We start from the raw sequence: 144179 nt of genomic DNA on the forward strand, positions 1-144179 counted from the left end.
TTTCAGCGACATTAAATACAAAACGGCAGGTTTAAAGTGCACTCACATCTGTTCCTTATGTGTTTCTGTCTCATTACGCTCTCTACGGCTATAAATCCACTGATGAGTCCTCTGTGCGCTCTGTATGTGTGATGGAATTCAAACCAGTGGAAGGTCTGAGGGGGTAAGAGGCAGACAATTCATGCAAACCAATGAATACAAATGACAAAATGAGTCTCTCACTCCCTTTTCTCTCTCTCTTTCTCATTATTAGATTTCCAGACAGCAGTTCTGTCTGCCACCTCTCAGTGTCTGCATCGTCATGGCTGTCTGGCTGCTCAGACGCTGCTGACTAAACGTCGATATTTTCATAATCATCAAGTAACGCGTATCAGGAAATACTGAACACAGGTACATCAAGCCTGTTGCCTTTTGTCTGGAGGTAATTGTCGTGTTTCTGTCAATTCAAAAGTAAGATCTATTTCAAATTTTACAAAAACACACACCATCTTACATTCTTTTATCTTTTCACAGCTTGATTATTGCGACATGTGTTCACAAAGTAACTACTGACAGGAGACCGTACAGACCTCAGCTGCCAAGGCTTTCTTATCAGAACTGTGTGACCATGTTACACCTGTCATTCCCTCGTCGTACTGGCCCCCAGAAATAGATTTTATGATGTTATTAATCAAATTTAAAGAGGCACTCCAGTGAGTTTACTAGTCGTGTGTTATGCCACTAGCCTGTGAAAACAGTTTGAGTCTGTGACTTTAGAAGAGCTCCGTCAAAAGTACTCATTTTGACATCACCCATCACTTGACTTTAGGTTGGAGCCGGAAATTTTATAACGTTTGATTTTCAAAGACGTCGTGGGTGTTCACCTGCTTTTAGGGCCACTCAAGGTGTTTCCCTTTGTTTTATTTCTAACCTTTTGTGTTGCATAGCTTGTGATCTTCGGACAGAGGTCTGTTCTTTGTTCTAAACTTAAAAACCTGACTGAACGAAAAAACGTTAACTATAATAAAAACACACAAACACTGTAAATCTACACTTCTACCTTAAGATGCTCCACAGCAGCATGGTGAAGGGTTTTTCTAAGTGCATAGGCAGCGTGACTTTCAAACAGCATTGTTCCCACTGTGCCAGATTCTGGCCTGACTGGTTTTATTAGGCAAATAAAACAGCAGTGCCTCTTACCAAACATGACTGTGGCAAACAATACGCACACAGTTTCACACCAGGTACGATATATATTCTATTGGTGTATGTGAGGAAGGGTATGTTTATAACTTTGATTAAAGTCATGTCTTTTAACAGTGAACAAAAATGTGATGTATTCCCTCAGAGGGCACATTCATAACATCGCATTTCCAGTGACCTGCCGCTCTGAATTTACTGAGCCTGTGTGGACTGAATCACTGTCTACCCAGCAGGCACTGTGGCTGCCTGTCACACTCTATCAGTTCCATTTCACGGCCGTGTTTGTTTGCTTTCAAGAGCTGTGATGTTGCAGAGCACCGTCCGTCTGTCGCAATCATCGCATTCAGTCATTCTTGGGCAATCTTTGAGTGGAAAACACAGTGTGTGCGTGTGTGTGTGTGTGTGTGTGTGTGTGAGAGAGAGAGAGAATGAGAGAGTGTGTTTGTGTCATTACAAGGGACTTACTTCACAATAGTTTTGAGTTTGGTCCTTTGTAGAGTCGCGATGAGTAGTTTATTAAGCGTGTGAAACTTTTTCTCTGCCTGAAAGACTGCTTCTTTCCCCATTTGGACAACATTTGATAAGACACACCAACCAGGGCTGGAGCTGAGGACACTGGGGTCATGGCCTCTGTACTTTTTTCCCATGAAATTAGGTAATCTGAGCCACATATTTTACTTTTTATAATCGAAAGTTACACATTATGGGACTTTTAAATGGTGAGACCAACTTTGTTTTAGACTTGGACAAGCACAAAGAAGGGAATAAATAATAACAATTCAACTATTTTAACTTACGAGAATGTAATTTCCAGGAGGGGGGAAAATCTCTTAGAAAACCACTGGTTGCCAGTCTGGGGGTCGAATACCCTCAAGGGGTCTCAAGAAGAATGTGGGGGGTCATCAAACACGTGTTATTTATACATTATTGTATAAATGCAGTATATACATATAAAATCCCTCTAGACATTATTTTAAGAGGTCACCGTTTAGACAATAGGGAAACTTTGAGACATACAACCTTTTTACATGACTAAAAACTAACAAAAAAGATTAAAGAAAACAGTTTAATGATATAAAGACGGTATGATGATTGACTGATGACAGTTTGTATGTGGAAATATTGAGATACAATCTCAGTATTTCCAAAGACCTGACACAGACAACACGGAAGATTATCCAGTTTTATATTTTAGTGTTTAGTTTTACTGATAGAACAGCACATAGAAAGATGACACCAATGAAAATCGCAGGCTTTGAGTTCAGCTTTGAGAAGAGTCCACTTTCAGGAGCAATTTCCATAAAAACACACGGCTAGAGAGTATTTAGTAACAAAGTGAGGATATTTACAGTCGCTCTTTGTATCCAGGGTCTGTCTTCAGTCTTCATTGACGAGCTTCCAGTCTCAATTCCACTCTTCTCAGGATCATATGTTTGGTGCTTAGTGATATCTCAGGGTTTCAGACTCTCCCTGGAGGATCCAGATACAGGACATGAAAATGACCGTGAGCCAAAGCTAACCATGGCTGGTACTACAGCGCTAACCTAAGCAGCAGAGGCAGAGGCAGCAGTCTAATCCATTATAACTTCTTTTGGCTTTTTTTTTTCCTTTGAGTAAATGTGGCTCGACATCAAATTAAGTCTACGTTTTGAAGCAGTGTGATTTCTGACACACCATGCAAATTTGGATCCCCCTCCAATATAACCATGATTTATTATCTTCGACTTCTCTTCAGTACTTGTGAAACCATCAAGGTACCACCAGTGAGTAGTGAGTGAGTGACGTGAGGATTTGTGCACAGTTTAAGCAATCGACCCTTCAATCTTGTATTTTATTTGCTCAATCACAATGAACATGTGTTTGCTTACAACGAAGTCATGGTGGCTTAATAGAGAATTTGTTAGTGGAGCTATTGAATATGGTCTGTTTCATTCCATAAAAAGACATATGGGCTTTGGAGTCATTAAGAATTTTAACCACACAATTTAATCAGTGGACTAGATAAACTCTGATTAAAATTGCACTAATTGGCGTATCAAAATACATTTAACAAACAGATGCACAAATCATCTTGGAAATCATTTTGGATTGAATTAACTGAAGATAATAACAATGGGTCACATATACATTCGGTATTTACAATAATGCTTGAGAAACACATAAAAGATCCTGCCTGACATATTTTTTTATTCCGTGCTTTATTTATATTCATATGTCCATCAGTGAACTTTTAACTCCTTACTGTCCAAAAAGGCCTCTCAGATCTGCTGGCTTAGTCCTGCAAGCTGTTCAAGAGTCCAGGTTAATTTCAAAGGCTTATCGAGTGTTTGCTACACTGCTTTGGAACAGTCTTCCAGTTAGTATTCGATCTGCTTACACTGATTTTGCTTTTAAATCCGGTCTCTAGACACATTTTTACAGAATTTCCTTTTTGTCTGAAAACTAGCATTAATGTTTACACAATACAGCTCTGTTGTGCAATTTTAAGTTTCACTTGTTTGAGCTTTTGAGTGATACATGTAAATGCTTTTGAGTGATAAATGTATTTTTTAAAGTCTTTTAACTGTGTGCTTGTATTTTGCTGTTCTTGTGATAGTTATTTTTCTTCTTTTTCTGGAATTCCCTTTGTGCAATACAAATACTTAAACAAATATATTATTTATATTATTATTAATACTATTTATATTATTAATTGTAACAAAAAATACAATAATCATACATGTGTGTGTTTGTTTGTTTATTTACTTTATATTTATTTGATGTTCCCTTTTATCAAAGGTTAGGTTTGTTATCATTAATATGTCATATATGTCATTACACTTTTACTTTAATACATATCTAAGATGTATCAATATTATGTTTATAATTACGATTTTTTTAAGTACATTTGCGTGTATCTGAAAGCATAAACGTTTCTTTTAAATGTATTATTTGTACGCACGAATGTAAATGTTTATGTACCTAACACATCGCAACTGCACTGTACATTGAGTATCATCTATCTTTCAAATAAGCAAACCTTCACAAAAACTACACTCGTTACCCGCACATGGATGTCATCCAGGGAGTATATTATTACATCACATTCGAGCGCCCACGACCAAACAAAAACGTGGCGTCATCATGTTGCGACAGCCATTCGCTCCAGTCGGTGGAGAGTCAGGAGACGAACAAACCTGGCGGTGGTCGAAGAACCTGTGAACGGCTAAATCACTCACAACTGACACGCTGGTTGCTCCCAGTGGATGTGTTTCCCCTCTTGCAATGGTCGGACGCCTTCACACGTCGCCCAGTAAAACAACAGAGTCAAAGGGTCGACCGACACTCTCGTCAGTTTGACACAGCAGCTAACATTAGCGGTGTTTTACTAGCCAGCTAACATTACACGAACTTGGGTCTGTGGAGGCTAGTTAGCTCGCCCAGCTAACGTGCTAGCTTCTGTTAGTTAGGGTGCATACACTTGACTTGCTGCTGGTGGGAAACCAAGGCACGAAAGAAGAGGAGCGTCTCACCTCATCGTCGCGTTAGCTCCATCAAGCTCCAAAAGGATATTTCTGTTTGGATACACAACACAAAAGGAATTACCGGAGAGGCCTGCTGTCTTTATTCATCTCCACATCTCTGAGGTAAACACAGTGTACAATTACAAAGTGCAAGATCACAACTGGGGGTTAACGTAGAGACGGACCAGTGAAAGTGGGCCCTAGCATTCGCCAGCTAACGAGTAGCTCGTTCGTTAGCTGAGTTAGCATTGCTAACGCTAGCCAGCTTATCGCACTTCTGTTGATGGGGGGCTTGTTAGCGACTTCTTAAGAAGTTGTCGGTGTCGGATTCAGCTCACTGGGGCTCGCCTCCACGTGTCGCAATGTTTCCACCATTCATTTAAACAATCCGACTGAGTTTGGTACTTGTATCGACTCACTGAAACTTTTGGCTTTTTAAAAACGAGCTGCACAAACTTGAGTCAAAAGCTGCAAAGTGCGAGGAGTTCAATCCGCGTGCAACACGTTAACTATGTGATGAGCACAAACTTTAAGGTGCAATTTAGGAGCTGAATGATCGACGTTTCTCTTGATAGTCGATGCTTTATGTCTAAAATGCAAAAGTCAACTTCTACCATGCATGTAACGTAACTTCAGCTAAATCCAGATGTTCTCGTGGGCACACAGATGAGAGGAATCCACGGGACAATAACAAGAATTTGTCGGTTGTTCAGAGATTTTGGGGTGTTAAAGTTCTGGATACCTAGTGGATTGCCCTGATTTCGCAATGCACAGGAGCAATTCAACTCTCGAAGAAAGCAGCTCCTGAAGTAACAGTGTGATGACTGATTGTAATCCAACAATCGTTCCTCCATCGAGGTGTCACTTTATATTAGGTACTCCGAGCCTAAACTAATCTGGTCTGTGGCAACAGATATGATATTATGGTATCCAGTTGTTGTTGAGTTAGTTGAAGAGATGTAGTTTGCTGACACTTTGAATTGCATAATGATATTCTCAGAGTTGTTTCTTATATTTAGTCTATGTTTATAGAAGTCGGTGGTAAAATACAATAGACACACTCGTATTTCAGTGTTGATGCTTTTTGGGATATGGAACATGTACCATAGAGAGACCTGTTTATTTATGTCACTGTATACGATTCTAATATGATCAAAGTTTACGACCGTCTGCAGCAGTACAGCCCTGTCTTTGACTTCTCGACATCCAGAAAATCTGTAATTTCTGTTGTGACTGAGCAATCACAACCATCGAGGACGAACCTGGTTAAATTTCTTGCTGCATTTGCCACTTTGGTCTCCAGAATAATCTTCAGGAATGCAAGACCAGAACAGCAACACTTTGTCTGCGTACTGGTGTCAGGCTTTGACTTCATTTCAACATGTAGACCATCATTATGTATTTTTTTTGGTTTTGTTGATTTACTTTAGTCAAAGATGCACCTGCGCACACAAGTTTAGAAACTATCAACCGTCAAAGTTGAGAAGCTTTGACACGGTGTTGTTTACATGCTGCAGTAACCTGGTTTCTATTGGAGTAATCCAGGTCGCAAATTCAGGTTTTTCAAAACAGGGATGATGTTTTGTCAAGATTCCCGATAACGAGATATATTTACATGTGCTACACATAGCCGACACACTCGCTTTTAGACTGAGTTTGACCCCATTGCTTCATGTCTACGGTTAGATAAATCTGTGGGCGTGTATATCCACACACACTCATGTCTGGAACTGTTCATCACACATTACTACTAAACAATAGAATTACATAAACACCAAATAGAGTTTACCTCCACACCCTGATCCTCTCCCGTTTGACTGCATGGTGTCTTTCTCTTGTGCTGTTTTCTCCGAGTCTGTAAGTCAGTTAAGTTTGATTTTAAACACCACTAAGGTTGAGATCATTTGCCTTCCATAATAGGAAAGGCATTTCACAAAAGTTGTGTTCAACTGTTGTGAAACCAAGGTCAGGAGGAGGGATGTGAAGTCAGGTCAAATGACACGCATAGACACAGTTAATACAGGTTTAACCTACTACTTCTCTGTGTTCCTTTTGAAAGAGGATGTAGACAAGTGGCTCTTATTTCCTCTTCAGGAGAATGCAGCGGCCTCTCCACCCTAACCTGCTAGTTAACTGCCTTCACTGAGCAGGTCCTTCATGAGACAACTAGAGTAAGGCACGTCTATCTCTGGGTAAAATGTGTAAGTTAACCTGATTAGTATGAAAGCTTTCATAAGAAAAGAAAGGATGATGGGTGATACTTTCTCTGTCAGCTGTCTTTTGTATTTGGATCAAATGAGTCATGTTGAAATTGAAGTATTGTTTGATATCACACGGAGAACAAAAGTGGAGCCGCAAAGGTGCTTTTCTTTTTGCACAAGATCGATGTGAGGCCCAGGGCCTAACCACAGAATCCAACTGTTTACACGCAGTCAATACCCTGAATAGATACTTTGTTTACTTGTCAAATTAGATCAACAAAAAAGCTTTTCCTTAATAGATAATTTCAAACGACTTTCCGTGGAAGTGTAAAAAAACACCATAGCATGAAGTACACATCTCTGACACAGTGTCAACAAAAGATGAATACACAAAGCTAGGATTGATTTCAGTGTTTATGTTTTCTATTCCCACTAACTACTCATCATCTCGGTTAAGTTGTTAGTTTGACACTCTGTAACAGAAGTACGGTTGTCAAACACAAAAGTATCGGCTACTCATCAAAATGAGAAAACAAAGTTTGGTAGTAATGTATCAGTATTGTTATTGCTGGCTCTCAAATGAGTCTATATGGTTATAGACTAACCGTGTCTGTAATAACATGCCCTACATAATGAGTCCATGCATCTGCAGGGTTGTCAAGTGACCACGACTTTGGCGAATATTTGTGGTAGTGTCAAACATCTGGGAATTTAAAAAGGCAAGCGTGGGAATCTATTGTAAGTGTGGGGATTTATGCTGTTAATTTGATGTCCCATATTGATGTTTGAATCGGTTTTGCCCTCGTGGCATGTACACTCTCATTAATCTTGGTCTGGTCATGGTCCAGTAAGTGATAATTTTGCATCCCAGTGTGATGAAGCGACGCCCAAAACGAGTCAAAATGCCCTCTATGTAACCCTTCAGTGCATTGCACGACTTTATGTGGGACATTTGGGATTCATCCAGCTCTATGGTTGAGGCGATAAGAAGTTGTAGTTGCGATGTGATGAAATACCTTTTTTCTTCTGGCTGTGATTGTTGCTGCGAGGCCTTGGAGAGCGAGACATGAGGGGCATCCTGGACTTTGTTTGCAGAAAGCTTCACGTTCCCACACTCGTTGCTGTGTGACTGACCCCGGGGCCTTCCTCGAACCATTCTCATATGGACAGTGAGATTTCCTGCCTTTTGAAGCTTGTATTGACTAAACATAAAGGGGCTATGAGTCAGATTGGTTATTATGGATGTCAATAGATGGGAAGTGTGGTGTACATTCCTGCAGATAAGACTGATCGTAGTAGCTTTCTGTGGAACTTTTTATCATGCTTTAAGGGAGACACATTTGTCCTTTTCCCGTTCAAACTCTGGAGTGAGAAGAGGTGGTGGCCGTGTAGACGTTTCCAATTTCCTGCCATACATTGGGAATTCCCCCCGAGTCAACAAGGATGGCAAGGTCCACCTTGCCGATGGTCTGGGATGAAGTAGAATGAGGACTGAAGAGAGGAGCGTCTTGTGTTGAAGTGGAGTGCTTTAGTAACGCGATGAGTGCAGTCAGCTTACAGTGGGCGGTCCTCCAGGTCTTCTGGGACCCAAAACACTGTTTAGTGAATGGGACGTTTGGATTGAGGACACATGAGTGCGAGGACTCCTTCCTGGTACTTTCACGTGAAGCCTGTTACTGTGCAGGGTTAAAAAACGGCTTCATGTGCTAAAGGAATGTTTTAGCTGCAGAGTTTGCATTGAGAGGAGAGACTTTTGTTGGTCGTGTTATTTGTTATATTGAGTGTCAGTCTTGTTGAACGTGTGCCACTTCATCTTAATTAATTCAGACCGTCATGATGACCGATGTTGATGGTGAAAATTCAATTTAAAAAAAAGATGGAAAGGAGCAAGCATAGGAAGTAAAGTGTGTGTAGGGGTGACGTATTTAAAGGAGATAGTAAACGGGGGAACGGAGAAGGAAATAAAATATGAAGAGGAGAAGCAAAAACTATTAGAAGAGCAGGCGCTACGCTGGCAGCTGTCTGTCAGCTGTGTGTGTGTGTGTGGGTGGGTGTGGGTGTGTGTGTGTGTGGGGCAGAGGTACTTCAGAGAAAGTGAGATCAAGGAAAGAGGAAATTAAAGGGCTTTTCTGTTGGGAGGTCCAAGCCACCTTGAAGAGCGAGGAATCTCTAAGAAACCCATCAAGTAGGACGTTAGAACAACAATGGGCAGAAATAAAGGTTAGGCTGTACGTAGGTCAACTGTTTGGATATTATGTCACACACCTTTTATCTGGCTTCAAAGAAGCTCCTGATTGCTGTGTCCAAAATGACATCCACACGTTCAGTAGCTCTTAAATGTTAAACACTCGGTAGTTTACTCGTGAGCAGTAAATTATGATTTTGGATGCTTGTTGATCATCATTTGGTGACTGGTTTAGGGTCCTAACTGATACTAATACTATTTTGTACATTTTTGTGGGCACTATATAGAAGATAAATATCCCTTTTGGCCATTAAAGTAAAATGGTTGAATTTAAATATAATACACTATATAGTAGTAGTAATAGTCTGCTTTCTTTTGTCCTCAGTTGACAGCCCCTGATCCATCTAATGCTAGCCACATGGATGTGAGGCATGCTAACATTAGCTCCTTAGCATCATGGCTAAACATCAACCGACTCATTTGAAGGTGTTGGAGATGTAGATACTTGCAAGTGTACAATGTCGTAACATTAGGTAGATACAGTAAATATTGTTATGATATGCAGTCCTCTTGTGTTGTCTTTGAAATACTGTGTTGGTTAGCTTGCAGTTAGCATTTAATAGCAACTGCGCAGCTGTGAGGGTAAAATATTGTAGTGTCATGAGAGAACTCTGGGGTTGAGGTTGAATCCTTTGAACTGTGGTGTTGAAAAAATAATATGGAGGGTGATGTTTTCAGATATTAATCGGATATTGTTCTGAAGCATGTACCCTGTGTAAACATATTAATTTAAGTTATGCTTGAGGCAGATTTTTGGCCTTAATCAGGTTTTGTGTCATGTTTTATGTGTCATAATAGAAGTTTTAAGTTCAATTTGAAACTCTTTGTGTGTAACATAAAATCACGTTCAGACATTAATTAAGTTATTTACTTCTCATGCCCTGCTGTAATGTATGCTCCTGTCACGCCCGCAAAAAAAAATGAAACGACGTATCTTTAAATTCAGCATTTTGTTTTATTGCACCGTCCAATTTCTCCGTCGATGCTGCCGTCTTCAGTCATGTGACGGCACCTTCTGCTCTGTGCTTCCTTAATGCACTTTAATGAGTTTTTCAGGGTTAACCGGAGATGTAAAGACAGCCGAGCGTGGGCGTGTTCTGCAGTTGTGAACGGCCCTCTGCTCTGTATCTGTGAGGCACAAGGAGCACGTTAATAATTCAGTGCTGTGCCATGTAGCCGAGTTGGTTAATGAACACAGAGAGGACTCTCCCAGGCATATTGCTTTGATGTGGGCTATACTGTGAACGCTGTGTGACTTAGTGTGGGGGGGGAGAGGAAGTCGTAGATTGGGACATAACAAGTCAGTAGTGGATATATTATAGTTTAAAATGATGCTGTAGCAGACTATCATTTAGGCTCCTAAAGATGAGTTAAGCTAGGGGAATGGAGGTGAGTCTCTCTTTATCCTTTGCATGGAGAGACTGCTTCTTTGTCTCTTGGTGCTGAAGAAGCACATTTTTTAACAGTGAGTATCCTTTCACCCATCATGTCCACGGGAACGTGTGATGGGACCGTGTTCCCACAAAGAGCAGACCTTACAGCTGTATAGTGGTTTTGGACCAAATTCTCACAAATTTGTGGCTTTTGAATCAATGAAGTTATGCCTCTGAGGCTTTTATTAATTTGTACACTTCCACGGTTTAAAGGCTAAATTAGGAACCAGTTTTTAAATGAATTCAATTAATTAAAACTTTATCAATCCATGTTGATGTGTCCTTTGGCAAGACACCAAATTGATCCCGTAGGCGGTAGCTGCGGTGTATGAATGTTAGTTAGTGCTGATGGGCATCAACAGTTTAATTAGTGTTGAAACTAACCGTTAGTTGCAGCTCTAGTGCGTTCAGACTGATGACGGGTGACGACGCCGGTGTGTAAGTAGCTCCACAACAAACACAGATCCATCTCCTCTGCTCTGGTGTGACTTCCTGTCGGAGGCTCTGTGGCCTTCAGCTCAGACATCTTCCATCTTGTCCTTAACACAATCGCATCTCTTCACTGCCACCCGCAACTCATTCCCTCTCAAATGCCAAACCGGTCGTTCTCTGAGGTGCAGGAGGAAAACCATTTGAAAGGAGGCCTCTCCCAGCTGAGGTCTCCCACTGTCTCCTGGTCCAAAAGCTGTCAGACCCTTTGAAAGTTCACCAAAGCTTGAGTTTGTGGTTCTCTTTTTTTGGTAACGCCGTTTGTTGTTGTTGTATAGCTTCTGAACTGTTGATTCATAAGATTGTGTGGTTGTGTTTCTGCAGATATTAAGCTTAGCTACCTAATTATGTAAACACTAGAGTGCTCTCATTCATATGCTGTTCACACTAACTATACAGACCTGAAGTTTAGAGAAATCTGTATCTGTTCAACACAACCAGTACGAACTCGCAGGATTTCTCTGAACTGGGTTCATGGCAAGGTTGGGTTGATTTTCTAATCAATGTCTGTCTTCCTATAGTTGACCAATATATTAAGTTATTAGTTCATTAATTGGCTAAATGAGCTTTTACCAATCACAAATATGATTGTGTCTTTAATAAACACTTGAGTTTAAGAGGTCTTGAGTGCATTCATGTTTGGATGGACAATCGTACTATTTGGCAGATCTTTCTCAAGGTAACAACCTACTCCATGTTGAGTTAGAAACGTTCAACAGATTCTGAATTCAATTTGCTTTATTTGCAGGTTAGAATAAAGGAGGACAAATAAATGTATAAAGAAACTTTGATAGTCATAAAAACAATGGCGCTTTGGTATTTGGATGATTGTGACTGTGAGTCTCCCTTTTGAATAGCTTCAAATTAGTAATTAGCTCGTATTTCATCGGCCCAAAAGGGGTCAGGAGAGACGAACCAGAGAAAGGTAACGCAGATAAAAGAATGAATCGTTTGGTTTTCTATGTAGTCGGTCAGGTTATTTGTCTAAATTAGTACATGATGAGATGTCGTGAAGGAAAAGCAGCAAGTCTCTGTTCTGTGTGGATCCGGACAAAGAACCACTGACTTCATTATGAATGTCCTCATTTCCCTTTAATCAACTAAAGAGCCGAGGTCACTGCAGCATCCTGTCCTTGTCCTTTCTTTGCCACACAGGTGTGTACAGTTGGCACGCTCTTCATCGTCCGCCCTTCATACCGTTTCCAAGTTGTGATTAAAAGTGTAGCTGCACTACTGGAATAGTTATAATTTCTCTCATAAATGTGCCTTTTATGTTAGAACTTTGCCCGGCTTTTAACGTGCCTAAAACCAGCCAAACCATCTGTGGCAATTAAGTCAAAATCATTGTATTTAGTCTGTAGAGTCAACACTATTAATTATTATTTTTTTCCAACATAGAAACTGCGTAGAAATCGTCTGTTTGAATCTATGTAGATCACAGTTCACTGGCCTACATACCCTTTCTCCTGGATGAATTATTTACTGTTTATCTAAATTAAAGTAGGTTGAAGCTCTAAAATGTATCTTGTGTGAATTGATCCAATTCTGAGTAGACGCCAATGACTTTGGTTCTGATTCCTCCTCCTCAATATAAAGACCGTTTTGATAGCTGCTTTTATTTTGAGTTGATTTGTCGTCTTTATTCCGCACATTGCGTTGTATCCCTTGGCTCTTCAGATCAATAATGAACCGTTGTGGTGTCATAAAGAAGTACAGGCTCTGCAGGAATGTGTGGCATTGTCATGGTCGGATATCCTCCCGTAGACTTGACCCGGGGACGCAGGCAGCTGGCGGCTCAGTTAAAGTGCCTTTAAGTCTATTAGAGAGGATAATCCTTGAGGGAGAGTTGCAGTGAACAGAAGGAGCGAGCGAAACAGTCTGTCAATTCACTTTCTTCACTTTTACCATCTGACTGTACCCCCCCCCCCCCCCCCCCACCCCCCCCCCCCCCCCCCACCCCCCCCCCGATGCAGCCTATCGCTCCCCAACACATGGCCGCCTTCTGCTTTCTTCATCACTCCCTAAAAGGAGAGATGGCCTCTCTAAACAAGACGCAGAAAACAGAGAAACGGCCAATGTAACCTGAAATGTTTAGCTCCGCGTCAAACAAAGTTGCTATAACCGAGCTCTCATTTTTCCTTTTTAAAAAAAAAAGACATTTCAAAGATGAAAGTTATCGGCCGTGTTTTGTTTAATTCTCTGCTGTTGCTGTGTCTTTTGCAAACCCCACCGTTGTGTTTTCTCACCGTTTTTTATTGCTTTCTCTGCGTTTCTCTCCAGCCTCCCACCTTCCACCTTCACTGCCCCCGGCTCAGTCGGTGTTCAGCATCACTTCAAAGAGGAAGGTCTGCGGTGCTGCAGATAACACTCTGTACCCAAAAGCACCGGCGAGCTCCTCCAGAGCCCCTGCGCAGTCCCTCCACTGACAGGTTTGGCCCCTTCTGTCTCTTGTAGGAAACCGTTTCTGCTTCTCTTGTTTCTTTGCTGCCGTTTGATGGGTTTTTTGTTTTGTCTAGCAGCTCTCTGGCTCTTGATCTGTCCAGCCCCAGACCTTAATGTACACTTGAATTGCTGCCTTGCAGCATTTGTGTATCGTGAAACTTGATGAAAGAAGGAATAAGTTGTTTTTTCCTATCGCATAGGAGGCGTTTTTCTGTGAGAATTACATCCACAAATGCTTGTTTTGTTCAATAGGACACCCAGATGTTTTAACTTTTTAACATGCAGTTTTGAACACTATATATATTTACCAGGATATTTGGCACACATTCATGTTTCACGTGTGGCTATACTTTTTGTTCAGGCACCACTTTTTGCGATTGCTTTTCTAAAATATTGCACCGTTCCTCTGCATTCATTGCTTGTTTAAAAACAGTAATGTATTTTACTGGAATCAGTGATGCATTACATCTCGCCTCAACCTCTGCCTGCATCTGTAAATGATCACACAGCAGTTCTAAAGATCAAATATTCCAGATCTGTTTGCTTCACACTAATTCAGTTCGTATTCATGACCTTGTGTTTGGCAGTTTGAAGAGCAATTACTTTTTCCTCTTTGATTTTGTTTACACCAAGCTCTTTTTAAACACTAAATAAGAATGAGTGGGACACTATTCCTTTACAAAACCTGTTTAAAAAAAGACAATGATGTTTTACCATTTAACTGATATCAGTGCTGTGACATAAAAGGTAATATCCTGTTTAAACCAGTTCTGATTGGTAAAAATTGAGCTGAAAAAAATGTGCAATGGAGGGACATTTGGGATGGCCACCCTATGTTTCGGTATATTTTCGGTAATGGTCAAAGTCGTGGCATCTGTTGGCTTATCTGTGTTTCCATGGCAGCAGCACGTTGCTGCTCAGGTTCCTCATGATTTCCTCTGGGATGAAACATCCCATAATCTGCTTTCTAAGAACATCTTTGTCTGCCTGTGGATTTCTGTGCCACCGACTGTCTCTGGTGCAAAAAGAGTCATTTACAAGCCATGTAATATGGAGTCAGATAATATTACTAAATGTGTGTTTAATATAAAGTTCCAGCTCATTTAATGCAAAGAAAATAAGAATGTAAGTAAAGTAAACTGATACGCTCCACTAAACTGTTGGGACTAGTTGTTGGCATAAAAGGAAAAGATTCTATCACACGCTGAACAAAAGATAAGTTATGTACATCTTTGTTGTGTTTATTCTCTGGCAGTAGAGGCATATGTCCGTCTCAATATCATGCAAATGTATCATTTATCCTTCACATAATAGGATGTAAACCCTGACTCATACGTTTTTAGACCGGATATTTATCTTGTGGCTCAGCATTTGTAGACAGTTTACAATGAGCTAGCTTCCTCCGCAATATCATTTGAAGTAAACTTTGCATTCACGAGGATCCTTTCTTTTCCCTCCAATTTGTTGGAACTTTAGGCTGCATCACATCTGCATCACATCTGCAGTGTGAAGTGATGCAAATGTGGTACACGAGACAAAATATCAAATCAAGTTTTGCGACACTACAAATAAAAGAGAACACGATTTCTAAGGAAAATATCAACTTTTTCAGAGCAGCAACTGAACAGTACAAAGAAAAGAAGCGTTTTAAAGTTTAAAAATCTCAACTGAGCCTGCCTCTCATCCTTTAAAGTTTCCATTACAAGTTTAAGAACGATGTCTGTAAAAGCTTGAAATGATTTCCCTTCGCAGTAATGACAGTAATCAACAGCCCGACTCCGACACGTGTGATCTTACTCTTTCATCAAGTTTACTTTGCAACGCCTGTAATGTGAGGAGGTAGTTTGCTGCAGGGAAATCTTTTTATTTTTATTTCTGAAACCGCTGCTGAGACACAGCTGCGAACCGTGTCATGATTGTGACGCTCGAGTCTCGGTCGCTCGATGTAAGAACGCTCCTGGAATTGGAGGAAGAAGCTGTTGAGAAGGTGGGGTCGCGGAGGAAATGAGGCTGCATTCCAGCAATGATTTATGAAGCGTCTCTCATTCTCTCTGTACTGCTGGCGAGTTAGCAGCTTGCTCCAGACAGTCCCCCGACTTCATTAAAGCTGGACTCACCTCGGCGTATTGAAAAAGGTAGTCGTTATTTGCCACGTGAGCGAAGTTAATACCGTGCAACGAGCTAAGTGAGCTGCTAAGTTGAAGATTCACCTGTGGCTCTTGAAAAAAAAAAACTTTTAGCTTTTCCATAATTCATCATCCCTTGGCATCCTCACTCTGAGACTGTGGTTTTCTTTCACCGAGGAAATATCCTGAACAAAGTCGACCACAGAGCTTGGAACTCAAAATGCTGAAAATGTACATGAATGAGTCACATCTTAAGCTCGGGTCCGGTGCGACTAGATGAGGCCTGTTTCATAATTAATCTGTGCTCTGCTGTGTGGGAACATGTCAACCAGACGGGACTCGAAGTTCACACCTGCAGCAGGAATTAAAGACATTCTTCTCACGCCTCTCTGGGTTTTTCAGACCATGTTAGGGAATAGCAGTTTATAGTCTACGATACACAATATGTGCTTGGTATGTTAAGATCTGAAATTAGCAGGCTCGTCAGTCACAAATCGCAGGCTTCTGCCACTTTGGCGGACGGGGAAAATAGCCAACAAAGACACGTTTAGTAAGATTAGCTTATGGTCGGATAGAGCTACGTGCCAACTTTACGACTAGGCTGCCACACAAGGTGCCACCTGCAGATCAGGATCTAAACTAATGAGCATTCGCACACCGATGGCACAGCCTTTCGGGAGCAATTTGTGTTTCAATATTTTGCCCGAGGACACGAAGACGTGGAGGAGCCGGGGATCGAACCCTCCATCTTCCGATTTAAAGGTCTACCGCTGAGACTCTTTCCTGCCACAGATGGTGAGATGAGTTAATTTCAGACCCTGATTCAGATCACAGTGGAGAATATTGCATAGCTGCATAGATGCTTCACAATGAAGTGAAAACAAGTCAGACCTCTATATCTACAGTGCCTTCATTTCATTAATGTGTTAAAGTTTCAAACGTAAGATTCAGCCAAAAGAAACAAACTATTCTGAAGAGACCTAAAGCAGTATGAGTGCTTGTGTTTCCAAGTTATTTCTGTTATGTAACTTTTGTTGTTAGTTTGCACTGCTCTTTTCTAATTTATGTAATAATAACAAAGTTATGTAAAAGAACGAAGAGCTAATGATGTCCATACACGAGTTGAGATACTTTCCTCAGCAAATCCTGAATTAGAGCAAGGATTTTGTTCACTGAAGACGGTTGCATAACTCGGTGCTTCTCTCATATTCTTTTTTTATTTTTTTTTATACCAGTTACTCAAACTGAACCAAGGCCAGGAAACACGGCAGCTGCATTTTTCCATGTAGACTCTTTTTTTTTTTGGCACATCCAGACTCAGCTGACCCAGACTGAAGTAGCAGGCCTCACTCAAAGGCCTCTGGGAAACATTCAGAACTTTTCCTAGAAAGCTCTGGTTTATCCCTTTTTTAATATCGGAGTTAAAAGGTAGCTTGTTTTGTATCTGAACACCAGACTTTGCTAACATTGTGTCCATATTAAGAAGAGGTTATAGAGACTAGCATCGTCCCCGACTGAACATCACACACGTGTGTGTACTCAGTACTCCACTCGAGAGCCAAAGGGACTTTGGCTGAGTTTTAACTCTCTTGTTGATTCTTCAATTCTGTACTTAAATAAAAGCCGAAAGAAGATTCCCGAATTGTGAGACTTTTTCGTTCCGTCGACCGTCTTTCTGTCTCACGGTTATCAAATGTCAAACAGCTGGACGTCTGCTCATTTCCCAGAACTCGCAGATCGTATCCGGTTTTGTTTACGTCAACTTAGAAATCCTATTCTCTCGACACCAGCCAGCTCCTCGGCGCTGCCGGCGGGTCTAGTGGGTCTAATTATGTTTCTACGCAGGTGCTCCAAAACCAAATAGCTCCATTACTCGTGTTAAAACACCTTTTTGTCTGTGTTTGACCTGTTCAGCAAATTATACTCCAGGGTACAGAAAGGAGCCAGTGGATGATTTGTGCTGTGTTGATTTGAGTTGAACACATGGATTGGATTAGAATGATAACAATCGGGGACTCTGGCTCACATACTGCGCTGGTATAGTAGCAGCTCTACTAGCACGGACCAACTCGTTCATGTGCATCAGGAACAGATGTTATCCAGAGGTGACAGGTGTTTCTAGCTTAAAGTCCCGGGGAAAGGGACGCTGGAGTGTCGTTGGTTTATGTATTGTGAGTATTCCCCAGTAGGTACTGGCTCATGTAAGCATGCTGTATATCTAGTTTTACAGGGAGGAAAGATGATTGATCTAACTTAGAAACATTATAGATTTGTATCAGGACGAGGAAGTGAAAATGAAGGCGTCGGAGCTGGCAGTGTACAGCTGTTATTTCAGTGTGTCAGATAGACCTTTTAATCAGCATTACGTTGTATAAAAGTCTCAGTTCGGACTCCGAATCGGCTGATACCCAAAGTTAATCGTGACCCCACAAAAAAGCCTCATCGGGACATGCCTCGCTCCTTCCGCAAAAAGTGAGGAGAATTCAAATTGCAGTTTGCTTTGCATCATGTCCATGCTGTTAGCTGTGCACTGGTTTGCCGTCGGTTTCTCCCTGTTCACTTCCCTCAGACGAGACGGAGGAAGAACTGACGCATCTGCGGCGGTGACTCACCGTTGAGCGCTGATGCAGGTGTTGTATGTTGTGCCAGGTTGTTAAGTTTGAGCTTTTTTGGCGTGTACTGTCTGGGTTTTAAGAGAATAAACTGTGAAATGCCAACATCCTTATCTCACTGCTCTGGCCCTCTTGCTCCCCCCCCCCCTTTGTCCACAGAAAGAATCAACTCTTAGAGTCGGACCTGGAGTGGAGAAGACCAATTGTGTCCTGAACAAAGACAGACAGACCGAGAGAACTGTAAGTAAACACTGCAACTGTGTGAGCTCCTCAGGGGTCAGGAAGTTTTTGTGTTTGTGTAACTTGTGCTCAATGTAGCGCTTATCGCACTGGTTTACACACAGGAATGAAGAGGTTTGTGCTTGTTTTCAATGGGTCAGAGTACACGTGGAGTGTTTGTAGATGACAAAGAAGACATGTAAAGTGTGCCTTGGTGGAGCACACTGTATATGAGGCTTTGTTTCGATGTTGGGATCTATGTATGTATGGCTCCTTGCAATCATATTTGTATTCTTCAGACTGTCTCTGCATTCTGTTCACACGCTGTGAAGATAAACGGTGAACAAAGCAAACAAGAATATAACACTTCAGTTAGAAAGGCGATGATGAGGTTTGCTAATGTATAGAGCGTTTTACAGTTTCACACATTCACAAACATTAACAGGCTCAGGTTAATGTCATGTTGGTGTTTCTCGTTAGCTGATGGGATGTAAGCTTGAACCCAGTTGTTTCCTAGCAACACATTTCCCATGTAAGGGTCTGTTATCGAGTGCGTTTTATTCCCACTTCACCGTGGCATCAGCCTCCATAAATACGTTCTCGACCGATAGGAAACACTGGTTACACAAAGGGATCGGATCTAAATGATGAAATGAACATTCAATTAGTATTATAACTTTGCAAGATTACAATGGGAACACCAGAAGGGTCTAGTGTTTAACGTCAGTATACGTATCTCACGTTCTTGTTTTTCATGTCTTAAGAACAGAAGTGGGCTTGTGATGACTCCTTTTCCTTCTCGACTCTGAAGATGACACATTTATATGTGTGAGTAATCCACAACGCATGACTACAGGTTGTTGTAGATGAAAGGCAGTTTGTTTTACATGATGGGACACAACAGAAGACGTGCTTTGTTTCATATCGTCGTGTAGTGGTAACGCCGCACAAGCTTACTGTGACTGCTACAGTTTTTCACTATCAATTAACCTGCAGATTTATTTATAGTCAACTAAATGTAAAAGAAATCACAAGTCGTTTTCTTCAAGTAATATGTTTGGTTTTAACCAGCAGTCAAAAACCCGAAGATGTGCAGTTTGCAGTGATATAAAACAAGCAGGTTGGTTATCCAGTTAGATGAATTGTCTAATTGTTTCAGCTCTACATGCAACATGCTATAACCTGGATCAATGTCAGTGTTATTCATTGCCTATCTGTCCTTTACTGTATGGGCCTTAACCGTTTTGTTGTTGGTTTTAAGATACTGGTGTTAATATGTCCTGGAAGAAAGTGAAAATGTGCTGACAGGTTTCACATCAGAGTGCGTCGTCTACACCAGCCATGCGTTATCTAATGAAATATAAAAAAAAAAAGGTGCCACAGAGATCAAGGAGGACAAGAAAGCGATCGCTGTAGTGTCGGTTCGGAAGGCCCCACCCTGGGTTTCATTGTCAGCATCTCAGGCAGGATGCAGACCTTTCACACTTGAGCACGAGACGCAGTGGAAGTTGTTGGAGTTGTTATGGTGTGTGTGTGTGTGTGTGTGTGTGTGTGTGTGTGTGCGTGCTGAAAAGGTAATTTTATACCGTTTGTTTAGACATTGGTAGGGATCATTTTTACATTTCAACGTTTTATTAAAAAAACAAAACTTATAAAACACTGTTGGCTCTGTCAACACTTTTGCTGTATATTGCGCTGTTAGCACAGTTAGCTTCTAGCTCAACCTTCAGTAGGTTGAGCCGTTGAGAGACAATAGAAATGCTTCCAATCTGGTAAATGGCACTTTCTTTCACATTTTTCACCTTTTCACACTGAGCTTGTTCAAAGGGTCAAATTGCAGATATTGATCGTTGTGTACATCGAGGTCGTTGCTTGTGTATCTACGGGGTCAAAGGCACACAGTCAATGTGTTCATGGTGTATTCAGTTCTCATCGCTGTGAGGAGGATTCTTCCTTTTAAAGCCATGAGTGTGGTGCAAGGCATGAATTATTCATCCTCGGCACGCGCCTGTGAATTAAAGGTAAAGCGATAGCGCATAGCTGTGGCTCGCTGCTGCATTTTTAAAGTGTGGACCGGCACTCAAATGTCCAAATGTTAACATTGTCTTCCCTTAAAACTGTTCCCACTGGTCTCACGGACCGGATAAAGGAAATTTGATATGGGGTTTTGAATAATTCAGCACGAGTGTTTGGGTTGTGAATCCCAGTGTCTTCTCCTTGCGCTCAGGAAAAGGTCTTTTGCAAAAAGAAATGACAAATGTGTCTTTTATTTATTAATGTTTTTGACAAATACTTGAGAAAAACAAAAGGTTTCATCTTGAAACAAAATCACTTTGATATTTGTTCATTGAACCGAGCACGCTGTTACATTCGCTGGCAGAGATTTCTCTTTTCAAATTGAACATGAAGGAATAGAGGAAACGTTGCTGCACAACTTCTGTGTAGGAAGAAGGGCACTGCTGTCATTTCAACGAAAGGTCTTTTAAAAAAAAGAAAAAAAGAATTTGAAACTGCTTTCCTAAGCAGACAGTGAAAGGTCTGAGATTCAACCATCCTCTGAGTCGCTCCCTAATCAGTCCCACACCTCTCACCCCCTCATTCTCTGTAAATAATTCAGAACGGCCCTTTGCCTGCTTCAGAGAGGAGCGTACACACAATTGATAATGGAGGATAGCTGCTGGGGACAGTAAAACAACAAAATCTCTGCTGATGCACATTTCAGAAGTCTGGAAAGTTTAAACAACTTTAACTGCAGTGATTCTATCATTTTATGCATATATTCTGACATATTTTGCCCGGGATTAACGTCGTGTTTGCATTGCACATAACCACGAGACGTCGCTGACGTTAACGGTCTGCAGCAGATGAAAGTAAATGAGGTGCCGTGTATATCTTCTATAAGCATCTTTTAGTTGTGTTCACTAAAGGACAGTTATTCTTAATGTAAGTCAGTATTGTAAACTGTGTCCTAGTGACAGCAGGAGTCGTGCTTCTGACTCTCTAGATGTGGTTTACCAGGTATGCATTGTTTGCATCAGGTGTGTGTTTTGTAATGTGATGATACAGAAGATGAGTCATAAGTTCCAGCTTGCAGCATCATCTTTTTTTTTTCTTTCCTATAATGGCTTTTAGTGGTTGGAATATGTTGCTCACTGCTGTATTAGGGAATCATCAGTTAGGGTGGTCTGTAATATCTGGTTTTTATCGTTCTGCTTTGAGGCTGCTTTGTGTTTTTATTGTGAAATTGACAGTGTAACAGGGTGAGCTTAATGTGAGGATCTGTGTCATCCTTTGAGGGGTGAGGTTAACACTTTCTCAGTCATTCATGCTTTAGAGATCCGGTTGGAAACAGGAAATCCTGCTGTGTCCCTGTGTCGGGAGACAGGAACTTGTGACTTTACTGGACCTCTTCTTGCTTTAGAGGATTTCTGCCGAGGGTCAGATTTACTTTTCAGTGTAATTTGCTGATGTTACAATATGTATTGGGTCTGGACTATTTAGCCGAAATCACAATATGTGTCACTTAAAGGTATAGCATAAATAAATAGTCTGTATGAAATAACAACATGATAAAGCCTATTTTTGTATACTCCTGTGTGAATTAAATCCATAACTAATATAAAGTACTGAGTATTTTCTCATTTAATTAAGACATTTAGTGCAAAATGAACACAAGTTTCAAGTGAAAGTATAGAGAAAATACATGTCATTGAACTGAGTAGTAATGTAAAGTGTGATGTAAAAACAAAACCACAATCTTCAAGTGATATTCCCTCAAAGTATTTCACGTCATATTTTCGGAGGAATTTGAGAATTTATGACTTTATCCCGATATGATTCCATTGAAAGATGATACATTTAATTATGGCCCAGCCCTATTATGTATGTATCATTATTACTATAATTATCAGTATAATTATGCTCGTAAGTGCATGTTCTCCGGTGGTGAGAAATGATCCACAATCTGCCTTTTCTCCACTAGAGTGCTGCCTCCTCAGAGGAAACGGTCTGTCTGCAAACTACACATCTTGTGATAATGTTGAGGATTTGTTTCTTTTGTTCAAAGTGACACACAGATTTGTGCGGTTTTGAAATTAATGACTCGTCCTTTTAACAGAAACTGTTTTACTACCCCACTTCATCACTGCGTTCCCTTTCAGTGTGTCCAAATTTGGGAGCTTCCTGATAATTAAGGACATAATTTGCACGCCCACTTAAATGTATCAACCACTAATTGGTTTGAAGAGATTAATGGCACCATTTGCCACTTGATTAATAACCACTGAAGTAATTTGTCTACAAATCGTATTGCTTATAGCATGTTGCTCTCTTTGATATTTAAACACTAACGGTTAGGTCACTGTTGGCTTAATAATTTACCTCTGTGAAGTTCTGTTTTGTTTGGGAAGCATATAGACTCTATAAACAGTAGACCGTGGTTACTTACAGCTGTCTACTTTAATGTCTCACTAGTGGCTTCATCAGTTGTCTCCATGAAGAGCGAGCTGTAGATTTACTCACCAGACGGCAGTCGCAGCGCTATTGGCTTTATTCATCGAAGAGGATCACGGCTTTAAAACCTTTTACATGAGTGCTTTACATTGACATCATGACAATAATGTTAAGAAACTAAATGATTTTTAACTCAACTGTACAAGTTTAGTTTTTAGAGATTGTCAATATGAACATGGTGTATTGTAAATGTTTAAGAACTTTGCAACGATGCATTTATTTTTCTCTTTTTCTTTTCTTTGGCTTTCAATGTGTAAATGCATCTTCTTACTTGCCAAGAAAACAAATATCAAGTCTGACTTTGTGAAACAAGTTAAATCAATGAAGAGATCATCAGTGGAGGTTAAAGTGTGTTTTTATGACCCGTTAGATTCATGTAGCTAGGTGTACAGTGTCGTTGGCTCTACACCTTGATTAAAAAAAAAGAGCACTGGTATCGGATCATCACTCTCGCTCCATAACAAGGATTTTGTAACCAGTTTGTATCAGGAGAATTGGTGCATCCCGACATTTCTGTGTGTGCAGCCTAGAACATGTCTCGGTCGTAGATTTTTACGGCTGAAAAGCCATGAAGTGTTGTGTTTCAGTAATGAATAATAATACAAAGAGGCTTCACAGTAGCTTAACTAAGGATGAAGTGCATGAGTTTGAGTCGTGCAAGTTTTTGGGAATAGAATTATCGATTTATTTCAGTGTTTCATGCGCTGAGAATGTGAACATACAACCAGCAAACATGTTTGGATGATTTAAAAAAAAGCATTTTAGTAGATTCGTCTTGGAGACATCGAAACATTTCCGGACACAAGATGTTTACACGCAGGGACAAGTTATAATTCAATAGATTTCAGTTCCTCACTAGCTTCAACAGAAAATCATACGTGAAAACACAACAGCAGAAGATGGTGAAGATTAGATTTAGTAAATATTCTTTGAGTACATTAATAAAGGCTATTTTAAGAGAAAAATATTTTGCAGTGTGTTCAGCAGGCGGTGTAAGGATGCTACATTTCAGACGACAGTAGAAGCAGAGACAACAGCTTTTTGTTTTGAGCCACTCTGATTGTTTGTGGTGAGAGATGACTACAGCTATGATCCTCATCCAGCACTCTACCTACGACTGAAGTTACATTTGTTGCACAAAAAGCTGCATTGGCCTTCAGGCTGCCGTTTTGTTTTACATCAACTGTTGAGATGCACGTCTCATAGACTTTGTCAAACGTATTTTATGGCGTTTAATTCCCTTTTAAAAACTAAATAAGTTTTGAAGTCAGCCTGTTTCAATCCATTCTGGGCTCTTCAAACATATAGTGGTAGATTTTTAATCTAGTCAATAAACAGTTTTAGGACTACACAATCATTCCTTGGAGATGACAGTGGTATACGCATTAAATTGACTTTGTATATTGCACTCATTGTGAACTCAACAACAGCTTCGTCCAATGCCTGATTCCCCCCTTTGAGTACAAGCAACAACACAGATCGTTATGGAGCGCAGTATCGATCCGAACTGCTTTTGTTCAGTTAATGCAGTGCTGAATATTACTTGAGTAGGCACACTGTAGAATTCATATAGTCCGTTTTTATTTGGAGTAATCCAGCGATATTCATTCCATGTGAGATGCCAGTCGAGCTGGCCCAGTGGGATTCGATGCTCCCCATCCGTGCCGCGTGTAAGCCTTGAGTCATTATGTCTTCCTCTGAAACCCTCCGCTGTGGTGCAGCGAGTCTCCTCTTTATGGATCGATACCGAAGCGGTGCGCTGACACGGCAAAAAGCAATATTTATAAATAATGAGCAGGGCACCCTTTCACCCCGCCTTACAGTCCTGGCCGAAGAAAAGAACAAAACACTGAACGTGATGCTTTTTTTTTTTTTTATTTCTTCTGATTTAAGACGAAACCATTTAGTCGCTGTTCTGCCGTAATGTTCGCCGCTGCACACGTGAAGGGAAGGTTTGACTTTCGTTAATGCAACCCTTTGTCCTCGTTCCAGTTTGATAGTTTCCTTTCCTTTCTAGATGATTACAGATGTGTTCAATTTCTCTCCTGATGCGCTGGTTGTTCCGGGGCGACGGCGACCTGGTGTTGGAGGAAGTGATTCACAGTGAGGTGTCACCTTTTATTGGCACTCTCATCAACGACACCAAGATGTGCGAGCGAGCGAGGAGAACCTCTTAAAGTGCTTCCTTATTACCCCTTTCACCACCTTTTTTTTTACTTTGTCGGTCACATGATTTTATGATGCACGCCACCCAAATAAACGGATGCAGCAATAACAGTTGTCATTTTTTTGCAATATCCACATGAAAAGAGACTAATGGCTGTCGATTTTTAAAGTGGATCTCTCTGCGTCGTTTAACCCAGCCAGTAGTAGAGCACTGAACAGCGGGGTGGACAGCCCAGGGCCAAAATACTTCTGTACCCTCTGTGGATACACTATGAAGCCAATTTATTTTCACATAAACCTTATGTAGACATTACTAGACTCAGATTTGCTCTTAGCGGGACAAACTGAGGAGAGACGTGTCCTAGCTTCTAACTCAACCTTTATTTTAAACTCAGCTTCACATCTGTAAAGATTCGTGACTGCATTTTACCGTAATGGTGGTGACGAAATCTGTCCACTGACAAAAAATATAAACACTCCGGCATAGTCTCACAGGGGGAAACAAATAGCAGCCTTGCTGCGGTCGCGGCTGGTGAAAAAGGACAAAGAACTGGAGGAGATCAGTTGGATTCTGAGCTGTCAAACTTACGGTCACGTTTTTAAATGGTGTGTGTGTGTGTGTGTGTGATGTCCTAACGGTCCAAAGAAGAGTGAGTTCACTGTCGTACAAGACGGAGGTTTAGGTTTATTAACTGTGAGGTGCAGTTTGCGTGAAACATTGCAGTCGTTCATTGAGTCATAACTCCTAATTCAAAGACATGAGGAACACTTTTAGATTCTGTGATTAACACTTCCAGAGGATATATTATCTCCGATGTCCGTCGTGAATAAACATCCATAAATCTATTAGAAATAGTAAGGAAAGACTCTCCTTACACCGGTCACGGCAACCTGAAATCGGTTGCTGTAGAGTGAGTGAAAGTGAGGCAACAAAACGCACAGAACCCTCCGAAAGAAAATCTTTAAAGAAAATCCACTATCGCTCGACCTCTTACCCGCATAGCCTTTACCATGTTTCATTGTCTTTGTATTGGCAGCGATAGCAGGCGGTAAATCTGAATTAGCCATTTAAGGTTATGTGTGTGCTATTAATAGCAAGCTGCTGTTGTTCCTCTAACAGAGAACCCATTCTCAGTTTATCGTCCGTCTTTGCCTTGCCGTTATTACCGCCTCTCCCACTCGCTATCTCTCTCTCTCCCTCCCAAGGCCTCACAGCTTCATCACCTCTGGTAACTATTAGCTACTGTGCTGAACAATGTTCACGTCGCCTCCCGAGCGTCACTAAAAAACTCGTCGGGTGTAAACGTCGTGGATGAGCTGAGCAGTGAGCGCGCCGTCTCCCTGAAGCTGGGGCAGATGTTGACTCTCACAGGGAATTAAAAAGGGTGCACTTTTATTGCAGATGTTTGCACTTTATTGGCACTAATCACAGACACGCTGGCTGCATGTGTCATATAATGTGCTCTGTCTAATTGCATTCATAAAAGCTTAATAACTTAATAATTCATTTTCCACTCTTGATCAGTTAGAGAAACTGTTATAAATGTCATTTTATTTCTCTTAATTATTACTGCAGTCATCAGCCACATCTTGACCGCAGTGACAGATTATTACCATAATAATCTCGTCTGCTCTGTTATTGTCCCTTAAACGCTTCCCCCGGACCCCTCCCCCTCTGCGTCTCTGGCTGTATCATGCTCATCAGTCCTTCTGGTGCACGCAGAGTGGCTTGGATTTCTTCTAATATTCTGTCCACTGCTTCCTCAATTAATGGAACAGCCAGGAGCTCAGATGTCACGGGAAGCACTTTTATCGGCAAGTTGGAGGAGCTCAGTCTGAGTGGTTTACCGCTGGAGGAGGGGGGGGGGCTGTACAGTGGTGGCAGCAGCAGCATTGGCGGCGATAGCATCCTCATTGCACAGCAGCCGAAGGCGGTGGAAAGACATGCATGGAAATGGTGGGGGACAGAAGCCAGTAGTGGCAGACATTGCATCCTGAGTATTATTTGCAGTATCGGTGTTTTGTGGATGGGCAAAGGAGAGCTACAGGAAGAGGAGGAGGAGGTGTGTGCTGTTTAGAGACAGAAGAAGTACAGCAGAGGGAGTGGAGTAAGTGGGAAGCAATCACGAGGGAAATGGACCGACAAACTGCACTTCACAACTCTCGTGCGGTTACTGTGGATTAAGGTGAGCGTCGGCGTCTGCATTCCGCTGAGTGTAGATAGACGGTAGATGGAGTACCTGTGGAGCAGCACCATGTGGAATAATTACAGACAAAGGCACCAGCTGTGAGGGGATTTGACGAGGACCCAGGAAGTGGCTGTGGCTTGCAGCTCGCCTCTCTTTTCCAACACGTCGTCTTACCCCAGAGCAGCCGGGGCTACTAATGAGCAAGTCGATGTGCGGTTGTGGCTGCAGCTTCATCTCCTCTTTGATGAAGAGATTGGGCCGCACGGCGTGCTGCTCGGATCTCTTCTCCAGCCACACTTCAGAACAGCTGCAGCGACTGGCCGCCGGCTGCCCACCTCAAGCAAAGGTAACCGACGGAGCCACGTCTGCGTCTCTCCGCGGCCTCTCCGATCAGTCGGCTGTGTGCGTTTTTTAAAGCGGTATCGCACAGGGGCCTGAAAGCATATTTGCAGAAAGCACAGCGTGTGAAATGCAGCGTCCTTGTTTATCTTGCCTTTGGTTGGCTGAAACAATTTCCCAGGTATAAGAAGTGTGCTGCCAGGGAGAGCGGCGCGGTAATTGATTATTTAATGGAAGCAGGTGATTTAACTGCTGTCTTGCTGCCTTGACAACAGTGGACTTGCTTTCAGCTGGCGGAGTCATTTAAATGGATGCCTTCAGACGGCCTGTGGTTTACCGGAGGAGAAGAAGCTTTTTCTAATGGAACAAATAAAAGCCAAACGGGATTGTGTCTTAAGTGCTTGTGTGCGCGTGCCAGTGTGTGTGTGTATGTATGAGAGTGTGACTTCTGCCTCATGGCTGTAGCATCTCGGGTTCCCTCTTCGTTGTTTGTGCTCATGACTGCTTTCATAGTTGGCCGGCACTGACTGGGATTTCAAGTCCCTTCTGGCAGAAGGCCGTTCTCCCAGTACAGATTGATTGTCTTTGGTTTCCAACGAGATTTAGGCTCTCTGAGTAATGACAGAAATACACCAAGCAAAATGTTGTGGTATTATTGGGCTGTTGCATGGCAACAATTCAAATAAAGAGATAATGAGCGATTGTTTTAGAGGAGGCGTGGTGCTTGTAGACGAGACCTTAATGTCACTTTTATGTTGAAAATAAGTTGTTTTCCCGAGACAGCATTGTCAAAGTGAAGTACTTTAAAGTGTGAAGTAAAGCGTTCTCCCTCTGTGGAGCAGCTCGGGGAGTGAGGTCTCACTTTCTTCCTCTGAGACGTCACAGGGCACCGGCTCTAAATAGAAACGCCGATCAATGGCTGCTGCATTGAATCGGAGACACAAAGAATTCAACAAACGAAGAGTATTTATAGGATCTCTACACTTTGTAGGAATCTTGGAAAACTTTTTTTTCATACATTTCTTGGCTCAAAGAATTTATAATGGCAAAAGTCAATAGTTTATAAGTCATTTGTGGCAGTTATTCAGGAGGCCGGTATGAGATAATAATACTAATATTGGTTTGTGCAGTTACCAGAGCTGTATACGGCTTCTCAACGTCACTTCTCCGCATTCCAATTATGGTAACTTCCGTTCACTGGTTGCAAAAATTCAAGATGGCGACGGCCAAATCGCCGACTTCAAGGCTTCAAAACGGCAGTCCACAAACGTCACAATGAATACTTTCTTATCCTCTTCTTATATACAGTCTGTGGTTTATTCTAGGCCTGTGTGCTGGCAAGAATCTGGCAATACAATATGTGTCGTGATACAGGGGTTACAAGACATTACCATATACTGTAATCAAGGCAGTATATTGCGTTTTTAATCTGTCTTTAGGCAAAGTTTCATTGTATGAAGAACACGCCGCAATCAGCATAAAATATGAGTGAAGAAAAGTTTACTTTTTAAAAGGATTTAGCACATTCCCTGTAGCATCCAACACTATAGCTTTACTTGTTGTGGAACCTGAGCAAAGGAATAAACATTTGCCTACATGAGTATGAAAGTACTTTCAGGATTCCTAAGCTAAACAAATCAAGCAAATACAAAATGTAAACAAACACACACACACACACACACACACACACACACACACACACACACACACACACACACACACACTCTATATTTATTTTTAGATAGTGATACAAAATTGATACAGTATCACAAACATAACATCAAATATTTTCTTACACCCTTTGTTTGTTCAGTCTCCACCAATGTCCCGCTGCTATCAGGCTATTTGAACATCCAAGAGGAGCCACTATACACCAGCTGCTCGATCTATATCTGTTACCATGTGCTTGGTGAACAGCCAATCCTTCCTGTCCTGTCCCGCTGCTCTATGGAGGTCATATCAGTGAGATTTATGTGTTCGGCTCAGTCCTCTAATTGTCTTTCCTCATTCTCTACAAGGTTTGTGTGCTCGATGTTTCCAGCAGGCTTGAATCAATCGAGTATCTTTTTAAGTCAAGTTTCATCTTTTTCAGAGATCATTGTCACACTTTACCCCCCCCCCCCCACACACACATTGCTCTCAGGTCTCCGAATCTAACATCAAACACAGAATCTCCTCATCAGCACATCATGCACTTGAACGATTTGAAATAAATGTTTTCATAGATGCCTCTTTGTTTTAACAATCAACCACCATCAGACAGCAATGATTCATAAAGTGGTGTCAGTAGAACACTGATTATTTTGTCCAAAATAATTTCAGTGTACAATATATAACCTCAATCACCGGAACAAGAAGAGAACCTTCACACCCCATTAAACCAGACTTAAATCACAAATAAACTGGAGACAGTGGTGGTGACAGATGTTACACAAAGTGTGTTCAGCTCAGACACCCTTGAAACATTTTCTTGAAAATGTAATATTTGACTTTTGGCACCACTTTCTTATCTAATTGAACCCAAGTGTCTTCAGAAACTTCTGTCCAAACTGTCTCTTTTTTCCTCTTCACCTTGAAAACGTTGCTTTCTTAACCAGCTTAAATAAAACCGGCGTTTATTGGGAGATGATAATAGGAGTTCTGCTGACTCTAAAGGCTCTGCAGTGAAATATATGAGCGCCTGACTTCTGTAACCTGATCAGTACTGGACTTCTAGGCCGTTAATATTATTGGTATTTAAGAGAGTTTTAAAAATCCGTTAATGGTATATCGACTGAAAGCTTCCCTGTGGGAATAATCTTTTTTTTTTATTTGTGTTTTGTAAGTACTATGTGAAAGATAATTTCTCAAGGAGAGATTTGCAGTTGAGAAGAAAAATCTAATTTCTCTGACATCTGGCACAGAGAGTGCAACAGGTTCAGACTGATACAGAACAGTTAAAATGCCTTTACTGATCAGATACTGCATATTGCTCAGGAAACACTTATAAATCATTTGGAAATCATACATTTGCAGCAAATTTCGAACGGCTTACTTCTGGCCTACAACATCAAAGCCATCACTAGATTGCATCTCCGACTGCTTTTTGAGTTGAAGTTGAATCGGCAGTGATTGAGTGGGCTGTTTGAGAAATAACTCGGCTGTTATTTTAACTCATGAACATGAACTAACTGACTTTTGGTTTCAGTTTTTGTCTACAGTGGTAGGAAAAAAGTTTGGACTTCATCCGATGCTCTCCATAGAAAGTCGATGCATACCTGTTGCCCACCCGTCCCATCATGTAGATCCGTCTGTCCACATCCACCCAACAGAAGCTCATTCTTTCTGAAGTGACTTCTGATGAAATCCCAACCCCTCCCCATCAGCTGCTACACCCGGGACGGTCTGGATTTATGTAACACTGCTGGCCACACATTATCAGGGCTGGTCTATAAACATGTTATTGCTCTGACAAGCATCTATTATAACATGCTTAACGGTGCTATTAATGAGGTCGACAGCACAGACTGCAGCGTATCATTCGCTCCGCTGAGAAGGTGATTGGCTGCGTTCTGCCGTCCCTCTAAGGCGATCCCTCCCAGGCTGCCCACAAACCTTTTGAAATCTCTCCGCTCTGATTTTCTGTTTACTCTCAGTGGCTCTCCATCCCCCTCGGGCACCTGTGTCACCTGTTTGCTTCAGGAAACACAAGTTCACACCTGCCCCCTCCAGCTTCCCACAGCTATTTGTGTCCACTACATCGCTCTTGCACGCACAAGTCTCATTCATCAGTCTCTATTCTTAGTCGTGCAATACTAAAGGCCATGTGCCAAGTCTTTGTTCACTACATGTGTTCCTGAAATCTTTGTTTGTGTCCGACCACGTTAAACACGCCAACAGAAGAGCAGTTTTATAAGTGTACACTCTGTTCTGGTCTACACAGTAGTCACCATGGTCTGCTTACCGTTTTAAAGGTGCCTTTCTGTCTAATTGAAGGTGAACTATATACAGTATATACAACAATAAGGTTTTTTCCGACTATAATTAAACAAACACAATAAAGCTCTCGACCAACAAATGAATCCAAACTCTTACATTTGCCCTGTTTTATCAGCAGCATGTTTTTACTGTGCGTCACCCTCGCTTACTGTTTGCACCACACACAATTGTTTGAAGATCAACAGCGACAACAAGCTAATTTCACGCTGTGTTTAGGAAACTAATGACGGAAACCTCGGCCGTTCCGGTAAAAGGCAGGGACAGCTTTAGCTATTCATAGCCTTCCTCTTCTGAGCGCACAGCAGTGAACTGAACAGTCCCGCGAGGGCTCCGTGCAATCTGAGATGGGTCTAATGCTTCCCAGCGCAGCACCGGCACCGCGCAGCAGAGACAGACGCACATAAAGGGACCGGTGACTTCTTCCTCAAAGTCAAAGCCATTCGGTTTCCCTGAGACGGACGAGTATGTGAGCCTCCTGAAGAAATGTTCTCATTTCGCAGTCATTCATTGAGGAGATTTGGAGATTTTGCACGGCCGATTCCTAATTTGTCACAGTGAAGATTAGCTGAAGACCGCATTTAGGCAGTGAAAAAGGCCGCTGGCACCTTAAAGCAGACACAATTACACTTCTTCTCAGGAATGTGTGTGTGTGTGTGTGTGACCAGTAGTGAAGCTGTGACCTCATGTGCCTGACAGTGAACCGCCGGCTGTAACTAGTCTATAAATCAAGAATAAAGAGGATATCCAATAAAGCTTTTAACCAGAAATATTATTTTTTTAAAGATTAAGGATTCTTGCCAAGTTTGTCTTGGTGTTCACAAAAAAGCCAGCTGTTTGGAAGACCCCTTGTGTGTTTATTGTGGACTTCTTTGAGAAATGTACGTAACTGCATGACCACCATGTGGTCTTCAATCACAATGTGCATGTTACGTGACAGGGAAGAAGTGTGCGCTCAGCTTTAATGATGTTTTAACTGCCTTGGGATGCACTGTAATTATGTAGCTAATATAATAACACTTCAAGTACATTATAGTTATTAAAATCAATCCAATATAGGCTGTATGCATAACAATGCTCATTGCATTAAGAAGGAAATGGCTGCAACCAAGCGGCTTCTTTTCATTTGTACTCTTTTACAAAATAACGAAGCATGAAATATTAAACCGTCTCTCTAATCTTTTTGGCCTTTTCACGACTCATGGGAATTTCTCTCTCCCTTTTTTTTTTTTAAAGCGTCTCGTTGCTCGGGTGAAGCCTTTGCCCCAGTTTCCTGAATGAACTATATTCCATTGTGTGTTTATTTATGTCATCTGTATGTCTGTTTCATGGATTGCATTAATGAATTACTCTTATTGGCCTTTTTAATCAGTATAGCCGATTAGTAAGAAATTCCTCGATTGGCCATATTTGGTGTTAAAAACAACTTCACTGCTACTAATTTATGCAAAGTTGGTTCTCTTGCATTAAGAAGCTTCACTTGAGTTCTTACTACTTGTCTTAAAGCTTCACATGTATTGGAGGAAGTCATTGTTACTTAAAAGACTTAAGAACTGCCAACCCACAAATCCAAGAGTCACACCACTTACCTTCTTTTACAGAAGTCTTTCTGGCTACTTGAATGTTGAGTCAGTAAAATAAAATGTGTCTATTAAGTCGATTTGAGTGTTTGTTTGAGTTTGTGTCGTGGTTTCAGAATCCATGGATTTGGATGTTAAGAAACCTAAAGCAAAGAGGATACACCTCCTTTGTGTTTTACATTAAATCTCAGTGGTTTAACTAGAATATTTTGACTCGGCTCAGTGGACTTTCAACGTTATGATACAAACTGTGTCCTCCAAAAGTGATTTTTTGTTTAGAAACACACAGAGCTGCCAGCAAATGATCAGCACTTGCACTCAAATATACTGCCTGTGGAAAAATGGGAATATTACTTGCAAATCTAATATCAATAAAGACTGTAGTACTAGTGATACTTGTTCCATCTATTTAAACATCAACCATCTTTAGACAAGAATAGTTTCTTTGAAGGAAACCGTTTTAATAAGGATAGCCACAAATCAAATTTATAATCTGTACCTCACGCGGCACCATCTCTTTCCTGAGACTCTTAGTACAGAAGGAAAGCTCCACAGTATAACCCTGGCTGTAATATTGTAATACTATTTGATTTTTCGAGCTACCCTGTAAAGAGGTTAAAAGGGTTTTTGAGGGTGTGATGGAATATACCAAACATAATGAACCACTGCTCCCAGTAGAACAACTTTTCTAGAAATGTCGAAACATCTAACAAGATTTTGGGATGAAGCCTAATTTGGGAATCGACATGGGGAAAGATTTGGACATGAGGCATGGAGTGGTGGCTGATACAGGGTCTGTTTAATCAAACTCACAAAAGCATGAAGAAAAGATTGCCGTTAGAACATCGTTAAAGCCTCAAGTGACGACGCAAAACCCAGAGTTAAGGTATCCACATGAGTGAGGACATGTGGATTGAAATGTACTTCAAGCTCAAGAGAGATGATGGTTTGATGGTGACAGATTAGATACGAGTGTGATTCCCGTCTGCGTCGCCGCTTCTGGGACTCTGTGTCAGAGGGAGAAGCTGTCTCATTGTAGATAAAGCTTTGAGGCCCATCGTTCGATTCTACGGTTTGAGACATTACGTAAGTAAGCTTTGTGACTCGTGTGTATAATACAGAGGATGCGTAGCAGCAAGACAGCGGATCTAGAAGATAAACATGTCTTTTATTTAAATGCAGCTTGCAGACTCCTCTAAAGGACAGTTGTTGGACATGCTTCTGGTACATTTAAGCCGCGTTTTGCTTTTGGATTTGACAGATTGGACTTAGAAACCTGGAACACAAGTAGCTCTCAAGGCTTTTCGGCCCATCCGTCTTCATGTGAGACTCTGCTTCCAACGCTGTGTGATCTGAAGCCAAACACAATCACTCCCACCTTTTTTTTCCTGCTCTGCTGCTGAGCAGCGATAGTGTGGCTCCAAGAGCAAATGTTTAATGTCCATTATTTTACATCGGGGGCAAGAATAGAATATGGTGAAGGACATTCACGATTATCTGGGAGGAAACAAGCAGGTGCGTGTGCGTGCGTGTGTGCAATGATTCTTTCTTTCTAGCAGTCGTTTGATGTTTGCTTCAGAAACACAAGCCGAGTGTGGACACCAGTAAACAATTGACATATTTTAACAATCTGTGTCTTTTTTGTTGTGTGTGTGCGTCTCTTTGCAGAATGCCAAGTCCTTCTCCTCCTCAGACAGCCTAGCGAAGGTCCAGGAGGTAGCAAGCTGGCTTTTGGAAATGAACCAGGATCTGCTGTCGGGGGGCAGCAGCAGCAGGCGGAGTCGGGGGCCGGGGGGTCCGGCAGTCCGAGGTAACGCCTCCTCCACGGCCCGGGCACCCCAGCAGGCAGCAGAGGAGGGTGATGAGGATGAGCACATGAACCGGGTAGTAGAGGAGGAAGAGCAGCTGCAGCAACGGGTGAGGCCAACTGACATTCAACAAGTAATAGAGTCGTCCTACGGGAGGGTTTGAGATACAAAACCTATAACCTAAATTGGATTAGCGAACTGTAGGATGAAGTGGGAAGATGCATAGATCAAATCGATGTAATTGTGTAAATTTGATTTAGGCCTGCGCTGTGGTTACCAATTAGTAACTTTTAGGCAACGGATTTAATTTAGCATCGGACCTTTCCTCTGAGGCATTGAATTTTCTTTTCTTTTTCTGGCCCTTCACAGCCTGAGGCGTCGCAGGTTGATGGCGAGAGAGAACAACCATGGGCGCCAAGTGAATCGGGAGCCAGCAACGGCCCTCGGGGAGAGGAGGACGGGGAGGACGACGAGGAGGGCCCGCCAAACGAAGTGAACGGAGGAGAGAAGGGAGCCCGATGGATGTGGGGGCCGGAGCAGAGGCTACGACTACGAGGCCAGCCGCTGGGCGAGGAGGACGAGGAGGAGGAGGAAGAGGAAGAGAACAACAACAGCAGCAGTCACCAGGAGGAGGAGGAGGAGGCGGAGGAGAGGACAGAGGGCGGGGAGGAGCAGGGACGGGAGGAAGAGGAGAGGGAAGAGGGCGAGGAGGAAGAGGAGGATGAGGACGAGGAAGAGATGGACCAAGACAGTGATGACTTTGAGCATTCTGCGGAGAGTGGGAGGGAAGAGGAAGAGGAGGAGGAAGGAGAGAGGGAGGAAGGGCTGCGGTCTCCCTCTCTCAGGAACAATGTGTCTGCCCCCAATAACAACCTGGACTCGGGTTGTACTCACCAAAGCTCTTCCAACAAGAAGGTAAGCACAGCTGCTTTTTGTTGAACAGTTTTCATTGGAAGCCCTCTACCTTCCACTGAATAAATAGTTCCTGTGTAAACCGTTCACAGGGAGTTCTGGGAATCCTCCACAGTTAACGGGGTCACTGGTTCTGGAAGAGAAGTCGCTGTCTAATTTTTCAATACTATTGGCAACACGAGCACAATTCCATTCACCTCCGTTTGTATCTCAGAGACAGGAACCATAAATGTTGAGCAAATAAAACATAAATCCTTTGCAGACCTCAGTTCCAAAACATACATCATTTGAGTGAACTGACTCTTTAGAGTCCCTGCAGCAGACACAGACGTTCCAGATGTTTGTCACAGGCAGTGTTTGGTTATGATCGCACAGCTGCTGTGAGAACTCCACACAATGTGCCGTCATATTAAAGACAGCAGTGCCCTCTTTTGGCATCAGTGTGTTACTGCAATGCAAAGTCCTGCTGTGTTCTCTTTAACAGGCGGTGACGAAACCTTCCCAGTCGAGGGATTAGGATACTGGAACTACATTTCATATTTAAACATGCACATACAAACCATTGACAAGTGAGGATTGAATAGGACAGATCTGAAGTAATAAGAGATTAAACATAAGCCTGGACTGAGGAGCGTTTAAGACTGGGGAGAAGGTATGAGATGTATCTATTTACAACCTCACCAAATCCTGATTTATTCATTCACGTTCCCTCTCGATCACATGACATTTATTGCTGCTGCTCTCGTCTCGTTCCAATCACGTCACATTCCTTCACAATCTTGTGTCACTCATGAGTGAATGTTTGACAGTTGCAGAACTTCTAGCCAAACTTTGGGTCAGAGGAAGTTTGATGAAGTGATGCGTTAATGTTGATTCTTCTTCCCATTTGAAAATCAATACAAAGTTATTATCCCCTTTTATCTGGTTGGGACTGGTCCCTTCCATCGGTCATGAGGGTTTATTAAATGGTTGAATAAGTATTCAAAGGATGTGAATCATATGCTGTAATATTTACAGTCAACATATTTCAGTGTAACACCTAATGGGAGGTTATGGACTGATATATTGGATTGTACTCTCTACCAACATCGTCATCAAAGCTTTAATGACTGAATCTCAACCACATCCGAGCACCGCAGGACAAAAAGGATTTTTTAACCCGTTCTCCAAATGATGGTAGTAGCCATTGGTGACCTGGAAAGGAAATAGAGTTGCAATTTGAGTAACGGGTTACTAATCTCAAAAATTGGAAAAGTTAGTTTTTTTTAATGTGGAATGGATTATATTCTTTTATCCAGATGGTAAAAGAGTCTTTGAGGATTCTGGAAATCCATTAAAAGAAGTGATGTTAGATGACCTTCTTAAAACAGACCTGAACCTAAACGTACTCCTGCTGAATTCACGTGACTCTCCATCACAGATTAATTTTGCTAAATTGCGTATTTAACTCATTGTAAAACACACTTCATTTGAACTCGACAGATCAAATAACATTCACCAAAATCATCTTTGTTAGTCTTTCCCCCTCTTCCAACAATCCCCATTAATTCACAGTTGGATGTGAAAATATGCCGACTTTACAAGCTGCTTTTCCTCGCTGAGCAGAGACTCTCACTTGTTCTTTGGAGGCAGACCATTAAATTAGCTAAATAAAATAGCGATGTACACCCCTAATTGCCCATTACCGATTTATTTGTCAAATTGCTCGCCCCATAAGAGGACCGACATCTTACTAAGACACAGATCGCTCCACTCGATGGTGAGATAAAAGCGTAAGCATATCACGTTTCCCTTCATTTCTGAGAGGAAAGATGACGTAAAGCTATCAATACCAAAACACACAGAGGAGGGTCCGGATAAATGCTGAATTGCAACATTAGTCACCAGTGTCAATAAAAACAGCTGCTGTGTGCGGTCACAACCAATTAAAGAAAAAAAAGTCCAGGGCCATTTTGTCATGCAGTTTATGATAGAGGAGTCCCAGCGCTGTGTTTAGTAATTCTAGCTCACCGTCGCCCTCGCGAGACACTTCATTCATGTGTAGAGCGCACAGAAGCCGGTTTTAGGACACGTTCATGCCTCGCTCACAGTTTGCTGACCTGCTGAGTGACGAGTGAGGAGGAGCGCTTGATGTTCAAAAGACGAGTGTAACAGATTGTCAGACATTTTCCTCCGTAATGGAACCAATGTGCTCAGTTTGATTTAGGTTTAATACCATCACAGCACCGTTTGTCCTTTAGACCCCGTTGCTTATAATAGACCGTAAGACTTGTTGGAGGATCAGGATCTCTTCAGCAGATGGTGGTGTGAGTATATTCAGAGTGAAAACCCTCTCACCAGTACAATTCTCTGTTTCCATTAGAGTACTAACTATATTGTGCATTTGTGTTATTTATGTAAATTAAAAGCCACAGCAGTAATTAGCCCCAAATATAGCAGATATTTATACTACGTGTGATGTAACCATACTTGTGTTAACGATGTTTATTGTGTTGTATCATTCTCCTTAATTACACCAGAGATGATACACCATCTCAACAGACAGAAATGACTAAAGCGATGACAGATACACGGCTCCCTTCACACCCTCCTAACGTCGCTGCATGCCGCTGAAGTTTAATTATTGCGTCTCTCTTAACCGACACAGTTGTTTCCTGTATTACATGTCATACCTGTGGTCTCAATATAGAGTGATTTTGTGTGTGTGTGTGTGTGTGTGTGTCTGAGCCTTTGATGGAGACATTGTCCTTGCTTATATTGGCCTAAATATAGCGGTTAGTCTGAGTTTGCTCCTGAGTGCCTCTTACCATCGGACACAGCTGTTTGTCAGTCACTGCAGTGGGCCAGCTGGCTTTGATGTTGAATCTACACATTTTGTTCAGCTGTGGGTCTTGTGTTCTTGGAGTTAGGAGCGGTGCAGAGGGGATCGGCATTTATCGACAGTGAGATATTTACACTCGCTGTGTCTCAGGTGAAAAATGCCAATGTAGGTGATGGCTTCTGAATGTGACTGAAGGTTGAAAGATCTGTTTTTCTACCCACTTAAACCATAAAAAACTAAAATAGGAACTTTATCTAAAGGAAACATCAATGAATGCTTTTACTTTTAGATTTGTCCCCCGACTGCAGTGTTTACAAATGACACGTTACATACATGTGAGGCTACTTCTGGGGCGCCTTCCAAAAGGAAATTGAGCTCATGTTGATCAAAAAGGTTCAAACCGAAAAACAGGTTAAAATGTTGAGAATTAAAACGACAGCTTCAGGTCTAGAGCTGCTAATGTTTCCTTTAGAGTTGAGAAAGGAGACAGCTCGGGTTACAAATAAAGATTATTTTCATTAATCCGACGATTATTTTACTCGATTGTCTGGTCTGTAAAATGAAGAACATGGTGAAAAGTGGCCATTAAAGTGACATGTTTGAGTGACCAACTGTCCAAAAGCAGTTTGGACAGTCGCCATGACTCATCGTGTCTTTATTCATTTCGTCAAAACCAGAGTTACTAAGTGTAGTGGTAGTAGAAGATGTATTACCTTCGTATACGTTACACATTTAAAGGTTGTGTGTATACTCTTGTATGTATGCAGGCTTGCAGACTATATGTGCATTTTGACAGCTGCAGTATCCATGAGCCAAACGCGGGGCAGCGGGGTTGTGACAGAGGATCAGGACCCATGTTTGGACCAAAACATGTGTCGGCCCATGTGGGGTCAGGCGACATCCACAAGCACTGCATGTGCGGCGGAAGTGTGTGAACACAAACGCACGTATAAAGTGGAATTGGCACCATAAAAACTTCTAATAGGTTGTTGCGCTTTCTGTGCATGTCTTCACATGTCCCCGTTGAGGACAGATTGTGTTCCCAGGATCCAGGTGCTGAATGAAGGCTCTCGTCGTTCCACCTTTTTAAATTCTTTAAGAGCTTCGTGAATCAATATTCAAGCCGTGGATTAACATCTCTGCGGGTTTAATGTGCAAAGATATTCTGGAGTCGAGTCTGAACTTCATTTAGATTTACATTTCAGATGCCTTTCTATTCAAGGGCTCCAAGAAGGGCATGCATCACATGACATTTTAATGTGTCGATTGACAGAATATACGGTGCTGAGTGAACATGAGGCGCGTATCTGAAGCGGGTGTTGATATCGGCAGAGTGAGTCGCATACATTAGCCTCTGGGAAAGCGGAGCGCTTGGCAGTCGCAGATGGAGAAAAACACGTTTAGGTTGTTGAATATTATATCCTATAGTGGAGTACATGTTTACTGGAAATTGTTAATGATCCCACAACTGATGGAAAATGCTTCCACTCCTGAAAGGGTTACTTTGCTCATGTTTAATTGGCTTCATATCTTTGCCGTGTGGGTGGTATGTGCAGTTGGCAAAGTGATCCTTTAAGTTGTTACACAGAATTTGAAGTATTCATTACCCCACATACTGTGAATTCATGTTCACAGTCTGTGAACATTGAGGAAACGCTGTCGTACAGTAGCTAGTAATGAATTGGCCGTGATTACAGAAGGCCGGTGAGAACTCCCGGCAATTATAAACATACATTTATTCTACTAAGTCTACTTTGATTTGAAACCCGTTCTATTGCTCAGCTTCTCAGTCCGAACGACGGGCAAGTGTGAAACATTTAAGCTACTTTATTATTTGTTGGGCTGTAGATAAATTAGGATTGTGTTCCACTTTTCTTTATTTCCGTGACTCAGTATGAATTGTTTTGCAGTCAGAAATGGCAGATGTTGACATTTTTCAGGTGACTGAATGCGTTTTACTGTTCTACTCGAACAACTTTTACATCTGCGATTTACATTTCTTTTACTCGGCACAGGAGACAACATTTTTTTTAAATATAGCATATTTTTCCAAACCATAACCAATCTCCAAGTCTTAAAATCTAAAAGTTCTGTTAAACTGTCATAGTTTAAAAAAAGATATATGATAAGAATAAACAGGAACATATTATGCCTATTTTAGGCTCCATGCAGTACTCTGCTGCCCCACCATTTTAGAGTGTATTTGAACTTGTCACTCATGGCTAATTACTAAGGCAGTGTGTGATGTTACAGGATTAGATGTCTCACACTGATTCATCAGAGAACTTTGGTGGCAAACGGATCTGCAGAGCTACGATAAAGCAAAGGGGGCGGGGCATGAGTGCATTGACAGCACGACGCATCAACATCAACACTGGCTTAAAAAAAGCCCTAAATTATCTGGATTAAAATAAGATATAAATCTATTAATATTGTCAGATGTGTGACTGATATCTACAGTTTGTCTTGACTAAAAACAAATTGCTGTATCTTTTCAGCCATCAGGGTAGTTACATCTACGTCTAGATCATTGAATGTGAAGTAAGAGTGTCTATTCAACTCTAAAGTATTTGTAGCATCTATAGTTGCTCAGATGTCCTTCTCCTCTTTGTGTCATGTCTTTTCAGATTTCCAAAGCTCTTACTTTTTGAATATTGATAAAGGGACATTTAAAGAGAGAGATCCGCTCACTTTAATGCTTATTGGTTAACGGCTTTGGGGACGCGGTGACTTCTATAGGCTGCTACTGCAGGCTGTTCAGGATGTGAACATGTTTCTTCTATTACAGTTTAAGGATTGAGCACTAACTCGTCAGCCAAATAGTTTTTACTGTTGCAAACTTGGAAAGTTTGAGGTGCGCTCAGGGCACCACTTTTCTTCTCGCGCACGCACGCACACACACACGCACACGATACTGTTCATTGTCAGTAATTAAATGTTTTTCCGAAGGAAAGCCGGCCGGTTTATTGTAGGTGGCATCTCTCCCACACTGGCCTTGTCACACAGGCAGAAATGAGCCACAAAGGACCAGTGTTCTTATCCTCCCACATGAAAGCAACTCGTTGAGTCACCGGCAATATATATTGACGGCAAATTGTCTTCACTGAAGCTCTATTACATTATATACTGATGCACTTCTACAGGCCTGTTGAAGTGATTGTTTCCCAGCAGAAGTCTGTTTTTTTAATGAAACCCGAGGGGATGAATATGTATCACAACTGCTCATCTGTCTTCGTTAACACAATTAGTTTGTTTAATATAATTAAGACATTAAATCACAAACAAAAATTCCAAGACTTCTTTACATACGTTTTTGTTTTTTAACATGGCAAAGATGCAAGTTTCAAGGTTACAGGGCGGCATCATGCTAACAGCAAACCAATATATGCCCCAACCAACGAGAGGAAGTCACCAGTGCAGCTAAGAGGTAATCCCTCACTGGCTTCCCACTCGCTGCCACTTGCTATTCCTGGGTCGTCTAATTCTGCTGCAGACAGCTGCTAATTGTCTTCTGTGCTGCTTCAGATAAGATCTGACATTTTTTGTAAAAATCCAAGTGTGCTAATTGATGTCAACACCACCAGTTGCTGAGACTTGGATAATTGCCTCGGGTAGGCTTTGCTCAAATGATTCTTGGAAAACAAAAACAGCTTTTCTTTTGTTTCGTGTGTGTGTGTGTGTGTGTGTGTGTGTGTGTGTGTGTGTGTGTGTCCACCACTCCTGCAGGCTCAGCATGTTTTTTTTTTGTCAGTGGCTTTTTTTCTGCTTTAGAAGCTAACAACAAAGGCACATGGACCAAAAGGATTTGCCCTTCCACGGTAACATACAGCGACATTAACGCTGCAGCTCGTCTGTGCGGTCACAAGTCCATTGCCTGCAAAGGCGATCATGTTTGGGAGGCAGCAGCCTTAGTTGTGATTTGTTTTTTTGCATTTCAGACTTAGTTCTGGTGTTTTGAAGTGGGGTTGTATGACGTGCTTTACCATAGTCTGTGTATTGCTATAGCAGACGTACTATCACATTAATGTTCTCAATAAAAACGTCCTGGTCGTGTGTTCATAAGGTACAATGCACAGTCAGTCAGATTCTTGTTAAAACAGGATATTGTTGCATCGGGTGGATTTTGCAGCGCAGCATTGTTGTCCCAGTCTTCGACACCAGAGGGAGGCAATAGTCTGAGAGTCGCCTACCTACAATAATCCGTGACCCACAGGTTGTGGGTGCTTGTTGCAGCTGTGCTCAGACTGCACCCCCGGCTTCATCCAGTAATGAACTGTAGTCTGTCTCACATGGACCAGTGCGTGAACGCTTTCTCCAGTAATACCGTCGATGTTTGGCAGAGGCTTTAATTCACTGCGTGCTGATGTAGAGACAGTGTGGGGGTGATTAGCAATTTTCCAGCTCGAAACCTTTACTTGCATCTACTATGTGAATATTTCAATGTTAGAAACTATGGCTCGCTGCATGTTTGGGTGGCACAATGCATCAGCTAATGCAGACTGCAGAACATGTGCCTCAATGGTTCCATCCCGTAACTAAATTACCATTAATGTGCATTATGTAATTCAGTTATCTCAGTCTAAAAAAAGATTTTCTACTCAAAGTCACCTCACGCTCTCAAGAGCTGCAGAGATTGTGTACGAGTGATATTGTCAGCCCTGAACCAGCAGGAATAGTGTGCAGTGCTGTTAATATGCGGTTGTACATTTTTTTTTTTTATACTGATACTAGTAAAATCGTTTTGCCTGTTTCATAGCTTGAGTGGAACACTGTTTCAACTGCAATATTACTACTGCTAGGAGGAGCAAAATGAGCGAACCAGTATGCAAACACAACAGCCTCTGCTTTACTTCTAAATCTAAATACTGTTGTGGAAGTAATAGTGCATAAAGCTGAAGTTTATCATTGTTTCACAGCTGACGTGAGTCCCCTCACTCTGTTCACCAGGAGACTGCATGTATACGATGTTCAGGTATTTACGATGTTCTCGGTTTTTGTCCATTTCTCAATGGATTCGAAAGAAAGCGGTTCACTTGCTTGACACGATGCTTCTTGCACATTTAGTCCGCAGCATCAGTTACAGCACCATGATGGATACTTTGCTTTTTCTGACTTTGAACTCTAACTTCATACGACACAGGGGACGACCTACTGTGCCCCCCCCTCTCACAGGGTCTACATCAGCAGACTATCCCGTCGTCTCAACTGCGCTGAAAAGCAGGGAGTGATTTGTAAGTGTACCGACTAACTAGAAGCCAAACATTCTCGACCTCTGGCACTGCAGGGATTGTAAACTCAGTGACCAGGCAGTGATACCGGGCCTCAAAGAAAGCAGACCAATATACAGCAGACATTTACCCCTTTTAATAGCTTCGTTAGTGGACTCTACGGGCAACTTATGAGCTCATGTGACCATAAAACGTTTTTGCTTAGTTATTAGCGTTAGTTTGTAGCTTCATACTCGGCACAGTTTCTCCCATTTTTCCACCAGTGGAATATCTTTTGGGTTTCTTGCTTATGCAAAAGCAAACAGAAATACAACACATACAACCAAAATGGCGTGATAGATAATGTTTAACTTATTGCAGAGGCCTCCAGGGTGAACATTGATTGCATGGCTTGCCATTTAACGAGTTACTTTGGGCTGATCATGTTGTAGCAGACAGGAACAGTGAGTCTGTCACATAGCTTTATGGCCTATGATTAGTCCGAAAGCTCAAGTAACCTCCACAAGGCCCAGGGCGAGTCACAGAGTCTCAGCCGTTCACAGTCGCCTCACCGGTCATTTAACACTGCATGTGGACTATTGTCAAAAATGGTTTGCAATCTCAAAGGTGAAATGAAATAATTGTAAACGAACCGTTCACGTGGTTGAAATTCTTAAAGCATCACTTGAGGATATTCAATGAGGCCTGTCGTCAGAGCCTTTTTTTTCTCGTATGTCTATATGGAAAGACACTGGTCTCTGTGTTTGTGGGTGTAAATTCGACAGACTGAACTTCAGCTCTTTACTCGTAGTCGTTGAGTACAGAGGTGTGGTGAGGACCTGACAACAGCAGGCTAAACCTAAAGACCTAGTGCCAAAAAAAGCCAACTGATCAAACAAATTGAGTCCCCTGACGTCATGTGCAAAAAGGTGTACATGTGAATACACTGCAGCTGATGGTAAGTTCACTGCTGACATGCTTGCACAGTAGACTGTACTATATTCTGCTCTCATGGTGAAGTACGGTCACATTACATTTCAGTCCTACAAACAGTCGCTCACATAAACTCTGAGCTGTGTTTGTAGGTGAAGTCGTTTTTCTAGTGTTTTATCACCATTTTTAGTACATTATCAAACTACCAGACCACAAACTGTTCATAGTCTGCGATTGATCCCATCGATATTTATTTATTACCTGCTGCAGAGCCATGATGTCATGGGGCACGAGGGTTTCATTTAACGGAGATGCAATGTGTCCGAATCCAAAAAAAATCAACGGCGAAAGTTAATTTCACACAATTTTTCTTCACCACCACGAATCGATTGAGTCTCATTAAATGCTTGGAATACAAATTGTGGATGTGATTGATTTAAAAGCTGCAAACTGGAAGCCTATAAAGTTTGTCCTTGCTCGGGCACACAAGTTAGAAAAATAAGAAAAGGCTACTGAAAGGGGTGAAATCACTACTTATTTGCTACTTATTCATCCGAACGTTCAGTCAGGGAGCTTCTCTATCACCAACAGCCTCTGCTGTTTGTTCAACATGCTCAATTGGCTGAACAGCTGCCGATAAGGCGCCAACTTACTCCAATTGTGCTGAACATACTGTAAAAACTATGGGCGTTGGTCCGCCACAAACGCTCAATGGCGTCCAGCGGCCCTCGGTCTACTCTGATAGATGTTGTGGCTCCGTAATCCTCCTCAAACAATGGTGGATGTGAGAATAGAAGAGAGGTTAAGCCCCGTAGGTCTGTCTGTTACCATGTGTTCAGACATTTAAATGCACACAGGGAAGGCTGTCTCCTGCCACTTGCTCTATCTGTAGATTTCTACATATTCATCAGATTATCAGCTGTTTTCTGTTTTTATTTTCTGTGGAAATCAGCATAATCTGCATTAATAACTTTTCTCAATTCTTAACAGTTGCACCTCTTGTTGTGCCAGTAGACGTTTATAGCTTCACTGCACTAGTGCCTCTTTGTGTGTGTGTGTGTGTGTGTGTGAAGCTTTAGATAGAAAAAAGACCAACATCCTGCTACTTGTAGCTGCATGTGAGCACACCTATATAGACCTACAAGTCCATCCCTCTTGATACTTGGTCAAGTGAATCATTGTTTAAGTGCATGTGTCACACATACTAACATTGAAATACTGTGGGATCGTCTCCTGAAATATCCTCAGCCTCTCTGCTGACATAGACAGAGTTACTGACATTCCTGGACACCTTGGTTCATGGGAGAGCCGGAGAAGGCCAGCGTAAAACAAATCCTAGCTTCAACACTTGCCCCGACGAATGTGATCCGGACGAGGGTACCGATGAGTTTCGTTGTATGCTGACATGCTCTCATGGCGTAAAGTTAACTGGGCTCAGGGATGATGTGGTCCACTAAGTTGGGAGGCACACGGGGGGGAGGGGTCAGAGAATGACCACAATGAGGAAGCTCTCCGGACTCGTGGGCTGCGTCAGACGCCTGCTGGTTCACATTCCACCACCGAGGGGGTCATGAGAGCAGATTCCCCAGTGCCCGTCTGAGGGGGAGTGGCTGAGTTGGTCCATCCTCTTTTCAGGCCCTGACGGCAGCTGCCTTGCCTGGCTTGGGTGCAACAGTGACCTCACACCTCCAGAGATATTTTAAAGGGTGCCAGTCAGCAGGGAGATGAGTTCTGAGTCGGTAGGTGCAGCATTGAGACGTCTGTCCTATGATTGAGAGGTCCGAGGAAGGTACTGCATTCATGTGAGAAAAAGTTATCCGCTTGCGACGATAGTCGGCCAGGTTTGGGAGCTCCCTCCGGGATATGATCCAGTAGACGGCCTGTTTTGCAATGCTGAGGCATTGCCCCATTGCCCGTTTCTCGTCTGGGGCTCGGAGAAAGATGCCAAATGTTGCCTTTGGGAAAGAGAAGACGTCGTCCCACGTGCCGCTGGAGAACCAGGCAGACCCCAAGCACGTTGCCGAGGAACCGTTACCCCCTCAGAAAGTACTCAAGATATTCAGCCTCAACATCATCGCACAGGGTTTGCCTTTCTGCCGCCGACGGGTGAGTCTTGTACGTATTAGGCCAGTCACACGGGTCGAGTTCAGTTGAGCAACAGAACCTAAAAATGTCAAAGGTCACCGGTCACCTCTCGCCCTCTTTTCCCCTTGGTTGTTGTTGCTTCGTGTAACTGCTGTTTAATCAAAGAGGTGAATCTAAATTGAAGCCTTTAGTTGTTCCACAATGAAACATTCACTCTTACACGTTTACTACCGTTTTCAGTTCTACTTAATATTAATATCTAATATGTGAAGTCACACCCCCTCAAAGCAAACAAGCAGAAAATCTTCCCTTTTAAGGATTGCTTGTTTGAACTTGAATAACTAATAGTTGTTGCATTGCTGCGATTGGTAGGAATAAATAAGAACAAATTGAGACACTTTTAATGTGAGGTGGATGGATAGATTTGTCCGTTTGTCAGATGTACTTCAATCGTTTCAGTACGTCCACGGATACAAACGTTCTCTGTCCACGGCTCCACCCATGACGGGCGACGGACACCAACATATAACCTTAAAAAGGCTGTCGCCCAATGAGCCTATTTTTAGGTCATGTTTTAGATGAAGATATGTAAAAAAAAAAATGTTAATTAAAAACAAACAACATTCGTTTATGGAATAATTACCACAAAAACTCTTGTTTGGTAATTAACATCTTTAATATTCAGATTAATTGATCTTTTGGTTTTGTTATAATTAAGGTTATAGGATTTTTGTAATAACCTAATCTATTTGTCTTGAAATGTAAAAGACATAAATTGGTGGTGTTGCTTTAATTGGGAGATGTGTTTGCGTTAGTTTGTAATTCCTCTCGTGTGTTAGTTGTTGAAGGTTGAAGCAGTTCCAAAACATCATTACGCTCCAACTATGACATTAGCAACTTCTTCCCCTTTAAAAGCAAATAAGGTTGCCTGTTAGCAACTATAACAGTGAGACTGCTTACATTAAAAGTCTCCTTTTGATAAATGATTAAGATTAAACTTCCATTTCAAGTGAGATGCTTGTTGGCGAGCCCAGGGCCCCGTCTGAACTGTCTAGATGACGCTAATCTCTCCATACTTTGTCACCGGCAGTCTAACGTTCAAACATGAAGAGATTAAAGGTACGATGATCACATTTTAATTGATATTATGAAATGCAGATTAAAGAAATGAACCCGATTTATTCAGACAAATAATTTATTCATGCTGACATTTGAGGATTTAATTATTTTGTGCTCATGTCACTTTTTAATAAATCCCCCAAACTCAAAATGTAAAAACATTCACTGTCAATATCTAGTATTGTTTTATTAAACGTATAAAGCAGAAAATACATAAACTTCCTTATACTTAACATGTGTTTGCTTTTTTAACATTATATATCGGCCTTATATACTTGACCAACCAGATTTTAGGAGTCACTTTAATGTGTTTTGAGTTGACTCATCAGGTTTATAATTAAATATAAAGCCAAGGACATCTTGGCCAAAGGCTCACCAACTGCTTCTGTACGACTGCATCTGACCTCTGAATGTGGTGCGGAAAGTTTCTTTATTGTCACTAAAGATACAAAGATAGGCAGTTAAATCATTACACTCCAGTCCGTCAGAAAATAAATAGAGATAGATTGGGTTGGTGAGGAGAACGGTTGTGAAACATCCGACTAAAATAGAAATAAGGGAAGATGTCACAATGACGGAGAAGTGTCGGCGTGTCTTTTACTCTCTCGGATCAAAGCGTGCCGCTGTGTTCACCAGCTTTATGAAACAACGGGTCTATTACAGAGATCTAGTTTGAATTAGTGCTGTTTATGCAGCAGTTCAGCAGTAGTTTCAAAGAATAGCTGAGACGGACCAGCAGGTTTCTTTAGATAACCCAGCCACGGCTTAAAATGTCAAATCTGTGTTGCAAAGCGGCATTGATTTCTACAATAACATCAAATATAATAAAGGTAGACACAGAGACTGTGTGTTGCACCTCTCTTTTGACATTAAGATGTCATGCATGATCCCTGATTACGTCTCTACATATATAGCCTGTATCCTTTTATTGGATGAAGTCATATTGAGCATCAAAGACATTTGGTCTGGTCTTTGGTTTAAGAACGACATTCCCATCAGCCTCAGCTTTGCTTCAGCTGAGCTTCTCATTCATGTATGTGGGGTCCAGAATTCAGTTTTTAGAATTGACTCGACAGACATATTGTTGTTTTTTTTACCAGCCAAAATTAATAAATTGTTTTACACAATTGCATTTTTCTATAGGTACTATTTAACATGTCGTCATTGTCTCATATGCGATTCTCAATCAATATATTAGTAGTGTGCAGTAATTATAGTAGTGACACTAATGTTAATTCAACCGTTTCTACACTCAAGTCGAACACATTTGTTGAACACAGTACTTTATAATAGTTTTTATTTCATCCCAATTTAAAATGTTCATTTGAACTTGGACACGGGAGCTTTCTATGAGGCAATGTCGTATCTATAATGTCTCGTATCTTAAAGTGCGATCTTCTCCGGCCCTGACACTTCTCCTACTGTACCGATAAAGATACTCCGAGGTTACATTTCCAATTAAAACATGACCAGGAGAAGCCAAACCGTATTTCCGGGAGCCAGAATGAGCATCCAGCTGTTGCAGGATATAGCGATCAAGATATAGAACATTAACAGCAGGGCATTTTAGTTGAGCTATTGCTTTTCTCGCCCACCACACCCTGCACGGCAGGCCTGTTGAGTAAGGCGATCTGGACCTGCCCAGAGCAGCTATGTCTGCATCAACAGCTATCAGCAAGATGCATTTGCTGCCTGAGCAGGTGTTGCGGGTGTGTGGCGACTTTCCTAAATCAAGCCTCTGGGTTTCCTGTGGTTTTGTCTACACAGCTATTGTATTTTCTTTTCTTTTTTTTATTCGGTTTATTTATTATTTGCTTCATTTGTTGGTTTTTCTCCGTCTGTCTTGAACAAATGTGTGAGCCTGAAGCTGAGTTTTATCAGTTAATGAGTAGGTTTGTTTGCATATTTAGTTAATTATGAATTAGAATGATATCAAAAAGCCATCTCTCATGATTTGAATGCACAGTTGTTTTTAATCTATTTTTGAGAACATATGCCTGGACACACAGAGGACGTTCTTATTCACTTTCAGTCCCACTCGTCCGTCCCTGACGGTTACGCGATACGTTCCTGATCCTGCTGCTACTCAGTCGGATGATCTTATGGCGGCTCAAGTGTTGTTCGTCTTTACTATTCATATTTCAAAACCAACTGTTTTCCATCAACAAAACCTTGAAATCACCTCGGCTACATCGCTGTTTGGACTGTTGCATAAGCTAATTCATGCATCACAATCACCACCTTGTCTTTGCTGTTCTTTCCTCGTTTATGTAGTTTTGCAAAAATGCAACTGTTGATATCTGTGCACATTTTGTAGTTTTGCAGCTTGTCAAATTTAAATAACAAAACAGGGGTCACCTTATCAGTAAAGTGAATAAAATAAGAAATTCATATTAACTGAATAAACAACAGCGCAAGCATTGCACATTTCAGAGGTTGGTGCAATGGAGAAAACGGTAACTACTCTGTGCTTTTAATGAAACGTGGCCACAGCAGGAACACTAACAGGAACCACCACAGGGAAAACTAGATTTGTGCAACAAGCACCTGATTAACACACCAAAAGTTTCTTAACATCAGCAAAGCAGATTCTGGTGTGCTCTTTATTAAGTACCACTAAATGTAAGTAAATGAATCGCCTCAGCGTCTCCGTAGCAGTGAATTCCTTTTTAAATTTCTCCGGGCTGCATAAAGGTTGCTGCTCCCACCTGACTGCCTCGTTATTCATTAGCAGTCAGCGTTTCACTTAAGATAAAGCTGCTGCCCTGAAGGAGCAGCTGCCTTTACTAATGTCAGTCTCTGTCGATAAGTGTTGTAAAGAAAGTACGGCTCCCCTGACGGGATCATGCAACTTGACAAACACCATCACGCAGCCCGTTAAATCATTTTTTTTCTCCTATTTTTGGATCGCCAAATGTAGAATATTGGGTTTGACAGCACAAGAATCTAATTAATCTTTTGAAGTTTTTTTTTTACTTTTTCTTCCCTCTCTTCTTCAATGACTGATGCAATATATTGAAACACACTGGAGTAAAGTTGGCATGAAGTGAGGTTTCTTGTTTAGTTTGGTGCTTGACGATGTATGTTGGGAATTTCAGTGTTTCACCATTTTCGTCTTGGAGCATTATCCTTTAAAATAAAGAACATAATGACTAATTGCTTGTCAAATTAAACTGTCGTGAAAATGGTGGTTTTAGTTATGTTTTTGTTGGTTTAGAATAGTGGATCAGAATAAGTTGTAGAGGTGTGGAAATTTCTCGTTTTGAGATGCACGGCCATGCTGTCGATGCAGCGACTAAACGTGATCAGGAGTCTGGCTTCTTTTCTGCCCAAAGAAAAGGGGGGGGGGGGGGGGGGGGGTTCACAGATACTGCTAACCGATAACGATGCAGCTTTTTAGATTATAAGCAGTTGAAGTTTTTGAAAGCATTTCTAAATGTAAAGGGAGTTCAGATGTATCTGCTTGTATTAACTGATGAATGAGTAGCCGGGTTCAGTAAGACAGAACATTGAGGATTCATTGAGAATGGTTAACGGGTGAATCGTGGTGGAATAGTGAGGCCAGTGAAGATTCACACCTCGACAGAAATGTGTTGATCAGAAGGACTGCTTGTGGTATGCTCACGTTTCATCCTATGATGTTGCCTTGATGCAGTTGACCCTATATGTTGAGCACACGCAGACTGCCGATACGAGTCGATGATTAAAAAACCGTCTGATTTCGGACATTAAGCCCTCCTCTGAAGTACGGGACCACACCACAGTCCACTGCAGGAGCTTGGAATTCATTGTCCTTGGGCTCCAAATAACACCGAGAGGAGGAAGGCATCTGCCATTGGCTATTCTGAGAAGCGGTCCCATTCCAGGGAGCACACGGATCCGGTCGGCTAGCTACCCAGCACCCAGATCAGCCAAACGAGACCCGACTATGGCAGCCGAAAACTGCGAAAACAAGTGATTACTTTGTTGCAAAAGATACTCTTCTTCGATTGACGTCTATCTAGCGGGGCCTCCTAATATTTAGGTTGTAAAAATGGGACTTTTTTTCAGATATGTTTAAAGAATATTGCAATAAACTGAATATCTACGCACAACTTTCTTTGTAGTCTGATGTCGACGATGTCTAAACAGTCTTTGCATTTTGACGTTGCACATGATCAGTGGACTTTAAGGCTGATCTAGAAACCTCTTTGGTTCAAGCTGGGGCTGCGTACTTTACTCTTGTTGTGCTTCACATACAGAGCGTACTGGATGGCGATGTGCTGCCACTTGCCACAGGGCTGCCTGAAGACACTGACATCTCCCATGTTGTTTGATACTCGAGGAACTGAGAAGAGATGCACTCTTCCTTTAGGAAAGTGTCAGAGCTGAAGGCTCCTAAACATTATTTTAAGGGAAGATGGGAAGCAAAGTGGAACTTCTTAAACTCTCCCGCACATGCAAACACTTGCATTACATCAGATAAATTATTCATCTCAGCTGTGCTGCATAGCACACAAATATTCTTCTCCATAATTCAACACTATTGGTATGTTACTTGTATGCAATGCATACAGATAATAACTGAATATTTGATAGAAACTGTTGTATTAGTTTTTTTGCCATTAAAATGGTAATATTGTTTGAATGGCCCGATAACATATTGTTGTCATGATCATTTTGCTGTGAAGGACGGGGTGCATACATGAGCATTATAACAGTAGGTTGTTTTACATTAGAGATTTCTGTATTTTTGGGTCAAATTCTGATGCCAGTTGGTGGGATCTTTATGATGCCAATCATATGTGATCAAACCACAAACGCACAGTCCTGATGAAGCAGAATAGTTGAGTTTTTGTGTGTTTAAACCAGAGGTGCACCGATTACAATTTTCTTGACCGATTTAGATTTTTGCCGATTCTGATTTTTTTTCTAAGAGCTATAATTAACAGCAAGAAAAATAATTTCAACCATCCTGAAGTCAAAAGTTTTAAATGCAGTTTTTTTATTTTGTTTTTGTCAACCATAGTTGTTTGCATAAAAACACACAATTCAAATGATTAAGAAATATATTTTTGCATTTATATTTAAATACTTGCTTGATTTAAAAACCTTTTGGCTTTAGTGGTTTTAATGATGTATTAAAAGCTGATTAACTATTAAAAGCTGCTGTGAAAACATCCCCTTCAAACGGCTGTATGTATTTACAAGGTTACATTTAAACACCTCATGACGGCGTTATAATCTACGTACCTTCTCTCATACTCATTTTCACTGAGCAGAGCTTGAACGCATCAAAATCAAGGCAATGCAACCTCTTGATTCCAAAGTGCATCTGCACTTTAAATTCTGGATTAAAAGAACATTAAGGATGTTTTTTCTTCTTAACTTTAAGTTGTGTATTTTATTGTGAACATTTCCTGTTACAGAGAAATACTCACCGACTTTAAGAGGATGTGAAAAGTTCATACAAGTGATTGAGTTTGTATTCCGATACTGTTCAGACTGTTCGTGTGTGTGTGTGTGTGTGTGTGTGTGTGTGTGTGTGTGTGTGTGTGTGTGTGTGTGTGTGTGTGTGTGTGTGTGTGTGTGTGTGTGTGTGTGTGTGAGAGAGAGAGATCCGAACCCTCCATACTGATGAGTTGTCTCTTCAGTTGATCGCTGTTACCACAGTGACAGTATTTGATGATACCAGACTTGAGCCGTGAATCAGTGTGTCCGGTCCTTCACCCCGTCTTTGTATCAGCACTTCTCTCCGCTAACCTTCAACGTCCTGCTCGCTGTAATCTGGTCATCAGTGAAGACGGCCCGTGAATGCGTAGCCGACCGGCTGTAACCGACGCGGCCGTCTGCATAGTTTGTCTAATCTTCGTATGAACCCTGCTGTCGGAGTCATGACGCGTGGTCTCCCGGCTTTTTGGTTGTGCACTCGTGTCGTACCGCATCGCTCGCTGGACACTCGCTGCAGCCCTCGACTTCCTGCACAGTCACGCTCCAGCGGTGTGTAACGTCAGGTCTGTGAAGTGGTTTTGCCTCGTTTGTTATAATGCACCGTAGAGGTTATTGGTAATGTGAAGGCTGTTTACCAAAGCTTGAAAGTTTTAGATGGCGTTGTCGGTCAGGCAGTGACAAACATCTTCTCTTTCAGAAAGTGTCTCGAAACACAAACGCAAGAATATTGTCATAACGTGTTAAGTACAAAAGCCGTTCAGCGAAAGCACACTCAAAGTCAGGTCTGACCCTGTTGAAAGACTCTAAAGGTCTTTGTAGTGACTATTTGTAAAGAGAAAACATTGAGTTTCTGTTGAAGTATCAAGAGCCTCTTTATTACTTTAACGGCAGGAAGACGAGGTTTTGTAGGGGAGTGTATGAGTGTGCGTACCTTGACTGTCACAGAGGTCTGTTGTTCAGAGGGTAAGCAGAAATTTAAATACTTACCTCTACAACAAGAGGATTACACTCTCTTTTAGAAAACAAGGCCTCTAACGGGGCAAGACGACCAGAAAGCTTTTGAAAAGGAAAGGATTAGAAATATTTCTCTGATACGGGGCGGTTCTGCTGGCTGTTCGAAGCCGTTCATCATGGCACCCGGACAAAGACGGATGCAAATTTTAAGTGTTGTTTTTTAGCTTTTTTGAGTGTTGTGTCAAAAGTTATTCTACAGCTGTTTTGATTTTACTTGTTGTCGACACACATTCATATCTAAAGCGCACTTCCTCCAAAGGCCAGAAGACACAGGGCTAGCAAAAACAATTGTATTGTGAGACATTCGCCCAAACTATTCTAACTGTGCGTGATTATCAGCTTAAAAACAACAATTCACTGACAATAGAATTGTCCGATTGAGAGATGATCAACATTTGCAGCGCTTCTTAAGAAATAGGAACATTTTCTCAAACCACAAAAATAGCTTAACCCTCCAGTACCAAAAGTGAACTTATTATCCTCTATACAGCAAAGTCTCTGGCGGCTGCCATTGGCCCAGTGACCGCTTCCAGTCTGCGTGAGACACTGTTACCCGATTCATCACCTGACATTGATTAGCAGCGTGTACAGTGTGAGGGATGATGGATGACTGGCAGGTTGGGGCCACGACATCATATGTATAATTTGTGCAGTTTATAAAATGACCGTGGCTCTGGTGTGCTGTACCTCCCAGAACAGAAATAGCACGCTGTGTTAAAAAAACCACAAGGGGCTGCGTTGCTCCAGGTACCAGTGAGAAAATGAAATATGATCCAGGAGTTTTAGTTTGAGACCTACATCCATGACTTTTGAAGGCTTATCACATACCGAAACACTGCACAGGGGTTCAGGATACTTTCACATGACGTTCTCAAGGTAAACAACACGACTAACACTGTTAATGTTGCAAATAACCTCCCAGGAACATACATCAGCAATGTGGCATCGCACACTGACCACACTACCAACGCATTGGGGAGGAAACGAGGTCATCATCAGGTCGTAGTCCCCAGATTCTTACTGTTCTTTTTACTTTCTGGCCACATTGCATGAATGAGCTTAATAATGGTTAATTAAATTAGTCTTCCTTCTGACTTTTTGCATTTTATTATCCTAAACATCAGGGCATTGTTGCTGCGAGGAGGATGCTGCATCTATTGTAAATAATGACTCAGATGACCATTAATAGACACATGAATGTTTCCATTTGGTGTCGCTGTGCTGGAATATTGTACAATATTCTCCTCTCTCAACTGATAAACTATCACATCAAAAATACCGTATGGCCAAAGGGAACGTCTAATACCAGGATCTCAGAGAGCAGAGGTGTTAAGAATAATATATGAATGAGTGCTGCCTCACAACATCATACTTAATAAGAGGAATCTTCTTAAATCAGAGATTTCATTTGTTGCATCTTCGTCCTTCTGAGCTATACAGAAATATGTCTCACTGCTCTTTCAAGGACACGCCTCTCCCTTTGTGTTATTAACAGTAGGACGATGTGGAAATTATAGCTTCCCTTTCAGCTGCCCTGTGTGGGTTCAGAACAGAGAGAGGATGGCTCCGTGCCTGGCAGAATTATTGACTCATTCTTCATAAAACTCTTGCTTTTGTCTACCGCCCTTATATTTCACCATTCTCTCTCGTCCTACTTCTGCAGCCTTTTCGTTCACTCGTTCATTCATTCAGGAGAGACGACTCCTGGTCTTATCTCTGAGGAGCAGAATCGACACCCGCCCTCCTCTCACTGGACGGCTCATTGTCCCGACTACATCCACTCATTCAGCCTCAGCACAGATCACTCCCTCTGACTGAGCACAAACTGTTCCACTTTCCAAAAAGGTGGCATTGTAAAAGTGCAAATTATTTGGTCACGAACAAAAATCCATTTTCTCTACGTTTTGTAAGACTGACGAAGGTCAGAACATAATAAACTCAGAAGACGGTGAGATAGTGTGACTGATTTTTAAAAACATACACCATCATAATAAGAGTTGGAAGGTTTTATAGCTCATTGTTACGAGCCTTATTCACGTTACTGCATCCTACGTGTTTGCATGCAGCTGCAGCATCTCTGAAGAGTACATTTCTCTAAATTTATTTAAATGTATTGAAATTTGGCTTAGTTAGTCTGTGAAGCAGGCGAAGAATTATGACAACTTCCTTTCTATAGTGCACTAATTTGGAATGCATTTTAATATTCACTATAGTACTAAATACAGATGCAGTTATTTATGAGTCAAGTGCAGCCGTAGAGGAACTGTTTGTTGGGAAACACAAACATGTTGGTGTATGTATAATATAAATAAACTATTGGAAATGCTGAAGAACAAAGTGATACTTTAAGATGCCACGCTTTAGCTGTGACATGGCTGTGGTGCTACATCAGGGCTAATCCTTAAGATGCTGTGTAGCCACTGACCTTTGTGCCGAGTTGTCAGAACAAGTGTAGCAAAGCCAACAAAGCATCCATTCATATTAAAATAAATCTACAAATCTGTACTGTTCGTTTGAGGAAATGTTTGGAAGGACTTATTGTTAATGAACAGTATTTTGGTTTGAGATTTTTTTTTTTAAATGAATAAGTAAAGAAATACGTGACCGTAAAATGTGGAAAAATAAGTGCAATTTAATTCCTTTTGACGCCGACGCCTCAGCCTTCTCGCAGCATGTGGACCTCTGCGATTTGAGCGTGGGTGTTGTAGTTGCTTTCAGACGAACACGGTTCTTTTATTCCTTTCAAGCCAAACACAGAAATTGCTTTACTTTTCTGTCTGTGCTGTCCAGGCTGTAGCTGATGCCGATCTGTTCATTTGGTCAGGAAACTAAAGGAACCTGAATCTACGAACCAAAAGTGAATTTGCTTCATCACCGACACAACATTACATCAAACACGTCATTACTGAATCCCATCCCTCTGTAGTCTTTAGAGTCGGCCTCACAGAAGGCTAAACAGTCAGTCTTTTCTAACTCCTGCAAACATTTGAGATTTTAAACGATTCTCATGATATGAATCTTTTATGATGCAGGTTGTTGTGATCCTGCTCTCTTCCTTTATCACATACCTCATTACTCATTCCTCTGCATATTCCTTCAGTTGATTAAAGCTCCTTCACCTGCAGTTGTGGTGCTTTCATATTCAGTTTACAGGTTGAATGAGCAGGTGTTGATTTATTTTTCTGCGTGAGTTCACCAGGTAGATCAGACGCTTCGTGCGAACAGCTCGACAGATACTTAGGAGTGGTTATTCCTGGTTAGACCACCTGTTTGTGTTGCACTTTAACAGTTAAGGGCAATGACGATACTTATAAAGGGTCAGTTCATCCACAAAAACATCTTAAGTCATAGCAGTATCGAACGATGCAGAGTAGCGTAGTAACTAAATATATCGTTTTTAATTTGTGACAACATCACGGTGTTTTACCAGAAAGTGATCGTAGCCCTTCATCGCTCCTTCAACCTGCCTATACTGCTCTTATTTGCGTCTTTCACTAACATCCATTTGTTTTCTCTTTTCTCTCTTATGTCCTGACCCCTGTTGTGGAACGCACAGGTAAGAAACATCTCATTTTTTTTAATTATAGCCGATCACATCCGACTGTGGTCTCCACTGGTGATTTTGAACTATTTTGTCTGCAACAACTCAAAATGCTGTTTTGCTGCCTCTAGGGGGCAGCATGAACTAAAAGTTCAGTGATCACTGAGGAAGCAGACGGCTCAGTGTAGCCCTGCACCTTCACCATGTTAGTATGCTGAGAGGGGTTCGTGCGTTACGCCTCCGTCTGTATTTGCACACTGTGTGTTTTAATTTAGCTTTTTCTTAACCGTGTTGTGGCATTTCCTGGTCTGAACGGAGTCCCTCATGTTGTTTGCTGCAGTTGTTTTAGTATCCGCAGTGGTCTTGAGGCTCTGTGTTGTCACGCTTTAGTTTCGTGGAATCATGGACACCGCCCAATCTCATCTTTTTGTGCCTGAAGTCTGTTTGACTCCCGCTGTACACATCTCTGCCTCTTGCAAAAAAAAACAGAGTATTTATAAGCAGTTCTCGTGTCCCTCGGACGCATATCTGCTGTTTTTCCAGCACCGACTCTCCCCTCCTCACTCATCTCCCACATGCAGACACTCCCGGCTAAGAGCTTCGAATAAATGTTCAGGTTGTTATGACGACTATAAGTGCAGCATTCAATATGCCATTAACATTGACGAAGCTCTTACGCTGTTGCACATCTCTTCAGGTTTAATGCAATGGTAATTCTGCAGAAAATCCCAAAAGGCTCAAAGGTCCCTGGGTTTTGTTAATGGTCTGGTTTGAGAATCAACTTAAATTTCAACGAAGCAATCTAAACAATAAAAGGCCAGCCTGCTGTTTAAATATGTTGCATTGTATCAATGCTTTGGTAGCTGTTTTAAAAGTAAAGATGTCTAGTAGGATTCTAGTAATCTGTTTTTAGGATCACAGGGATGCATGTCATCTTACATCTTTTTCAAAATACAACGTAAACTTGTGATAACTGTAGGGAAGTGCCGAAAAGTTTGAAGCTTCTTTCATAAAGTTGACATTCGTTTTCTAAATCAACATTCGAATGCTTTAAAATAAAATCGGATTAATTTTTTTTTTTGGTACAGCCCTTAATAGCTGTTTCGTGACGTCCAAGCACACCGGTGCTGTTGACTGATGGGCCGAACCACATCTGTCTCCAATCATCTGCAATCTGAAAATACTTTCCCAAGTCATCATTGTCTTTGGTAGATTAAATGTTGCCTTACTGTTCGGCCTTCAGTCACTTTGCAGTGACGGTCTGGAGGTGGAACTGCTCAGCGATCATTCTCGGGTGTGCTACAGTTTGACGGGGCGCAAGTCAGTCGATGCAAAGTGGCTCCCAGTGTCACAACTGTGCACGGCGTGAAGTGGCGCGGGGATAATTGAGGACCATGTGCTGCATCAGTGCACCCTGGTTTTTACGTGGCGGTGGGCGGTCAAAACTGGCATCTCTGTTTTTTCAGTGCTTCTGTTTCACTGCCAGGAGGATGAGGCCATTCTGCTACACGGCGTTAGTCACTTAGTTTCTAGTTTTTAGGGCTTATTATTTGTTTATTTGTAAAGAAAACCCAGGTATTTATAGGTGGTGTTTTTTTGATGGAAATCCAGAACTCAGAATAAACATCAGACACAAATGCGTTTTATTCCCTAAACATTGAACTTGTTGTTAGGATTAGGAAGGGATAACCTCAAGATGAATCCGTTTGAACTGGTGTGCTCTTTTTTTATAAACTCATAATTTTAGGTTACGTTTGACAATCAGTCACCAACAACCACCCTACCCCAATCCTATTGTGCATTCAGCAAGTTTCCGATATGCTTCACGTGAAATCAAATTCATCATCCTCTAATTTATCCGTTGAAACAATATGGACGGCTTCATATTTGACCTTTCCTCTTCAGCAAGGTGTCTGCAGGTATGAAACGCATACAAATCAAGTTGCTGGGCAGCACACCTGCATTCATGTCGAGGTCACATCAGGCTAAACGGAAAGCATAAAGCATAAAGCAGCCGCTTCCTGTTGATGCGTTAGCCGTCTCATTGTACATGGATGTCGACCTGAAGATTGGAAGCATTTGTCCTCGTATGTATTCTTACTGCTCAGGACAGTTTTGACCGCCTGTTGAATTAAAGCGCGACCCACATAAAGAAGGAGCAAGAATCTCATTTCAGCATCGCATATTGATTCTTATATCCAGCAAGCTGCCTGAGTGCGTGTGTCAAAGTATACACACTTTATCTCAGTGTGAAGGAAAATAATTTAGCTGCCTCGGGGATGATAATGGAAGAGTACCAATTGGAAGGAGGTGCGTGTTAAAGCAGTACTTCAAACGCTCCAGTGTTTTCTGGAGTGTTCAGAGTGCACAGAGACATTACAGTAGACGGGAGCGTGGAATTACGTGCCAGACCAGAAAAAGTATGTCACCAGTAATCTTTCTGTTGCTGCCAAGACCAATTTAACTTCAGATTCTGTGATATGCCTTTGTATGTTCAGCCCAAGTTTATTGTATGCAAGTATGCCAACAGTGCCCACAGGGCTGGGATGTGGTTTTGCCAGAAATGACAGTCTGTGGTTAATAACATGTTTTCTTTACTGAAAAAAGTAGATCCATTTTTTACAATTGTAGGCTATCAAGAACAGATTTATTGCATGCAGCTATAGTATCGACAAACGAGCAAAAGTATGAGAATTTGTATTTGATGTAACTTCAGACTGTAACTTCAGTCAATTTTTCATACAAAAATACCAAAAAGTCTCTTTTCATTATGTCCATTTTCAGGGTTTGCTGCTCTTCTTTGTGGTCAGACGAAATAAGCGATTTAAAAACTTTTTAAGAAACATTTAAAAAGGCCTTTTCACCGTTTTTCTGTGATGTAATGAATGGGTAATCAATCCAGAAAACTCATTCATATTGGGTACGAGTCCAAGTACAAGTGTTCAAACTTTTTTTATTTTTTACAAATATTTCTTGTCTCTTAAAGTATAAGATATGCCTTTCATAAAAATAAAAAACACTCTTGCCATTTCTGGATTTTCAAAATGAACAAAAACAAATTATACAAGGTCACAACCAGTGACTGTGCTCCATTTCCTCTCAGTCCCCCAACAGTTAGGCTCTGTTTGTTTTGTATAACTAGGAATTGAATATTTACCCCGGTGCAGAATCTGTGTTTTCATTAACAATTCATGGCCTCCTCAACGCATTTTAACCAGGCAATCAATATTCTCTCCTCTGATGAGGACGGGGGGGGGGGGGGGGGGGGGGATTAATTTACCAATACAAAATGTAAAATCAATGATAGACACACACAGAGATGCTCACATACATGAACACGCAGGAGTTTTTTTTATTACAGCTGCACAGTGTGTCAGTAGTCGTTCTATTACTGTGATGGATGACAATGAAAGGGGTTCCGTGGCTACATTAGATTTTCCAGCTACACCATCTAACTAGGCAGCGACATCCGCAGACTTTCATTTAAACAGAGCCCTGATGCAATTAGCAAAGCGCCATTACTCTGCCTGCTACCCCTCCCACATTGTTTACCATTCGTCCAGTGGAAAAACACAACTGTGTCGGGGACAGACTTCAGGTTTAGCCAAATTACAGTTTCCTCTGAATTACACTAAAGTGAACTTTTAGAGGCAGACATTTCCCCCTGGATTCTCCCCCCTGACGTGTTGTCCATACTTGTTTGCTGACTCCTTCCTCTCTCATGGCATATACTGTAACAATGTAATGAACCATTATTCCTGCTATAATATGTTTAGCTCTTACACATTTGAGCATATTGCTGGTTTTAAGGGTCTTTTTCCTGAAGACCTGTTTAGTAGATCAGTCCATTTTCATGATTTTAAAGGTGTTGCAGGGTATTACTGCAAAACAGTTGTATAAATGCAAAAAATATTCTAATTTCCCATTATTCATGTTTACTATCTATCGTTCTTCTATTCATTCGTCTTCCCTGCCTTTGTTGTCAGGAACCCGCTCATAAAAACAACTCCATAAAGCAACTAGTTGTCAGAAATGTGACAATGATCAACCCTTCAAAGCCTGATTGGTTGTGTCAAATTTATATACATGGAATCTTAATGACTATTGAGGGGAAATAATGTTAAAAATCTGCCATGTCTCCCTTTTATTTTCTTCCTATCTAGCAGTATTTACTAATTAAACTATTCACAAGTCTATAAAGGCGGCCTCCCACAGCATCTGCAATTAGGAATCTTAATACCTGCATTAAAGTCCTTATTTCAGAAGCTTCATTCTGTTTCAATATACTGACATTTAGTACACATGACCGTACACGACATGTTGTATAACCCTGAGTAATAATAAAACCAAGAATGCCTTCAAACTGAACCGACGTGTTAGTGTAGTTAGTTATTTAGCCTTCTATAGGATGAGCATGCCTTCACTGGATGATTCTCCAATATTCATAACTGTCCAGTTGTAATGCTTTCATGAACACCACAAGGGTGTCAGATGTGATCATGAAATGTTTTTGAGAGGTTCTCATGCACATTAGATTTAACAAAAGTCAGTGGAGATGAAGTCACCGTGGAGTTGCTCAAGGCTCACAGTTACCCACATGTGCACTTCATGCTTCACCTCCCTTACACCTCGGTACAACGTCGGCACGCTACAGTGGATAAGAGGGAAAAAGTGCTGATTTGCTCCGACTGGCCGGGTTAATTTGTGATGAGCGTGGGAGAGTGGGACCTCACGGCGATGCCGTAGAGCCTTGTGGCCAGGTTGTGCTGCTGCGCCATCCCCCTAGCCAGCTGTAGATGCACCTGCTGAGTCAGCACCGGCTACCCAGTACACCTCCTTGTTCTCGCCAATACTGGAGCTAAGAATTACCTTTTTATATGACCAGAGAGGGATTTGAAAATGTCTTTTTCTTTGGTTGCTATTGGGGAAATCATTCTTTAATGTAAAACCCGTTGCACGCCAGTGATCCTTGCACTTAGTTTACTTTTAGATTAAAGAATAATTTGGTGTCCAATCCCAAATTCATGCGAGTTCTCTCACACATTTTTACCAATATGCAAATTCATGTTTTAATACTTGAAAGATATTTCACCACCTCTAATGCTGGGAGGCTGTTGTAGCATCTCAGATAATTTGTGGACCCTTCACAAATTGTAAAGCGGGAAACTATGTTGTAAAACCATTTCTGGAGGGTAAGCACACAAGAGACTCAATTTCACAGTTTTGTGTTTTTATATCATAGCTGTTGCAAAGGATAAATGTGGTTACCTTCACTCATCAAAACGCAGACAATGACTTTAGATAAATAAAACAGCTGGAGTCATTTTACTCCAAATCTGCACAGATGCCTTTATTTTGTGACTCGAATCCCATAAACAAACATTACAGACACGCGACGATCAACATGTTGCAGTGAAAGCGTGACACCAGTGATGAGGATCAGTTGAATATCGCTTGTTGCTCTTTATTTTATATCACAGGGGATCAAACGGAGAATCCAGCAGACAGTGTAACGGTCCACACAGATTTAAATTTCTAACTGTTCATTCATCCAGAACTGTGAGAACGCCGTCGGGGCAGAAATTACAGAGAAAACCTGAAGTAAACTATTTTAAGTAGTTATTTTAAACTTTTGGTGAATTTTAAGCATTGGTTTACGTATCTTTTGTCATGTCAGGTGCCCGTATGAACCGTGAAACAGGTTTAGCTTGCTGTGATCATTCCTCTATAAAGAAATCCTTTCCTAAAGTGATTTCAATGTAGCTGATTGAGGAACACAGTCTTGGTTTTTAAAAAAAAAAAAGGTGGAATAAGTGAATCTTTCAAAGTTATAGTTTTTAGTCTTTGTGCCACTATCTCTCCACTGCAGCTCAGCAAGGAAGCTGTGTCCAGGGAAACAAGACGAGGGAGAATCGCACTAAAAAGACTGTAAATGTGGAACACATCCCTGTGATTTGTCCAGCTCAGACTGCTGAAGGCTAATATTAGTTTCAGTCTTCATTTTGTCCTCCATTGAAATTGCTTTAGTACGGGTTCTCTTTACAGCCAGTAGGAAAGACGGGAGAAATGAATACGGCAAGCGAAACCTCTCTACTCTGAACTCGTCCGTGGTTTTCTGTTGTGGTTCTTAGAAGGCAGAGACCAACTGGTTTGCACTGATTTCAGCTGAACTTGAGTCTGTTACATAACTGAAATGAAGGTTACCACGTGTGGTTTGTCTGTCATCGACTCTAAACTCGGCCTCAAAGACGCTTTGGAATATTTTGCACTTCCGGGAAGAGTTGTTTCACGTCTAAAGACGAGGAGCACCCATCCTCTTCTGTTACGACCAATTAGTAACCAGTGGCGGTAAACATTTGCTCCGAGCGGTTTCTGCCGCAAAAGTAACTCGCTGCTGTGTTGACTTGCTTTGTTTGTTGCCAGGTGTATTCCCCTGTGCATTTCTGAGAGTTTCAGCACTTTTCCAAATGAAAACAATGCTCTTTCATTAAGACGCGCTTTGGATTATTTTAATGCCAGGTAAGGTTCAGCCTGTAGGTTGAGGTGTTAGCCGAGTGTTGGAAGTAAAGCCTAAAAGTTGAATCTCTGTCAGCTTTGCCTCTCCACGCCGTCTCTATCTCTTGTGTGTTAAGTTTCATTTTCCAGTGGACATTGTGTGTGTGTCTCTGTGAGCACAACACAGGAGAAACACAGGTGATGTGGGTATTTCCGAGACGGGCTGAATGCTCGGTAACTATCCATTTGTTGTAAACACATCTCCCCTGCATAACAATTAAGTGTCATCGTCACTGTGTGCATCACAGACAGATGGCACGGCCAACACAGGAGGGGGAAAGAGAAGCTCAAGATGTGCCGTCTCCATTGTTTCCAGCCCGTAGGGGCTGTGCCCTGATGTTCACGCCATTGTTAGCTGAGCGAGGCGAGTGACAAACTGTAATAAAGCACATGGCACGGAATTCCTGGTGCCTATCCGGCCCACGCTTTATGATTTTCGCGTCACATTTCGTGACAGAATTGGCCTTATTCTCGTGAAATCGAAAGCCTTTATCGGCCTCGGCAGAAATCGTTACTGAATGGCGAGCCCTGCGTGCATAGCCAGAATTGGTTGACTCTAATGGCAAACCAGAGCCTTATCCCTGGATGAGGCCAGAGGCAGCACACTGCAGCCTGGAGGCCACAGAGAGAGCGAATCCTGTTGCCAGGCAACAGTTTACAGATAGAGGTTGGGGGGGGGGGGGGGGCTAGTAGCGGGGTCCTCCACGGCTGCCCACGCCCCCGCCCGTCCTTCGTCATTGTCGCGTCAGGATTAGATCTGCAACTTCCCTGGCCTTGAATTATTGATTAGATTTTCCCCGAGCATCAACATTTTGCTGCGCTCGTCCTTCCTGAGCCGTCTTGTCATCAGCTGTCACTGACCGCCAGTCTGCTACGTGATGAGGCTCAGGAGAAAAAATAATAATGGGCCCAACGCTTGCAGCTGTGCTGGAGTAAAATAAATAATCCCTCTCGATTTGAGCCATAAAAAAAACTGACGTTTCTAATGCGGCAGTTTCTTTTCACTTCACAAGGACTCTTGAGGAGAGAGGACGAGGTCTCTGTGATGTTGTCTTTCCTAATTACTGCATGTATTTGGGTTTTCAAAGGGAGGAAAGCCACAAGGTGGTGGGCAGAGTTCTTCAGTCTCATCACTGAAATAGTTTCAGAGTTCCTTTTTTCTCATTTCGGGCTCTCTCTGCAGCCTTGTGTGTTCGGTTGTTGTTCTTGATTTGGGATGCCTGTCTGTGAAGGAGCCTTATTTGTTTCCTGAATGTCTAATCTGCCAAGTTCATGCCTTTGGCTACCCACTGAGAAGGGGCTCCTTGTTCTGTGTCTGCCTGGCAATCCCAGTGACTGCTGCTGTCCCCGGCCTCTTGTGCACATTACCATACAGCTGTCCCACAGGATGTAGTGAGACAGACACCCATGAGCTTCAGAGGGAGGCTGGGCACTCCCTCTCCTCTCCCAGATTCAGCAGCCGCAGCAGATGGGCTGTGCAGATTAAACCACACAGGCACATGGCGGCTATTGTGGCCTAGCCCATTGTGAAATTCAAAGGTCATCTATAGGGTCAAGGCTGCATTGGTGTGGTGAGTCCCGCCTCCCATCATGTGAACTGTGCTGGTGAAGGGTTTTGCTAATGATAGCTTTGTGGCTTGTCAGGAATATGATCAATAAACGGCGTGCTCAGGGGATGCAGGAGTCAAGAGTGCAGGTTACCAGCAGGGTGAAGCGATTAGCATCAGCAGCATTAAACACATCTTCTTTGTTAAAGTCGTGATATTCTATATTCTCCTTTTTTTATTGTCAACAAACACCATGAAAAGTAAAAAACTGACATGTATCGCCTGTGTATGAAAAGCTTATTATACATTAACCTATTCCTCTGATCGACATGTTTCTTCATTATGACCGAAATTGGGCAGTTACGTTTATTATACAGCCGTAATCACCGACCGAATCTACATCTGAAAATACTCCTCAACAAATATACTAATTATTCCTGTTTGAGTAGTGGTTGCCAAAAGTTAATTTCCAGCTGCTGTTTGAAATTACTCATGAAATATGTTTTATCACCTGCTTGCAGGTATTAGCTCCTTCAGTAGGAACAAATGGGCTTGGCAGTACATTAAGCACCACAGAACGGCTGGAAAAGTCAAAGTATTGAGAGACGGACTAACGCGTCGTTGGTTTTGGTCTTCTCATGAGATTTTATGACGATAAGAAAAATATAGAATATTGCCAACCTATTGATTTCATTGTTTTCAATAAAAGACCACTATTTTAGCTTCCATATATACCCATAATGAAATGAGGGGCAAAACTTCTAAACTCGTCAGTAAACACAGTTTTAAGTAACTGCATCCTTTTGACATTCTGACATTTGGAAATCTCTAATTTCAGGTTGCATTTGACTTAAAGGTTATGAAAGATGGCTGATGGAAATAGAAAGTGACTGAAAGTGATGATACCCTTAAACAACCTTCCCTGGAGTTTTACTGAGGGTTCATGAATGGCCAGAGAAACCCAAAAACCTTGTACTTTATACATTTTAAATTTCATAAAATATAGATTACGGCTACTCTGAATAAATAAAATGAGCTGCATCAACACCCACTCAAATGTCTGCTCCAATAAAGAGCGCTGCGTGGATGGGGGTGACGTTGGGATAACCTACTGTGGCTGCTGTGCCGATTCACTTCACTCTACTTTCCTCTCGCTCTGAGCGCTATTGACCCCAAAGTTGTGTCCCACTATTTTTTGAAATGCAGGCTAACATCCCCTAAAGAAAGACCGTGTGGTGTCTTGGTGGAAAACATGAAAGCCTCCCATGCTGATGCGGTTTGAGAGTATGACAGTGTGGGCTGAGGGAAGTCTATTTTTGGGAAGTTGTTCCAACCTCACTTCCATTTTCCACTCTTGTGCTCATTTCATTGACTGGCCGGTTGGTTGGTTGGTTCTTTGTTGGGGGGAGAAGTAAAGAAAAAGAAGTGACTGCATGACATGTCAACTGTCTATATATATATATATATATGAAACAGGAAGGCGCGCTGCTTTGAAGCTTGCAGCAGCGTATGAAGATGCTGGTTGGCTCGCCCACAGGCTGGATGTCGCTCGTCAAGAAGCTGAAGCGGGGACAATTGACGGCTTGAACTAACAATGCACTTCCTGCCACAAGGTGAACATTTGCATGTTGCAGCGTGTTATGGGTTGACCTCCATGTTAAATAGACAGATATCTTCAAGTTAATGCCACACCTCTGATCTCAAACTGAAAATGCAGAGTGATTGTTCTGAGTTATTTCAGTCAAGCCGGAGTCCACTTTGAACAAGTTCGCGAGGGAAAATAGTAGCCTTTTATTCTCAGTCTATTTATTTCTCTCAGAACAGACACAACAGCAATGGAGTGTGGAATCAAACTCCACATATTCCATTGTTCATTGTAAGACTAGAATCTGTCTTTGTAGCTAGTAAAGACAAACACCAGGGCTATTTAAAAAAACAAAAAACACACACAATGAAGGCAACAATCAACATTGTGAAATACACAGAACGTAACCTTTTAATTAAATCGGGTAGTCTCATTGAAATGAACATCTCTTTTGAAGGAGACCTGAGTTGAGCAAAGGGAAATGAAAAATAAACAGCCAGACAAACAAAGGCAGCAGATGCATACAAAGAACACAGCCAGACATAATCACATACAGAGAATCACTGGCATCGCTAAATGGATTCGGAGTTTAAAAATCAGCCGGTGGGATGAGACAAATTCAAGTTTTAAAGTCGCTCCACCTGCTTCAGAAGAAGATATCTTCCATCTAATTTTGGTTACATTAGTAAACATTCAGTTTTCACAAAATATTATTAACTTTGACTCTTTTGCATGTCAAACAATATCAATTATAATTATATTTCAAATGGTAACACTTCCACGATGTCGTGAAAACCATTGCTCTTCCTACAAACTCTCTAGTATAGTATATCAATGTTATCTCATGCCAAAGGCTTGCACTCTGCTGCTGGTGTATGACTGTGCATTGTATTTTTCTGCTGCCAGAGCTCTTGGGGGAATTCGTGTATCCATTATGCATGGCATAAAGCGCTGCACATGAGCAAACAAATCAACACGCACACACCGACTCGGAGATCCTAAAGGTGCTTTTCCAAATGACCCAATATACTCCCCTCGCCGTATTCCTTCTCTGCAAGATATGAAGTAATAGAGTGGTGTCTTCTGTGTAGTTCAGTGTGTAGGAGTGCTCTCGGAGTATGTGTCAGACGCTGTGTGAGTTGGAGGCAGGGAGGAGGAAAAGACTGCAGCAAAGTCTCAATCGAATCAGTGACACATAAATACTGCTTTCAGTGTGTATGCCCTTTTCTTTTTTTTTTAGGGTGAAGCCACCAGCAGAAACTTGGAAACACTCACTCAAACCCTGCTTGACATTCAACTTCATCAATTTATTTCAACAGAAGCAATGTCAATTCATCTCCTGATGTATTAGACAAGGTCTTTGTGGCAAAAGTCTGACTTTTGAAGAACACAAATTATGCCACACTGTTCCATTTATTTGACATAAAAACGCATTTCCAGCTATTCAAGAGTTCCTTTTGACAGCAGCTGGGGTTTTTACTCTGTTCTGTTCTGTCTCTGTTACCCAGCATGGGATGTAACTCTTCAGAGCCCCCATGCTGCCGACCCTCACCGCCAGACAGATTTCAGTCACAAGATTCAATGGACATATGGCAGCCACCTAACATCAGCCATACCAAGTAGAACTGCAGACCTAGTTAGTATATGTATTGTTCTTCCTTTTTTGAATTCAGTTCTTCTCAGGCACAGAGCATGTTAATATTCATTACTGTAGATATGCCAGAATTAGCCAGAAGGCTCGTTTTTCATCCGTAGTCCCTGAGCAGGTCTGAAGTTTGCAGCCTAAAATCAAGAAACAAGTTTAAAACATTAATCTTGGTGTAAGGCTTATCAATCACAGTAGAACATGGACACAAGCAGCAGTAAAGACAGAGAAAATAACGGTTCAGCAAAGCCAACACAAACAGAACTGCGTCACAAATACAGACGGACATGGGTAACAGGACAGCAGTAGCACAAAGGTAAGTCAATCAACAAGGACAGTGTAGCAGCATACAAGTTATGTATCGACAAATCATGAAGGCATCCAAACTAGTGATGGGTGTTATTGAGGTTATTTTAAGAGCTGTTTAGCAGATTTCTCTTATGCAAGTCTATTGTTGAGCTTTCTTTCTTTAAAGAGTTGATATTTTTCCCCACAAAGCCTCACATTTGAATACTACTTCAGCATTAGTCTCTAACATGCGCGTTCTCTTATTAAATACTACTCTACTGCAGTATTACCAAGTATTTGTACGTCTGCCGTGAGAGTGAAACAAACATGCTTGCAAGGCGTCCACGGTTCACCGCTCCTCTTCCCTTCCTGAAATGAAACATTAATGCTCCTTGACCTCTGTCATTCCACACAGCCTTTTGAGTCATGGGAGACACATCTCTCTCCCCATCACTACTCAGTTTGCTCAGTGTTACCCCTCCTCTGTGTGTCCCAGCATGGTCGGTGTCCGTCAGAACAAAGAGATCCACTCTTTTCCTCCATATTGTACAAAAATTCCAACCTAGATTACTTTTCTTATTAAGTTGCTTTGCCTCAGCCAAGAAAAAGGCTACTTGATCCTCAGGCCTAGCTGTATGGCAGATTAAACATGGTAAATATGATCCCCGTAGCACAGTGCACTTCATGAGCCCAATCATTGCATTAATTCTGGTCATCTTCTGGTGCATTCTTTCTCAACAAGCAATTTTCTCTTTGCCTCTGGCTGTTTTGTTAAGAAATAGCTCCACGTCTTCTGTGTTCACAGTGCACAATCACTATAGAGCGTCTGTATTTCTAATGTCGAGGGATTCAAGTTGCATTTTATGGCCATTTTTGATTGTCTGTCCACCTATTCAGGCCATCGCCAGGGGACTGACGGTTTCCTTTTTAATCTCAGATTTTTAAATAACATGTTTAGATATTTTAATTATGTGCTACAGACTTTACAGTCATGAAAGCTACATTTAATAGAATTCATGAAACAAATTGATTCATTAAAACTGCATTTAAATTATGCAATAAAACAAAAACACTTAAGAGTTATTAATTTGCTCATTTAATAATAATTTGATCAACCTGTTAAATGATTCTATTTCCTGATTTTAAGCAAATTTATTTATTTTAAGACTGATTCTTTAAAGCAGTTATTATATATATAAAAACCCGCTGTTGTGCACTACCTGCTCAGCCCAACAGACACAGTAAGTTACTCGCTGGTGAACATAGTGGAGCATTTATGATATTGTCGCTCCGTAACTGCTGGATATGTAAATAATCACGTTCACCATATTAACAATAGCCTGTGGTTGGGCGGAAGATGTTTCGTTGAGTTTATGTTTCCTTGAGTCAAATCTGCTCACGTCCAGGAGATGGTCTTCATAAGAGTTGCATTGCTGTTACGTTGCGTCACTCATCTTTACCAACAAACGTCCAAATACGAAGATGTGTAAACTGCTGTCTTTTTGATCTTTCATTCGACATACAGCCATTATATGAGTCTCATTTTGTGCCATCAGACATGGCGGTTGATAGCAGTCAAGTCAGGCACTTAAAAGGGTTGCTATCACCCACTCTGCTGGTGGTGCATCAAAGATAACCATAATCCCAAACACTTTAGACAAGAGCCTTGGCTTTCAAAGCAGGGCCAGTCGACTCGTCCAAACAAGATCAAATGTACCCTTCACTTTGTGGAAATTGGATTTCTGTGTCAACATGGGAGTCACGTATTTCACTCTTGTCAAATGTTGTTGTTTTTTTTAGTCACTGTCCATTTGAGCTACTTCTCTACTTAACCTAGCTATCAAGAATAGTGCTCACAAAAAATAGCTTTTTCAACTTTAAGCTGCGCAAACTTCCAAGATGTTCTGCCTGCAGTCTTTCCACATTACCTCATTAGTGAGGCTCACCTGCCGGTAGGATCCACCGTAGTTTAATCTTCTTCCTGTCTTCTTCTGTCTTGAGATTGGTCGTTCTGCAAAAAAGTATCCCTCCATTTATCACAGCAGTGTAGGGAGCACCACCCTGCTTTCTTTGCTCTTTTTGTTCCTCACCGGTTTGTCATGGTGGGAAAGGCACTCCAGTCTGTCCTATGCTAAAGTTTATCATCTTTTCCCCCACAGTAGAACTTGTTGGTTTTTCAAGGAAACTTTTTTTTTTAGGAACATTGCTCACACAGATACTCTCCTCAAAGCTCCCTTGCCTTTCTGCTTCCTCAGATTCTGGCAGAGGAGGCTCGATAAGAATGCATATAAGTATCATTCGTAGTGCCACGGGCATGTAACTTTGAACTATTTTTAAACAGTTTGTCTTCCATCGCGTCATAACGTAAGCTTAGACTAACGTCAGCATGCTAAGATGCTCACAAAGACGATGCTAACTTGTAGATGTGAAGAAGTTGTGTTTATCAGGTTCACCTTATTTCCCTCCTGCTGATGGTAATGTCATTAGTTTTGCTGATATTTGGATCATCAAAGTTATTAGCTAAAATGATCTGAGAACGTTTAATGTCTGTACGAATTGACACGGTGATGCATTAAGTAGTTATTGATATTTTACTGGAGAAGTGAAGGATTTCGCCCTGCGTGTTTGAGCTAGAAGAGAAGTCCCCGGATCACCAAAGTCATTAGGCGACATCCTTCTGGGATCATGAATGTCATCACAACATTTCTTGACAATAAATCGAATAGTTGTTGAGATATTTCAGTCTCGAGCAACTGATCAATATATTTGCTTGAGTCCTTGCTTCTAACAGACTGTCTTAAATAGCATCCTCTGATCTCCGATCCATTTAGATTAAGGTAACACCTCCGTTCAGAGGTTACTCAGGCATGTTTTCTTTTGAAATCCTGTATTTGGAACAGCAAATATGCAAATTGCTGCTTTGTTGGAGAGATAAAGGGTAGTATGGGAAGATGGTGTTCCAGATGAGATCGGTATCACAGAGGGGATAAAACACCAACGGCAGTTTTATTCATGTTTATGTAACAAGTTCAGGTCAAGGCATGCGACCAAGTCGGCGTCAGAATGTCCCCACGCGGTTTCCCACCACCGTCTCGAGCGTGGTTGGGGATCTACATACGACGGGCGACACCCAGCAGGCACAATTTGGCTCGTTCTGCTTCATCTCGGATGCAGAGTGGTAATTCTGGATGATTAAAGAGGTTTTTTGGTTTCTGTGTAAATGTTGATGCCAGCCCCAGCCAAGTTTCACCTGGCTCATCACACACATTTCCATAACCCTCTTTCATTTCTGAATGAGATATGACGGCTCAGGCTGCATCCAAATGCAAAAGCTAGATAGGCCTTTCGCTGGAAAAGGATTAGAAATGGAGGAAAATGTTTACACCTCCTATGGTTAAAAAAAAAAAAACATTTCCTGTACAATTTGCCACTAGAGTGTTTAGTATGCGAGCTGCTCCTGAGGTACTTATCATGTAGTATATTAGTTATTTGACTTTTCATTACTCTTCCTCTAAAGAGCCAAAAGCTGCTTTCAAACTTTTTAACAGTCCTGACTAATTGTTGACTTTTGCTCATTTCAGAACTTCATACGTATCCTGAGGTCTTTGCTTGAAACTCTGAAATCTATTTCACTGAACATTGTATTCACTCAAAACTGTGCTGCTGCTGCTATCTTCATGGTACAAACACAACCGTTTGTTCGCCTGTTCAGTATAGAGGAGTCAGGCTTGCTTGTTTTTTCCCCCCAAAGTTCCAGCTGTTTTTTTTTTTATGTATCATTGATCTAAGGATGCTTGGTGTCATTGTTCAGACGTTATTGTGCAGATTGTACAGTCCTCTGAGACTAACTTTATAAAAATAAACTTGCCTGTGGACAAGGGAGGAAGGTGATGCAGTTCAGAGGAGTTACTCGCTGAATAAAAGTTGCCCAAACATGCTGGCCAACTTTTTTTTCACCGTGTTGTAGGTCAAATGCAATGCGGGTCAGAATGAAGGAGGCAGTGGCTCCTGGAGAGGGTCACACATTTCAGTTTGAAGCTTTTTCCTCACAACAGTTTCCAGAAAGCTACTTCCACTGAGCACTGGACACATTCCTGATGGCCCAAGGACTTTGGTATGATGTTTGTGATTGGACAACATAACGATTGAGAGCATCGGTCAAGTCTTTAAAATGCACAGAGACACACATTCAGCTATTGATTGCTTGGACTTCATTACTTCCAGTGCAACACATTAAAAAATGCACAACTTTTAAGGACAAATTACGGATGCAGTGTCCATCTTTATCCCCACCTTTAAAATTCTTCCCAGCGGGACTACAAGGACAACTGGCGTCCAGGTGTCCTTGTAGTCCTGCTGGGAAGAACTGCAGTCTGCCAGGAGATATATATATATATATATATATATATATATATATATATATATATATATATATATATATATATATATATATATATATATATATATATATATATATATATATATTATTCTCATTAGGTGAGATTGTGCGTATTGTTGCAAAAAATTGGTGAGGAAGTCCAGATTTTAGGTTCAAGAAAGGTTCTGTTTTTTACACTCATGTCTTTTGTTTTATGCTCCTTGAGTTGTACTTTGCAAATCACAAGTCGCATCACTGACTATAGATGCAGATGCAGTAGGACGGACTGTCATTCTGTTAGGAAGCCATACAGAAGCCTACAGCCTCCAGTTCTAATTAAAACTTCTATATCTAAGAAATGAAATTAATTTTCTACGTTGCATCATTATTGTGGTTTTCTGCTTCCTGCCTTCTGCTAATTGTTTTTTTTTTTTTTTTTAATCATAAAATGAGACGTCACCACTCATTGACTGGCAGAAATTCCAATTTAATTTATGTTTATAGAGTGATGTGCAACAAATATGACCCGGCATACATTTTGCCCAGTATTTTACTGTGAGGTGGGGAACAACACTGGACACCGGCTCTTTGAATGTTAATGTTCTCTTTAGTGTTACAGCTTTTATTCTTTTTCCTTTTCATTGCGTAGACTGTTGCCTATTAATTATTTTCTCTCTGCTTGTATACATTTTCAAATGCTGCGTCTGTTTAAAACTCCAATTTCTAAATAATTGCCATTAATTGCAAATACCGACCTCTGTTTTTCATTTATTTCCGATGAACACCATCGATGCCACGAGGGAGATCCCAGTGGCTCTCGCTTTAATTTATTTTTTGACCTGACCCCTTCCAACTTGAATGTTTCGGTCGCGTGGGTGGCTGCAGGATATGATAATTCGGCGCCTTGCAGATGATGCTATTATTATCCTTCGCAGAATGCCATGATCCATGGTTTCCTTATTCATCAAACCTCCCCCACACACACGCACACGCACTGCATCTGTCCAGCCTAGAATGGGGCTCACGCTTCACCATTTCAGGGACAAATCTATTGAGAGGAGACCCCCTAGTCCTCCGTTTTTTTTTTTTTCTCCACAGAGAAGACAATCGCACAATGACACGGCGCCGTTTAGTGATGCATCACTGCCCAAGAAGTATTTGCCTCCTTCAAGTTCACCACCTCGCATCAAACATTTGCTCAAGAAAAGCTCCTTTTTTTTCCGTGTAGTGAAGCTTTTTCCCACCAACATCTGTTGATTTGTATTAGTAGGCCGGCCACGTTCCTCCAATAGCACTAGACAGGTGTTAGACCTTTTATACCTCCTCCAAGGCTTAAACGATTAATGGGGGACTCGAACCATATTTAATGTGAAAATTAAGATCAATCAATTTAGGGCTGCAACTAACTTTTGTTCTATCTGCTGAATATTTTACTGGTTAATAGATTAATCATTTGGTCTATGAAGTAAAAGAAGAAAAACCCGGTTGTAACTTTTCACAGACCAAGTTGACGTAAAGAAGATATTCAAATTACTACCATAGAAGAAAACAAGCAAATCTTTACATTTCAGAAGCCATATCCAGTGAGTTATGGGCTTTTTCTTTACAACTAATTAATTCATTAATTGTTGCACATTAGTTCTCTGTTCATCGATTAATCGACTGATCATTTCATCTATAAATGAATTAATTATTTAAGCCTTGTGTCGAGTCAATAAACACTTATGTAAGGATTTACTTGCTTTTAAAATGCCGTTGCATATTTGGATGGTAAGCAACATGAAAAAAAAATTTAGTCTTCTGCTGAATTGTGCTCGGTATTAATCATTATTTTTACTATATATAGTTAAAACAATCGGTTTGTAAAACAAAAAGTGATCAATAAATGAACTGATCTGCAGGCTTGTACAGTTTCTGTTGAGTCAGTGTTCTGGATGCTGTCTTATTATTTGTGCACAGTCAAATGAGACGAGATTTGCATTTCCCCACAAGCTATCTCCTGCACTGCGATGTGTATTTGTATACATCCTCTGCTGTTCAAATATTGCAGCAAAAGGAGCCAATGTCTGACGGAGCACTGGTACCTGGTTTGTTTGATTAAAAAAAAACGAAACAAGTCCAAAAAAACAAGGTTGCTTTGAGAGCAAACAGTTTTTTGCAGCTTAACGACGAGCAGGATTTTGGTTTTGATACGCAGAAGGTCAGTTTCAGGGGGGTAGGCCGGTTAATTCTTTACCAACTGGCAGAAGGAGAGCAACAAAGAGGGCCACGGCCTATTCAAAGGCCACAGTGCAACCGCTCTTGCATGCCAAGCATTCCAATGTGCTGTGTAAAGGTTGAACCAGCAGAGAGCAACGAGACAGCCTTTCTCATGTGGGCCACCTTAAACACACACACACACACACACACACACACACACACACACACACACACACACACACACACACACACACACACACACACACACACACACACACACACACACACAGAGAGAGACAAAGCTAAACCAGCTTTGTCTGAGCACCCCAACGTCCACCGGTTTGAGTGCTTTTCTGTGTGTGTGTGTGTGTGTGTGTGTGTGTGTGTGTGTGTGTGGTGAGAAAGTGTGACTCAAATGCCAGAATCAGCCAAATCCTTTGGACACCTGTTGTGTCGTTCAACCTGACTTTATTCAGACTCACTGTACATGATTATCTTTTGTTTCATTTGGTAAATCACCATGCAGAAAGCTATACGGTTAGCAGATTGTCACGCCACATACATTTGCTAGTGTCTAATCCAAAATAACTCCATGATTAGAGTTCAAATTGTGGTGGATTTTTACCAGAAGTCTCTTGCCAAGTGTTTCTTTTCAGTAACAAGCCCAAATACCCCCCCCCCCCCCCCCCAACCCGCCCGCCAGGTCACGCAGTAATTACAGGTGTAAGCCGGGAGTGTCTGAAAGGGGCACAAATTTCCCTGTTACACTTGTCAAACTGGTCAGTTTGATACATGGTGTTTGTTTGTTCTCTTGCAGCTCTGTGATGTAAAGTATTAGTCTATTGTCCAAATGACTCAAACATCTGATGTATTTGTCTTGTATGGCTAAACAAGATGTATATGTTAAGTTTACTTTCCCCTGCACTAAATGTTGTTGTTTTTTTAAACTAAAGCTGCCATCTTGAGGCTGTGGTGTTTTTTTAGGAGCGGTAAGGCAGTCTTGAAGCCATCAGCAGTGCATACTGTCTGTTAACCAGGCAGGTGCTGTCACGATACATACCTGCCGTACTGACATGCAAATATTGGCCTGCTTGTTCCATGTGTGTGCAAATAAGCAGGTGGCGCGGACGTGGATCCATTCACACTGTTGCGTGATGGATCATAATGGCCGACTGTTTGCTTCAGGAGCGCAGTCCTTGAGTAAATGTCTTTGTGACTTTCCACCACTGCGCGTGTGCTTTACATGGAGGCAAATGTTCAGTTTGCTGCAGAGCATTTTAGAAGTGAGTAAAATCGAAGGGAGAGTAGACTTGGGCGGGGTGAGCGGATGGATGAGGTGTTGCAACAAGTGGAGGTCCACATTTTACGCATTGAAAGACACGCGCATATACCCCACCCGGTCTCCGTGTGCCGCCTCCGTCTGCGCGCATATGTCCCCGGTACCCTGCTCGCGGAGGATGCGCTGCGCTCGGTGCTGAATGTCGGACTGCACCATTCCTGTCTTCTCCAACGGGGAGGCCGTAATCCGATCCTGTTCGGAGGAGCCGTAGTTCAGCCTGTGAGGAGGAAGAGGGCACTGCTCCGCTGCTCTGACGCTTCCTCTCTCTCTCCCCCTCCCCTCTCTCCACTCCTCCCCTCCCACTTTCTACCGAGTGTCACCCCTCTTTCTCTCTCATCTGTTCACTCCCTGCTCGGCGAGGCTGGTCGGCGGCTCACACGCCTCCGGGATCGTCGCATCGCATTGTTCACCCCCACCGAGCGAGCTCCATTTAAATCGGCGTGACACGGCGGAGCTTCTTTTTTTTTTTTAAATGCCTACACCCGGGGAATCTACCGCATGCACGCCAGTCCGGTGACGTGCCCGAGCATGTTCACATCAGAGACGGCGTCGGATTTACCTGAGAGTACGCTGCCCTCACACGGTCACAGCCTCCTCCCCACCGCGCGCACGGATCTGGACACCACCGTTTGTCACTGAAGAGGGGGAAAAAGGAAAAACACCGGATTACAAGGATGGGGTTCTACGGCACTTTAAAGATGATTTTCTACAAAGTGAGTAGGATTTCTGCTTGCATATAACCGCCCGTGTCACCTCCAACACGTAACCCCCCCCCTACTCCCCCTCCCTGTCTCTCGTTATTTAGGGTTTGACTTGCTCTGTCGCCCTCATTATCTCTGACGCGCCTCTCGCGGTAGATCCTACGGCCACTGCGGATGATGAACAGCAGCGTAGCAGACCCCCAGAGACTCCGCTTTAATTGCCCGGGCCTATATAATTATATCTATATATATATATATATATATATATATAGATATATATATATATATATATATAGATATATATATATATATATAGATATATATATAGATATATATATAGATATATATCTATATATATATATATATATATATATATGTGTATGTGTGTAACGTTAGCGTTAAATGTTGGGATTGCACGACGCGCTTTGGCACCATTTCCCTCACAGTAACTTCAGCCGTGTGAATAAACGCCACCGCACCGATTCAGGGCTCATCGTTGCATTTTTAAATAGGTTACCGCTGTAGCACTTTTATGGATTGCTTGATTAAAATGTGTTCGTATTCCCGCTCTATACTCTACTTGATTTCCCGGTTCTTGCTGGCGTAAAATCAAATGTTTCGTCTCATTTGGCTCGATGCTCCCTGCACCTGTACTGTGGTCCTCCCCTCTCCATGATCTAGTAGATGCTTTAGTTACAACACACATATACTACATACAGATGGCTGATATCACCTCCTATGTTTTTAAAACATGCAGATGTCCACTTTTTGTAATTAACTCTGTTCCAGGAAGAAGAACAGCCTGTTTCCCCCCCAGTGTGAGTGGTTATTATGAGTCTACATTATGCAGCAGTGGTTATCTTGCAGTGACCAAAGAGAGATGCGTGCATGCGATCGGTCTGCTGCTGCCTGTTGGAGCAGCTTATTCCCTGACATTGTGCACTCGCCTCTGGCTCCAACCACAGATAATGGGTCACTGTGTCAGGCTGCGTGAGGTAGAGAATATCCTCAAGGATGTTGGGTGTATTATGCTGGATGGCAGCCATGAGACGATGCTCCCTGAGTTGGAAATGGAGAGTGCAAACATGAATATGAAAGAGAATCCATTACGCAGTGTGTGTGTGTGTGTGTGTGTGTGTGTGTGTGTGTAATGTAAACAAATGTGTTAATCATTCAAAAGACTCTCCTGTGGTGGGGGATTTATTTGTGTGAGTAGCTGTGTGCACTTTGGCTGTGTAGTGTTGAAGCCTTTACTCAGTTTATCCTAATAATGAAGTGCAATTGTCACTCTGAATCAACGGGCATTAGTTTATTAAATTGAACGGTGACCCTTTTGTATTCTCCAACCATTTTGTGGAAGTTCTACGATATCAGGATTTTGAAGTCGGCCTCTAGAGCTCAAACGTGTTCTTGCCGCTCTTTGATGGCTCTGAAGGAAAATGAAACGCTGAGACTGATTTATTTAAGTCATATTCAAAAGCCATTTTGTGGTTCGATCAGTTCTACAAGTTGCCAATTGTGTCCAAAATGGCCAGATCTCGGATGTATTGTGATGCTGATCGACATGATGGAACGGTTTCATGGCTGCGTGAAACGGTGTTTGAAAAACGAGAAAAGATTCTTCAAGTGACTGATGCTGCAGGATGTAGTGTGTGTGTGTGTGTGTGTGTGTGTGTGTGTGTGTGTGTGTGTGTGTGTGTGTGTGTGTGTGTGTGTGTGTGTGTGTGTGTGTGTGTGTGTGTGTGTGTGTGTGTGTGTGTGTGTGTGTGTGTGTGTGTGTGTGTGTTGAAATGAATCAACACATTATGTAAGAGTGATTGCTGTCTTTAAAACATCGTTAACTCTCTGTGTATCCATCTGTCGTGCTTTCTGGCCGGATAGGGTGGCCAAGAGGAAGGAGGGGAGGACTGATTAGTGGTGATTTACAAACACTGCGTGCTCTGGTTACCTTTTTCCCAGGCTGGAACACAAGAAGAGGCTGCTTACACGCTGCTTTTTTTCACGCCCGCATTCATTTTTTTTCTTTCGTGTACACACACACACACACACAGGCGCACACACTCTAAGCCAGCCAGCACTCCCCCTTTTTTTTTTTTTTTCTCCCACTCGGAAACACACACACACACACACACACACACAAATGAATGCGTACACACACCCAGGCTCTCCTTGCCTACTGAACTGCCTTTGCAGTGAGATCACCGCTTTAAGAACAAGGCAGTTGGGTTTAAGAGCTGGATCTTTACAAGTAGGAATATCTCATAAACAGCCAGATATTTTAAATGTAGATAAGTGCAAACCTACCAAGCTTCTGAAAAACATTTAGACTACATTAACGTGTTTTTTTTTTTTTTTTGCCACAAAGATTACGTTTCTCGGTGCCTCTTCTCTACATTTCCGTAATAAATCACCCAAGATCTGTGTGGCTCTCCCCTGCAGCTTTACACAGGAGCCGACTTTGTGAGGAACAGATCACAAATCATTGGTCAGATCACAGTGTGTACTGTCCAGGGGGCATCTAACCTGCAGTACAAGTTGGTGTGCTGGTCATACACACATGCCTCTATAAACTTTGGTTGTTTTGGTGCATTGATTCCTCCTGGAGTCCACATTTAATACTGAGACGGCGAAGCCTGTATTGATGCCTGATGCCATGGATGCCGCTGCTGATATCCTGTTCATCATTCAGCATTTCTGAATTGTATCTCTTGGTTTCTTCGTGCTGCTCTCAACACTCACATGTGCCACTCAGCCTGAAAACGCTGAGAGTACAAACACACACTCGCCAAATTATAGTGATAAACAAAAAAAAAACACACATCTTGAGGAGAGATGTGTAATCATGACACTGAGGAGCCAGACAGTATGGAGTCGTGTGCCCAGTGCCGGTGTATTCTTAGCATCCAATGCTACAATAACATGTCAAAAATACATCAGAATACAACACAATGTTTGCCTCAAAAGAAGGAGAGTTTATTTTGAATGTGGTTTCTGCTCCCAAAAAGCCGTTATCAGCTTCCAGTGCAGTCTGTGTCCTGCAGCACAGCAGGCTGGACTAACTGTAGGCAAAATGTTATTTTTTGCCCTAAATGGAAGTACAAAAAAAGAGATCGTTATGCCGCAAGTAATGTCAGAACCGTGTGAAAACATGCTACGTGTTAAAGTGCAGTAATAAATGATTCATCTGCACCGTGATGCCCATTTTTTTGTTAAAATATACCCATGTAGGCTCTGCTGGTGGCTCCTGCGATGTAGCATTTTATTTTAAGTGAAGTCCAGTTAAGTCTTTTTGTTCTTTCTGAGGCTGAAACTGAACCGTTCAGCTTTCATTTCAGCATGAAACATGTGTAAAACCAAACAGGCCTGTTTCATTGTGAATCTTACGTTGGCCAGACGCTCCAGTTCCATTAGCTTGTGAATCGCGAGGGAGCGGCGATGAGATGGTGATCACTTGCATGTGTAGTGAGAGGCCTTGCCAGAGAGAGTGGCAGGCATGAGATGAAGAAAATTGGCTTGCCCGCGCTCACACAGGCTCCTTTGTTTGCACAGTTGGGTAGGTGGTAACAGGGATTGGGTGGTGTGTGTGTGTGTGTGTGCACATGCAGGTGATGGAAAGAGATAAAGAACTCAGTTTGTCTGTCTCAAGTATCCGTATGAATCTGACTTCAATGCCAAAGAATGCACCCTGAACGAGTTTCTTTACTTTGTGGTTGTTTTGTGTGCGTGAAGATGCTGGACAGTTTTGGGTGAGAATGTGTGAGTGCCTCTGGATATTGTGGGGTGTCTGGAAGAAGAAGATAATCAAAGGAAGGCTCAGCGTTGTTATACAAGCACCTGCTTTTGTATCCTACTATCTCATAACGTGGCGCTGCCTCCTCTACAGATAGGTCTTTACCTCTCTGCTTTGTTATGAATACATTTCAATCTCTAGCCTATGTGCTAGAGTTTAATTTCCTATTTGCATTAAGCTGTTGCAAGACTGTGGTGTCTGTACTTTAATATGCTGGATTTCAGACATCAAGTCTGTGACTTGCAAAAGCAATTTCTCTACTTCCACCGCTGGTTTCAATAATTTGACGCGTGTCCTCTTTTAAATTTGCTTTTCAAGAACGGTTTTCTCACTTAAAAAGTGAAGTGACTTAGACTCTGTTTTTAAAAGAAAGTTATTAGAAGGGAAGGAAGCAATGATGGATTAAACAAGACGTGCCCAAACCTCCATCCAAATTCTATTGGTGCACATTCTTACTTGCTACAGTGTAATAATTAGGTTTCTGTTCTGTGTTTTTTACAAACTAGTCTCCTCTATTGTAATGCTCTGCTGGTTTCTCATGTTTTTCTTCTGTTTTTCTTCCTCAGATGAAGAGAAAGTTGGACCATGGCCCCGAGGTCCGATCTTTCCCTTCAGGAAAAAAGCCCTGCAAAGGCCCCGAGTACCCAAGGTAAAGCATCCTGGAGTTCACCCAGAAGTCTCCCAGTTGTCCTCGCACTGCAGTGTCCTGCATTTATTCCCCACCTTTGGGTCGAGAGGATCTTAATGGAAGTCAAATATTAAAGAGTCGTATCTCCTTATTTTAGTGCTACTCGCGTATTAAATGAACCTACCATGAGATGATGAAAAGATACCAAGCAGCATGAACAAAGACGCGTTGTGTTTTCAAACAGAATGACGCTTCACATCATATTGCATCTCCAGCATCCAGCCAGCCGTCCCAGATGTTTCCCTCACCCTGAATATTTAATGCCCGTGTTCACATGTAGCCACATTAAAATTCAGAATGAACACAGTCGCTTAACTGTAAATGTTGCCATGTAGCTCGCTCCGGCTCACTTTCCAAAATTCATTAAAAATGTATCGATAATGAAATGGACCCCCAGCTTTCCATTTTGCTGCCAACAAGCTGAATCTGAGGAACATGGGCGTCCTTTGAAGTCATGTGCTTCTTTTCACATCCTGGTTCTCACAACAGGAGAAACTGGACTGTAACCGATTTCTGTGGGATTCTGCACACTTTGAAGTCTTTGAGTTAAGGAAAACATTCAGTTAAAAACTAGAAAACGTGTGATAAGGAATTAAAGATATCAGCAATGTTTCGGTGAAGTCTGGAGATTTATTTACATTTGTACATTTTGATTTCCTGGGGCTAGAACTGTACAACAAAAACAGTTTTTTATTTACTCAGCCAAGAAGTAATTATATTCTGCAGGTCCACCAGCAACTTCAATATTCTTACATCATTTAAAGAGATTCAACCCTTATTATAACGACACATCTGTTCAGTTGGCCATAAACTGTACGTAGTTAAAAAAAGGAATGGGGGTCAATTAAGTAAATTAGCATAATGTAAAAACAAAACACCATTTCTTGTTATTTACTTGGCAGAATACACATGCGTTCAGCTGAGGTTTTTAGTGCTAAATCAAATCTGTGAGTGGCAAAATGCTTTCAGTTTTATGTGCAGTTTTAAATATTTAACTGCAGTATTTGCCATCGTTTGTGTTCTTTCTGTTGTCAAAATTTGCAGTGGAAATATCTGCAGAAGCTGCAACAAAACAACTCAATGCTCTCATTTTAAGCTTAATGTTCTCATCAATAGCGTATCCTTAATGTCTATAATACTCCTGTAATGTTTCTATTTTTCCCTTAATGCTTCTTGTTGAAAGCAGGGATTTCTCTTCCTCTCTCTCTAATGTCTGCAGTAGGCTATTTGCCTGTGAAGATCTCATTTAATTATTCGTTTTTAAGCTTTTTTTCCTTCCTTTTGTAAATTACAGCCCGACAGGAATTGTCCCATGTCCGGCCACACCCACCACGTTTGGCCACATTAGAACAGCCAATTGTCAGGGGCAGCAGAGACGGCGCATCACCTCAATCCAGCCACCCACGGGTCTCCAGGAATGGCTCCGAACATTTCAGGTGAGCACGGTGGAGTTTTCTTCTTCTTCTTTTTCTTCTTCTCTTTTTCTTTTCCTCCCACGGGCAACTCCGAAGCCCTCGAGCAAAAGCTCATCAAAAAGCAGACGTTATGCCCAATCATTGTTCACTTAGTCTCAGAGATAATTGCTGCCTTGTTGTCCGGGCCCACTACATTAGCATAACCGCTGTAGCGTGGAATTGGAATTAGCCGTACCTGTTCAGACTTAAAAGCAGAGTTATAACATCAATTGTTTCTACTGTAGACTTAAAGTCTGTATTAAAAGTACACATTTTGTCTTCTATGGTCCTCTGATGAAAGAAGTTAAAGTCACTGCAGTATAATCTAAGCCTGTTTTTACCTGGTCATGCATGTATTTTTACTGCATTATAGGACAGAAAAGCCGACTTTGCGTCTCTTAAGAGGTCATTTTGTGTCCACGATTAGAAACCGCTAACTCGTTGTATCTTCATTCAGCGATTACTGTCTGTATAGACTGGTGCTCTCCTGAATACCATTTTTATGGTCTTGAATGAAGATGTACCTCAAAGTCACGTTTGCTGGCCCTCTCCTCCTAAACGGCAGCACTACACCCCGCCTCTAGGCCAGAGCTCGCTCAGCCCTTTTCCTCCGATATAAGCAAAGCTATTGAGGGCTTTGACATGGCCCGTCTCCATTGAAATGAATCGGGGGGGGGAGCACGTTTCATCGTGCATACTGCAACACGTGTCTTTCGGTTTAATTAAAGGCACCACAATTGAAAACAGAATGCCTACCCAAGGAATGAATAACCGAATAGTTGAATATTCGGGTCCAGCCCTAGTAGAGACGTTAGTCTTTCATTTCACCATATTACAGTTGACCCTATTTCCATGTTAATTTTCCTATATTCTCATAGTCTGAACAGATGCAACATAATAGTCATTTCTTTCATGTTTGACTTCAGCTTTAATGAGTCCAGACTTCATGGGAATAGGATGTCATTTTAACACATTAGCCTTGATGTGGTCTCTCTGATTTCCTTTATAATAGGTTGCCATGGACTTCATTACCTAAGACCGCTTAAACTCGTTTTCTTTGAATAGCTGGGGGAACCTGTGACACCTCGGTGTTTATTTTACATATATTAGTCTTCAGGCCTGACCTGCTGCAGTCTTTTAATTTTACATCACAGGCTTCAGGCAGCGAAACCTCAAACCTACATTCTGTACATTCCCCGGCCCAGTCCCAGCCTGTAGCTGCTGTTAGGGAGGGAAACTACAAGGCTGCAGGCTGTAGCTAGAGAGAATGTTTTTCACACAAATGTCCAAACTGCTGGTGTTATTTGGGGATTTTTCACTCTCAAAGACAAACACAAGGACACACATGTCACATATTATATTAGAGGATTAGTTTGAGATTTTGGGAAATGCACTTGATCGCCCTTTTGCAGAGAGTTGGATGAGAAGATCGAGGACACTCTCGTCTCTCCATTAAAGGGAAAATTTAAAAAAAATATGGCTCGAATAAATCCGGCTGAATATTTGAGCCAGCCAAAACACTATAAAATGTATCCTTGCCCATAACGCCCTCAATCCATTCATATTTTGGGATTTTCAGAGTTTGCAATACAAGCCAAGAGAATAAGTTAGTTCTGTTTCTGAGCGGTAAAGAGCGTGACTCCAAGCTGAAATAGCCGGTAGTTCTTCCTTGTATCCATGAACGTCACTGTTCCGCCAAATGACTGGAAGCACGGAAAAAAAAGCTTTCTGTGTCAATATAGCACGCACAGAGGGATTTAATGCTTCAATCAATTACATTCAACACTGAGCCAGCAGCCGACTAGCTTAGCTTAGCATGAAGACTGGAAACAGCTGGCCTCGCTCCCTCCTACAAAATCGGCCTGCTGGCACCTCCAAAGCTGACAAATTAACACAATATATCTGGTTTGTTTAATACGTACAAAAACTGAAGTGTATCAACAACATGTGATTATATGGAGGGTTATGTGTGGGATTACTTATTGGTAAATCTCAAACTGTTCCCTTTTCACAACCAACATAAGAAAACACATCTTATCTTCCGAACAAGGCACAGGCAGCTATTATCACTGGCATAAAATTGCCTCTTTAGTGTCTCAGTATCTCACATTAATTGTACCTCTCAATAAAATGTTTTTGAGCAGATACTTCAACACTTCCCTGCATGTCTGAACTGAGGTATTTTATCAGCAGCTCGTCGAAATGATCTGTTGTGTACAAGTGGTTCACACTTGCGCATCTGTGAACCAGCCGGGTTTCCCTGCATGTTTAAGTGTCAGCACTGTGATCCCAGATGTTAACTCCTGGTATGTGTCGCAGCCATTCTCAGGAGATTGTTGACAGACATTCTGGGAAATTTTAAGAAATCCGTAACAAAAGCAGCAGTAGGACTGACATCTTGAGGGGGAAAATAGTTGAGCAAAAATACATTTCAATGAATTTAGATTTGAGATAAATATTCCAACAATATTCTGCCATGTTTACAACTACATAGAGAACAATGAAATGGAATATTCAAAATTTCTTCAAGAGAATTACAGAGGAAATATTTAAAATAATACAAACCCTCGTCATTGAACATGAAATATTGCCATGTACATAAAACAACTGGGAATTGTGAACCTGTAGTTGTTTAAACAAAACCTAATGATTATCTATGCCAGAAAATTGATGCAACATATAAGTAGCTGTTGCAGTGTCCTCCCAATGGCAGGGAAGAGGTCTCTGAACCCCCTGATTACCCACAGAACCAGCACCTCTGGCTAAAGCTTTTAGCTGCCAAATTACAGGTAGTTTGCGTGTGCCAGATTTTCCATCCTGCCTCGTAAGCCTGTAATCATTGTTAGATTTCCGCGCTCCGCAGAGAACAACAACTGTGGCTGTTTGGGTCCAACATACAGCGCTGCGCTGGTCATCAGCCAGCGTTAAACAACTGAATGTTCAAGCAGAAGAAATAACCCCACAGAGTTCTTATAATGTTGCTGATGGAGTCTGGTTTCTGATGTTCAAATTATCAACTAATGTGTCGGCTGCTAGAAATAGGCAGGTGCCTCAAGCAACACGCTGTTGAGGGCACGTAGGGAACATTAACGTGTTACAGGCGCCCTGCACAAGGCTGTATGTTTCCAGGGCTCTCCAATCAAAGTAAAGTAAGAGCTTACACAAGCACACCGAGGCGTCTACTTTGACCACAATAAATTGGCACACCGGCCCGCTGCTGTGTTTTTCAGTTGGCACTCTACGTTTACAGCTGTGTTGGCTGTGGCAATCCAGATGTGGAGGTGTATTGAATATTCTGCTGACAGAGTTCAGCCACTTGTGATAGCCAAAAATGCTTTTCTCTTTCTTTAAAAAACTTTTGAGAGGACATTACAGAGAGAATACAGACTGCAGTTAAATTAAAAGCAATAAAAACCAGCAGGATACACTGTGTACAAGTCAAACAGCCCCTATAATGTTGAACTGATACCATATGAGGAGAAACTCACTAAAAAGCTACAGCAGCAAGTGTGTTAGTCCATGATTTAGTATATATATTAAAGATGCAAAGTTACTTAACCGAAGATATAAGGGAAATTATAGGAATGTTACGCTGTGTTTTAAATTATAGTGAACGTGATGCTCCTAAAAAGACGCTAGCAAAATGCACAACTGTCCAAAATCTCATGGATGTTGGAAAAAGTGGAAACTTACGCAGTCTGAAAAAATAACATTATTTTTGCTGAGATGTAACTCGAGTCATTTGGTCCAAATCGCACACGAGTCGAGTCCCAAGTCAAGTAACGTAACGTTGCAATGCCAACGTTTTATTCTGGGTTGATTAGTGATTAGCGAGTGATTGAAATGACAAAGTTTGATGTTGTAGACCAGACATCTTTGGTGAGCAGGTCTTGCATTCAGCAGTTCGCCTTTTCCCTTCGCATGTGAAACGCTTTATCTTCCAATTCGTGGTTTAAGTCAGTTTCTTTCCGTCACATTTCGAGTCGGCTTGAGTCCAGATCTCTGTTTAAATCTGATAAAAGTCAAAAAGTATCTTACATGGCTAACGACCCGTGCAGATCAGTGTTTTTTTATTGGCTACACCTTTTCTTCATTGACGCCAACGATCGCGGTTTGTGATTCGGATGATGTGTAACGGTAACTTAGCTTCTTGGGTTACTGGATTTCATCCTGATTTGACTTATAATATATATATTTTATTAGCAGAGTTGAGACTACTCTTGTTCTCTGTTGTGCATTGAGTTTCAATCGGTCTGCCAGCACTCAAGTTATTAACTTCACATTTGTGATGATATGTTGTGTAGCTTTTGTTCCTATAGAGATTTGAACACACTTTAGACGGAAGCATTTTTAGTTGTTTTTTTTTAAACCAGTTCCTTTGTGTTGCAGAGCTGGACTGGCCCAGAGAAGCTGCTGGCGCTGGATGAGTTGATTGACAGCTGTGAGCCCACACAAGTCAAGCATATGATGCAGGTGATCGAGCCGCAGTTTCAGCGAGACTTCATCTCCCTGCTGCCCAAAGAGGTGAGTTCCTGAATCCCCTTTTTATTAGTTCACAGCTTCATCTTACCTCCCTGTCCTTCCGTCTGACCTGAGCTCCCGTGGGAATCCCTTCAGTCAGACATTGTTTTGAATGTACGACGCGTGACGGAGACGACGCTTCCTCTCCAGCCCTAATCCCGTCGCAATCTTCCTTCAGATCATTTGAAGACATCCATAGTGGGGTGTCTTGTTTTTTCCTCTGCATCATAACTGACAATACAAACACTCTGAAGTGCCACACTGACGACGATAAGATCACATCAGGGATTCTCACAAAACCGCCTCACTCCATCGTATCTGGTATAGCTGATCAAATACTTAACACCTCGACTCTCGCTGGCAGGTGTTGGGATGAAAGCTGGGGGCTGCTGGCATAGAGAGTGAGGCAATACGATGCAAGAAGTCGAGCATCACTTGCTCTAAAGCCAAATACACAACAGCATGATGTGTGTTCTCAACAGGACATGGGTCCTCTCTTTTCGTTTTGTTTATATACATATATATATATATATATATATATATATCCTATTCCCTCTGACTTCTTTTGATAATCCTGTTTGTCGTCTCCTCTGGAAATACATTGAGGGGGGCTGTCAAGTCATTTTAACAGGACAATCCCTGTGGAAGCGCTACAGATGCAGTTGAAATTGAAACCATGAAGAGAACCTTCAGAAGGCTTAAAAAGCAATCACTGGAGGCTCGAGGTCCATTCATAAAACTTTTGAAATATCCTGAATCCCGGTAATGACAACTGGCTTAGACTTAGGCTCTCAGGTGATTTAGGAATGCCGAGGTTTGTGGGTCTTGTCTGGGGCAAATGATTTAAAAATGTCCCTAAAACTAAACTTTAATACCGGAAAGCCTTCCTCAGATACAGAAAGCAACGTAAAAACCTCATGATTACCCTTCATAATGACTCTCAATCCTCTTTAATGTTGTCAAAGAAGTTTTGAACTGCGTGAAGTTGGATATTTAAAAAGGAAACCTCTCCAAATCTTTCACAAAGGATTAATCAAGGAACTAGTGGTCAGATTAATCTATGTTGAAAAAGCATTGTTAGTTAAATCTAGACTAGAACGAAGAGCAACATTAAGACTGGCTAACATGACTAACCAGTCTGACATGCTGGTTCTCCTGATGTTCATGCCGGATACACTCCTGAATGTATCACACAGTGTGTCGAGGGTCGTTATAATCTGTATTATTGCAATATCATAAAAGAGCAATATTTACACAACCGGTTACAAAATGAACCCATAATCTTTACCCGTTTGTGATGATGAGAGCGTCTCTCGTCCTGATGGTTGATGCACCGCATTGCTTCATAAAACAAACACTGTGTGTTGAGACCTTTGTCCAAATATATACCCGTTACAATATGTTATGTTTTTTTTAATCTTTTGCTCAGGGGTCCAGATTTATGCTCATTAAACCAGGTTTTGTGTCTTTTTATGGCGGCTTTGGCTTAACGAACTGTAGCCCCGACATTATTACCGGCTGTGTAGCTCCTATTGTGTATTTTTCGTTAGGCTTTAATAGAAATGTTTATTCAGTTTTATGGTAATGCCATTGTTTCCCCTCGTTCAGTTATATTCATGCTGTTAATATTTTGCACCCAGTTTGTTCCTTTTTGTTGTTGTGATTTAGTTACTTCAAGGTGTATGGGGTGTTTGTACTGCTCTATACCACCCGCAGCAGTGAATGTGTCCTTTTTGTGCCTCCTTTTCCATTTACACCTCTCGCATTCCTCATCTTTCAACAGCTGGCTTTGTACGTGCTGTCATTCCTGGAGCCGAAGGACCTCCTTCAAGCAGCCCAGACGTGTCGCTACTGGCGCATCCTGGCGGAGGACAACCTGCTGTGGAGGGAGAAATGCAGGGAAGAAGGTGAGTCTTAAGTCTTCGCAACAGATGCGGACAGAAAACATGCAGTCACACAGCGGGAGCAGTCTGGAGCTACAGCTGTGGGCAATGCTGTGCTTCAAGCTGCGGCTGTAGATGTTTTTTAGAATAAACATTTAGAGGACAAAACATGAGCCTTAATCCGATCTGCTTCCATCTCTGTCTCCTCACAGGCATCGACGAGCCTCTGCCCCTCAAGAAGAGGAAAATCGTCAAGCCCGGCTTCACTCACAGCCCCTGGAAGAGTGCCTACATCAGGCAGCACAGAATAGACACCAACTGGAGGAGAGGGGACCTCAAATCACCCAAGGTAGCTGTGCCTTCAAACTGAAATTCCCCCGCGGGCACTTTCTCAGAAAGTTGATGGGAAGTTAGTGAGAGGTCAGGTCTCCACAGTATTCTTGTTGAATAATAATTAAGCTGCAGCACAGGACGATCTTACTGTCCTTTTAATGTAAAGACTATTTACTGTTCAGAAGTTTCCCGTAAAGCATGAGCAGCATGCTACAGCTGATCCTTAATGGGCCTTGTATGCTTTGGCTCATTTTGAAACAGCTGCGGGTCGTTTTAGTCCGCCGCCGATGCTCTTCATACTCCTTTGCATCTGCAGTGTGCTGAGCTAGCAGTCGTGTGACCCAGTATCACTCTCTCTCACACACACACACACACACACATACACACACACACACACACACACACACTGCTTAAAGAGCCGTGTACACCTGCAGCACTTGGTGACATTTTCCTCTTATCTCCCCTTTGGTGTACAAAGCACCAGAGACGCCTCATTGTCGGCCTCAATTCTTACCGTGTCATTCTGCATCCCCCCCCCCCCCCCCCCCCCCCCGGTCGCTGTCCTTCTCATTGCGTCTCTCTTGATCTGTCTCATCATGAAGGTGCTGAAAGGTCATGACGACCACGTGATCACCTGCCTCCAGTTCTGTGGCAACCGCATTGTCAGCGGCTCTGACGACAACACGCTCAAAGTCTGGTCGGCCATCACAGGAAAGGTATGGGTTAAGTGCTCTTTCCATTTCCTGTTTTCTCCTTTTATCTTAATGGCTTCCTTTTCTTCTGCACCGTTGTGAGACGCTAATGGACTGTAGGCAAGTTCAAGATGAATTCACTTCATTGATCTTTTCCGACTTGTTTATTGGGAGGTGGATGAGACGTCAAAATTATTGAAAACAGGAAAAATGTGCTCCCTGTACCATCAACATAGTTAGTAATTAGTAACATTAACCCCATCCGGTGAAAACAACCTCCGTTCTATCTCCGCCTATTCTCTCCTCTTACGTTTTGCGGTTTTGCTACACAGCACTCGTCTGCAAAGAGCTGTTAGTATTCATAGCTGAGGCTGGTGCAGCTACACAGGCCTCGGCTGCAGCTTTACGCTGCTGTGTATTAAAAAGAAAAGCAGCGGTGGTACGTTGGTGTAGGAGAGCGGTTCACAGATTGGTGTGAATCGCAGCTCTCATGCCTCGGTGTTGGACGCCATTTTTGATTTTGTCTAAAACAAATATCCTCTGTAAACTGTTGTTGTATATTCCTCTTTTCCACTCTATTCCTTTCACTTTTAAGTGGAGCTGTCAACCCAAATACATGCATAGAGAAGTTGATATTCTGCATGATAGCACTGCAGTAGGTCTCTCTTTGGGTTGGACACAATATGCCAGAGAGTTTGCTTTTCACTGCTTTAAAGACTCCAAACAAATAGTAAAGTTGGCATTCAGCCAACTGGTGATTACACTCGTGTCAGCATTTCCTGATCCGAACAGATCTTGCCAAGGTCATCCGATAGGCACGGAGCACGATTTGGCTCTCCTTCACCCAAAGACATCTGGATGACGGGTCGTTGAGTTACAGCTGCAGCGGATCCACGTTGGTGGTGGAAGTCTGCGATGAGTCACATCACCGGCGGCCTCGAGTGCTTTTTGTGAAACCTCCCTGCATTCAGACAGACGTCACAGCCAACACAGTACACTGTCTGCGGTTTCGACAACGCTAATCCGCCTAAGATTTGTTTGTTTACATTAGTCATGAAAGAAGAGATGAGCCCAAATCCGTTTCTGTTTGGGTGATGCATTCAGAACACAAACCCCTCTGTGGGATTTCATCTCTTTGCTTCCTTGGCTCTCAACACAAGAGAGAGAATCTCTCCCCGCAGACGAATGGCCAATTAAGCCTCGTCAACCATTTCGGGTGAAGAGTCAGTCGAAGCCAGTAAAACGGTAAAGTCAAAATACAATGGGATTACCAGCACTTGTATTTGTTTTTGCTCCTCTGTCAACATTCTTTATTGTCTCTGCCAGCGACTTGAGGACTTGATTGCTACGTTTTCTTGAGAGGCCGGCCTGTAAAGTGGCTATCGGGGATCTCGAGGTGTAAAAAGACAGTTTGCGACGGCCCTTGGCTCCCAATCCACCTGCCAATATCCATTCCTCTTGTCCTTCCTATTACACATAATAGCTAATCCATAATCTTCCTTTTAAAAGTGAAGTTTGCCCGTGATGAGCCTTTTACCTCTCGCATGAACCCTCAGCGTAACCTTCCGCAGCTCAGCCGCTGACACCAGAACTTCGGTCTCACTCAGAATTGGATCAATAAGAGATCGCAGCGGAGATGAAGAACTCTGATGTTAGTTTTTAAAGTTCTCCTTTTTGAAATGAGATGTTTTCTGTCATCACAAAAAAGTAGTCTCTCCGATATGAGTTGATGAGCGACAGATTACAAGAGTAAATTGGCTCATTCTGTCTTTTTCAGATGAGAGATTTGAACTGCAGCTCTGGCGGCTTTCACTGCAGGTAGAGGATTTAAATTGAGGGTACGGAGAAAGAAATTGGTCATAGAAATAGACGAGATGTGCCAGAGGTAGAGCAGCGTTAACACTACTTCTCTGCCACTTTTGCTGCTATTCGGCAGAAACCTTTTTACTCAATTTGGAACGATCAAAAAGGTTCCCCCTGTGATGGGACACTGGGGTGGATCAAGTGGTGCTACATCACTTTGACAGCATCCAAATGTTATGCGTCTCCACTCACAGCATCCTCTTCACATATCTAAATAGTGTATACGTTATGATGCTGGACAGATTTAACTGATGCTACTATCAATTGTTTAATGAATCCGTCCAATATCCTGTTCTTCTGTTCAAGTGTCACATCATATTGACAGGTTTGTTTGCATGGACTTGGCTTCATTTTGATATATATTTCCATAAATACTCATCAGTGCAGTTTCCCCAAGATAAAGTTAATCACTGTTTTGTCTTTGCTGCCAGTTTTGTCTTGCCCTGGATCTATCTCGTTATATAAAACACCGTGAATTGAACCCTTGCTGTGAGGCAATCCCAGTTATTATACGGACACTTTACATGTAAATGCCTCCGCACCTCTGGAAGCGCTGGGCCGTTGCTTAGTGATCAGGTATGACAGCGGGGATTTGATTGTGGTGGAAGTATTGCATCAGAGACTTAACAAACACCAGAGTGTGAGATTAAATAAGATCAATCAGATGTGCAGGTCTGTAGGAGTGTTGCTGCCTGGAGGCTTCCTGTCTTTACCTGATGGACCCTTTTGTCTCTGCGCGTCCTCCAGCGTCAGTGAAAGATGCCAATCTTCCGCGCATAAACAGCCGCACGCATCTCGTCGCTTCAAAGGTGGCGGCCTGGTGCTCAACAGAGCAGCGCATGTCCTTGGCGGTGCCTGTCAGCAGCAGTCTCAGCTGTCAGGCCGATCTAAGATGGCAGACCTGTGGGCTGCCGTCATACCCAGGGAGAGAGGTGTCCTCTTGCCAGATTCCTAGTTTAACTTCTCCTCTTCCTTAACAGGCAGATATGAGAGATTGCTTTATGAGCTGTGAACTTACTTGGAATGTTGTTAAGATAAACTATGGTAATTATGGCCATCTAGCATTAATGCAACAGAGGCTTTGTATTGTGTCTCCATGATGATGCCTTTTGGAGGAAAAACAGTGCATCTGTGCTTTATGAGACAAGACAGCAGTCCATAGCCCTCCTCATCCTCGCTCAGCTCTCATTATACCTTCAGTCTTCAGACCATTTTTATTTATCTGCCTTATTCCACCAGCATGCCTCTGTGAAACAAGCTGAGACCATGGCCTGTTGTATCTGTTCAGGGGAAAGCATGCGTATTAGACTCCAGCATTCAGCCGAGCAGAACATTTTCCACGGCCGTGGTAGAAGTCTTGAGATCTTTCTTATGCTTCCGTCTGTCTTTACTCACAAACTGTGAAGTCATTTAAAATGATGTGAAACCATGCGACTCGTCCTTAAAGCAGCAGCGGCAGCAGCCTGTGTGATCTTTGAATCATGCAGTGTGAGTCTGTAATGTGATTTCTTGACCTGAGGTAGTTTATTTTAACCTTTTTGAAAATCATTGGCTCCATCAGCTTTATCCCTCTGATCCCTCAGTTTCTGATATTTCCTGCTAAGGCAAAGAATGTGGCCTTTTCAATCCAAAGAGAAAGCTACAGTACGTAACCAGTCTTGCATGGTCTAGAGCTCTGTGGCTGGCTGCTATGCTGGTTACTCTCCCACAGTTCTTTCTTTTAATAAATGTATGAAAACATAATGCACAGTATAAAAACCCTGATGTGTTTGTAAGAAAAGGTTCATTAAAAGAATGCACGTCTTCTTTCACTCTCAGGGACGGCCTCATCTTATTTTTGTTTCATAGACCGATAAAGACGCTTAAGCCTTCCATTTCAGGTACTCTGTTCCCACGCAGTGTGTGTGTGTGTGTGTGTGAGTACGCTCTACTCATACACTGGGATTCTTGTTTCGGAGCCTCGATCACTGGCTTCGATTCACAAGGAAGATCTTTTATCCTAGAGAGTATGATTACAATAAACTGCAGTATTACAGAAGACAAGCAAATATGTATCACAAATGTGGATTAAGATGCATGCTGGCCAACAGTGCTGTAAATTATCCTAATGTACCACAATATGGCAAAAAAAAAAGCAGAATAAATTGTAGTTTAGCCAGACGTTGGACAGCTGTATTATTCACTTCACTACGGTATAAAGCTCAGAAAACGGACCGTGGTGATAAAACAAGAGACTTTTAACACTGTAGAGGTTGAGTGTCAGGTCATGCCACATTGGCCCACAGTTAATGAAGTGATTCTCTTTATCACGCAACAGAGAGGGCGAAGACGGGCTGCAGCATCTTCTGCAATAAAACCTCTCGCCTCTGCTGCGCCGCCATTCGCTGCTCAGCAGCTTTATCGGCTGCATTCAGGGCTGGGTCACATGTCGAACACTTCGTAGACACGCTCCACTCTGAACTTGACACGACCACGGCACTCGCCGCCGACCTCGTCCGCAGCTCGCTCCTTTCCTCAAATCATTTTCATTTAAATAATTTAGGGTAATTAAATCGAGGGGCAAATTAGAAACTGCGGAGACACAAATTCAATTGATCAGAAAGATTTCCATAACGGCTTTAATCAATAGCTAATCTACCATCCCTAATGAGGATGAATGGGTGCGTTTTTTAATTGAAGACCGTTGTAAAACCTTTTGTGCAAAGAGAACGAATCGTCTGCTTTTCCAACAGATAATAAAAGCAATTAAAGATGCTCAGGGAGAGATTTTGTCCCAGCCGCAGGTATTCAACGACTGGCTTCTTCTTTCCCTGAAAAGGTCACATACATTTCACTTTTCGTGTCTTTTTTCCCCCCCTGAAGGCAGTAGGAGGTCACAGTGGGGAAAATGTGCAAATGTGATTGTACCCACTCCAATGTGATGTACATGAATGAAACCAACCTGAATGTCTTTTGAAACTGACTTTTCTCTGATCCGACGTCTGCAGTAGCTGTGAGAAACATACTGATCGAGACGACTTCTTCTTCTTCTGCGATCTTTTCAGTGTCTGCGCACGTTGGTGGGCCACACAGGGGGCGTGTGGTCATCCCAGATGCGAGACAACATCATAATCAGCGGCTCCACTGATCGCACACTCAAGGTCTGGAACGCAGAGACAGGCGAATGTATCCACACCCTCTATGGGCATACCTCAACAGTGCGCTGCATGCACCTACATGAGAAAAGGTACGGGGCAGATTTCACTAATGCATATAGAGCTGAAAGAGTACATTTATTAATTGATGAGTTGATCAACAGAATATTAATGTTTAAGGTTTTTATCTTTGGGCTTTGTTCTGTTGGTTATACGGAACATACAGCTTCAGTCTGATGGCTATTATTCACTTTTTTTTATGACAAACATCTGTTAATTGAGGAGATAATGGGCCGAGAGAAATTAAAATAATTAATAGCGGCCCTAAATAAACCCATTAACATGTTAATTAGTGAGCTTTACAAATAATTTTGTTGCAAACCGGCACATCCATCGATAGGTTTATTTGTAAAAAATGATTTCTCTTCAAGAAATAGTTAAGTAGGGATGCGAGAGATATTGATCGTATAGTCTGTATGTTGAATATGAAGTTGTTCCCAGCGAATCTTAGCTTAGCTTAGCATAGAAACTGGAAGCCGGGGGGAAACGGCTAGACTGGCTCTGTCCAAAGGTAATAAAATCCGCTGACCAGCACCTCTAAAGTTCACCAAATAACATTTTATATCTTGTTTTGTTGAAAACGAATAAGCACGTGGACTATTCCCTTTAATGTGCCCATGTCCTCTGTTATCATTAGAATCATAACGCCAGACTTCACGGCGATGCCACCAAGCAAAAAGAGCATCTCTGCAACATTGTAAGAGGACAGTATCTCTATGAAAGTGAGCATGTGGTCTCTTGGAGATTAAATAGACCCTGTGAGCCGTCCTAAGTGAACTGCTGCTCACTCATTCACTTAGTATTACACTCCGGAGACTCAAAGTGCTCTCTTAGCCTTAGGGCCCACCAAGGTTTTTGTGTATAGCATTTGATTACTCACTCAGTGGAAATGCTGCAGGCAGACGGTGAACAACATGCTGGTGATTTCCATCCATGTAGTGCTGTGAGGCCTTTTACAAATAGAGTATGTTACGAGTGTATTTACTGCATGTTTTTTTTTTTAAATAGAAATCATTTTAGAATATGGAGGAATGTCTGTCTCAGGCTGTAGCTGATGAATATGAAGGAAAGCGGTGTCGATCATTCACCAGATTTAAATTCCTATGCGTCTCTTTTTTAAATACTAACGAATGATATCCTCGGGACAAAAAATGTCACCCTAAAGGGGAGTTTTCCATCTATAACCTGTAATATATGTATTATTATTTATTTTTTCCATTCCGGGGGTGAAGACACTGCTGGAGGGCGGCTGTTAAGAGTTAAATGGTTGTTTTTGTGCTTTCAAGTATGAACACGAGTGTGACTCTGTAGGTTACGCAAAGAGAGTGAAAGAAAATGTTCATACCGGTCTCATTATCCTGTCAATGCAGCTGCCACAGTATGAATCAAAGTGTTGTGTCGACTACTGAATTCAATCTTACTGAATCTGTTACTCATGTGGCAAAGTGAAGCTCGACATTAAGACTTCACAACAGTTTTAACTTAGTTGCTGCATCCAGACTCTTTACAGTCAACAGTCTCTTAAAGCGTCGTGTTTTACCACGTGTGTCTGACTCGTCGTGTCTCTCTGGTTTTCTCTCAGGGTGGTCAGTGGCTCTCGCGACGCCACGCTGCGCGTCTGGGACATTGAGACAGGTCAGTGTTTACACGTCCTCATGGGCCACGTGGCGGCCGTGCGATGCGTCCAGTATGACGGGCGGCGGGTGGTCAGCGGTGCCTACGACTTCATGGTGAAAGTGTGGGACCCCGAAACAGAGACCTGCCTCCACACGCTGCAGGGCCACACCAACAGAGTGTACTCGTTACAGGTGAGCAGCTTCAGACACGCATTCAGCAGGGTGGCAACAAAAAAAAAAAAAGGATGCTCTGTGTTGCGTTTCTCCATTTGTACATCAAATGCATACATCCATTTCAGGCTGGACCTGCACAATCTGCATTACGTAATACAGACAGCTATTCATAAATCCAGTTTGTACTTGAAGTCCTTCCTGAGGTCTTAAAAAGTATCTGGTTAGGTTGAAATTAAATCATTGGATTAAAAGGGTTGCACCATTAAAAGTTAATTGTATCTAGTTCAAACTGGAAAATATTGCACCACCAAAGCAATCGATTTTGTCAGTTGGTAACAGTTAGATGTGGGAGTCGCAGAGTGAACATATTTCTTCTCTATGGAAGGTTGTTGCTTTGTCAATGTGGCACACAAAAGGTCATAAACAAGTCAATGTAATGTGATTGCACCAACGTTTTTATCTGTCTTGCTCATTTTTATCTACTGTTTTTAAATGTTTAATGCAGCCTTTCCAAACGTGTGTGTGTGTGTGTGTGTGTGGTTGTTTTAAATTCATGCCTCTGTGTCCTCTAAGATGTCCTCTCACCCACTCTGTGTGATTACGGTGCACTTTCAGCTGGTGCCATCAGCCTCAGAGAGGAGGCTGTTTACTGCGCTGATAGATTGGTTTTTGTAGCACGCTGCATCGCTCGGCTTTTTAAAGTGTTGATGCTCCACTATTGGACGTGTGAATACAAGGGAAAGTTTCACACAGATCAATGAAATTCATTCATTTCAATGGGTTTCATCTTAAGTTTGTTAATAGAAATAGAAAGTATGCCGCTGCTGCCTCGGCTGCAAGTCAAAGTGACGTTTACTGTCATCTTGAAGTGGCAGCTTGATTTTCAGTCCGTTTAAAATGAATTTCATCAACATTCAGTCTGCTTTCAGAACGGGAAAACGAGTGTGGAGGCTGAACTTTTGATCCCCCTCTGCCTTCTAGTTTGATGGGATCCACGTGGTGAGTGGCTCTTTGGACACGTCTATAAGGGTCTGGGACGTGGAGACGGGCAACTGCATCCACACGCTGACGGGGCATCAGTCCCTCACCAGCGGCATGGAGCTCAAAGACAACATCCTGGTCTCAGGCAACGCAGACTCCACCGTCAAGATCTGGGACATCAAGACGGGCCAGTGCCTGCAAACACTGCAAGGTGAGTCTGCCATCCCAGGTTCAGTTCGGTGTTAAGTAGGTGTGCACGCGCAGCTTGACTGTCTTTGTAAACCAAACGCAGAGAAGCTCGGATTACAACACAAACGGAGAAAGGGTGACTTCATTCTGTACTCAGGTAGACATTACGTCACTATATCTTTACATAGCAAATGGTTGTTTGCTGCTTTATTAATGTCATTTACATAATTTCAAATGTAAGACTTTTTAAAATATCCAGTTAAAAAATCAGTACATAAAATCATACATTCCCTTTTAAGTCTATTGTAGTTTTTTTTTATATATATATATGGTACGAGTAGTTAGTATCTTCCTGCACCATGTTTCTTGAATGTTGCCATACAGTACACTACAACAATGTTTGGATTACAGTCTTGCTTTACGTTATAGTGTAGACTGTGCACAGTGGTGTTTGTGCAAAGGGCTGCAAAATCATTCAGATGTACACTTAACTGTAAACGTGTGACTTAAATGGCGATAGCAGCCTTGAGCAACAACAAAAAAGCACACACACGATGGGACTTAGCTTGAAACTGACCGTCCAATTAGAATCCACACTATATAAATGACCTGTCTGTGTGTGGCAGGACGGAGCCAACACCTTGTGGACCCGCTGGTCCTGATTACGCTCTCATTTCCTTTGTGTCTGTTTGAATAGTTCAAACCCCATTAGCAGCAGCAGCAGCAGCACTGGTGCCTCACAGGAAGTTGGAAATCCTTTGCTGAATAGCTGCCGTAACCACCAGCGCCCCCCGCCCCTAAATACCCTCATTAGCAAACTACAACCCTCCATGCTAGTTCTACAAACACCAACACACGCACCCGCTAACAAAGGGATGCCCTAGTGAGAGTCTGAAGACAGAGGGGAGGGATACGACGGAACGGGGGGAGGGTGTGTGTGTGTGTGTGTGTGTGTGTCCTGTAAAGAGGGGGTGACTACAGTGAAGGGATGAAGGCCGGGGGACTTTGTAGGTCGTATAATTAGGTCAGCGGACAATTTCTGCCATTCATTAGCGTGTTTTGATAAGACAATGGGCCGACAACAAGGTCGTCACTGTCAGCTGAAGAGCGCATAGGTAATGATGGAGCAGGCTTTGTTGTGCTAATGCCGGGAGGGGAGGAGAGAGGCAGGCATGTTGGGGGTTGGTGCACAGCACTATTGAATACTCGAGTAAGTATCGCAGCCTTTGAACTAACTGGAGACAGAAATGGAAAATATGTGAAAGCGCGTTGATGGTGAGATTTCAAAAGAAAATTCTCTTCAAATGGATTGTGAAAGCGGAAAGAAATTGAATTTGTCTGAATGAAATAGCTACTATAGCAACCTCCGGTTAAAAATAAATAAATAATAAAAGCAGTTAATTTGCCAGCACTTGATTCTGCGCTTGTTTGTACTTTGTGTCGCCCTAATTGATTTAATTAAGATATCATTTTCAAGCCCTTAGGGGAATCTTAAGTCACCGCACGCGTAGAGTCACAAATAAAGTCACCTCAGTGAAGGCAGTAACAGCCACCATCTTCACTTAAAGTGTGGCATCCTGCCAGCTACCAGCACACAAACACACAGCAGACGGAGGTGTAGCTGGAGCTCCTAAGCCTCTGTGACAGTGACAGCCCGAGTCCTAAAGCCTGCCTACAGTAGGAACTCTAGACTACACTGTCACAATAGCTTCAGGAGTAAAAGAGGTGAATTCTCCTTTTGTGTCTCAGAGGTTTTGAGTTATTTATTCGGTATCCAACATTCTCATTTCAAATTCACCCATCCACGTCTCTATACCCACTACATTACTCTATTTATTACAAATGGCTGTTTTGGACTAAATTGTAGCAGGAACTACAGAGGCCCAGGCATGAGATCGTTTAGTGGAGGTAGAGACTGCGGTTCGTCTGGTAGGAATGCAGTTAAGTGTCTCTTCTAAGAATCTGTTTCTCTGTGTGTTCAGGTCCCCACAAGCACCAGAGCGCCGTGACGTGCCTCCAGTTCAACAAGAACTTTGTCATCACCAGCTCGGACGACGGCACAGTTAAACTGTGGGACCTGAAGACGGGCGAGTTCATCCGAAACCTCGTGACTCTGGAGAGCGGCGGCAGCGGCGGTGTGGTGTGGCGCATCCGAGCCTCCAACACCAAGCTGGTGTGCGCGGTGGGCAGCCGCAACGGCACAGAGGAGACCAAGCTGCTGGTGCTGGACTTTGACGTGGACATGAAGTGAGAGGGGGACGCGGTGGGGGAAGGACGAAGAGAGCGAACCGCGGAGAGGAAGGAATGGAGAGGGGATGGGGGAGATGAGGCACCTAGAAACCGGAGGGCCAAAGCCCAGAGCTCTGCACCCACACTCGCAAAATCTACAACTACCACCACTGACAGTGGGCTGTCCTGTCCTCTACCATTAACTCCCCCCCCCCCCCCCCCCCCCCCTTTAGGGCAAATGTTACTGACAGAGCCACAGACCCTCACACGTGTTCAGCCCCCCGCTTTCGACCCCCTACCACCAGTACGCGGTGGAGTCGGAGGGGATCGGGCTGGAAACGAGGCGCCGGGGCTCCACCGGTCAGTCCCTCGATCGGCTGGGAGGAAGAAGAGAGGAAGAACGACTGATGACGACTGAACTCTTTTGAAGTGACTCTCAACCATTTCGGTTCGGGGGTCCGCTTTGCACAGAGACTTGGTTTCGCTCAAGCCTGACAGATTTTGAGATGTACAGAGATATATTATTTTTTAAAAGACCCCCCCCACACACACACACACACACACACACACTCATACACTCAAACGGCCAACCGGAAAACATTCACTGTAGGAAAAGATTGAGGAAGGTGGGAGACATTTAAAAAGGTAAAATTTCCACACACACAGTTGCACCGAAAGAGCCGCTTGTTGTAAAGGAGAGCAGGCGGTTGGAGGCTTCGGCCTGTAATCAGGCTCGTTTCTTGTCACTCCATTTCCGTTCTTATTGTTCTACACTCGGTTTTCTTTACAATATCGCACACAAACACAACTGTGAATTTCAACACGTTCTTGGTTTATCATATGAAAGGGGTTTCACTCACGTTTGGTTTTTTTTTTTTCTTCTTTCTTTGCCGTTGCCAAAAGCAACAAATCCCAGTATTAATAACCTGCTCTGTTTAGGTTTGCTGTCATTATGTCACATGGTTTTTTTTTTTTTTTTTGAGTTGTTTGTTCTTCCTTTACTTTTTTTCTACATACCTGAGTTTGGAGCTCCGTCTCCACGTAAAACATCCGTGCTGTCCAGAGGTTTTCAGTCTAGCTGGGGCGGTTTTCTCAGTGCCAGCGCTGTGACGAGAAGAAGTAACGGTTCTTCCCTCTAAGCGCTGTGGATCAATGCCCCCGAACCCCCCCCAGCCCCTTCCCCTCTACTGTTTTCTCCCAGTGGCCAAACTGTATTTATGCTGCTAGATGAACGGAAAAAAAAAGAGAGAGATGGAACTTTTACTTGCTGTGACGTTTTAGTCCCAGGCAAAATTCCAAATTGAACTCTATATGTTTGGACTTTAAGGAACAAAAAGATCACAAAAGATAACATCCAACTTTTTTGTTTTATTTTGTTTGTTTTTGCCACTGAAACTCGAGCCAAACGTGCCTCTACGAGGCTGAGAGAGGAGGGGAGCGCGTCCGACAGATACTGACGGGGGATCGCCTGCTGAGAGGAAACGAGGGGATGTACACTGTCGGCGTGCGTGCGTGTGCATGAGTGCGTGTGTTAGCGTGTTAACGGGCAACTTGTAAACACATTCCTTGGGACAACGCTCTTTCAGCCTGTTCTTTGGGGAAATGTACAAATGCTGTGTGTGGACTGGCAAAGGAAAAGGAAAAAAAACAAAAAAAAACTAGCGGATGTATCGATTTTAACACGTGAATGAAAGAACTGTCCGTATCCGTGTGTGATTGTTGTTCAATTCAAAGATGTCTGAAGCGACAGAGGAGACCATCACAAGCATCAACCGACGGGTCGAGCTGCCAGGAGTCTTTAGTGTTACATGTGTTGCAGTTCAAACCTCCGGGCCGGGCTGCTCTGCCTCGAGGATTGTCAGTGAGGAGGAGGGGGGGGGGGGGGGGAATAAAAACACAAAAAGGCAACAAACGTGAACAGAAACATTGTAGCCAAACGAAAAATCGTCTCAATCTCCAAGAGTCACAACTCAAGCTGAACTGTGAAAGTGGTATAACACTGTATATTAAAAAAGAAAAAAAAAGAAAACAATCTTGCTCTATCTCCTCTCGTTGTTTTCTCCCTCTGTTTTAATTTATGATCTGGTTTGAGAAATCAGATTTGTTGCAGGTGTTTTATTTTTTCAGTTAATGTAAACTGCCTGGCAAAAAAGAAAACAGACAGAAAAAACCTTAAAGGGATTGTGTATTTGTTTGATTCACTTAGAATTTTATTTTCTTATAACTTAAGTGCAATAAAATGTGGGTTTTTCTTTTTTCATTTCAAGCATATCGGTTGTCTGTTTTTGTTACCTGTGTGAAGGCATCTTATATGTTCAATAAAGCAAATTATTTGGTTAAGTACATCCACGAGGGAATACTTCTAACGTGTATTAGAGTGCAGACCAAATTGATCTCTGCAAATGATGTATGACGACCCTCAAATTCAGCAGAACCTGGTAATGTTTATCAGGTAAGAGTCTCTTCATTCATCTCCAGTTTGACTGAGAACAGAATTATTTACTTTATAGATCACACATTTTTTGTTTTTTCTGCCATTTTTCAGTCCCGTTTGTCAACTCAAGTTCATTTAAATTGTACAATTTGTTACATAAAGTCTTAACTGTCTTTAATAGCAACAGTTCCCAACCTTGACCAAGCTCTGTCTCTCAGAGTCAGGATATTAACTGGGATGAACTCTCAAAAATAATAATGAGAATATTTAGATTATTGATGCGATCGACCAGATGGGTACTGTTGTAGAGCTCAAGGTAAGTATACTGTAGTTACTTTACCGTCGCACGGAGAACTCATTCAAATCCAAATTAATGAACTAAAAGTTGTGTAATTATGATAATCTATTATTTCAGTGATTTATCGAGCAAAACAATCCACCGGTTACCTGCTCCTCAAATGTGAGGAATTGTGAATGTTAAACTTAAAGATGCAGCTTTGGGTTTTGAAAATTTCACAATCTGTTTATCAAAAATATATATTTTTAGTTGCAGCTATAATGCTAATGATGTGTTTTGGCAAAATAGAAAAATAGCCTGAATCTGAATCACAGTCAATGTGCTGTGAATGGCTTCAATGGTTTGGGGGAAACTTATTCCCTGCACCAAATATCAAACATATTTCTGACACTGTAAGGGTTAGGATATACTTACGGTAGACATCGTTATTGTCCTTTGTTAAACTGCCATTTAACTTGTTGAGGACAGCGGAATGAAGGTAACCTGAAGAGTCCGACCAAATATGAGAATCATCTTTTTTTTTTAATCCCCAGAGATTAATCTTCCCCCTGAAAATATGTTTGTCCTTAATTTAATTCTTGTTTTCCAACCTGTTGAGATATGTGCGATTCTAGCTTCACTGAAGCCAGAACAGAAGAACAACATGTTGCTTCCTGCTGCTGCATCTAAAGCACCATGAAGATGACCAAATTCAATGTGACCCTCTGTGTTTTTGGCCAGTGTCCATGATATCCAGCCCGTTCTCCGTCACGAGCCCAAACGGCTCGCTGTAGCAGCAGTAACTGAGTCTGTGCTGCGGATTCCCTTCCTGCCTGTTGCCTAGTGATAGCTCGTCTCTGGCCGGGGGCCTCGGAGCTCAGTGTGGCCTCGCCGTACAAACGGTATTGTGAGGAAGCGGCGATGGCTGTACATCCTCACATGAATGGACGCGTGGGGGAGTTTCCACTTTGGTTGGCAGGGTTACTTCTGAGCGCCTGTTTGTTCCCAGGCTCGGCTCATGTGTTGTGTAAGCAGCAGCTCCGCTCCACTGACTGGTCATGGAGAAGAGTAATCTAGTTTATACAGTATGTGTTGATGCGTTTTCGGGTTTCAGACACAGACACAAAATGCTTCAACAAATCCATGATTTTAAAAAAAGGGCTAAAGCCAATAGCCAGAATTTAAATCTCCAACAATTTTCATAGAAGATCAATCATTCTAGTAATTTTTTTAAAGCAAGGTTGCAGCTTCTCCAATGCGAGGTTTTGCTGCTCGTCTCTGGATTATAGAAGCTGTAAATTAAATACATTTGGGTTTTGGACTGTTGGTCCTACAAAACAAGAAGATATGACCTTGGGCTCTGGGAAAATATGATGAGCACTATAAGTATGTCATAAAAAAACCATAGTCATAAAAAGCTATAGTGTATTGAAAGAAAATCCTAAAAAGACAAAGTGTAGTATATCTTAAAAATGCCACAATATAGTATGTTTAAAAGTATAGTATGTCATAAAAGAGCCATAGTATAGTAAGTAAAAAAAGCCATAGTATTTCAAAGAGTCATGGAAAAAAACAAATGTCAATAAAAGTCACTAAAATGCCAAAATATGTCCAAAAAAAAAGACCTAATTTCTTCAGGTGGATAGCCTCCTCTCTGCAGCTTCTCACCATCAAGGGGACTGAGGTGGAGTCTGCTGACAGTTGCACGTTTCTGGGCCTGTTGCAACAGTGAAGAAAGCCCAGCGGCGGCTTTATTTCATCAGGCTGCTGAAGAAGGCCGGACTCAGCCATCAGCCCCTCACCCGAGCCTACAGAGGGCTCAGTGAGAGCTTTCTCACCAGCGGGCTCATCGTGTGGTTTGGGTGTGGCACAACCCAGGCTGACAGAAAATCTCTTCAACGAGTCATCAAAGCTGCAGAGAATCCTCGGCTCCGACCATGGACCACATCGACACGCTGCAGGAAGCTCAGAGGCGTATGTCGAAAGATATTATGGAAAAAGTCATATGTATTGTTGTAATATTTCATCAATAATTGATAGTATAATACGTCAAAAAGTATAATGAAAAACATAGTATGTCGACTAATGGCGCAATAAAAACCCTAGTTTAGTATGCCATGAAAAAGACATAAAAAAGTCAAAGTATAGTATGTCATAAAATGCCGTAGTATATAGTATGTTGACAATTGTTATGAAAATATTCATAGTATGGTATGTCTAAAAATGTCTTGGTATATAGTGTTGAAATATGTCATGAATAATATAATATGAAAAAAAGTCAGGAATAAATACAGTATAGTATGTTGGAAAATATGAAAAAAGTCATAGTATAGTATGTAGGACATAAAAAATGGTATATTAAAAAGAAATGAAATTTTTTTTTATAATATGTCAATAATGATCATGAAAAAGTGCATGTATAGTATTTTGAAAAATGTCATGAAATAAATCAGTGTGGAATGTGGACGAATGTAATGAAAATGGTGACTGCGGCGCATGTACATGCTGCGGCAGGTCGCTCCCATGAATTTTGTTACATTTGCCTCTTAATTTGTTGTCTTTTCTTGCATTAATTGAGCACTTATGGCATAAGACAGAACACACTCATCAAGATCGGAGAATGAAGCGAGAGGATTGGATTCATTCAAGGGGAACAGACCTTGAGACGATCACCGCCCACCCAGCCAGACAAGTCAGACCAAACTGGGTAAAGAAACAAAGTTACGCAAATAAAATGTTTCCCTTACAAACTAAATACTTAAGTAATGTACAAATACCTCAAAATTATAAGTACAGTACTTATTTACTTTTCTGTACAGCAAGAAACATATCGTTAGTATTATGTTCATCATTTATACTTTGATTCATTGATTCTAAGTTGCAGCCTTACAGTATGTATTTTTGAGGAAATAACTTGTTAAATATATTTTTCTTGCAGGTTTACTGTAGCAAACAAGATCATCCGGAGTAGGAGACACTGATGTATGTCCACAGGCAGTTCTTTAATGAACTTAATTTTAGGATGTGATGAATCATCTCCCTCCTTGAGGTTATTAGCCATTAATCTAACTTACGCTTACTGCCTCGATTGCACTGCACTTCGTCTTGATGAATGAACGTCCCTCTCGCTGCGCTCGCCACTTGAAAGAACCACATCTTCTGTTGCCGCTCAGCACTGACTCATCCGGCGACAAACAACACGCCACGGACATGAGGGATAGATAAAGGAGTGAGGGATGCTGCCTCACAGAGCACAATTTGATGGTACGGGAAGCATTCAAGGGGTTTGGATGTCAAGATGAAAAACAGGTGGAGAAGGGGGGGGGGGGGGCTCCCACACCTCCTTCCATATCCCTCCATCTCTTTGTTCCATAATCCTGCCCTGCAGCATCGTGGCTCTTCTCATTGCCAGTAGATTCTCAAAGGGCCGTAGCATTAGCAGTGGTAGTGTTTCACGTCTCCGCTTAATCCTATTTTGGACCTTTGTTGTAGCCCGAGAACTGATAAAGGAACACTTAATCACCATAACCTGCTGTCAATGGATGATGCCGAATGAAGGTACAGTATTAGAGCTCACCATTGATCCATGCAAACACACATAAGAGGATCTAAACTGCCTTTGTTTCTTTCAGGGAGCTGATGTTGACCATTAATCTTGACGGTTGCCCTCTGGGAGGTCAGCGTGTTCACTCAAGTCAACTGAAAGGGTGTGAAGTTGACAAATCTGACCTTTCCGTCCTTTACACACGTCTTGCTCCCTAGCTGCAGTTCTTCAAAACCCAATTGAAATGCCAGGTTCGTCATTGTCAAAATTGGCAATTTGAATGAATTCCTCTGTTTGCTCACAGCTCAGCAGCGCACCGAATCACATTTTGTGTCTCATAATGAGATGTGTCGGAGCCATTCTTGACTACAATAATCCTGGGAAAGAGAGCAAGAAGCAGAAATATTCATCCATCTTTTCTCTCTCTCTCTCTCTCTTCAAATCAGGCAAGGTTAATAACAGACTGGTGAATACGAGGCAGATCAGGTCAGCTGGAAACTCTTTGATTGCCCTGATGGGATTTATGACACTTCTTCAGCATCAAGAACCTGACAGCGGGAGGAAAAACTGCGGCGGTCGTTCATTCATATCACTGACAATCCCACGGACCACCAAACGCTAGACATTTATTTTAAATCATAGTCAAAATGTTGCAAATAAATTACCAACCATGTGTGGCTGAATTATAGAGAGACATGTCACATAAAGTACGAGACGTCTAGAAAAATCTGTTTGATCAAATGGTGCAGCGACACAAATATGACATCTAGGGTTTCAACACTGTAACGAGTATCAGTGGCAGAGCTTTGTTGTCTAGACGTACTTCAATCTTAAAGATGTTTTGTTACTCACCCAAGAGGTGCTTCTCTTCTGTCCCAGGAATTGTAACCTTTTTTTTTTATGGTTGTTCACATTATTAACATGACCTGACGGTCATCAAGGTCCCGTGGCAGTCACGTGAGTCATCAGAGCCGCGCGAGTTATGCCAAGAATTGGTGTGAAACTGCCTGAGGAAAGAGGATGTCAGGATGGTCTTATCTGTGAGTGAGTAATTCTAGCACTGTTATCCTATGACCTGGATAATTTAACGCCTCTTCACGATGTCATTTTGGGCTCCCTCACGAAAGATGACAATAGTGAGGGAGAGGTGGTGAAATCTCTGGATGTTACTGCAAAACGGTGCAGAGTGGGAGATACTGTACTTCCACATAGGTCAGAAATTGTGGCTACAACTCACGTCTAAAATCAAACCAATTGGACTACGGCATGACGTGACGTACAATACGCTGGCCGACATCGCACTACATTTTGTGCCCTCACTATGGCTGAATAACAGCATCAAAGATGGATGACTTACTAATGTGTCTCTGCTTATATGTCTCAAAATGTATATTGTTACAGTCAGACACAGATTGCAACCAAGATTTCGTTATACCCATCTTGGAAAGTGCGACATGACACCGTGCAAGATGCAATTAACCTGCAAGATCGTTGTTATCCGACAGTGTGTTGAGGCCCTATAAGTCCAGACATACACTTTAAGTATCGGGGGGAAAAAACATTTCCTCACTTATGACAGTGGAAAGCTTGGCATGTTTGGTTGGACAAATTCTAGTTTAGATGAATTGAAATGTATTGTCATTGCATAGAGTACAAGAACAAAGACAGCGAAATGCAGTTGTGTCAGTAGTTTGTGGTGCAAGTGAACTCTTGTTAGTATTGGGACCTTGAGTTTGTCAGATCTAAAAGTGGGAAAGTAAAAAATGTGTTTTCCTACCGTGGAGGACTATAAAGGAGCATTCGGCTTCACGCTACACCAGAGCCCATCTGCAACACTCGTGTGCGTAGGCGGCGAAAGTATGGCAGGGGAGGATGCCAGCACATACTGCTAGGGAGAGGGCGCACACACGCTGACTATCCAGCACCACCTGTCTCACTCGGGTAACTGATGAGCACAAGGTGTGCAACGGTGTGTGCTCTCATTTATCTGCAGAGTAGATGAGTAAGCAAATTCACCTGTGGTGTCGTCCTCAAGTGCTAATTATGCGGCCAATTTTCTGCAACAGAGGACAGAGTGAACATTTCAGAGACACATTTATTCTGTTCGCATGAATGTGGAACAGAAATGTCTAATCTTTAACTGATTAGATGTCTGGAAAACGCAATTGTATCCGCTCTGTTTGCCTGTTTAAGCAAGTTCTGTGCTCCTGTGTGTGTGTGTGTGTGTGTGTGTGTGTGTGTGTGTGTGTGTGTGTGTGTGTGTGTGTGTGTGTGTGTGTGTGTGTGTGTGTGTGTGTGTGTGTGTGTGTGTGTGTGTGGAGGTTGTTGCTGGTGCTCGCCTGCCTTTGCCCGCTGTGGTTTGGCAGGAGACGCAGAGCATGAGACTGCTGCAGGCAAAGCTCGGGCATGACAAGCTCTTCTGGAGCACGCTTATGACTCAACGGAGTCCCTGTGCCCTGACCTCCTGCAAAATTCTGTGTCTCATGTTTAAAGAGTATTTCACTTTCTTAAACTTGGGTCTTATTTTCATAGTTTAGGCCATTATTTGTATCAGTTATGAGAACATTGTACTCACAGTATGCAGTAAGCGTAGCGACCGACTTTTTATCTTATGACTGAAGACATGGGCCGTTATGTTCGGTGGTTGGGCCGATTCAAGTGTATATAAGGACAGAATAAAGGTTCAGCAGGTGGAGGCGAGTGCCGACATGAAACAAGCTGCTCCGTAAAAGTCACATTCAGACTGATTGAGCCCTGCGTGAAAAATGCAGCCCTACTTATTCAATTCAAACAGAGCCAGTCCGTCTATGGAGAGGGGACTCCATCAAAACAATGCGGGGGCGTCCGGCAAAAGAAAGTTGAAGCAGACACAACTTTTGCTGCAAAGCTACTCTGAGATGCGTTGGACAGTCAAATACATGCAAGCGCACATTCCTGCTTGCAAGAAAAATATGGAGCGCCTATGGAAAGTAGTTCTCAAGCTGTGGAGATACTAATATGGGGGCGATGTATTCTGATGGGCCTGCATGTGACATACTGTAGGAAGGGAAGCCAAAGCTGAATGACTTTTTTAGAATGACATGTTTTCTGATCTAGGCAGCTCACAGAAAAACTGACGGGGTTTTCTTATTTCATAGTTTGTGGGCTCCAGAAACCCAAGTGTATATGCACAAGCCTCTGCAAAAAAATTTAGGTTTCTCATGATATGTTCTTTTAAAACAATGGATAAAAATATACCCGGCCGAGGAGAATAAGAACCAGAGGTTTATCCAAAGTTGGACTGCAGAGGTAAGCCAGTTCCCTTGGAATGATTGGGGGGAGAAAGCATTACTTTATCTAGGTTAAATATTATCCAGAGACAGAGAAAGAGGAAGGATGCAATGGAGCAATTACTTAAAGTGCCTTTAATACAAGGCCACTAATTATACTCACCATCTGCAAAATATTGCACAGCAGTGATTCCCAAGACTGCCGCGTTGGTAGGCTTTCATCATGATCACACTTTTCCCCAGGAGGAAACACTTCCTTCCAACCTGGGACCAACACAAGTCTGCAAATGGCTCCTGTCAAGTGTTGCAATGTAACAGTGTGATTATTATCCTGTTAGGGGTCACAGCAGCATTGAATTAGTTTTGACAACATGTTCTAGTTAATTTGAAGAGCACAATCGCATACAAGAGCAATTAAAACTGCTTTACACAGTGATAACAATTTGTTAAAACATAGATAGAGACAGACATGTCATATATTCACACAGAAGTAGATGACGATTGTGTCAAAATAACAGGCAGACTGTTCCAGGCTTTAGGTGCATAAACATTCAACGCTCAGTCGCCAGATTTAGACTGAGCTCTGGGAATTTGACGGAGACATCTGTCTAGTGACCTTTGAAATCTGTTGGGTGGATAAATTGGAAGCATGTCAGATATATAATCTGGAGCCAGATCATTAAGAGCGAGATCTTTAAGTCAATTCTGTAATTAACAGGTAGCGAATTTGAGAATTGGAATGATCGGGACTGAATAAAGATGCGAGAGGCTACATTTTGAATGATGCAATAATCTAAGCCAGCTAAATTCACAGGCATCAAAAGGTGCTTCCCAATACAAATGGGATGGAAAGCATCTCTTTATTATATCAACTTATTGGACAAAACAAATTGGAATACTCTCACTCGCCCAGCTGTGTGTAAAGTATGGAGCTGGAGGCGATTAGCTTAGTTTAGCACATACAAGTTAACACCTGTTATCATGTGACCGACGTGTCATATTGCAGCCACATGATGCAAACTGAGCAAACTTAATATGCTGATTGCGACAGTGAGATGCGGTTTAATGCCCGGGAGAAAGCCAGTAAAGCTACAATTGTTTTCGTCAAGGTCAAAAATGAACCTTCAGGCTCAGTTTAAAAGCTTGTTGTTGAAAAGCAGTGTGACCTCAGAGCAGAAGTCAACTTTACCTGGAGCCCAGAGACGAAAGATGACCATCCGTGGGACAATAAATGATCTCGACCCCCTCGTGACCTCACTGTGACCTGAAGTCATTGCCATTCTCTTCTCTGCTACATTATTCCTGCTACAGAATGGCTTTCTGTCACTCTGCAGGATGTGATGTATTTCTCCAACAGTATGATAAAGCTTCCAAGACGAGTGATTTACCCCAAAACGTTGCGTAATCATTATTGATTCTCATTGTTCTCGATTTGTCTAATCACCTTAATTGCTGAAATACTATTTTAGAGAGCAGATAATCACAACCATAATAACTGTGGTGCGTGTGCTAATCCTTCTCCAAAGCCACTCAAGAAATGCATTTTCTTTATTTTTTTATCTCAATTAATTAGTGTTACATCAAAGGAGCAGTCTCACTCTATAACAGGAAATGTAATCAGGCACTAATGAAGAAGAAGAAGAACTGTGCTGCTTTCATTTCTCCACTGTGACACTAAAGGCTTGCGTCACATCAATATCTCGCTTCGGTTTTTTTGGTACCCCCATGGGGAGTTGATCAGCCAGTCGCTGGGTGAAGCTTTAACCCCCCTCCTGGGGTGAGATGAGACACGCAGGGTAGCGGGAGGGGAGTGCTGCTTCTAATGGCAAGAGTATGGAGAGCTCAGACTGTCGAGAAAGCAAGACTTCAAAGGGGGCGAATGAGAGGAGAGAAAGACGGCAAACACAGGCGTGAACAACGTGTCAGAACAGAGAGCAGGCTGAGGGGCGTCTTAGGGAGCAGATTGCAGAATACAGGTTTGGGATTTAAAGCAAAGCCAGATGCCCTTAAACACCGTCAAGGAGACACCTGACAAATCAAGTCCACTTACAAAGACTGTACATTGCACCGTCCCAACACACACACACACACTCTCCCCTTTTGAAGCCTGCAGGGCTTTGTTTGTGATGTATAATTAAGGAAACTGAGGATGGACGTTGGAGCGTTGCAGCGCTCCGGACTGTATTTTGACTGATAATAATGATGGTAGCCCCCGGCTGTGTGAGACGACATGCATGATGATGTGCAGCACACAAAACTGATCAAAGCCCTAAAATATGAAATGTGAAGATTAATGTTTGAAATGAGAGTGAGAAATAAGAGAGAGAGAGAGAGAGAGAGAGAGAGAGAGAGAGAGAGAGAGAGAGAGAGAGAGAGAGAGAGAGAGATCCTGGAAGGAAGGAGACTGGTTTCACCATAGAAACAGCAAACGAGCAAATGAATGCGCATCAGATGTTTTACAGAAATAGACTATTTTCTCTCAGGGAGGACTCCTTCAAACCCTGGTGAAATAAGGCATGCATAAAAGGCCTTCCCGGCGGACCGTGATGTATGCGATCAGTTTGCTCGACACAATGAAGATGCTCTCTGGGCTCCGTTGAGAGGGGATTCGGTGGACGTTTGCCGTGCAGCTGATGACTGCCAGACCCTTGGGATAATGAGGCCCGGGATTAGAAGACCGTGAAGAGGGATTGGGGGGGAATCTGTGGCAGACTGTTGGCAGGCTTGTGTTGTCTGAGCCGGGCTCTTACACCAACTGCACTGGAGGACGACTCTTTCAGATGAGGGGAGGGTGGGAGAAGTTTGGAGGAGACCGTTGCTGTGAAAGAAAGAAATAAAAAAAACAACCCACGTGTCACATTCGGCCTTAAAACATGCACGATTTCCCCATGTGGCCTGCTGCTACCAAAGAGACAGGAAGTAGAATAGAAGGATGTCAGTCAGTCAGACAGTGAGTGGGATGAGATGATCTGTCAGCAGATGGGATGAGTTGACACCACCAAACATACACTATCGTGTCTGTATCAGAGAAGAAACCGGAGGATGTTCTGGTTTCTGACAGTTTTGCTGTTTTTTAAAGTGCACACAAAACCCAACTTAAATTGTTTGTCTGAGACTAAACTTTGTTTGGCGGTGCATTTGGGATACGAGTAAAAACAATTTAACTCTTTGTGGTCATTTTGCGTCTCTTTCTAGTCATTTTTCATGTCTTCGTTTTTGTTTCGTGCCTCTTGTGCCGCGTCTCTTTGTTATCGTTTTGCGTCTCATTTTGCATCTCTTTGTTGTTTTTTTTGTCTTTTTGTTTATCACTTTGCATCTTGTGCCACCCGTCTACAGGAAGAGCGTTTTGCATGCGAGTGTGAATGAGAATGTCCAATCTTTTGTTGTTTTAAAATTAAACAAATAAATACAATTATTTCTATTTATCAAAAACAGGAACTTCTCCAACAAAAACACAATTCAGCACCCCATTTTCAGTTGGCACTGCAGTTCACAGGGCCATACATTACCCTCTCTCATTCATAGTTTCCCCTTGAACCAAAGGGAATGATTAAAAAGCCCCGCCATTGGTTGGAGAGTTTCTGATTCTGCAGTCGCCGCAGACTTCAATCAGCCTCTAATTGAAAAGTTATAATGAGGTTCAGCCGAGCTCAGCTAAGGCACTCCAGCTTGACTCTGATTCCACGTTGGGCTCGTATCCTGGAAAAAAGCGAAGACGCAGCCGCATGAATTTTCACACAAACAACCCCTGTGGAAGCAAATCTTCAGAGGCTTTTATTCAGATTTTTTATCAAGCTTAAAATTAAGTGACATTAAAGACAGATTTAATGGAAATTGAATGCGCGAAAGCAGTTTGTATTTTTCATTTTGCCGTGTGTGTGTAATTAGTTGCAGTCCATTCAGATTCAGAGAGGAAACGGGTGAAAAACAATGCATACATATTGCATTAGGGAGCAGACGGCCGGGGAGGAGCATCATTAATCAAAGATCCATAAACACAGCTCATAATGTTAATCCACCGCTCATTTCCAAAGCTGTGGCCACTTGTAATGAGCCATATATTTCTACAAAGTATTTCTACAAAGTGGAGAAAGATGCAAAGACAGAATATGTGTTAAATTATCCATTGGTAGGACTAGCACAGTTCCCACTTTTGCTATCTGCTTGTTTTTTCCATCCAGGAACATGAAACATGAGTTCTACAATCCCTGATGTAATGAGAGTAGTATGTCAGCTTGCATGCTTTTATTTCACCTCCAGCCTCAGCGATTCTCTGTTAGTATTCCTCATACGTCTCTTCTCACTGCTTTAGCTCTGGGGTATAAGTGAATGTATGTTTTTTATTGTAGAGGTGCTTCAGATGAAGACTGGCTGGCTTCCTGTGGGCATCACAGTGACACAGGAGGCAGACAATCAATCGCCACTGGCCCGAATCGCCTCAAATTAATTTCCCAATGATTACCTCCAGGTATCCGCCGTTGCTGTTTTTCCTCTGCAGATCTATAATGCAAACACTCTGCAGCGGCTCCACATGTGTGTATGAGCGTTGTGTTTGTGTGTGATGCACACAAGCCGGGCCGCAGCAAACTATAGCTTGTTGAAAAATGAGCACCCCTGGGCGCTGGGGGGGGGGGGGGGGGGGGGGGGGCATGAGAAGGTGGGGAAGAAACAGGAGGAGAGAAGAGGAAATGAAGAGTGATTCTGTGTGTGTGTGTGTGTGTGTGTGTGTGTGTGTGTGTGTGTGTGTGTGTGTGTGTGTGTGTGTGTGTGTGTGTGTGTGTGCAGAGAACATTTTTTTCTTGGACAAAGGAAGCTAATCCTTAATATAAGAAGTCTGCCAAAATAATAAAGGCCTAACGAGAGGCTCCAGTCAATCTGGAGAAAAGGCTGCGAGTGAATCTGTCCCACTGATCAATACTCACAGGATCCTCTTCTCTGTGTACGATGCTTACATCAGCTCAGTGGCAAAGCCCATTACTCTGCTCCCAGCTCAGATATATAGTTAAGATATCATTTCATGCTTCAGTGCTACTTAGCTCATTGTGCTTTAAAAAAAAAGAAATAAAAAATAACGAGACATATCCCGAACAAAGGCAAAAAAACGGATTCATAATGTCTTCCTTGTACATTTGCTAAATCACGGTGAGTCATCGCTTGTCTGTTTGCCGGTTTCCAGAACAACCCAACTCCAATATCCTGTTGGCATTCCGCCTGAGAGGATGGAGAAAAAAAAGAAAAAGAGCACACGGAAGCAGCAAATTCAAACTATCATAAGTCCAAATGAATCTATTTCCATAACTCTCCCAGCTATTCAGTTCCTTCATATCTCTGTGCTGGGGGCGACGCTCGGAGCCTCTCCTACCCATCTCCATTACCCTCAGCTTGTCAGGAGGCAAGCCGAGCAGAACAAGGAAGGAGGAACAGCGGCCATAATGAGACCGACGATAACAAAGCAGAGGATGGAGAGATGGCGGTGACTGATTGAAACGGTGCACAGATCCAAATAGCCTGAATGGCCTGAAATGAAGCTCCGTCTCACAAGTGCGGCCTTCGACGAGGAATCGTGGAACTTACGACGGAAATGACAATTAGCAGGTTTTCCATCATTTCAAGTCGTCGTCCAGAGTGATATCGAGCGCTGCCCTCCATCATTTAGAGAAAACTATGAATTAAAGATGGCCACTTACCACACTGGTGGAGATGTGATGAAATTCACAAACATTACTGACTCTTGTTTTTACATGTTATTTGATTAACGTAGCGGCCACAAGCACGGATGATGTTGAAGTGATAAGTGGTTAACTGGGAGGTGAAACAAACCTCATTGTTGCTAATTCTCTCCGGAGTGATACTGCCTTTGGCTATTGTAACACTGGTATGGAATCATTCATTTGCAGCACTGAAATAAAATGAAACAATTTTTGTGCTTGCAGCCTTCCTCGCCCCTTTCGTCTCATTTCATGTCTGCTCTTTTGGGTTCATTTGTGTGGCACCACTAAACCTTCCAGTCTGTTTTGCCTGCAGCTGCAGCAGGTGTATCCACAATCCGTCACAGGTCGCTGATCCTCAGTCCGCCCACCTGCTCTCTGTCTGTGCACCTTCAAGACTGCAAACAGGAAGCTGTGCTTTCTGCCAAAATAAGAGGTCAGAGGGCCAAATGCTGCTCCTTTTCCTTCTCATGAGAAGTTTCCAGTGTCCACTCTAAGCAATGACATGACATGCATGATCAGCATAAGTGATGATAAATTAATCAGATGATAAGTGTGATCTGTTCAATTTACAGAACGTGCAGTCAGGGCTCAAAGGTTAACCTGACCCCTCAAGCACTTGTTGGTCTTGCCGTGGGACCGCCCTGAACCTGAAGTGCACTTATTCATTACAATTAGACACAATGCAACATTCTTCAACTAACCGCAGCGGCCAAACAAACTTGTGCAAGAACACGACTTGTAGATCACTTTGTAACTTAATTCCACTTTTAACCTCACAATCATCGAGACAGAAGATACCATTTGTCTTGCTTTGATAGATTTCCAAAGCATTAGACTCCTGTCTCATAGTATTATAAACCACCATGCAGTGTTTTGACTAACTTTGAAGGCCAAGGTATGTCTGAAAGAAACTAGTCATCATGTTGTCATCAAGTCAAGTGTTTGTAGCTGTTCAGCATGCCATCATAAAGATAGTCAAGATAATGAATTGAAAATTGAGATAAAGGTGCAGACGTTGGGACATTCTTTCCTCAGAGGAATTCAGCATTTTTAACTTGTTTGACCTGTAATAGAAAAGTAAATCCACAATCCAACAATCAGTATTTCAGGCACGAAAGCTCCGTTAGCGTTTTCTGTGTTTGGAGCACTCTTATTTTGCTAAAGTTCACACGCTTGTGTTTTCCACTAACTATTGCCACTGAAATCCACCAACTGCAGCCATGAAAACCTCCTTTTAAAACCTACTGGAGACAGCTGCCATTTCTGCACAAACTCAGTGACGGTGCCTGAAAGTCAAAGTTGAAGCACAGTCGGGATCAACACTCCAGGAACTACAAGCAATGTAATATTCATGGTCGGGCCTAAATAATAAATCCTACAGGAGAAGAGAATGTCTTGCTGCTTCACATCATCAACGGGCCATCAAAGGAGAGAAACTGTCTTTTCTGACAACGAGGTAAAAAAAAAGAAACATAATGTAATCAATTAACCATCAGTGCCAATTCATTATATCCTCTCACATTTCCAAAAATAGTCCTGATCTAATGGCAAAACATTGTTTTAAGATGTAGCCCAGTTTTCAGTCCTTGTTCCCGTATTCCCTTTTCCTTTCTAATCATCTGCTCGACAGCAGCGAGCACGGCTGTATCCCCTGCAGTTTGTCTTGTACAACAGCGAGCGTACAGTATCAGAGCCCTAAAATGGGGCACAATGGCGTCCCCAGATAAAAGCCCCCCAAAAATTGGCATCCGTAGTTGAGGAACAAGAGTGAGTGTTTCCAGCCTGACTGTCTCAGTCTCCCTCTGCTGCTCTGACAGCTGTGTCTGTTTTATAGGCCTCATTATGAGCCTCTCTGTCTTAGCTTTCTCCCTTGCACCTCACCCTCTCTTCTCCCTCTCTATCCTTGCGACTGGCTCTGATCTTTGACTGCCACCCATTTTTCTTTGCGGGTCCATCTGCCCTGATTGGCAGGTAATTACCAGCCAGGTGACAGCAGCCTATTCCAAGAGTTGAGAGGTCATCAAGGTTGTTTTTTTTTTGGTGCACAGAGTTTTCCTGAAGTTCTTAGAGCAGGATTCTTCTTGTGAGGCAGCACCGGGGTTGACAGTGCAGAGCTGTTAGCTCGGTCTCTATGTGTGTGGTGTTGTTGCTGCTCCCCGTCCACATCCTCTCGAGCCATCTTTGATCCAGTGACTGAAAAGCAGGCGGTGAAAAAAGGGCTTGTTTTCCGTCTTAACCACTGTTATTACAGCGGGACAGGCGAGTAATTGCTCAGATCCAACAGCATGTGAGGTTATGTAGAAACGTGGAAGAAGAAAAAAAAAGAAAAAGCAGAATGAGAGGAAAAGATGAAACAAAGCCTGAAGACAACGTCTGTGAACAATGAGATACTGGATTAAAGTGACAGTTTAAAGTCACACGGAAATGGTATTTTGATGGCGTCTTTCTTGTCGAACAGTGAACAGCTCAAAAGAAAGCGGCTTGGACTGTGAGAAACAAAGAGACTTGGAAGAAGTGCCTGAAAGTGTTTATTTGTTGTCGATGCCTTGTGTTGCTTCAAGCATTTCTTAGTGAAGTCTGCAGTGCACCAAATGTCCCTTTGAAACTGGTGAAGTTGTAGGTCTTGCATGACGTAGGATTTTTAGGGAAAGCCTCAGATATCTTTGATGATTTTATTGGTTGAAATATTTAATGTAAGCCTTTAAAGCAGGAATCATTTATTTTTTTGGGGCACTTTTTTGGGACGGTGGAATAAACTGTTGATATTTACCAACATATATAGTTAATGTGATGAACGTGTTAGCAACCAATAATACATGTAGCAGACACAGTGCAACTTACACATGAATTCAGAGTCATGTCTCAGGCAACCATGCAAATGAAAGTCCAATTGTTACTCTCCTTTAGCTCTGTGTTTGGTCTCCACCAACTCCTGAGGACAGTATCTGGATCTTTAGCAGCTAAATGCACAACTATGTTCACCACCAGCTAGTTGCTAGCTTTGTTTTTGCCTGTTTGGTGTGCAGCACGAAGCTGCTGATGGACAACAATGAGAGTAATGAGATTAGACCAAAACTGTAAAGCTGCAGGCTGCGAAAGCCAAAACAATGAGCTGAAAGACACTAAAAAGACTGTAAAGCTGAGGAAAACTACTTTCACCCAAATACATTATAAAAATATATATCAGCTTTAAACAAACACATCGAATGACCTTCAAGAATTAACTTCCTGACACAATTTTGTTTTCATTTTAACTTGAACCCTCCATTTGTGCAGTAAGGTAATTGTGCTTTCAGTTAAATCCTTAATAACTCATGCCTCAATGTGCCCTCATATCCATAATGTCATGGATATAACAGCCGGCCTGTTTCTCATCAGCTTCTGCTTCCTGGCCTTTTGTCTTGCTAAGTGGTTGTAATTGTTGTCTGTGTGATCTGGTCAGGTTTCTGCTGGCCGCTACCCCTCATTTATCTCATTCACAGTATTAACACATTATAACACCATCCTGCAGCTACATTTGTTGTTCAAAGACCCATCAGTTGCTCACTTAGGCTACATCCATACCTCTCTGTTTTCAAACAAAAACGATCTCCGTCCACACGGTGTTTCAGCGTCGCTTTCGAATTGATCTCCGTCCAGACTAAAACACCTGAAGACGAATATCATGTGACTCTTCACGCACACTGGGCCTGCGGGCGGGTGTCGATGTAAACAGGAAGTAGATTGGTTGCTTAGTTAACGGAGTAGTGTGGACCTGGCATTAGTATTAGCTTCTCAGCACTAATAGTGACAGAGACGCTAACTAACAAAGGAAAACAAGGCAGAGCAGAGCATTTAGCGTCATAATGTGCTCTGTAGTTAATTATGAAACTGGCTACTCAGGATTAGTTAAGAAGCCAGTTTACCTCCAATGTATTACTTACCTTTTGGGCTTCATATATAGTTTGGGTAAGGATGTATTAGGAGATAAACTACTTTGAAAAGAGACCCATCTGTTCCTGTGAAACTGCGAGGTTAAGTTAAACCACCCCCCCATCTCAGTGAAGCCATGGCTCCTGTCAGAGTGACGCCCTGGAGATATTTTCAGAACAACATGAACAAGTTGAGTCTCTTCTTTTTACTCAGCATACTGTTATTGCAGACTTGGACCTTGGTTACATAAGACTCAGTAGTCTTTATTTAGCCAGAGAAGGCTCTCATTTGAGGTGCAGCATAAATGATGCAGTGCTCTGAATGACGCACGTAGACACAAAAGCGACGGAAAGGTTTCCCACCGCGGCCGCCACTTTGGGCATAAACAGCCGCCACCGTGCAGGCAACACGGCTGAGTCACAGACTTGACCACTTGTATGACGTCTGCTCCCCTACTTAACATCGGTTGCTCGAGTCTCCTCCCTGGAGCGAGTAGACCAAAGTTAAGCTCTGATTTTAGAGGCTCCGGTGCATAATTCAAGAATCAGGCATTCAAGCATAAAAGCAGAGCTCAGAGAAATGTGCTCTCGCTTCGTAAAAAAAAGAAGTCACTCTTTGAGTTAAACATTGATGCTCCTCAAAATGTTAAAAAGACAAACAGTCCTGCAGACACACACACATATGGGTGTGGTGGGAGTCGAGGCATCCACTTCCACAGACCAACACCACAGAACATTCTGGAAACTGCTGACTGTCTGTTCCCGGTCAAAACCACGCCGCCATGCAGAACCATCATTTACCAACAAGACGGTGCCTTTTGCACCAGCTAACCCTAATACTTACTCCCACACATGCTGACAGCACTGTTATCATCTCGAAATGACTGCAGTCTGCCTGCTCTCCACTCCATTTGTATAAGCAACTGGCAACACAAGTCTCTCTCTCTCTCCTTCGCCCTGCGATGCATCTTCACGTATCGACAACGGTGAGGGATGGAAGGACGTGGTCTTCATCAGAAAGCACCCTGTGTCCTGATTGATATGCACCAACTGTCCTCATATAGGCTGCTACTACTTTTCTACTGCTGCTGCTACTGCTGCTGCTGCACTGGAAGGGGGAAAAAGGCAGGCAGGCACAGAGCTACAGCACAGAGGTGTAGATGAAACAGCTTCTCTGTTGAGCCCTAAGAAAACAGAGCAGAGCTGCACTCTAAGCTAAACAGACCTGCAGATGTGAAATCGTTAATCCCATGTAAAACCGGCCTAATTGATACTTCGCTGCTGCTCAGGATTCAAGTCCATTCTTGTTTTGTACATCCTCGTGCAACGACATCTGAAAGGTTAAAAAGATTGTCTCTGTGTTGTGATTGTATTTGACAGGAGTCTTTGATCTGTGGCAAAAGAATGAGAGTTTATCCCCGGTGATGCAAGAAAGAGAAAGAGTCATTATGGTGTTTGTGTGCAGGCTTTTATTTGGTTGTCTATTTGCTAAAGGTCAATGCGTTCCTGCTGAGTGGGGCAAAATAATCGAGACATACGCCACAGCGAGCAGACATCATGGGGTTGCTGCCAGATTAAACAGGCCCCCGTGCTGCATTACCTACAGTGTGGCAGCCCGAACCATGACTTAACTCATTAAAAGGAGACAAAAGAGAGCTCGACAGTTTACATAAACCACAGCAGATATGTGCCCTGTAGGCATAATCAACACCAAAACATATCCTTAATTAAAAATCATTAACTTGATGCATTTGCTATTAACGGCACCAATTAATTACATAAAGAACTAATGTCTCATAAATAATGGAAAGCAGGGTAGATGGATGAAAGGATAGATGCGCTCACTGTAGCGCAAGAGGGAAAGAACAGATGGATGTTCCTCTCGCTCGTTTTGCTGCATCAGTTCATGTTCAGTTTCCCGCCCAGACCACTAAACTATACTAATGGGGTTCTGGTGTCAGCGGTCTGGCGGTTGATGGCGACAACTTTGTTTAGGGGAACAAATTAATCTGTCTGAACCGCTGCTTGGGCCATCTGTTGACAGGAGCCCACTATCAGTGACGGCCGCTGCAAAGACACAAGGCCCTGGTATGAGGTCCATAGCTAATGTCATTAAGTGTGTAAGAGGCCACAAGTGTCTGCACGCACACTCCCACATCTGCATGTTGTTGTCGTTGCAGGTGGAAGTGTTTCTGGGTTGAAGAAGCAGATGGTCAAAGCTAAGCCCCAGTCTTTGTTACTCATGTGTGACCATTAGATTCACAGAGCCGAGCATCCGTCCAAAAAATAAATCTGGATAACTTTGAAAAACCGAAACGGTCAAAAATATTTACTGTTGTGAAGATATGACGAAATCCATCAAACCGTCGGGATGAGTACAATATTCCACCCCGCAGATTTTTGACATGCATGGTCCCCAGAGGATTAATCGTTTCCCTGTAGCGTCACCATTAGGTTAACTATTGGATGGTTTGCCGTGACATTTGGGACACACCTTCACGCCCCACTGAGGATGAATTACAACAACTTTGATTTGTTGACTTTCTTCTAGCGTCGTCATCATCATCAGGTCAAAATATCAGTTTGCATGATATTTTGGTTTATGACAAAGTAACGACAAAACTAATGACACTTCTAAAGACATTTTTTTTTTTTAAATTGGGCTGCAGTTAATATTTTTTAATGCAAATGATTAAGGGAATCTTTGACGATTCTGAAAATACAGCGATCAGTGTTGTAAAACAACATTCTGGGTTTTTCCAAATATCTCTGATTATTGTTATTTTTTTTAAACAGATGCTCTGCAGCTTAGATGTATTGGCAACACATGAGAGCCAAACTGGGGCTAGCCAAAGCTGAACACTCATCATCAGAGAGTGAGCAACAGAACATATCTAAATACAGACATACATCGCTTTTTTTAATGAGCAAAGCAAATCCTCTATCAGCTCCATTCTCTTTTTTTCTCACACACAGTAGAGGCATTTTCTCCTTCACTGTCCCTGATTCTCTTCTTTGTTTCTCATTTGTCCTCCATCGCTCGTTACCCACTTCCTGTCTGTAGCAGCAGAAATGAAAATTGCCACTATTTCATATCTTTGAGTATATCTTAAAAAAAGGGCTCCCAAAGCTCCCGTCCAAGTTGAAAGTGATTTTTTTGATATACTGCAGAACAATTTCATGCCCAATTCATTTATTCCCTCGGTACTTTAATTGTGAACTATTTCCAGATCCACTGTAAATTCCCTACCATCCAATATCGTGAGAGTGGTGGTACCAATTCTTTTCAAAGCTTAGTGTCTGCAGTTAGAAACTTCACGCTCTGTAAGTACTTTATTACGCACCCTTAATTACAGCCGTTCAATTTACACTTTTTCTTACTGAGCAAGTGCTGAAACCATAAAATATGAATAGATTTGGAAAACATTGGTCTCACATGAACTAATGAGCCACAGCTAAACCTCCATCCTTGTCAGTTTCTCACTCATTGTTGAAGCGAATTCAATAGACAATGCATTCATGAAGTGTTTTACCATTATCTGTTTAATTAAGTTATTACAGACTTTAGAGTGTCAGATATGAAAACAAACAAAAATAAACGTCGCAAGATTTCTCCTCCATAAAACCAATCAAAACCCAGATCTGTCCTGTCCCCCTTTTCTCTCATCCTAACCCCATAACCCCCAGAGCCAGTTTACACCACACTGGGGTTATTATCCCATGAGCCATCAGTGGAAGTCGCAGGATATGGCTTGTCCACCACAAACCACATCGGCCTCCGGAACAGAGCCACAAGAAAGCAAAGTCGATCTGGAGCGCTGGCTTCATCGTGGAACAGTGCTGAATTCGTAGATAGAAAGCAACTTTTGTTTTCATTGCGTTTGAAATATGATTTAGCTGTTTGGCGCCACACAGAGCTAACAGAGCTAACAGCTAACGGACCTAAACACACAGCAGGACTGACAGCATCTGTTCAGAGGAAGCATTAAACAGAGTGCGTCAGACAGTGAACTGATGTTAAACTGCACATAGCCAGTGCAGACAGCTGCACAGATTAAAATGAGAGTGCATCTGTTGCATGAGACGTGCGAGTGAAAAATGCTTCCGATACACTTGTTAGTCTGGACGAGGGGCAATTGTGGTTTGCATTCAATCACACAATACAGCAGTGGTCGTTGCAGACACACCTGGCAGAGATCTGCACTCTGCTGAGTACTCTTTTCTACTTGGATTTTGTTCCACTTACATATCTAGAAAAGCGGTCGTTTGGAGGAAACCTGAGATCTGATTGTTCATTACTTTACTGTAATTGTTGTGCATTTGACAATAAAGACCTTAAATTTTAACATGACCGTGAAACTGAGGGACGACTAAACAAAACTCTGCTTGATATATTTTTGAATTGTTGAGCTATCTTTGTCTGGACCAACGTGGTGGACAGACAGACAGACAGACGAGCCATCCGTAGAGCCCAGTGTCAGACTATTTGTGGATTGCAATGAACCTGAACTGAACTAGACCAACATGCTGTACTGCACACAGTTCTCTCGCAGATTGTTTGAGCATAGTTTCGCAAAAGCAAGACCTATCTCTGCTGAAAAATTGGTCTGTCTGCACGCATTATCAATCTGCTATTGGGAAGAAAAATGCTCTGACATGTTTGTATTTCTTCAAACCAATCGTCGGCGCTGAGCACAGGGTGCAGCGACAGTGCCCTCGCGAAATAGAAAGCGTTGATAGCAAAAGGGGAAATACTCGACCAATGGCAGACCACAGTTTACACCCGGTGAGTCAGACTAGTTTCAGCTATAGGGCGATATGGCCAAAGTCTTCTATCACGCTGTAGTTTATTCCATATATCGATAACTATAGGCCTATGTAATCACGATATATGATGTTTTCTGGTAATTCAATAAATAATCAACTTGAAATACCACATGGTTTTGGATACTCTTGTGTGAATTAAATACTTGACAAATGAGAAGTGCTCAGTATTTTCTCATTTAATTAAGAGCTTTGGTGCAAAAATAATCAGATTAGTATATGCTTGACATTATTAATTTAGACGATGTAATTGTGTCCTACAATATCTCAAAATATGATTTTATCACAATATGATTCTGTTGAAAAAATGACAAATTATCACATTGAATTATTGCCCAACCCTAGTTTGAGCAAGACACAACTCGTAACACTATTAGTATCCACATAGAAAATGCTGATATTGAGTAAAAAGTATTGTTACTCCCTGGACCAGATCTAGCACAGGTGTCTGTTTCCTCATCTATCCGTTTTCCCCTAACCTCAACCTTAAACCAACCTGTCGCCGTCTGTGATGCTTAAGCTGCAAATATGCTTTGTCGGATCTGTCGGATGCCTTCGTAAACCCTCTCCCCCCCACACCTTTTCGGATTAGGGGGGATCCAACCATTCCTGTAACTTTCTAAAAGCCTACTGTCCAAGATTCACACCCACTTCACACTGTGACTGGCAAGCTGTGTGTAGGTGAGACTTCTCTCTCAAGCTCTCTTTCTTTCTATTGGTTACATAACTATTTCTTTAGCTTTTTGTGTGAACAAAACACTATGAATGTTTTGAAAAGAGAGACTGTCTGAAAATATTTGCAGGATTTCTCCCCCCCCCCCCCCCCCCCCCCTCTCTACGTCTTCGAGTGTGGCTGTTCAGGACGACTATAAAGACTTTTGATTTCCGACGTGGTCAGATAACAAAAATGTGTTCTGTTCAAGCTTCACCCTAATCTGACCCGGCAGATGTTCTATTACACAACGGAACCATCTGTGAAGGCACAAGGCAGGTGATTGGAAGAACCACCTGTCACTCAAACTTTGACTGAAGCCAGTCGGGAGAAGAGCAAAAAACTTCTTCCCCATCAAGAAAGTGTCTTTGCTCTTCTTTCAATGAAGAAATACTTTTCAGTTCTGATGCAATTGATGCCATTGCAGCATCTACGCCAACCTCTTCAGGAGATTGTTGTTTAGAGTGAACGGTCACCTCTCTGTGTCGTCTCGCGCACACCTAAACCACGCCCGAATCTGCCAGTAGATCCTCACTGGATGCTGACTGGTCCGTGCTCTGGCTTACTGGACACAGACACATTACTTGAACATCCATATTGCCACTCCTAAAATCAACTAATACCGTTACTGCTTTGTTGCTTTTATGCATGCTGGTATCCAATCATATTAGCTTTTTTATTTTTGGTAAAGTGATTAGCTGATCAAAAGATGCAGCCTGGTTTCCCGTCTACAGCAGATTACAGTATTCATCATGATATTGGCATCGTGTATATGCAACACCGATGGACTTTGCCAAAATGAGTCACAGAGAAAACGTTTTTTGTCAAAACAGCGAGCGTGTGCAGACACATTCAGTGTCCATGCAGACACAGAGCCTCTCAAATGAGAAAAGCCTATTAAATCCACGCTTTGCGGGAATTGAACCATAATAGGACACCTCTTATCCCCGCTAAACAAGGACACACAGGTTTAGTCACCGAAGCACACATGCACTGTATGTGTGATATTAATGTATCTATCAGGTTTTAATTAAAAGATAAACACGACAGGGGTTTTAACAAGAGGCTTAATTTCACTAACAGATGAATGCACACCTGTTCCTTCAACATGTTGGGGGTGGATTTGTTTTAAATAGATTCTATAGCTGATGTGGAAAAGTGAAGAGGGCTATTACAACAAGCTGCTTGAACCGGAGACCTGACCAGCGGGGGCTTACAACTCAGCGGCAGCAAAAATAACATCTCAGGTGCAGCTTGTCTGCCGCAGATGTCTCCTTCTGTCCAAGAAGTCCAATCAATCTATGACTAATAACCGTGTAATTAATGCAAATAATTGTAGAGTTAAGTATTTCTGCAGAGAAGTGGCAAGTGAGTGGTTCCTGGTACAACAGCTGCGTACAGCACTGAAAAATTACAATGCCGGCATGAACAGCATGCAGATAAGTGCTGATACAATTAGTCAATCAACCGATATTCTGATGGCAATTACATTTTTTTCGGGATTATTAGCCTTGCTTTAGTAAAAAAATACCAAATGATTGCCGGTTGCTGCTGTTTTATATCAGTGTTAATGGACATTTCCTGGGGTTCGGACTTTTGGTCAGAAAAAACAAGCAATGTGAAGGCATCCTCTTGAAATGCTGATGGGCGTATTTCCAACAATTGCATACATTCCCTTGAAAGAAGAGCGTCGCAATGCAACACACATCAGACATATTTACGCGCTGTATTTATGAAATAATATTGTGAGAATGTTAACATGTCTGCAGATCACCCGTTACGTTGCCCATTCTCTCTCACTCATATTGCTGTTCTTATTTTACAAATGGAAAAAATAATTGGTATTCAAATGAGTTGTCCCTCACTGCACCATTTAATGCTTTCTAAATCATAACTCTTTAAAGTAGCTTCCCTTTCCACTTCAAAATACTGCAGCATTTATACCAAAACAGGTACTCTTCCAGAAGTGCTGTACTTTTAGCAAAGCTATTCTTTAGAAGTGGTTCCTTCCTGCAGTTGTGCTGCAGAACTTCAATTACTTTAAACATGATGTGTGTAGCCAGACACTTGAAGGAGGTTAACAGCTTCCTTTTGATATCATGACACAAACGCAAATGATTTGCGTTTCACCAATAGACAAATCTGTCACTCACAACACCTTTGTATGAGTTCATTAACATGAATTTACATGCACGCATACTGAATCCTATTGGTTAACTAACATCACTTGTCTTGATTTAAAAACAAACAATAGCTTGCAATTGAAAGAATAGTTCAGCTGTTTACGCTTATTTGCTTTGTGTGTGGAGAGTAATACGAGAACGTTAATCAGACTTATTGTCTTTGCATTCAGAATTTGTTCAGCTTGTTTTAGCATAAAGATTGTAAACGGTGGGAAACGGCAAGGATGTCTCTCACTGAAATGAAAAAAAATACAACTTTTAACACCTAAAGTTCACAAATGTACCCACTATATATCTGTTCAGTCCATGCACAAACACAAATGTATTAACAACATTTGTATAATTTTTGTTTCCATCAAAAGTTATGCGACAACAACAGCTGGGCACATTATCCCGAAGACTTAGACTGAGCCAGGTTTGGCTTCATTGTGCCTGTACACAGAACACAAACTGCTCAAATGGCAGCCAGCAGCGTAGATATTAAATACTGGCTGGATGTTCTTCAAGAAATAGCTCCAGCATGTAACTCTCCCTGAAGCATTTAAACGTTGTTTCTACCTTTCTTCTCATGTACAGATGAACGAAATGAGATACAATGTGCCAATTAGTGAGCTTTAGAGGTATTGGTGAGCCCTGTGTGAATTTTGGAAAGTTCCGCTTCTTCTGCTAATTCAGGCGAAACACTTGCCTCTTTGATTCTAGCTCCATACTTAACACACACACACACAGAGGAATGAGAGTGGTATTAATCTTATCATCTAGCGCTTTGAAAGAAAGCAAATAAGCATATTTCACAAAATATCAAACCAATCCTGTAAGATACAACCACCACAGGCTTCATGACAAAATATATTAAATACAGTTATGGGTTAGCTTTGCGTCTCTGGGTTCGAGAGGCTAGAGGGATGTGTAGTAGATTATAAGCCGTCATTAGCAGGAAACCCAGTGTAATTATACAATATGTTTGGATACAGTTAGTATTGCTTATTATAATAATGCAATATTTCCTTTTACCCTGAGTAACATAGTCTATATACATTTTAAGGGCAATATACAGTTATTTACTTTAAAGGCAGTTTTCACTGTGTTTTTTTTATAATGTTTTACTGTTTGAAGTGATCATACAACAATGCCGATACTGTATGCTAATAGATAAAGGGGTGATAGATAAATGTGTCTTTTACACTGCAAAAGACACATTAAGACATTAGAGAGTGATCTCTGAATGAATATCCTCCTCTGCCTTTTGACAAATGATACTTTCTTACAAACTCTAAAACTTAATCCATTAGCACGGTATTATGACAGCCAGCATACATTCCTGTATTAATGAAGACGGGAATGGATTCCTTCCTTGTGCTATACGGCACTAATGCCTTTCCTGTTGTGGCTCTAGATTTTCTGTATTACTTCCTGCATAATTTAACGTGATGCTTTCAGTAGCCGGTGATGCCTCTCCTGCATTTTAAGTAATTGTAAAGCTTAGCTGTAGATTACAACGGTAATGAGCTGCGTTGTTTTCACTCCAGTCCTCGTCAGAACTCGACCCCTGCAAATGGGCGCCATCATCGCCGTGATTACCGTTAAATGTTGATCATTGAATCAGGCCCTGCTGTCGCTGCTTGTGTCCCGCTCCCACCCTGACACCAGAGGTGGACGCACCCGGCACAGCAGCTCTGCACAAACAAGCCACAGCAATCAATAGCCAATACAAACACATAACGGCGGTGTTCTTCCGTAGCCTGTATCTATTGCTACTAAGCACCGGGCAGCTAAATAACCTTCTAGCGGGCCCAGGCAGGCGAGACAGATGACTTTCCTAAATGAGGCTTCTGCTGACGCTGGGCCTTAAATCAATGGTGGTGGCAGGGGTTGAAATGAAGCCCCTGAAGCATGTGCTCACAGTTTCCGTTGAGAGAGTTGGAAGCTATACCTCCCCACATATATTAATATTTTATCAATGGCTCATTCGCTCATTCCAGTGAGAGAATTTAGTTGCTCTGGGCAAAATTATGATCAAATCCTGACCAGGTTCTTTGTGATCAATCATGTCGTACTTGCTGGACCTGCTTTGAGACACTGTAAATTACTTTTCTGTTGTTTTGCATGCCTTGAAATATAAACTTAATGACTTTGTTTCATAGTACATGCTAATCATTTTTATTGTTTGTCGGATGGTAGAACAGTTTTTATAGTCTTCATGCATGAATACACACACGTAGCATGGTACAAACATATTGATATTAGAAGTTACGAAAGAGAAATATATATTTGAGCACAAAAAGAGAAACAGGTTTGTATTAAACAAACCAAAAAATAATACAAAATCCAGATAGAGAGTTGAGTTACAAAGGATACTCGCATTAAAATATGTTTCCTAAAATATATTTGCTCTTTGCATTAGTAATATATTTCAGAAGGAACACCTCCTGCCTCCATGTTTTATCAAATCTTTTCAATGTGCTGAGAGCAGCCATAGCATCCATGAACAACTATTATCACTTTTTTTCAGAATTTCACAATTCAAATTCGGCAAGTATACCTCGTCTATCCAAACTGTGGCTGTAGAAAAGTCCTTAGAAAAAAAAATAAATAAAAAAATGTACATATGCAGCACTCTGAAGTTCTTATGAGCATATGTCTCCATAATTACTGCCATAGTCAACACATTGTTTGTCAACAATTTGTTATCATTTGATGTCTTGCATGCTGAGATAGACAGAGGCCCTAACCTGCTATGTAAGGGCTTCTATTGAGATGCAAATGTGGTCTCTGGGATTTTAGCTCCCTGTCAATGGTTCATTGTGTACCCCTGGCTTCCTGGTGCTCTGCAAATTGATGATGATATTTGTGATTCAAATAGATCCACCAGGGCGCTGAGTACATGCAAGCTTTTTGTGCATGTTTGATCTCAAACTTTGAGAGGAATATCCGGAGCTTTTCCGTACCTGACAAAATTGTTTAAAGTGGCAATTCTCTCAAGTATAATTCATTCACTCCGTTAATGGCGAGTTATAAAATCTAATTTGGTATAAAGAAAATAATGGGCAATTTGAAAAATGATCATAAATATATTATGGAACATTTTCCAAATAGAGAACGTTACGGTGTGCTAATAATATGAAAGCAATTTCCTTTGACAAGCTGCAAATGACTTTGAGGTAATGATATCTGAGATGGATATGAATGTATTTCTTCTATCCATTTAGGGTGGTGTCTTTTTTCCAGTCATTACAAAACCAAATATACAAGAGCAAAAGTGTGAGGAACGGATTAAACAGCGTGTTTGTCTGCTCTAACAGAAGTTGTGTACATTAACGTGTCTATTGTTAGCAGCTAAGAAACGTACTAACAGTAGTGGCCTATCTAGTGTTACCTTCTCTGTGGGGTTAAATGTTACATTTAAAAAGCTCTTTTCACAAGCGAACATCCATTAGGTAGTATTTTGCTGGTTCTGGATGCTACCATATCACAGTTTGGGCAAACAGCTATGTCCTTGTGTTTACACTCCGTGGAACCGGGGTCTGGGATAGTGTTACCTTTCAAAACAAAAGCAGTGGATAGTTCTCATTCTAAAAGTTCATTTGTGAAAAGCTATGATACTGTTTTAAAATGTGAAGTATAAAGCATAAAACAACTTATGTCTTGCTTGTCCAAGTATATAAATAAAGCTTTCAGACCATTTTACGTTCGAGTGAAATTAAATTAACTGTTGAGGACTGGGAACTGTTAGCTTTAGCCATCAAGTATAGATGGAAGATGTTTTACAGGCTTCTGGTTTAAAAAGAGTGAGTTGTGAACATCAAAAAGTCAGACACAAAGTGTTTTCAACCAACTCATGGCGCTAATATTCGTTTCATGACCTATGAGCTACAGCTGATCAGTTAACAGTTCAGCAAAATCAATGGTCAGTGTGAAGCCTGATTTTGTCTGATTCTGTCTGGCATCATAGACACGATATTTCACGAATGACTAAAACTTTCAAAATGGAGAGCTTGACAGGCGTAGCAACTAAAACTAAGTGGGATGGCCTGAGAATGCTCAGTTATATTTACAGTTCAGGTCTCTGGATCCTCGGTGAGGGCCAACTCAGAAGACAAGATTAAAGTCAAACTTGAATAAACCAAAAGTCCAGAGGCTGTTGCTCTAAATTCAGGGAGCAGCGGTACGATATTTCCCTAAAGACAGACGACCGTGTTGACCAGCTACTCTTTTCATCACCAAGTCTCTCATCCCTTTTAGGGGATCTGACATCACCTGCACAATCTTCTCCGCTTCTCTGTATGTTTTTCTGCAGCATCAAATGCAGTTCCACTCTGGTCGGAGAGTATTTGGCTGAGAACATAATGGCCTGCTCCTAAGCCACAGCATACGCCATGGTTTTCATATAATGGATGCACATTTACCTCCATCTCTCTCCTCGCTCTCGGTCCTTTTTGCTCACTCTCACTCTCACATCTCTCGCTCTGTCTCACAGACTCAATGCTGTAATGACCCCTCACTTCAGGATTAACACACTGCCATTTTTCGTAATTACAGCTGGATGCGATTTTCATACAGCCTCCTGGTTGACATTTCTGAATGCACACACACACACACACACACACACACACACACACACACACATGCACACACACACACACACACACACACACACACACACACACACACACACACACACACACACACACACACACACACACACACACACACACACACACACACACACACACACACACACACATTAGATGCAGCAGGAGGACAGAGCCAGGGAGGGAACAAACACCAATAGAGCCTTTCTTAGACTTCCAACCGCAAAACATCGTGAAAGCAACAACTGGAGCTATGAATTAAGGCATCTTAATTCACAGCAAAGATTATACAATAAAATGTGAAATATATATATGTGGACATTCCTCTCCACATACAGTTTTATATTGTGGTCAGAGCTGTTTTTTATTGTTTGATCGAATCTTATATTTCAGACAATATCTGGGGCTGCAACTAATGATTTTTATTGTCAATAAATGACTTAAATGATGATGATAAAATAAATTCTTTGATGTAGAAAATGCAAAAAAAAGAAGTCACAAGTTCCCAAAACCCAATTTGACGTCTTAATGCAAACTATAGTCCCAAACACCCAAAGACATTTAGCAGGAAATCCTCAAAAATCATTTGTCTGCCACTTAACTCATCGATTGGTGAACTACTTGTTTCAGCTCCAATAGTGTTCGTCCAAATTTCTGTCAACAGTTTGTGGAAGGCCATTTCCTCTTTGATACACGCAATATGCATGAAGCAAAGCAAAGAAATGCTTTTCTGAGTTTATTGAGGAGGAACCTACAAATGCTAAAATATACATGTCACACACATGTTTACTTAGACACACTTTCTCTCACACTCACACACACACACACGCGGTTAAAAAGTTAACCGAAGACTGTTTTGAAGAGAAATGTCTTCAACCTGCTTTTAGAAGTGTTCAGCGTCTCTCAGGTCCTCAGGCGGAACGTCTTCAACTTGTGGCATAAATACAGAAGGCAGCCTCTTCCGCCTCAGAGTTAGAGAGAAGGATGATTAAAGACCTCTGCCTGTAGACATGAGGGGTTTTGGTGGTTTGTAGCTTATTAACATGTCTTTAATATACTGAGGAGCAAGGCTACTTCGGGGTTTGTATACAAGTCGCAGAATTTTAAAAATCCATTCTAGTTTTGAGAATCACTGCAGGGATCTAAGAACAGTAACATGCTCATGCTTTTTAGTTCAAGTAGAACAAGTGCAGCAGGGTTTTGAATTAACTGCAGTCGTTGGGAGGCCGGTGAATAGACATTAACAGTAGGCTAGACTGCTTGTTGTAAATGCATTTTGATTAATTTCTCGGAGTCTGATTTTGATGGAAAGCCCCTAAGTTTTGAATTGATTTCTCAGATGGTAGAAGGCTGATCATGTGATTCACAACGGCGCCGTGTAATGCTGTAAAACTTCTCAGCTCTTTCAAGCAGGGAACACTTTTGAAGTTTGAAACTTCTTGTTCCTTGTTGGATGAAGGACGTGGAAATCTATGTTCTGGCGGAAAAGACGCCACATATTTAGTCTCGACGGAGCTGTGTTAGTTTCTCTGAAAAACTTGCATATTAAACTTGATTTTCACACATCTTTTAATGCCGAGGGTAAAGCTTGCCTCATGACTTGCGTAAGTGGATGCATTTAGAATAAGGATTTAGTTTTAAAGTTGCTTTACACTATGTGTCTTTGTTACTTAAGCTCCATTTTTTGCTGCTAGAACATAAAACAAAGCAATTACTTACCATTAATCAACTGCTTTAATTAATAGAGGCAAGCTGTACTATGTTACTCGCATTCATTAACATTGAAGTTTCATGACATTGAAATGCAATGCAATGAAAGTAGTTGTGGACTAAACGACCTTCTACCTTTTTTCCCCTGTCCGCCTGCTTTTGTCCTACATTTCAGCGTCCAGGTTCATTCCAGCAACCCTTAACCCTATGTTTCTCCTCTTTGTTTTCAGGTTTAAACGCAACATGATGGAGCGACAAAACACTGTCAATCAATGTGTTTCATGACCACTTGAGATTCTTGGCATGGTCTTGGAGTGTGAAAACATCTGAGGCTCTGAAGCCAAAGACTCATCAAGAAGCTGAACAGCAAACCTGACTTGACTGTGAATAGGCCGCGAGACTTTCACTCTCAACTTAAGACTTCTTTTCTTGAGAATAAAATGCTGTTTTCCCGTTCCCTCTGAATCAATGCAAAGCTTGTGAATGCGGACAGCCCATTTGTCAAGTCTTTCAATTAAGAGTGTATAATGCCACTGTGTTCCATGCCAGGAATTTGTTTTTTTGAGATGTATAAATACACTGGTAAACACTCTTATTTACCCCTATGTTCTCAAACATAATCACCAAGCTTGGCTCCATGCTCTGTGCCCTGCATGAAATTAGCTTGCTATTGATTTCTTCAACATCTCCCCACAGCTCTCAGCATCGCAGGGCTCTAATTGGGTAATCTGCAGTTTTAGTTTTAAGGAACGAGACCGTTTCGCTCTTAACGTCTGCAGCAGAGAGGCAGATTGCAAAAGAAACATGACGATGACGATGTATCAGATCTTTGTTTCTAATCGTATTTTACATCTGGAATACAAAGGCCTTGATGTGACATTTGGTGACATTTAGCACTGGAATGTGAATGACTGCGTCTTCACATGAAAGGTCACGCCATGCGAGAGAGTTTGCCCACTAGATCTGGCTCATGTTTCCACTTTTGTATTTGTGCACAGAAAGTAACATTGGATCATTTTTGATAAGCCTGCTATGTCTGATTGATTGTTTTGCCCTTTGAGTAGTTGTTTCAAGAGTTGATGCCGTCCCATAGTTTCCAAATAATTTCCTAGAAAAGGAAGGGATACGTAACGGTTGGGCACTTTCTGTAAAGGGCTCAACTACTATGTGCTTTGGTACTAAGCAAAGCAAAATGTTAAATTGGTTCACTTTCAGTACACTGGTAGCATAACTTTGTATGGATATAATATTATATTAGGAGTATATATAATATATCAATATAATTGAATGGAGAACTGTCAAGTTTAAGCACTGAAGCTGTGCCTGCCTTAGCTGATTCAGCTGCTTCATTCATGCTTCACAATCACTTGCTCATAACATGCGATCATATTCATGCAGGCGTACACTTCAACCTTCATAACCTGACGCTTCTTACCGACTCTGATACCTTTACATAGCGTTTGCTGCTGAAGCTCCCTCCACAACCCAAATCTCCTCCTTATATGCTAAGCTTCTGGTATAGTTGACTTCATTAAGATGAATGTTTGTGTTTGGTAAAGAGGGATTGGAACATCCAGCAAAATCCTTATTGCAGCTTAGACATTTTAAAGAGTGTCGGTAAACTCAATGTGTCCTCCTTTCCAATATTTTCTCCTCCATCTACTCCAGCCGCAGGTTCTGCAACATCACCGTTCGGGCCTACGGTGGCTTCTAATTGGTTGGGGAATGAGTGGACACTTGTGATGTGATGGCAATGACAAGTACAGCAGCGTTCAGAGCCACGCAGCCTGTGGGAGCTCTCGCCACATCTTCTGACAGAATCGATGTGTGCGGCTGGGCCCACCGAGGCCACAGGGAGTCTAGTTCAGCAGAGCTAATTACTGTTCGTTTTGAAAGTTGATTTGCTGCTGGTTCACTCACTCCTGGTGGTTTTTTTCTTTCTTTCCCACGTTTCATTGAAGGAGCTGCCATTATTGTTGAAGTGCTTTATGAAGCGTTGGCAATCAGAGAGCTTTAGACAGCTCAGATCACTGACTTGATGTGATTCAAAGAGGATGTCTGGGGCAAATGTCATACGGTTATACGGTCGGAGAAATGAAACATATTTTCACAAGTTATTCAGGAAGCATGTGTTAAGCTGTTTGTGAATTTATTATTCAAATACTGAATTTCCATATTTTTATTGATGGTAAATATTCCTGTCTCTGAGAGACAACATACATAATAACTCACCTTAATATGTAATAAGTGTTTTCAGTATTCAAATATGACAAAATCTAACATACATAACATAGTTTTTCAGGGACAACTAAACAACAGCTCAGTTGTGTCAAGGCCTTTGCTTTCACATCAACTCACCACTGACAGCGTCCAGACACAGCACCACCTGACGTTTTGTTTACTGCCTGACACCACCCTGATAGACGTGCACCCACACACAGCCTTCCTCTTATTGTGAATCCAGGGGTGAAGCCTTCAAGCTGGGCTGTACAGCTCTGAGCTGACACGAGGAGACAAGCTCTTGCCGGTAACTGAGAGGGAGTCGACCCGCTCGGTCTGTGGGGAATCCATGGCAGGAGCTCCTGGGCAGGCAGGGGGGCTCACTGCAGTGCGCTCCTCCAGCAAGGCAGCTGATAGATTGCAGCATGCACAGACAAGACATAAGCCAGCGGTAAGATGAGGTCACTGGATGCTAAATATAGCAGTGACTCGACAAAAAACGACCCAGCTTTAAGAGGAGATACCTCAAACATGTATCATTAGATGTTGCTATGTAGAGTATATGTATTTCCTGTAATAAACTTGTAGTAATGATAACATTCTTTGTTTCAGTCCGCCATCTAATGTGGAACAGATTTACTGTATGTTCAGCACGTAGAATAGACCGGAGACGACTGGAGGATCAGAGCCTACAGGTGGATGCTGGGTGTAGTTGAGGTTTGGGAAATGCTTTATGACCTTATAAATCTTTTCTTCAGTTCATCATTAAGACCCTTATTGTTTAAAAATTCACAAAATCATGAAGAGGAGCAGCCCTATAATGGATCCCTGAGGGTGCCCACATTTAATAGTTTAACTTTGTGATCATTTACATATTCTGTACATATTGCTCTCTCCCATATAGCTTCTGAACCAACTGAGCGCTGTGCATCTGACACCATAATGTGGAAATTTGCTTAGAAGAAATTCAAATCAATAGTGTTAAATGAGTTTGATAAATAAAGGAAGATTCCAATGCAGCAGTCGCCTTTATTAATAGCATCATTGATTGTTTTTCAATGAGACGAAGAATTGCCATACAAGTGGTGCTCTTTATTCTAAAGCCACACTGGGACAAGAATATTTGATTTATGTAAGTAATCACTTATGCAATCCGCTCCAATACTTTGGAGAGAGAAGGCAATAATGATATTGGTCAGTAATTGTGCATTATCAACAGACTTTAGGGCGGGTCCAACTCTAGCAATCTTTGTCATTTTAGGCACAACCCCACAAAGTAGAGAGAGATTCAGAGAGTAAACAAGAGGCTCCACAATTTTATCCACAATTTCATCCACAATAGCTTTAAGAATTTTGCAACAGATCATCTGCACTAGCTGTGTCCGAGCTTTAAATATTCATTCATCATGATTTGAGAGACAATTCTGTCAGTTGGCTTCAAAAAGAATTAATAATTTCTTTGACATTTTCTAAAAGTAGCATCCTTTGGTTGGCAAATCTAGTTGGAGAGACTTTCACCTACAGAGATACAGCAGCAGGCAATTAAGAAGGAAAAGGTGTTCAGGATACTAAAGTTACAAGCAGATGCAAGCATGATTAGGGATCACACTATAAATGACATTATTTGTTGGTCGATCGGAGCTCGGTTTAGGTGTCCCGTGTGCTCCTTCCTCACACAGTTTAGAATGGTGCTTAAATACAAGTTCCATTGTAAACTTTAGTGTCTAACGGTGGTTTCAAACCAAACACAGGGAGCAATAGTTTATGAAAGGTAGTGCAAATGATATAAAGAAAAGCTAACAAGGACGCTATGGACAACACCACAATGTAACTCGTTGTTATAGCAGCAAACAACTATTTGCTATGTAAAGATATATTGAAGTAAAGTCTACCTGCGCAGAGAATGAAGTTGTCGCCCTCTGTATGTGTTGATATCAAGCTTCTCTGTGCTTTTCTTTACGTATAGCTAGGTCGGCCGCGCATGCTTTTTAGTACATGCAGGTTTCTCTGTTGTGCCCCACCGGCTAGCTAATCGCCGCTGCTCTGCACTGTGCTCATACAGCGGTCACCGCTGATAGTGCCGTCCCAAACGACAGCGAAGTGTCGCGCCCACGCCCTACCCCTCCATGTTAACACTGTTAGCTCGGTTACCACAATTGCTGTGGTTTGCACTGTTGGAAATAACAGGCCTGTGTCAAACTGGCACTTTTTGAGAAAGGTTATGACTTTGTTCTGTACAGAGCAGAGACAAACACAGGACAAATCAATGTAAGTGTCTACTTCTGAAATTCACTAATCTGCATTAAAACTGATCTTATCACCATGAATACAAAACAATGGCAGCAACAGTAAAATGCATCAATCATTCCTAATGTTACCATTGATTTTCTTTATTTCTTTGCACAAATTGCACTTCATATCAGAGAAAGCTGACATTTCTAAGCAAAAAACAAACATTGCCTGATATCAGACAAAACTGTCCACTTGATACACTCCAGTCAATTTACAGTCAACTTGGAGAAGTGAGTGGATTCAAAGGTCAATAGTCTCCTAAAGAAAGATTGATTTCACAATTTATGAACACTGAAGCCTCAAATGTTACTCAAAGGTAAAATGTCCTGTATGTTTGAACCAGTGACATTCAGTGACGTTTTTTCCGATTGTAACTGGGATTCAATTTATCAAACAAAATGGTACAAGACTACCGCTCCCACCTCATTTGCTGGAAACAGCCGATCAAACACAGTGTGGGGGTTCACTATAAAAATTGAAGTGCATGTAATTTCAAAGATTGATATTAAAATGTTCCCTGGGAATCCAAAATAATCATTACTTTGAGGCTTGGATTGCATTCAAGCCTATTTAATATCTCACGCTTAAACTGAGGCATGGCATTAACAAAATTATTTAATACATTTATTCGGTTATCAGTTAATTCATTTGCGCAAGGCTGTTTAAATTTCCGAGCTTTATTTCCGGTTATGCCTGCTGAATTGCAAGTAGCTTATGTGCTTTACAACTGGATAAAACACTTAATGTCTTTTGGTCCTCTTTGATGCCACAAGTTCATTTATATCCTGGGTGAAAGGGTGTGTGTGTGTGTGTGTGTGTGTGTGTGTGTGTGTGTGTGTGTGTGTGTGTGTGTGTGTGTGTGTGTGTGTGTGTGTGTGTGTGTGTGTGTGTGTGTGTGTGTGTGTGTGAGATCCTCAGAGTTTCCTCACTGAAGAATTTAAGGGTGGCAGGGAGACGGTTAATCTCAAGTGGGCTGAGTCCACTGTGGTTTCTGCTTAATTAATGTCGCGCCATCTGACTGTCACCAGAGGAGGTAGACCACCAGCTGCTCAGGCTTTGATCTCACCTGCCTGTCTGTCTGTCAGTCTGTCTGTGAATATGTGTCTGTCTTTGCGTGTGTGTGTGTGTGTGTGCGTGTGTGTGTGTGTGTGTGTGTGTGTGTGTGTAATTGTCTGCATGTATGTACGTAAGCGTGTCAGACCTCCTCATTGCATTCTTAACTATTTAGTACTGAATTGAGTTGGAAGGTATTCAACCATTGTTGTTTTTCAGGATTTTTTGGGTGGAAGATCATCCTTCGCCTAACCTCTCCCCTATTACCGTATAAAAACACTTTCTTACCGCAGACTACAGTTTGCTAGCCAGCAGTGGTGTATTGGCCACCTGGCATACCGGGTCAAATTCTGGGGGGCGCTGCATCTGTGGGCCGGTGCATCGTCTAAAAATCCATAATGTTTTAACCAGCTGTCCGACCCCGTCTGTCTCCTTACCAGCCGTGCCTGTAGCCTGTTATTAAGGGTACGCATGAGAGCGTCTCGCATTCATACACTGTTTCATTTTACTTGTAAATGCTGAAAAAATGAATAAGAATTAAAATGGGAAAGAAAACTAAAAACACTTGTGCTTACGTCATAGTTTCTACCGTAGCCTACGCTGTTGCTACTGTTAAACAGTGGAAACATTTGATCAATTCAGGCCGATCTGGAAGAGCCGCACGTTTGAATTATCTTAACCCCACTCGAGTTATCATAGGGCTAAACCGGATTTTATCTGGCGGAAGTCTCTGGTGCGCATGCTCTGTCCTTATAGCATGCATGTTAACATTCTGCAAAAAGAAGCACGCAGCTGAGAGAAGCACGCAGCTGAGAGATGGCCAACATTTATACTGTGACTGCAAATACGAGCATTTCTGAGCGGAGAATACTGCTTGGTTTTTGGCTGGGTGTGACAAACTCAGAACACAAATTAATTTTTTGCCTCACCCGGACCTGAACCATATCATTTCGACCGTCTGGCACCAGATGTTCTGTGACACCTTTATTGTCATCTTTTACCGTCTCCTTCTTCCATCCATTTTAAGAGTCAGTTAATGCACAGCATCATTAGTCTCGTCATTGATCTCCCTCCTCACTGCAGCCGAGGCCTGAGGACTGTCTGCTGTCTCTGCTGGCGCTGGCGTGTCCCCTTTAAAAGTCAAGGTGAAGCGTCAGTGTCTTGTGTGGGAGGAGAACGAGTCGCAAATCACGAAGACTGCAATCTCAAACTGCCTTCAACAGGAGAGGTAACGCAGGCACGGATCTCACTTCAATCCCGCCTCCCCTGAGAAAGCTTAAGGAGGAAGATTCATGCATCCGTTGGAAAAGAAAAGAGTTTGTCATTGAACACAGCAGAAGTCACTCTGTCCCAGTTTTTGAAATTCTTTTCACCACTTGCTGCATCTTAATTTTAAAAAGTGACCCTTTTTTTACCTGTAGATTGCGACGTAAACAGGATTGCTTTAGTATAAATTTCCCAAATAATGGCAGCTCCCATGAATTTTGCCACATTTTTTGTTTCTTGCTGAAGCACTTATGGCACGTGACAGAATACACTCAAAGAGGGAAGCAAGACCGTGACATGATATTTGCCGATACGGCCGACCACACGCCCAGACCTGCGGGACCAAGCGCCACTGAAAGTGGAGTCGAGAGGCAGGAGATTGTCTTTTTGTCTTTGTCATGTTTTCACTTGTGTAGCGAATGGGTTACAACTGCATTTTGTTGTGCAACCCTATGTCACTAACCGGAGAGGCTGCTCCAGGTACGCCTGGTCCTCAGCTTTGGCCGTCTGTATCTCCTCCAGGACCAGATTCAGCCCTCAGTGCCAGGAACTCCCTCTAGTTGATATCCACCACATCTCCTGCATAGGGAGGAGGTTATCAAGGGTTAACTACAGAGTTTGGATACAGTTTTAGGCCTAGTTTTCAGAATAGGTGACACAAACACCAAAACTCTCTTGCCATTAGAAATCAGCAAATGTTTCAAAATGTAGATACAATCAATGAAATTAAATTCTTGTATCAAAAGAATCTCATTCAAGATAGCAAAAAGCCTAAAAAACCCTTTTCGACACAAAAACGTCACACCTTTTACAAGCTATTAGAGAAATGCTAAACTGAAAATAAAATGTACAGACAGTTACAATTAAAACCAGATTAAAATCTGTTAAAATCTTGTTTAACCTGTGTGTATCTATTATTTTGTGAGTATTTATTGTGTGTTTTTCAAAGCCTGACATTTCTTATATCGCTTTGTCCAAAAGCGAACGGGGACTACAGATGAAAAATAGCCTCTTGGCTCTGGCACATTTACAGGAATGTTTTATTAATGTGCACCGTCTCTACCAAATAAACTGGGAAAAAAAACTAAAAACAAAACACACACACTGTAATTTATTTTGACTTAATCCTACATACACCATCCTGCTGCCTCAGGACCAAATGTGGATTAATCCTCCACTGAAAAAAGTTCCCAACAAATGCACTATTTCCTCTGGTATTTTTAATTTCCTTTGAAAACATGAAACAAATTAAAACACGAAAATGACAAAACGTGAGACGAGTCAGTGTTGTTCGGGCAGTTCAACACAGTCCACTGACAGTATTTCATCCAAACTTCTGTTTCATTGGTTTTGAAAATGAAGCTAAATGATCTGAAGTGAACACTGCTGTCCGTTTTCTGCACGCCTTTGAAAGATTTGGTAACCAGACTACGATTAATTAAATTAGTCTGCTGGTTGGTGTGTTTTCTGTGTGTGTGAGGTTGGTAGTTTTCCACTGCTGGTGCAGAGATGTAAAGATGAGGTGTAGCAGGTGGAAACATGCTCTTTAACTCTTTTAGATTTGAGCGCCCCTTTGACACAGTCTATCACAGTATCTTCTTACGTCGCTTGAAGACTTGGGTCGGCATCAACAGCTCTGCTCTAAGCTTATTTTGATTATACCTCTCCAACACAATGTTTTCTGTCACTCTGGGTAACTCTACCTCCTCGACAGCTCAGTTGAGCTATTGTGTCCCTGAAGGCTCTGTTCTGGCCCCCTTCTGTTTTATACATGCTGCCGCTTGGCCAGGTTATTCAAAAGCATGACAAGCTCCACAATTTTTATGCTGACGACATTCAGTTATATATGCTGTTAAAACCCAGAAATCCTTGCAGCCTAGCAAATCCCACAACTTGCTTCTTGGCTTGTTTATTGTTATATTGTTATGTTGATTATAACACATTTTATTTGCCCAGGGCTCCCTCCATTCCCAGTTGGTACAAAACGCTGCTGCTCAACTCATTACCGGGACAAAGAGGCATGATCCCAACACCCCTGTGCCTGCCTCTCTACACTGGCTCACCGCTAGTTTTCAAATTGTATTGCTCACTTTTAAGGCCTTAAACTGGCTTGCTGCTAAATACATTTCTGATTTATTGACTTTGTATGTGCACCTCTCCACCATTAAGATCCACGGATCCCTGCTGGTTACTTCCAGGTTACGGTTTTTGACAAAGGATGATCAGGCTTTTGCTATTAGAGCCCCAACACTAT

General features: G+C 42.0%; 1 protein-coding gene across 4 annotated transcripts; it reads left to right on the plus strand.

Annotated features, from left to right (window-relative positions):
• The first annotated feature begins 4338 nt into the window (after positions 1-4338).
• Positions 4339-104236, plus strand: fbxw7 (F-box and WD repeat domain containing 7). 4 transcript variants are annotated; one of them, XM_079159942.1, is made up of 15 exons: positions 4339-4808; positions 13334-13482; positions 18393-18473; positions 34882-35130; positions 35391-35936; positions 82677-82759; positions 84093-84234; positions 88642-88776; positions 90557-90680; positions 90869-91005; positions 91592-91705; positions 96589-96770; positions 98321-98546; positions 99510-99720; positions 101681-104236. In XM_079159942.1, exons 4-15 carry the CDS (start codon positions 34951-34953, stop codon positions 101947-101949), a joined length of 2349 nt encoding a protein of 782 aa, XP_079016068.1. In that variant the 5' UTR covers positions 4339-4808; positions 13334-13482; positions 18393-18473; positions 34882-34950; the 3' UTR covers positions 101950-104236. The 4 variants fall into 4 exon arrangements, with proteins under 4 accessions (XP_079016068.1, XP_079016069.1, XP_079016070.1 ...); XM_079159943.1 differs by lacking the exons at positions 4339-4808; positions 13334-13482; positions 18393-18473; positions 34882-35130; positions 35391-35936 and adding an exon at positions 46641-47009; XM_079159944.1 differs by lacking the exons at positions 4339-4808; positions 13334-13482; positions 18393-18473; positions 34882-35130; positions 35391-35936 and adding an exon at positions 46641-47000.
• The last annotated feature ends 39943 nt before the right edge of the window (positions 104237-144179 follow it).

The sequence above is a fragment of the Pholis gunnellus genome, assembly GCF_910591455.1.
Source record: "Pholis gunnellus genome assembly, chromosome: 5".
NCBI classification, from domain to species: Eukaryota; Metazoa; Chordata; class Actinopteri; order Perciformes; family Pholidae; genus Pholis; species Pholis gunnellus.

What these genes read in the sequence shown, in the direction of transcription:
- fbxw7 (XM_079159942.1), top strand. Translation starts at nt 34,951, where the DNA reads ATGAACCAGGATCTGCTGTCGGGGGGCAGCAGCAGCAGGCGGAGTCGG. An exon ending in AAAGGCCCCGAGTACCCAAG is followed by an intron (nt 82,760 to 84,092) that starts GTAAAGCATCCT and finishes TGTAAATTACAG; the next exon opens with CCCGACAGGAATTGTCCCAT. An exon ending in TCTCCCTGCTGCCCAAAGAG is followed by an intron (nt 88,777 to 90,556) that starts GTGAGTTCCTGA and finishes ATCTTTCAACAG; the next exon opens with CTGGCTTTGTACGTGCTGTC.